The 144179-nt window shown below is 49.7% G+C and overlaps 1 protein-coding gene, 1 non-coding gene and 2 pseudogenes across 2 annotated transcripts; all 4 read right to left on the reverse strand.

Moving 5' to 3' along the window:
- Positions 1-4954: 4954 nt before the first annotated feature.
- Positions 4955-6570, reverse strand: LOC144271467 (zona pellucida sperm-binding protein 3-like; annotated as a pseudogene).
- A 707-nt stretch (positions 6571-7277) lies between these two features.
- LOC144271468 (zona pellucida sperm-binding protein 3-like) lies at positions 7278-13992 on the reverse strand (annotated as a pseudogene).
- Positions 13993-19280: 5288 nt separating this feature from the next.
- Positions 19281-91646, reverse strand: CD276 (CD276 molecule). The gene is made up of 6 exons (XM_077828833.1): positions 91532-91646; positions 90987-91337; positions 89210-89506; positions 78506-78646; positions 20272-20451; positions 19281-19432 (listed from the first exon to the last, which is right to left on the reverse strand). Exons 1-6 carry the CDS (start codon positions 91644-91646, stop codon positions 19281-19283), a joined length of 1236 nt encoding a protein of 411 aa, XP_077684959.1.
- Positions 91647-107504: 15858 nt separating this feature from the next.
- TRNAE-CUC (transfer RNA glutamic acid (anticodon CUC)) lies at positions 107505-107576 on the reverse strand. The gene has a single exon. It is a non-coding gene; the product is annotated as a tRNA-Glu (tRNA).
- Positions 107577-144179: the final 36603 nt, after the last annotated feature.

Here is a 144179-nt window from a genome sequence, read left to right on the forward strand (position 1 = left end):
GGCCAGGTGCTGTCAGAACAGCTTGTGAGGATGGGCACAGGGAAAAGGAGAGATCAGTTCAGAGTATAGTTGGGGAACTGACTTTATGGGAGATGGGCTAGTCTCCACCTCAGGGCCAAACCCTTATGGATAATGGAAGCCAGGTTCGATTTACCCATTTTAATCAATGCCAAAAATCAGCCTTATGTTCACACCCCATGCACTGGTCTCAGCCAATAGTACAAGGGTCCAATGACTTAGAAGCCTTTCCCCAGAAATAGTGACAGGTTTCAGAGTAACAGCCGTGTTAGTCTGTATTCGCAAAAAGAAAAGGAGTACTTGTGGCACCTTAGAGACTAACCAATTTATTTGAGCATGAGCTTTCGTGAGCTATAGCTCACTTCATCAGATGCATACTGTGGAAACTGCAGCAGACTTTATATATACACAGAGAATATGAAACAATACCTCCTCTCACCCCACTGTCCTGCTGGTAATAGCTTATCTAAAGTAATCGTCAGGTTAGGCCATTTCCAGCACAAATCCAGGTTTTCTCACCCTCCACCCCCCCACACAAATTCACTCTCCTGCTGGTGATAGCCCATCCAAAGTGACAACTCTTTACACAATGTGCATGATAATGAAGTTAGGCCATTTCCTGCACAAATCCAGGTTCTCTCACTCCCTCACCCCCCTCCAAAAACCCACCCCCATACATACACAGACTCACTCTCCTGCTGGTAATAGCTCGTCCAAACTGACCACTCTCCAAGTTTAAATCCAAGTTAAACCAGAACATCTGGGGGGGGGGGGGGTAGGAAAAAACAAGAGGAAATAGGCTACCTTGCATAATGACTTAGCCACTCCCAGTCTCTATTTAAGCCTAAATTAATAGTATCCAATTTGCAAATGAATTCCAATTGAGCAGTTTCTCGCTGGAGTCTGGATTTGAAGTTTTTTTGTTTTAAGATAGCGACCTTCATGTCTGTGATTGCGTGACCAGAGAGATTGAAGTGTTCTCCGACTGGTTTATGAATGTTATAATTCTTGACATCTGATTTGTGTCCATTTATTCTTTTACGTAGAGACTGTCCAGTTTGACCAATGTACATGGCAGAGGGGCATTGCTGGCACATGATGGCATATATCACATTGGTGGATGTGCAGGTGAACGAGCCTCTGATAGTGTGGCTGATGTTATTAGGCCCTGTGATGGTGTCCCCTGAATAGATATGTGGGCACAATTGGCAACGGGCTTTGTTGCAAGGATAAGTTCCTGGGTTAGTGGTTCTGTTGTGTGGTATGTGGTTGTTGGTGAGTATTTGCTTCAGGTTGCGGGGCTGTCTGTAGGCAAGGACTGGCCTGTCTCCCAAGATTTGTGAGAGTGTTGGGTCATCCTTTAGGATAGGTTGTAGATCCTTAATAATGCGTTGGAGGGGTTTTAGTTGGGGGCTGAAGGTGACGGCTAGTGGCGTTCTGTTATTTTCTTTGTTAGGCCTGTCCTGTAGTAGGTAACTTCTGGGAACTCTTCTGGCTCTATCAATCTGTTTCTTTACTTCCGCAGGTGGGTAGTGTAGTTGTAAGAAAGCTTGACAGAGATCTTGTAGGTGTTTGTCTCTGTCTCTCTCTGTCTGAAACACCTACAAGATCTCTGTCAAGCTTTCTTACAACTACAGTACCTGGATTTGTGCTGGAAATGGCCTAACCTGACGATTACTTTAGATAAGCTATTACCAGCAGGACAGTGGGGTGGGAGGAGGTATTGTTTCATATTCTCTGTGTATATATAAAGTCTGCTGCAGTTTCCACAGTATGCATCTGATGAAGTGAGCTATAGCTCACGAAAGCTCATGCTCAAATAAATTGGTTAGTCTCTAAGGTGCCACAAGTACTCCTTTTCTTTTTCCCCAGAAAGCCTCTTCCTCTCCCTAGAGGAGGCCAAGAAGATCTAAGGGCCAGCTGAAGGACTCCTCACAGGGGGGTGCATGGGGACATTACATGTAGTTTCCACACCTGAAAAGTGAAAAGGTCTGGGGACAGACTAGGCATCATTAGTCACACCCCAAAAAAGTCACTTAATTAGATCACAGCTAGAACCAGTTGCAGCAGCCCTTAAAATTGCCTCAGCCCTGTCTGCTATCTTCCATCAAGCACTGTCCAAGTTCCTATTGGTGACATCTCAGCCAATCAACCAAGGTCTGACCCCAATCATAAAATCCAAAGCCTGCTGGAGACATTCCATGTTCAGGGTGAGCATAGTCTCATTTAGTGGAGAGGGCCAGAGGGTGTTGCTGTGCCCAGAAGATGTGTCGTTATATGAACTGGACCTAGCATGCACTGCTAACCCAGCAATTTCTACCCTGCACTCCCCACAGGGAAAGAATCAGCAGAATCATGACTGGAAGTGCCACCTAGTGCAGCATCCAGGTGGTATGGGAGAGCCCATGGATTTCTGCAGCCCCCTTGTCTGACCAAAAATATTCAGTCTTGATTTTCCACTGGCCCAGCACTACAGATGGCTGGTGGTATGAACCGTATAAGTACGTGTGGCTTTTCTTCCCTGAGCAGGTTACAGTTGACACCATGAAGTGTCCTGTGTGATGTTAACTGTCTTAAATAGACAGCCTGCACCCTACCTGTGAAACTGCTATGCTATCACCCAAGAGCACCAGCATCTCTTCACACCTCATGGGGACTAGGACTCTAGGTCAATAAACAACTGAGATTGAGATGGTATCACTGCCTGGAGCCAGATCAGATATTAGCCATAGTAGGGAACAATAGTTGCAAACCGATGCAGCAGTTCATTAGCAGCATCCACGCTTCAGTTGTTTGCTTTCATTTGTAAGTACAAGTCATCCCCTCATTAGAATCAACTTTAAAGGAAGGCTTCCATATTTAGGAAGGCTTGCATCAGAGAGTGTTGAACCTGGCTGCCTGCAACACACACCTGCAGCCACGTGAACAACTGGGTGAAGAGGTTCTTGAGGCAAGGCTGCTAATGGTGAGGAGAGCAGAGGCAGGGGCAGGCGACTCTACCAATTTTGCCACCCCAAGCAGTCGCTGCCAAATTGCTGCCACCCCAACAGCAGCGGAGCTACCGCCAAAAGCCGCCGTGGTGGGAAGAGGGGCAGAGCTGTCGCTAAATTGCCGCCGCGGGACACGGACGGCCGCCCCATTCTGAATGCCGCCCCAAGCAGCTGCTTGGAAAGCTGGTGCCTGGAGCCGGCCCTGAGCAGTGGGAGCCCACATTGGGTCTTGAGGGCTGCTTTTGCTAGAGCAGAGCACAGCGCTGTTTCAGAAGCAGATATGAGAGCAGGTAGCTTTTATGGGGGAACAGCCGGTGGCAGCAGGACTGCAAGCCTGAGTGCTCCAACAGGGCTGCCTAAGGGGCCCCAGTCAGTGAGTGCTATTCCAGCTTCAGGTCACTGACCACAAGGTCCCATTGCCCTGCCCATAGCTGTCTGGCAGGCATTGGTTTAGAAGGGGGTGGGCAAACCTTTTGGCCCGAGGGCCACATCTGGATATGGAAATTGTATGGCGGGCCATGAACGCTCATGAAATTGGGGTTGTGGGTGAAAGGGGGGCTCTGGCTTGGGGTGCAGGCTCTGGGATGGGGCCAGAAATGAGGAGTTTCAGGGTGAAGAAGGGGGCTCTGGGCTGGGGCAGGGGGTTGGGAGGGGATGAGGGTTCTGGCTGGGGGTGCAGGGAGGTTGGGATAGTTGGGTTTGGAGGGCAGGAGGGGGATCAGGGCTGGGGCAGTGGGTTGGGGCCCAGGAGGGAGTCGGGGGGAAGTCTCCAGGTGGCGCTTACCTGGGGGAGGGATAGCTCAGTGGTTTGAGCATTGGCCTGCTAAACCCAGGGTTGTGAGTTCAATCCCTGAGGGGGCCATTTAGGGATCTGGGGCAAAAATTGGGGATTGGTCCTGCTTTGAGCAGGGGGTTGGACTAGATGACCTCCTGAGGTCCCTTCCAACCCTGTGATTCTATGATTCTATGAAGCAGCTTCCAGAAGCAGCGCCATGTTCCCACTCCAGCTCCCATGCGGAAGCTCAGCCAGGTGACTCTACATGCTGCCCCATCTGCAAGTGCCTCCCCAGCAGCTCCCCAGTGGCCGCAGTTCCCAGCCAACGGGAGCTGCTTGTGGTGGGGGCAGTGTGTGGAGGCCCCTGGCTGCCCCTACACATAGGAGCAATAGAGGGAACATGCCGCTGCTTCCGGGAGCTGTGCAGAGCGCCCCCCCCACCCCACTCCCCGACTGGAGCGCAGGAGTGGGGCAAGCCCCAGATCCCTCTCCCCAGCGGGAGCTCGAGGGCCAGATAAAATCAGTTAGCAGGCCGGATGTGGCCCACGAACCATAGTTTGCCCACCCCTGGTTTAGAATGAGGAGTTAGATAAGGTGGGTCAGTACACAGCACCCACCACAAAACAACTCAGAAGGAGTGCTCGGAGGGACAGAAGGGCTGCACGACAATAGCACCTGTCCCCAAGCAGAGCTAGTTCTGTCAAGAGGGGAATTAAGAGGGACCCAACCATGTCTTTTAGAAGTTACTGTAGACATTTAGTTGTCAGCTGGACATCCCAGAGAGATAGAAAGGACTAGTGTATTCACATGTGTCCTGGTGCAAAGCCAGAATCCTTCAGCCTTCAATCCCAGCAGCAGTTGTTTGCCTTGTTGCCAAGTTGCATCCACCAGTTCTGTCCCTCCCTGACCCAGTGTCTGCAGTAAGGAGAGACACGTTAGCCAGACTACAGTTGAGTTCTCTTTATTGCAGAGCTGCTGTTACAGGACAGCTCAGGAATTAGGACGGCTGCATTTTTTGTACACAAGACAGAATCCCAGGGCAACTAAGGCCACAGCCAAGGCTGCTGCCACCACTGCTAGCCCACCATCAAGCTGGGCCCCTCTGCTGCATCTGTAGAGAAAAGAAGTTAGTTTAGAGCATGAGCAAGGAGCTTTCTACCCACTTCTCCCATCAGTTAATGGCCTCCATACCCTGCAATGACATCTTCAGTGCTGCCACTTGGCCTTCTGAGGGACCCCACAAGCCTTGAGCTGGGTCAAGGATGAACAGTGGTCCGACTGCAACATCAGCCTCAGATCCTGATACTGAAGACCCATCTGGATAGAGATGAGATGTGAATGAAGATTAGTAAAACGCCCAGGTCTGAGTGGAATGACTTTATGGTGCTCATTTTCTTTAGGCCACTAGTCCTCAGCTCCTGGGAGAGCAGGGTTAATAAGAGTTTCTTTTATAGATGGAGGGGAAGGAGGTATAGAGACCGCATGACTCACCCAGGGTCAGATGGGGGCCTGATCCTGACTCCTAGCTTCTCCCCAAGTCCCAGTCCAGTCCTTCCTCTCAACCCTGGATTTGGGATAACTGCCGTTGACAGTCTAAATGATACCATCTCAACTGGAAGACATGGCCACCCCATTCAGTAAACACAGTGCATTAGACAGCTCACGATTCCCAGAAGGCATCTCTCTCTGGAAGCGCCTTCCCAGCCAGCTGTCCAGAGTGTTCACTCTCCTGGACTGTCCAAGTTGTCCACAGTTCCCAGTCTCATAGCAGCTGCAGATGTTTCTGGCGCCTTCCACTGGAGACCAGCTGGAACAGAGCATGAGCTAGAGTGAGAATTGTTCTCTGGGTCCATTTCCCCCTTCTTTATGTTTTACTCCAGCTACTCACAAATTGCCGGCTTTGTAGAAGGAACAAGCCTTGTTCAAGGGATCTGGAGCTTGGTCAGCTGAGGTGACCTTCAAATGTCAGGTGATGTAGATCTGAAGAGAGAGTGAAAGCATGGGGATCATCCCAGAGGTTAGATACAATAAATTTGTTTAGCCAGCATTACAGCTGTGCTAGTTGGTTTGGCCAGTGAACCAAAAAACTAAGTTAAAAAAATTTTGGATTGGGTCAAACAAAGCATTTCACTTGATCCAAAGTGAGTTGTTTCATTTGAAGTTTTTACTTTATAAAAACACTAAGATTTAAACAAAGTTGTTTTGAATAAAAGTTATTTTGAAAGTGTCAGAACCAAATGTTTTTATTTTATAGTTTTTGTTCACTGAATTATTTGTTAGCCCAAGTTCACATTTTCAGCAAAGAAGTCTTGGCTGAAAAAAAGTTTTGCCTTGCTCTGATCAGATTAGCAGACTCAGGAGAGGGATAAAGGCATCTCACCAAATTGCTGGTGTCTCCTGCAAACCTGAACGCATCCACCATGAATTTCAGCATGTCCTGCCTGGGCCTGGGGGATACGAAGGCTGAGATGGGAAATCATCTGATTTCCCATCCAACAGGCAGCTAGACACAAGAGTCATGGTCAATGAGGTGCTAACCAAGCATAGTTCCTTACCAGCTACATCAGTAAATATCCCCTAGAAGGGACGCCCCAGCTCTTACCCATTAAAGTCAATGACAGCATAGCTGGGAGAGGAGTCCCTGTCTGGGCTCAGGGTGGCCACACAGCTGTCCACAAAGAGCCTCAAAGCCACATGGTTCCCAGTGCTGACATCAGCTTGGATATGCATGACCTCCCCAAGCTGGAATCCATTGGAGGGTCTCTCAGTGCTCCAGGCATCTGCAAGGCAAGTTCACCATGAAGAATTTCAAAGGTGCTGGGTGCTTTATGAGGCCCTGACTGTCCAAGGGACAGTATAAATCAGCTAGGGAAGGGCCTAGACACTAGTACAGGGATCTCAAACTCAAATGACCACGAGGGCCATATGAGGACGAGTACATTGGCCTGAGGGCCGCACCACTGACCACCACCCCCCGCTGCCCTGGCCCCTCCCCCACTCCACCCCTTCTGTGAGGCCCTGCCCCTGCCCCGCCTACTCCCACCCCTTCCCTGCCCCCATTCCAACCCCTTCCCTGAAATTCTGTTGCGTTCTGTTGCGTTGCGTTCTGTACGGTTGAAGTTATGGGGCAAGTGATGCTGTTTGTTCACAATTTCAGTCTGTGCACGTCTGTGGAAGCACTCTATGTAGAAGTCCAGTCTGTCATTTCGACCATCAGGAGGAGTCCACGCAGAATTCTTCTTCTTGTAGTGTTGATAGGAGGGTTCCTGTGGGTCAGTGCACTGTTCAGTGGTGTGTTGAAAATATTCCTTAAGTCGGAGACGATGAAAGCTTCCAGATCACTGCAGAACTGTAGGATGTTTGTGGGGTGGTGGGGCAGAAAGAGAGTCCCCGAAATAGGACAGACTCTTCCACCGGGCTAAGTGTGGGGTTGGATAGATTAAAAATATTGTTAGGTGAGTTGAGGGTACCACTGTTGTAGCCCCCGATACTTGTCACCTGGGATAGTGACACTCAATAGGGATCACAGCTGGACTCGTTCTCAGGATTGTTGGGTTGCTGGCAGGGGTGGAGCTGTAGGGCAGGCATTCTTAGAAGCAACATTCTTCCCCCTGCACCCACCCTCCCCATGGGCAGCACAGAAGACAGCCAAAGCTTGGCTCCATCACTGATTATTAGACTATAGAGCTTGGTAGTGGCCCTTCCCCTGTCAGCAGCACCAAAGCTCAGAAGAAAGCTCTGTACTACTGGGACAGGACAACTGCATTCTGGTCCACAAGAGAGGCCCCAGGAGCAGCCTCTTCTCAACAGTGCAGCCAAGCCCACCCCTTGGCCAAAGGTTACTAGCTCCCAGCAGTGTGCAGTTTGGGCATTGTAGAGCATGGGTTTCTCTCAGGGTGGCTTCACCCTAAGAGAGATTTTTTGTTAAATCTGTTCAGCCAAATATGCCTTTGGCTAACTGTAGTGACCTTTAATAAGATCAAGGCCCATCAAATTAAATATGGTTTACAAGCTGTCGCCAACCCCCTAGAGCTGGCAGCAGGGTCTAGTCTTTTATCTGTCACAAGGCAGAGCACCTAGGCCCCAAAGGTACAGGAGGTACAGTCAGAATGGTTCCTCCAATTCCTGAAACCTAAAGCCCTACACCGTGCCTCACAGGGCTACAGGCACCAGACAGCAGCTGTGCTCTTAGCTCTGGAAGGACATTGGGCACCCTAGCCATAATGGGAGACAAGCTCTGGGTGCCACAGCTTCCCTACCATTTCTTGGAGTTACTTGACTAGCATTTGCGAGTGACAGCTGTGAGACAGGCAATTCAGTTGACTAAGGGGCCCTATTGGCCTCTCAGTGAGGTTTCGCAAAAAGAAAAGGAGTACTTGTGGCACCTTAGAGATTAACCAATTTATTTGAGTATAAGCTTTCGTGAGCTACAGCTCACTTCATCGGATGCATACTGTGGAAAGTACAGAAGATCTTTTTATACACACAAGCCATGAAAAAATGGGTGTTTACCACTACAAAAGGTTTTCTCTCCCCCCATCCCACTCTCCTGCTGGTAATAGCTTATCTAAAGTGATCACTCTCCTTACAATGTGTATGATAATCAAGGTGGGCCATTTCCAGCACAAATCCAGGGTTTAACAAGAACTTTAGCTGTGCAGAACACAATGCCATCCACAGCCTCAAGAAACAACTCTGACATCATAATCAAAAATGCTGACAAAGGAAGTGCTGTTGTCATCATGAATAGGTCGAAATATGAACAAGAGGCTGCTCGGCAGCTCTCCAACACCACTTTCTACAAGCCATTACCCTCTGATCCCACTGAGAGTTACCAAAAGAAACTACAGCATTTGCTCAAGAAACTCCCTGAAAAAGAACAAGATCAAATCCGCACAGACATACCCCTGGAACTCCGACCTGGGATATTCTATCTACTAGCCAAGATCCATAAACCTGGAAATCCTGGGCGCCCCATCATCTCAGGCATTGGCACCCTGACAGCAGGATTGTCTGGCTATGTAGACTCCCTCCTCAGGCCCTACACTACCAGCACTCCCAGCTATCTTTGAGACACCACTGACTTCCTGAGGAAACTACAATCCATCAGTGATCATCCTGAAAACACCATCCTGGCCACTAAGGACGTAGAAGCCCTCTACACCAACATGCCACACAAAGATGGACTACAAGCCATCAAGAACACTATCCCCGATAATGTCACGGCTAACCTGGTGGCTGAACTTTGTGACTTTGTCCTTACCCATAACTATTTTACATTTGGGGACAATGTATACCTTCAAATCAGCGGCACTGCTATGGGTACCCGCATGGCCCCACAGTATGCCAACATTTTTACGGCTAACTTAGAACAACGCTTCCTCAGCTCTCGTCCCCTAACGCCCCTACTCTACTTGCACTATATTGATGACATCTTCATCATCTGGACCCATGGAAAAGAAGCCCTTGAGGAATTCCACCATGATTTCAACAATTTCCATCCCACCATCAACCTCAGCCTGGTCCAGTCCACACAAGAGATCCACTTACTGGACACTACAGTGCTAATAAACAATGGTCACATAAACACCACCCTATACTGGAAACCTACTGACCGCTATTCCTACCTACATGCCTCCAGCTTTCACCCTGACCACACCACATGATCCATTGTCTACAGCCAAGCTCTGCGATACAACTGCATTTGCTCCAACCCCTCAGACAGAGACAAACACGTACAAGATCTCTATCAAGCATTCTTACAACTACAATACCCACCTGTGGAAGTGAAGAAACAGATTGATAGAACCAGAAGAGTTCCCAGAAGTCACCTACTACAGGACAGGCCTAACAAAGGAAATAACAGAATGCCACTAGCTGTCACCTTCAGCCCCCAACTAAAACCCCTCCAACGCATTATTAAGGATCTACAACCTATCCTGAAGGATGACCCAACACTCTCACAAATCTTGGGAGACAGGCCAGTCCTTGCCTACAGACAGCCCCCCAACCTGAAGCAAATACTCACCAGCAACCACATACCACACAACAGAACAACTAACCCAGGAACCTATCCTTGCAACAAAGCCCGTTGCCAACTGTGCCCACATATCTATTCAGGGGACACCATCACAGGGCCTAATAACATCAGCCACTCTATCAGAGGCTCGTTCACCTGCACATCCACCAATGTGATATATGCCATCATGTGCCACCAATGCCCCTCTGCCATGTACATTGGTCAAACTGGACAGTCTCTACGTAAAAGAATAAATGGACACAAATCAGATGTCAAGAATTATAACATTCATAAACCAGTCGGAGAACACTTCAATCTCTCTGGTCACGCGATTACAGACATGAAAGTTGCGATATTACAACAGAAAAACTTCAAAACCAGACTCCAGCAAGAGACTGTTGAATTGGAATTCATTTGCAAATTGGATACAATTAACTTAGGCTTGAATAGAAACTGGGAGTGGCTAAGTTATTATGCAAGGTAACCTATTTCCCCTTGTTTTTTCCTACACCCCCCCCCCAACGTTCTTGTTAAACCCTGGATTTGTGCTGGAAATGGCCCACCTTGATTATCATACACACTGTAAGGAGAGTGATCATTTTACATAAGCTGTTACCAGCAGGAGAGTGGGGTGGGGGGAGAGAAAACCTTTTGTAGTGGTAAACACCCATTTTTTCATGGTTTGTGTGTATAAAGAGATCTTCTGTACTTTCCACAGTATGCATCCGATGAAGTGAGCTGTAGCTCACAAAATCTTATGCTCAAATAAATTGGTTAGTCTCTAAGGTGCCACTAGTACTCCTTTTCTTTTTGCGAATACAGACTAACATGGCTGTTACTCTGAAACCTGTCAGTGAGGTTTAGCAATCAAGCTTGTCTACAGCTAAGGCAGGGCATGAAGCTATTTCCCTCCTGTACAGTTTGAAGAGTTACTCTACTGTAGAGAGTACAGAGATCAATACACCATCTGGCTGCTCTTGGTGTTCTTCCCCTCCCCTTTTGAACTTAACAGGATTTGAAGCCAAGGGACTATAGGTGATCCGCAGGGCCAGCTGGAGAGTAGAGGTCTTAATTTTCACAGGATGGCTGGAGATGAAGGTGTCATTTACAACCACTAATAATAGCATTCAAGGAAGCCTTGAGAGCCACATCTGCAAGAACTCAGAGCCCATCAGCCCAGTTTGACCCAGGTGATGGTACTTAAGAGCTGGCTGGAAAAAAACCTGACAGAACAGTTTTCCATCAAAACATGCAGTTTCACTGAAATCTGTTTCATGGAAACGATTTCAACAAGAAGTTAAAGTGTTTTGTTTTGATTAATATTTTAAACGCACTGGAGTCAAAGCACATTGACTCAACAGGATAGAAATGAGATATTTCATTGGTTCCAGAGAAAGACATTTTCTGGAATTCTCGTGGGAAATTTCCTTGTGTTCCAGCTTAGAATAGAGGTTGGAAGTTTCAGAGTTCCCCACGGAATGGAAGTTCCAGTTCCTGACCTCCTCTAGTGATACTTCCCAGGCACCACCCACTCTCCCATGTCCCAGGACTGTGGCAATGGGCAGATGCCATCATGACCTGTGCCTGAACACCTTGACAGAGCAGTGCAACACCATGATGCATCACTACAATGACTGCACTGGGAGTGCACTGGGACGTGTTGGGGCCCCATACTGCACGGGATGCACAGGAGTCCCTCAATAAGCTGTACTCTTCCTGGGCAGAGGGTGCTTCCCAGATGTAGCCAGACAGATGGCCCTTGGAGCCTGCTGCTCCTCCAGCAGGCAAAGGACTCTCGGCAGCAGCTCTTGCCACTCTCCACCCCCACATGTTCTCACAGGTGGCGCAGCAGCTGCCTCTGCTGAGGATCTTAGGCCAGTCTCAGACACCCAGACTTTTGAATTTTTGCACCATTGGCTAGGGACACTGGAACAATTTGTATAGTGCAGGGGAGGGGCTGAGAGCCACTGAACCAAATAAACCCCAGCACCCCTAGTTCCAGCATCTATGTCCCTGGCCACATTTGGCCAGTGACTCTAACAGAGACCAGACAAAATGGCAGCAGCTCAAAGGGACTAGCACCGCATCTACCAGCTGTTTGAGCCTCATTAAGGCCAGACTTTGTGCAGAGCTCAGCTCCTGTTCAGGTACCTAGAGGAAGGCCAGGACCCCAGGAGTACTTAGCACCCAACATGCTGCACTCATGTGCAAGGTCTGGCCCGGTTAAGGGTGTTAGGATATAGATATTCAGGCCGGTCTGTAAAGGCCTATACTCTAAGAATTTAGGTGTATTCTTATCACTTGGCTAGTTCCAGAGGTATAAAAGAAAGAATCAAAATCACTGTCTGCTGGTGTAAGGGCCTTCTCTTACTGTGACAGTCTGAGGCCCTGTTCTTAGGCTAAGGCCTTTGGCTAAGCGGCAGAGGCAGCCATAAGCTGGGAAGCAAACAGTCACATCCTCACATTCCAAACTAGTCACACTGAAATAAGGTGCTATTCGGCTGTTAGGAATACAATCCTGTCCTGATAGTTCCTATCACCTCCAGAGAAAGGGAAGTGCCTAGAAAATGTAAAAGGAAACTTACTTTGATAGCATCCTGTCTGGCAAGAACTCACTTATCAATAGCTGGGATGTGAAATCCTCACTTCTGTATTGTCTTGTCATTATAGTTCCCACTTTGCTGTTGTTTGTCTGTATAATCTCTGTCTGGTTCTGTGATTGCTCCTGTCTGCTGTATAATTAATTTTGCTGGGTGTAAACTAATTAAGGTGGTGGGATATAATTGGTTACATAATCATGTTACAATATGTTAGGATTGGTTAGTTAAATTTCAGGAAAATGATTGGTTAAGGTATAGCTAAGCAGAACTCAAGTTTTACTATATAATCTGTAGTCAATAAGGAAGTGACTGGGTGGGGGTGGGCATGGGCATGTGGGTGTGTGAGATGGGAACAGGGAATGGGGGTAAGAAAATTGGAATCATGTTTTGCTAAAGGGGGAAATGGGAATGGGAGTAAGGAAGTTGGAATCATGTTTGGCTAAGAGTAGGAATGGGAACAGGGACACAGGTGTAAGGCTCTGTGGTGTCAGAGCTGGGAAGGAGGATACTAAGGAAGGAAACTGGAATCATGCCTGCTGGAAGTTCACCCCAATAAACATCGAATTGTTTGCACCTTTGGACTTCGGGTATTGTTGCTCTCTGTTCATGTGAGAAGGACCAGGGAAGTAAGTGGGTGAAGGAATAAGCCCCCTAACAAAGGGTACTGCTGTTTCTTGGGATTCCCAGCCCTGATTAGATGTAGGTAGAGCCTAGAGAACAGGACACATTTATCCATCTCACAAGTTTGCTATTGGGGGGACAAGTCTCAGCCTGTACCTCACTTGGGAGTGGAGATAATATACATGCTTTAATACCGGAGCTGTGCCTTGGTCACTTAAGCCACATGGTATTGGGTCCAATACCCCATAGCATAATTTAATTTACATGCCGGACTTCCAGACAAGACAGGGTTGTGTCCATCACAGAATGACCGCTCAGGCTGAAGTCTGCTTTCCATGATAATTTGTATGACTAAGACTGTTTGCAGAGAGAGAATAACCAGCATTGTAAACAGTCCAAATGAAACACTACTGGGGCTAGTTAATGTACTTGCAAATAATCTCTCCATTTGACCAGCTCTAATCACAACCAAAGTTACGATGCTCCATCCCAGACGTACATCTCTGAGCTCTTGTCTGATGCTAAGAGGAGACTGGGGAGGGGAAAGAGATTCTGTACCCATTTGGGGCATCTTACTTGCAAGGTGCTGCCACATTCAAAGGTCACCATGTTTTCGGCAGCATTAAGGGATGTGTACCAGCAGGCAGCTGGGCCAAGGCTCAGGTCAGCAGCTTTGGTCAGTTGCCTCATCCCAAACAGACCCCTGTGCACAGTGATCACCCTTTGAGCTTCCTCACACTGCACCATTACAGGCTTCAGAGGGGACACAGCCCTGAGCTGGGAAGCATTTGCCCAAGACCAAAGGTAGGGCTGGGCAAGAGAGGGCACATGGGCTTGTCTGAGAGGGGGCTCAGCCCTGGGGGTGGGTCTCCAGATGGCTGAGTCACTCCTAGAAAAATCCCAGGAATTGTAACAGGCCACCCTACTGACTGCCCAGCATAGGAGAGCAAAGCAGAGGTTGTGCCCCATCCTGCCTGCCTGCAGCAAACGCAGCCTGGAGGGAAACTGCTGCTCTGGGGCCCTTTATCCCCGGACCTAAAGCCAGCTCCCAGCTGCCCCAGGTAATTAACACCCTCCACTAGACTGCAGGCAGCCGGGGCCCAATCACAGCCACTGCCCTGCCCCTGGGGCAGGGAAATAATGAATGGGGATTCGTGCCTCCTGGCAGTCAGTACCCTCCAGCCTTTGGGAAGTTCCTGCTGCGGTTCAGAAAACTGATCATAGAATCATAGAATAACAGAGTTGGAAGGGACCTCTGAAAGCCATCTAGTTCAACCCCCTGCCCAGAGCAGGACCAATCCCAACTAAATCATCCCAGCCAGGGCTTTGTCAAGCCTGACCTTAAAAACTTCTAAGGAAGGGGATTCCACCACCTCCCTAGGTAACGCATTACAGTGTTTCACTACCCTCCTAGTGAAAAAATTTTTCCTAATATCCAACCTAAACCTCCCCCACTGAGAATAGTCTAGATCCATCCTCTTTGGATCCACCTTTCAGGTAGTTAAAAGCAGCTATCAAATCCCCCTTATTCTTCTCTTCCATAGACTAAACAATCCCAGTTCCCTCAGCCTCTCCTCAGAAGTCATGTGTTCCAGTCCACTAATCATTTTTGTTGCCCTTCGCTGGACTCTCTCCAATTTCTCCACATCCAACTTGTAGTGTGGGGCCCAAAACTGGACACAGTACTCAAGATGAGGCCTCACCAATGTCGAATAGAGGGGAACGATCACATCCCTCGATCTGCTGGCAATGCCCCTACTTATACACTCCAAAATGCCATTGGCCTTCTTGGCAACAAGGGCACACTGTTGACTCATATCCAGCTTTTCGTCCACTGTCACCCCTAGGTCCTTCTCTGCAGAACTGCTGCCGAGCCATTCAGTCCCTAGTCTGTAGCGGTGCATTGGATTCTTCCGTCCTAAGTGCAGGACTCTGCACTTGTCCTTGTTGAACCTCATCAGATTTCTTTTGGCCCAATCCTCCAATTTGTCTAGGTCCCTCTGTATCCTATTCCCTACCCTCCAGCGTATCTACCACTCTTCCCAGTTTAGTGTCATCCGCAAACTTGCTGAGGGTGCAATCCACACCATCCTCCAGATCATTAATGAAGATATTGAACAAAACCGGCCCCAGGACCAACCCTTGGGGCACTCCACTAGATACTGGCTGCCAACTAGACATGGAGCCATTGATCACTACCCGTTGAGCCCGACAATCTAGCTAACTTTCTACCCACCTTGTAGTGCATCCATCAAGCCCATACTTCTTTAACTTGCTGACAAGAATACTGTGGGAGACCGTGTCAAAAGCTTTGCTAAAGTCGAGGAATAACACGTCCACTGCTTTCCCTTCATCCACAGAACCAGTTATCTCATCATAGAAGGCAATTAGATTAGTCAGGCATGACCTTCCCTTGGTGAATCCATGCTGACTGTTCCTGATCACTTTCCTCTCATCTAAGTGCTTCAGAATTGATTCCTTGAGGACATGCTCCATAATTTTTCCAGGGACTGAGGTCAGGCTGACCGGCCTGTAGTTCCCAGGATCATCCTTCTTCCCTTTTTTAAACATGGGCACTACATTAGCCTTTTTCCAATCTTCCGGGACTTCCCCCAATCGCCATGAGTTTTCAAAGATAATGGCCAATGGCTCTGCAATCACATCCGCCAATTCCTTTAGCACTCTCGGCTGCAACGCATCTGGCCCCATGGACTTGTGCACGTCCAGTTTTTCTAAATAGTCTTGAACCACTTCTTCCTTCACAGAGGGCTGGCCACCTCCTCCCCATGCTGTGCTGCCCAGTTCAGTAGTCTGGGAACTGACCTTGTTCGTGAAGACAGAGGCAAAAAAAGCATTGAGTACGTTATCTTTTTCCACATCCTCTGTCACTAGGTTGCCTCTCTCATTTAGTAAGGGGCCCACACTTTCCTTGGCTTTCTTCTTATTGCCAACATACCTGAAGAAACCCTTCTTGTTACTCTTAACATCCCTTGCTAGCTGCAACTCCAGGTGTGATTTAGCCTTCCTGATTCCATTCCTACATGCCCGAGCAATATTTATATACTCATCCCTGGTCATTTGTCCAATCTTCCACTTCTTGTAAGAGACTTTGATGGTTCAAAGTCTCTAATTTACGCTGTTGGGGCAGAGACCATATTTCTGTTCTGAGTCTGTCTTTACAGTGCCTCACACAATGGGTGCCCAGTGCTCCCAGATGCTAATAAATAATCATTGGATGACACGTCTCAGTTGAGGTTAATTCATACAGCTGCTGAATCCCACAGGGGCAAGGCATATTACATAGTGGCACATCCATTGCTTGGCTAACAACTGTACCTTTGATGGGTAACGTGATTAAGGTATCGTCATAATCAGAGTTTCATTGGACTCATTTTACTCCTGTGCCTTTTCTGGGAGCTCACAAATTGAAAGATGGTTGTAATAATTATACTCAGCACTTTTCATCAGTAGATCTCAAAGCACTTTACAAGGGAGGGCAGTATCATTGTCCCCATTTTATAGGTGGGGAAACTGAGGCACAGGACTTTCCCAAGGTGGACCAGCAAAGCAGCAGTAGAGCCCTGGCTCTACTTGAACCCAGGTCTCCTGAGGCCCCATCCACTATGCTCTCTACTACCCTGCCTCTCCACTGCGCATACACCCAACAGGCTAGACTAGCCGGGGGCTACAGGCCAAGATTGAGGTGCATGGGCTGAGCTGTGTGTGGGAGTCCAGAAATGGACTAGCAGGGAATGCTGTGGGTCACTAGTGAAGGGCATTGCAGAACAATCAGGGAGACAGATCTAGAAGAGCTGCAGGTCTCCCCTCCCCCATATTTCCATGCTGGTGTTGGTAAATTGTATAGTTAATTGCTGGACCACTCTTCAGCTGATTATGAAATATACTCAAGAGACCAAATAACCAATGTCAATCAGGTTTAGTGCTAAAAGTCAACACTAGTATAGTACACGAAAAAAGGTTTCGTACAATACTCAGGTCTGGGGTGCCATTTCATGCAGCATTGGTGAATTTGAGTTACAAAGAAGGCTTGCTTCCAAAGCCACACCCCTAAAGCTCTCCTTTCTGTACCCAGCATGCTTATCAATAACAAGGCAACAGCTGAGCTAGAGGTAACCAATCATCTTTCTGCCTTGTTTTTCCAGTACCATGGTGTACCCTTATCTCTCTGTTCTGAACACATCCATTCCAGGTACCGAAGGCACTGCCTAGCCTTGTACCAGGGGAGAACACTCATATAGCTTGTCCTTTTCTTTGGGATAGTCCAGTCCTGATTCTGATGGAGTCCAAAAGCTTACTTTGGCGAATGCAAGGTGTTATAGGAAGCTTAAGCATCAATGAACAGGATCATAGAAAGACATAGGCCAATTCAGGCCATGTAATGCTAGAAATATATATACACTATAATGTTATATTGATATTGTGTGCTGAATGAATATATGTGGTGTGAATAATACATATTGATAATGTGCGATAGATAAGATAGATAGAGGAGGTGTATGGGGATAGAGAGATTAGATGATTAGATATTAGCCCATCATGTATTGATCAGCACTGGAAATTACAGTACCATGTAGGCTAGAACTCCAGTTTATTCTCAGTCTCTCCCCACAGTGGGTGCGTTCTACATGCCCAGCCATCTGATTTGCACTATGTAGGGTCCTTAGTTGCAGATGTCCCTGCCACACATCTTTAAGCAATCCGGTGTGTACCCAGGTGGGTCAGCCTCGATGCCTATACTTCTCTCGTTGCACCCTGTGGCCAAAGAAGTCCTTGGCATGGTTTCAGGGTTGAGGAGGCCTTCTGCTCACCTTGGCCCAATAATTTTGAGGGGACATGTTTGATCCCTTTGAATCTGGGGGGGTGTTTGGGGCTGGAGCCATCCTCCTCACCAGCTTCCAGTGGAGTATTATCACAGTTGATTATCTGGATTGCCTGGACCAGCGCCTAGGTTCACAGGTGCACCTTGGTGTTGCAATGCCTAACTCCCTGGCACATAACCACCCCAGGGAATTCACAGCCCGAGTTAGGCACCTAAGGAAGGAAGCCTCAGCAGCCAGCAAGCTGAGTGGGGGAGCCACCCAGGCCAGCCAGGAGTGAAATGCAGATGGGCTCTGGGCCCCGATCTACCAGGTATTTAGGCACCTCTCTCCCACTGATCTAGGCCATAGGCACCTGAGTGACAGGCCCGAGGGAGGAACCCGTCTCTGCTCAGGATTCTCAGCCAGGAGCCCTCTCCTGGAGTTAGATGCCCAACCAAGGTCAACCCCTTCTCATAGAAAGCCAGAGGAAGGAACCTCACCCATCATAGCCAACAGCACAGTAGTTAGGGCAGGCACTGCCCTGGGCTATGGAGCCCCTGCTCAAATCCCTGCACTTCCAGAGCTGGAGCAGGGACTAGAACTCCCACTTGCCAGGTGGGCACGCTGACCACCAGCCTATTCTGGGGGTCTCCCCATGCTCTCCTGCTAAAGCTGTTCCACTTTGTATTAAATAATCCTTAAATGGACCAGCAAAAGAGAGCAATTGTCCCTGAAGCCCAGTGATCACCTGGGCTCACCAGCAACTGGAAAAACCAAGTCCCTGATCTAAGTCTGGCAGAGTCTCCCACCTCCTGGGTGAGTGCGCTGCCCACTGGGTATTCCAGGGTGCACACAGCCCTGACGGCTTCCCACCCTGCTCACCCCAGCAGTTCTGTTGCAGGCAAGGACACTCAATGCACACAGCTGGCAAACTGGGGGCACCTCATATGAGAATCCCACTGGGACTTTTGCTTGAACAAAGGCTCCAGGCAGCTCAAGACTTGGGCAGCTCTGCCAGGGCCCCCCGGGGGATTGAGACTTCAGCTGCTGAAAGGTTTTGAGAATGTCCGTGGCCCCTGAAGGTTGGAATCAGGCACCTAAGGGCAGCTGGGCTCCTAATCTGGCCTAGGACCCCAATGAGCAGTTCTGTGCAGAGAGATTCTGGCCTGAGGCACTTCCTCCAGCTCTCTCCTCCCAAAGGCCTCTTCCTCTCCTGTCACTCTGCATGGCAACTGGGGGGTTGCTGGTGGGCAAGAGGAAGGGAAAGAGGAGCTGGAAGCTCCTTGTAACCTTGATGGTGATAAATGCCTAAAAACCATTGCAGGAGCTCCTTGTATGGGGTGGGAGTGTCTCCAGCCACCAAGCCAGCAATAAAACGGCATCTGGCTAGTGCTCTGAGGTCATGGTGAGCCACCCCATGGCGGGCGACCTGCACCCTCAGTCTAGCAAGCTGGGGAACATTGCACGATAGGCAGGCTGGCGGAAAAAATGGCATTTGACTAGCAGCATAATAAACCATCCTGGTAGCCTCCGCTCCACCTGCTCGTTGAGCACGGACGTACAGGGAAAGGAGGTGTGGCTGGCGCAGGCTGGCAGGAGGACAACAGGCACAGTTGGGCCTGTCTGTCAGGGGCACATGTGAGGTAAGGAATGGGGGCTGTAGAGAGCGCATACATGGAAGCAGAGTGCTTGTGCATTGCCAGAAGCGTCGTGAGCGCCAATTCCAGGGCAAAAGGTGGGCTGAGCTCCCTGGTGAGTAGCACTCATCTGACATGTGGCCTCAGTGCCCACGGGGGCTGCAGTAAGTGTAAACATGGGGCTAGAGATGGGGCAGCAGATCCTTCTGGCTCTGTCTGCTGCCTGGGGTAGGCAGAGGCTGGGGCGGGGTGTAGACAGAGCATTCCAGTTCGAACCCAGGGGGCAGGAGGGAGAGCCTTACACTGCTGCAGTGCTTCCATCTACAGCAAGGCATTGAAGTGTGACTCATCCGGAAAGGGGTTGGGCATGTGTAGGGCAAAGAAGGGCAGGGCTAGTGGGGCTGGGAGTCAGGGCATGGCAGTTCTATGCCCAGCTCTGCTACTGAGCTGTTGCAATTGTGGACAAGCCCCTCATTGTGCCTCAATGTCCCCATCTGGGGAAAATTACACTGACCTGCCTTTATAAAGTGCTTTGGAACAGATGGACAGCAGCTAAGTGTTGTCCATAGGAAGGGGCTGTGTGAAACATGGCAGAGGCCTCACAAATGGAGTGAGAGAGGAACAAGAACAGGAGAAACAAGAAGCCCCCAAATACCCAGTTCTGCCATGGCATGCAAACCCTGCCCGACAGCATCCCTGCAGTTCCACTCCCCAGGCACCAATGTCCCTCAGTGCCAGTTGCCAGCACTCGCATACCTAGACCTGCTCTCCCAGGACACCTCACAACTCACCTGAGGTGCAACCTCCATGGGAACATTCCTCCATCAGACTGCGGCTCATGAGAAACTGACTCTGAAAGGAGAACTGCCAGCCACCAGCGGACTTTGTGCCAGGCCTGAAGAGGCCATGCTCTTCCACCATCCACACAGTGTGGTCCATGGCTCCCTCCATCCCTGCCCATGCCTGAGTTCCTGTCAGCCCAGAAAAAGACAGATCACAGCCGGGAAGGACAAGGGAGCTGCCCCTCAGCTCCCATTCATCCCCAGAGGAGATACATAATGAGAGCACTTCACAAACAGAAAGAGCTGGTCCTCCATTGCTATTAAACACCAGCAATTATAGTGATGAATCCTGCATTAGCAGCAATGAGAGAGCTGGGAAATGGTGAGTGGGGTTTGCTGCTTATTGACCACAAGCTGCTAATGCACCAGTGTGGGATTTAACACTCCCCCACTCAAGCCCCAAACGAGCAGCATTTAGAGCCTAGCACCACCCATTATCCTTCCCTCCCAGGGGGTGAAATTCCCTCCTGAGCAGACACACATGACCTGGTTTAGCACTAACCTCCACATTTTCAAATCCATTTAGGGCCAGATTTTCAAAAGGGCTCAGCCTGTTAGGGGATGAAGTTCAGATATTGCCAGGTATTCAGGTGCCTAACTCCTACTGGAATCAATGGGAGTTAGGGATCTAAATACCATGGAGAATCTGGGCCTGAGCTCTTTTGAAAGTCCACCCACAAGTGGTTCAATGGGAGCCTGGTGCAACTCTGACCCTTATTTCAGCACCTCCATGGCTGCTGACCTCTTTGGAACATCTGGCCCCGAAGATGGGTGCTGAGTCCTCAGAATTCCAGCTCCGTGTCATCCGTGGGTTGTAAGTCAGGTCTTGGGCTGGCTCCCTGCACATGGGCAGATTTCACAGAACAGAGCTGTTGTCAGAGGAGCCTCCTCAGGCCAGGAGACGCTTTCAGTGTTTGAAACAGGTACCTGATTACAGAAGCCATAGATTGATTCAGTCAGCACAGTGAGGGAGCACAGGCGTTATTAGAGGTGCCCAAAGACCAGTGCCACTGAGTATCATCAGCATCAATTTATAAGGTGGCCGATTTAAAGGGGATGATCTCACATGTCCTATCCTCATATCTGCTTGAAACTATCCTCCAGATTCTAAGGGGTCTCAAAGCTGCCTAAGGGATTTGGACACTGCTGAATTAATGGTCTCAATGGCTAAGCAGAGTTAGTACGTGAATGGGATTCCAACTACAGTAGGGGATACATTTGGATACAAGTGGTATAGATGAGTCAGCAGGAGGTACCTGTCACTTACTCAGTGCTGAAACACGCCCCTGCCTGGTGCTAGAGGTGCCAGGCTGCTTGCATCCCTGATCTTGCAACTAGCTCTGAGTGGGTGGATCCTAGGTGGGCACAGGGGTTTATCTGAATGGAGTTTGCTGCAGGATTGGGTCCAGGTCTGGTCACCAATAGAACATTCCAGTGACTATTAAGCAAGACCAATTAACCATGGGAAGAGAGTGCACAATTTCCCTTCACCTGGAGTCTTTACATTGGGACTGGATGTCTGTCTAAATGATAGGCTGCAATTCAGCCACAAGTTATTGGATATGATGCAAATCACTGAGTGAAATTTCATAAGCAGGAAGCCGGACTAGACAGAAGATCATCAAAGAGTTATTTAAGTGGAATGATGATCCAGTGGTTAAAAAGATAGTCTGAAACTTGGCTGACCTAGGTTCAATTCCTAGCTCTGCCGCAGACTCCCTGCATAACATTTGCCAAGTCATTCATCGTCCCTGTGCCTCAGTTTCCCCATCTGTACAATGGGGATGATAGCACTGCCAGGCCTCACAGGGGTATAGTGAGCATCTTTCTTGCCTTCATCATGTCCCGCCAATCGGGGTCAGCAGCTCTTGTTCTTCGTCTCCAAGAGTTCTTGTCAAGAGCGTCTTCCCAACTGACACCAACCTTCTTCATGTCCTCCTACAGAGTCTTGACCCACCTTCCTCATGGGCTTTGTGCCATGACTACCCGCATTTATACTGTGAAGCAAGGAGATTCTTTTCCCCAAGGACTAGGCAGCACAGACAAAACTGAAGAGGTTTATTCATGGCACCGGGAAGACTGATAAACAGCTTTAAAAGTGTGATGTTACAGTGACCAGTTATATACATTTTTTTATTAATTTATTTTCATTTATTTTGTACTTACAGAGACAAACATTGTTTCAGAGAGAGAATGAGAGAGAGAGAACACTTAACATGATAATGACAGGAACAAAACATATGCATAGAAATCATCCTGATTACATTAATTATTTATGACTACCCTTAAGGTGAAGGGGTGGGGTTGGGGGTAGGGGTGAGTGTTCACAGATATCCAGAGAGCTGTGGAGGGTTTGTACTATTCTTTCATACTGAGAGGCCGAGTTAGGAGGCAGACATCTGACCATTTAAGTTCTTAAGTGTTTACAGCTGCCATTGTCCTTGGGCCTTTGGTATGCCTGCTTGTTAGTTATGTGGGTTTCTGCCTCAGCTGCTAACTGAATTTTTAACTCTTGCCTAACAATACTCTCTGGGCAGCATAGCCCCCATCTCAGCATCTCACATGACACAGCCAACTCAGGTGATACTCCCTCAGCCTTTCTGTGATGGAGGCTACTCTCATCTTACCCAGCATCCACCTGGGCATTCTCATTTCAGCAGCGTACAGCAGGGCGCTGGGACATTTTGTATAGTGTGGGTGCGGAAAGCTATTGAACCAAACTGTGAACCCTGAAACCACTTCAAGCCAGGGGGTGCAGGAGCACCCCTAGTTCCAGCACCCGGGTGTGCAGTGGTTGTTCTTTGCTCTCCCTCATTGCCCAGCATTCCGACCAGTATGGCAAGGCTGGTCTAGTCATGATTTAGAAACTTTGCCCTTTAGCTTACTTGGCATATTCTTATCACAGAGAATTCCCATCAACTCCCCTCCATGTACACCAAGAGCTCCTCATGCAACACTAAACATTTACGTCCACATTTCCACCATGACTCAGGTTGAAAGGATAAATACACTGAAGATTGTGAGGTGCTCAGATCCTATAGTAATAGGGGCTGTATAAGTACCTAGGATGGTACAATATTCCTTCTGGCCATCAATTCTATGAGCACTTATGCACCTGCTTATCATCAGTGATGATATTTTTAAGGCCAACACAAAAGCAATGTAGCATGCTCTCAGGCTTCTTTTCCTGGCTAGCTTCCAGCCACAGTTAGGTTACAAACGCTGGTCCCATTCCTGCACCCAGTGCTCCCACTGCATCCAGGAAGACAGAACTTGGCCCATTATTCCATGAGCTGTAGCAACCGGGATGGTGGCAAACAAAGACATGAACAACAGGGGAGATCAGTGAGTGCTGGAGCCATGAGAAAGGCAGGAGGGGAAATGTCAGCAGGTCTGAGGGTATGTCTCCACTGCAATTAAACACCTGTGGCTGGCACATGCCAGCTAACTCAGGCTTGCAGGGCTCAGGATAACGACCTGTTTAATTGTGGTGTAGACATTCAAGCCCAAGATCTAGGACCCTGTGAGGTGGGAGAGTCCCAGAGCTCGGCCTGCAGCCCAAGCCCAAACATCTACACTGCAATTAAACAACCCCTTGGCCCAGACTGCGCAAGCCTGAGTCAGCTGGCACACGCTAACTGCAGGTGTCTAACTGCAGTGTAGACACACCGAGAGTCACCACTGATGGTGCAGGCAAAAAAAGCCTTATTACACCTCCCTTTCCCAGTGAAGGCCCCTAAGGCCTGAGGGCAGGATGGTTTTGAACCTCCCTTAGAATCCCTGCCAGCTAGAGGAGTAGCAGTACTTTAGAGCTGGGGAACCAGGGGAGACAGCTGAGGGGATGTGCCTCATGAATACATTTCCCCATTGGCCTTGGCTCTGTCCCTTTCCCATGCTGTGCCAGCTGCTTTGAGAAGCTCCCTAGTGGTCTTTCTGCCTTGGGTGCCTCTTTGATCCAGCAGAGATTGGTGTAAATCCAGGCCAAATCCACCCCAGAGGAACGTGGCAGGATCTGTATGGAGACTTAAGTGCCATTTTCTAGCATGACACAAGGCACTGCAGTCCAGCATGCCCAACCTTTAACTGCGCAATCCATTTGGCTCCACACACTGGTAATCTGTCTGCATTAGATTTCATGGGTATCAGCTCCGGGTAATTGTATATTGGTAATGAAGGCATCATGACTTAGTTATTTGCATAGCAAGCAGAGGTACAAAAGCTGATCTTAACATAATAGCTTCAGATAAGTGAATGGCAGGCATAATCAAGAGATTAATTGGCCTTTGTGTGTTAATTATGTTAATTGGTACAACTGTTTTTATGTACAGTACAAAGAAAAATGACTCTCTGGCACCGGGCTGTAGAAAAAGGTTGTGGTCATGAGCAAATATTTGCTGAAGTGACACACGCTGTACTCGTAATGTCACACTGTCATGTTTCCCTGTGCACAAAGAGTAAACTGGTGCTTTCCATGGCCATTATAATAGATAACCCCCGCTCTACACACACAGTTGGTACAGGTAGGGGTGTGATTTGTTACTGGTATAGTTAGACCAGTACAACACCTAGTGTGGCTGCAGTTACACTGGTATAAAGCAGGCTTATACTGGGTAGCTGTGACATTATTGACATGAACTATGACCGTATAGATCATTGTTGCAAGCATAGTCCTATAGTGGCATCAAATCTTGTACAAAGGAGGTCATGTAAGGTGTCCATCAAAAGGTTATAATTTGGTAGTTATAATTATGCTGTCTGTATGTGTGTATCATTTTTGTATTTGAAGTTATGAATATTGGCTATGTACTTATATCTCAATGTATTTGATTCTAAATAGCATCAGTGAAGCATTTAGTCAGCTTCTTGAGAAAGGACTATTCTGACTAAGCGCCCCATCAAGAAACACTTAACTGATAATGGACCTTGGGAGACTCCAATTCACATCTGAGGAGTCTTCCTGGGACCTTCAAGGTAGCATGTGAGCAATGGCTGCCGCCTGCAAACTGAGTCATGCATGGACATGTGACTTGCCCATGTGACTCCAAACTCCATCTTGCTGCTGTGATTTTCCACAGTAAGAGCAAAGGGATTTACTTCTGCATGACAGAGGATATAAAAGGCCCTAGAAACCCCTCCATTTTGTCTTCAATCCTGCTTCTTACGTCTGGAGGAACTTTGCTACAAACTGAAGCTCTGAACAAAGGACTGAATGACCCATCCCAGCTGTGGATGTACTCCAGAGACTTGATTTGAAACTGCAGTTTATTCCATCACTGCTACAAGCCTGAATCAAGAACTTTGCCATTATTGTATGTAATTCATTCCATTTAACCAATTTTAGCTCTCATCTATATTTCTCTTTTTATGAATAAACCTTTAGATTTTAGATTCTAAAGGATTGGCAACAGTGTGATTTGTGGGTAAGATCTGACCTGGGTCTGGGGCTTGGTCCTTTGGGATCGGAGGAACCTCTTTTTCTTTTACTGGGGTATTGGTTTTCATAACCATTCATCCCCATAAGGAGCGGTGCTGGTGGTGATACTCGGAAACCGGAGTGTCTAAGGCAATTGCTTGTATGACTTCTGGTTAGACAGTGGGGTAAAACCGAAGTCCTCTCTGGCTGGTTTGGTATGCCTTAGTAATAAAGGACACCCAGCTTTGGGCTGTGACTTCCCTATTTTAAGCAATTTGTCCTGAATTTATACTCTCAGTAGTGTCCCCCAAGAGCACACTTGGTTACGTAGCTCATTCCCCTTCCCAGACGGGAATAAGCTAGACTGATATAAGCATTTTTCTACCACTAGGGGAGGCTGTACAGCTTTAGAGTTAATTCAGTACAACTTGTGTGTGTACACAAAGCCTGAGAACCCAGCAAACCAAGGAAGAGAGCCCAGAGTGTGTGTAACTTGGGCCCTGGTGTTCTACCATGAACTGACCACAAAATGGCTGCCTGGCACTGCAGACCACAGACTCCTTAGAGATTGGACACATGGGTATAACAGGTATGTACTAGGCTAAAATAAAAGGCTCAATATACCACAGTTATTGTCATTACTGGCTGGAAGTGTGCATGTGACAAGGAAACTTGAAAACACAGAGACTCCAAATAACAATCTTCAAGGCAATGGGAATTAACTAGAGCCAGGTCTCAACGGTTCCAAAGAGTAAAAACATTGAGAAGGTCCATATCCTCTAGATAGTTGGGTGCCTACCTGATTTCAATAGGAGTTAAATGCCTAAATACCTCTGATGATCTGGGCCAAGTAAATAACCCATACAGGGTGGGATATTTCACTGGCAAATGGGAGATGTGGTTGAAGCCTTCACTGCTTTGGTGCCCAATACTTCCAGGGGCTGACTTCCTGCTGTGAAGTGCTGAGTGTCCTTAATTCCTATGAACTTCAGAGGGAGTCAAGGCTGCTCAGCCCCTGAAAGGATTGGGCCCTTAGCTAGGAAAGAAGCTGGCAAATGCTCATCAATGAGCAAGTCCTCTTCTGATGGAGGAAACCAACTACTTGTGAGTTAGGAATTCTGTGTTTTGCTACAACTATCATGGCTGGCTACAAAGAGAGACAGTACAGTGTCAGGCAATAGTGTAGAAACAAGTAAGTTGCCAATAAACTTCCTGCACCGTTGCAAGTTCTTCCAGGTCTCATGCTTTTGTGTTCAAATGCATGGTAAATACTGATACTGTGCCCATATGATGTGCTTTCTTACAGGGGACTTTGCCACCCTGTGTTTGAGCTGTGTTCAGGACATCCAGCTGGCTGATATTGCAATAATTTTTCTGTCTGCTAGCAGGATGTCCTGGATTCAATTCAAACCATAGGGCTTCACAGCCACATGTAAGAAGATGCACCCAGCCCTTTTTCTTGGCCAAGTTGCTGGTGTCACCAATCCAGGAAGTCACCCCTAGGTTTGTTGAATTAGTTGAATCCATGTGGGAAGCAACTGAAAATCCACCCCATCCTGTTTAGAATGAAATGAGTTGGTAGGTCTCAGTCCAGTTCCCATGTCCAGATCCTCAGCTGGGGTACAGCAATACAACTCCACTGAGGTCAATGCAGCCATGCTGATTTACCCCAGCTGAGGATCTGGACTAGAAGGGCCTGGAGACTGAGCTAACCTAGCACTTCTGGAAGAGTTCCTTCGAGGTCAGAGTTGATGCTCTATGAACCAGGAACAATGGGCTAGGTGGAAGGGAGGAGGAATGCAATGCTACTACTTGACTGCACCTGATCAATGAAAACATAAAGGATGTCAGTCTCCAGGGCTGTGAGACCCCGCTCCTTTCATTATTGATTTTACACTGGCACCCACATTGTACTAGGTGATGGCCAAACACAGGGCTGTCCCTAGCTAGTCTGGTGCCCTACACAGCCCACCCATGGGAGTGGGGGGGAGGCCTCTGTGGGGCGGAGCAGGGGGGCTGGCCCCAGGCCTCCATGGGAGGAGCGGGGGGGCAGGCCTGGCTTGGGGAGCAGGGGGGAACCACCCCCCAGCACTCACCGGTGGCGCGGAGCAGGCTGGGGCTGGATCGCTGCACTTCCTGCCTCCGGTGAGTGCAGCCCTGGCCCTGCCGCAGAGCTATGGGGAGTGGGGGCAGGGCTGGGGCGGAGCAGGGGCAGGAAGAGGTGGGACTGGGGTGGGGAAGAGGCAGAGCAGGGCAGAGTGGGGGTGGGGGCCATGGGGAAGAGCCGGAGCAGGGGCTGGAGCAGCACACAGCTGCGCAGGGCACCATTTCCTGGTGCCCTACGGAGATGCGTACTTTGCATATGGGTAAGGATGGCCCTGGCCAAACACTCTTTTTTGTTGGAGCACATGACTTATGAGGAGAGGCTGAGGGAACGGGGATTATTTAGTCTGCAGAAGAGAAGAGTGAGGGGGGATTTGATAGCTGCTTTCAATTACCTGAAAGGGTGTTCCAAGGAGGATGGATCTAGACTGTTCTCAGTGGTAGCTGATGACAGAACAAGGAGTAATGGTCTCAAGTTGCAGTGCGGGAGGTTTAGGCTGGATATTAGGAAAAACTTTTTCACTAGGGAGGTGGTGAAGCACTGGAATGCGTTACCTAGGGAGGTGGTGGAATCTCCTTCCTTAGAGGTTTTTAAGGTCAGGCTTGACAAAGCCCTGGCTTGGAAGATTTAGTTGGGGCTTGGTCCTGCTTTGAGCAGGGGGTTGGATTAGATGACCTCATGAGGTCCCTTCCAACCCTGATATTCTATGATTCTGTGAGAGAGAGTCCCTGCCCCCAAATGCTTGCAGTTTAGTGAGATGCGGATGTAACTTTCCCAAGGTCACCCAGCGGGTCAGTAGCACTCAGGCACAGAACCCAGGGTTCTTAAGCCCCCAGTAGCACTGTACAGCAGCCAGTATTTCTGTTTGGCAGGAAATTCCCCTCTTTTGACCTTTGTAGTCATGCCAAATTTGAACGAAAACAAAGATTGTCAAAATGTACTGCAAAACAAAACATAAAAAAGAGTCGTGGGTCAAGCCAAATGTTTTGTTTTGATGAAACTGAATCGGTTCGTTTCAATTTTGACTTCTTAAATTGTATATTATAATTTGAAATAAAATAAGTTACAAATTGTAGTAATTTCACAATGAAAAATCAAAATGTTCCATTCTGATTGGGCGAAAACAACCTTATCAAAATGCTTCATTTGTTTTTTTTTGTTTTCCCAAAACAGAATTTTGTTGAAATTGTCACATTTCCACACTGGTTTGATTTTGATGAATCAGCGTTTTCGGACGGGAAAATGTTCCGTTGGGAAATTTTCAACCAGCGCTAGCCCCATTCTGGTTCCAGATCCTCTCAGCCATCCTGCCTCTCTAGGTAGCCCTGCTCACCAGTACTCATCTAAAACTGACTTCATATCAATGGCTCAACTAATCTAAGCAGGAAACATGCCCATTGCAGCAGAAAGCCCCTTTCTTTGGGAGGAAAATCTGTCACATAAAATCACATCATGGAGATTCTTTTTGCTCCCCTCATTTCTGTCTCAGAGCAGGGCACATCTCCAGAGCTCTCTGGGCCCTTCATGTATAATAAATATACAGTACGGGAACTTCTCTTAAGTGCTTATCAGTCCCCTGCTTCCATACCACACTGTAGCCTCAGCTACAGTGTGCAGTGTAAGCTCATGTTGGACAAATGAGGGCCACATCAAGGCAGCGTTAACAGAGAGGAAAAACAGGGTGCAAAGTTTGCTCGCAGGGTTTTCCGAGTGCATGATAACACAACAAGTGGCATGTATCCCCAGCCAAGAAAGGCAACAGTGACTGTGTTTGCAATCCCTAGAGACACCACTGCCCCATGCCTTATCCTTTCTCTATGGTCTCTTTGTGCCGAGAAAGCCATCAGTAAAACATGAACAACTCCCCACACAGACTGTCTTGCTCCGAGTAGATCTACATGTCCTGGAGTTGCTCCATGACATTTTTAGTAACGATGAATAAGTTATGCCACAAGAAAAACCTTTTTGGTGGTGCGGCTGCTCTTTATTAATTCAGGGAGGGATATAGACAATCTAGGCACCCCAGCACATTGTGCACCTCAGCCTGCCTGGGGTATCTGTGCCGGGTTACCCAGCTAAGACCTATGCTGAGTGAAAGATCTCGATGCATCTCATTCAGTTGTGCTGCTCAAACTCACAACAGAGTTAGATTGCAAAACTGGACACATTAGAGTCAAGCAGGCTCTCTTGTGCACCAGACTGCATGCAGCTGAGTGCAAGGAGAGACGTGGTGGTGCACTAGAGCCTAGCACAGAACTTCATCATTAAAACAAGGAGGGTGAACTCAGAGTACTGGTCATCAAGACCTGAAGTACCATTGTTGATACATATACTGGTGGTTGGGAACCACCAGGTTAGAGTGTGTAGAAGAATATGTACTAGGAGGACAAACCTCATCACTGCTGTTTATATTTCTATATACTTCATAATGCTTATTAGTGAGCAACCTCATACCTCAGTGCTAGAATGTAGGCAAGCATCTTTTCAGTCATTTTGCAAACAAGTTAACTGGGAGGCAGCAAACACCAATTTCTGGCACTGCTGGGACTAGACCCCTGCTTTTTAATAGGGCCATTAAGTCTCACCCACTTTGTCACATTTGGTACATTCATTCTGAAAAGCAATCTATGTACTTGACTCTCCAGCCTGTAACCACTGCTCTAAGCAATAGACCACCCATTGACAGGAATAGAATCAGGATTCTTTAGTTCCTAACTTTTTTATAGCTGCCTCACAAATGGTTGTATAACTCACTGGCAAAGTCTATGCCAAGTCCCCCTCTAGTGGCTGCTCCACATGAAAGAAAAAGGTTATGCAATTAGGAGGCAGAGATCTGCACTGGGGATCCGAAAAGCTAGTGTGGAAACCCTGCTGATATCTCACGTGACGAGTCCTTAGGGTTGTTTTTCCACTTTCTTCTTAAAAGCCTAGTGTATTGAATTGGTACAGTGAGAAGAGAACCTTAACAAATGGTTTTATAGTTAAACGTTACAAACTGTCAATTATGACACAACTCATAGCAAATTCCAGGTGCTCTCTATGACCATGCACTGTCAAACACACATTTCTCTTGCTCCTAATACGCACTGGCCGGGTTGAAGCTTGAGAAGCATGATGGATATATTTATCAACATTAAGTTATGGGAGAGAAAGTTCCTGGGTGTAAGTGCTGCTGGTTCTTGACAGAGTTGAAGAGGATAAATTTTGGGGGGAGGGGAGTGTTAAATCCTACACTGGTACATTAGCAGCTTGTGATCAATAAGCAGCAAACCCCACTCACCATTTCCCAGCTCTCTCATTGCTGCTAATGCAGGATTCATCACTGTAATTGCTGGTGTTTAATAGCAATGGAGGACCAGCTCTTTCTGTTTGTGAAGTGCTCTCATTATGTATCTACTCTGGGGATGAATGGGAGCTGAGGGGCAGCTCCCTTGTCCTTCCCGGCTGTGATCTGTCTTTTTCTGGGCTGACAGGAACTCAGGAATGGGCTGCATATGTGCTGGCGTCCCCAGCTGCCATCCACCAGGTCGCTCTGCAGGGCAGGGATGGAGGGAGCCATGGACCACACTGTGTGGATGGTGGAAGAGCACAGCCTCTTCAGGCCGGGCACAAAGTCCGCTGGTGGCTGGCAGTTCTCCCGTCAGAGCCAGTTTCTCATGAGCCGCAGTCTGATGGGGGAATGGTCCCATGCATGACTCCAGGTGAGTGATGGAGCACAGTGGGCAGGATGAGATGTGTTCCAACAATCCGTGCCTTTATTCTACACTTTACCAAACGATGTGCTCTGTCTCACTGGGGGCTTCACCAAAGGATATTGCAAAGGGGAAGGTCCCATCCAATGCTGAGTTTCAGCTAGTGCTATCATTCAGTGCTCAGGAGAGTTCTTGCACTTGACACGCAGTGGGGCTGCAGGTCATGACAGGGGTGCACTGTACTGGCAATATGGTGTGAGGTCTAGGACTGGAGTAGAAGGTGCTGCAGAGTTGGGAGGCAACAATTTTTCCTATTTCTTCTCTGGCATCTTTGCCTGGTCTTTTCATCTGGCCTGAACATCCGCTAGGGTCTGCTTCCTGCTGCACTCTGCTGACATGTTCCCTGCATTGATGTCATAGCCCTCTCACCTGCATATGACAGGGACATACACTGAGATCTCTAAAGAGACTCCCTGTTCCCTCTCGGCAGCAGATCCACAGTTCCACTGCTCCTACCACTCAGCCAGAAAATTCTCAGTGAGCATGGCCCAAGACAGTGTATCTCTGCTCATCACACAGTCCTTAAAGGCCCTGTTATAAGGGCATGCTCACCACCAGAGCCACCCCCGGGGCCACGATGTTGCACTGCAGAGGTTCTCCCACTCTAGCACCCTTTGTTGTCGGCCAGTTTGGTTCTCCAGCAGGCTGTATCTGTCATGGCCCAATCCTCCAGCCAACTCAGCTTTCCAATTCAGTTCTCTTCTGGGAAAGCCAAAAACCATCCAAACAAAACAGTTCTTCTGCCCCTCTTAGGCTACATGGACATTCTCGGACTTATACCCCCACTCTTGGGCTCTGCAGAGGCTAAGCATGGCCTCCCAGGGCTTTCCAATGGAGGCTCTTTTCCTCCTAGTTGCTTCCCACTGCCTCCCCTTGCCAGGAACTCTGGCAGCTTCTTCTAGGGACCTTCCTCCTTCCTACAGAGCCTATCTCAGGACCCCCGCAATTGCCCACCTGCTGCCCGGGCTTCCCTTTCCCTGCAGGAGTGTCCCCCTCTCTGCAGCCCCTGCCATGACTTTCTCCTCCCAGCTCTGTTCTCTCAAGCCTTTTTCTGAGCGCTGGGTGCTCCCCATACTGAGCCCAGAAGTCCCACCTCCTCAGGCTAGAAAGAAGCTAATTGTGGCACAGATGGGGCTAATTGATCAGGGCTGGCTGGCCCAAGGCCCCTTGGCCATAAAGGGACAAGCTTCCCTGTTCCACATGCCCTTCCTACCCAGGACACCTGGAACCAACTGATACAGCTGCAGGTTTGGAAGTACCTCCTGGCCTGGGTCAGCAGTTCCTCAGCATGAACTGAGGGTTCATTACCATGCTGTTATGGTCAGATTCCTCCTCTTCCCCATTATCCCTGCTATTGCAGGCACCCAGGCCCTTTGTGAGCAAGGTGGGGCCAAACTCACGCCGGAACAAGCCACTGGCCCCTCTGTTGATTCCACGATGAAAGTGACATCTGCTTGGGCGGAGGGAGGGGAAAAACACTTTCTGGAAACGGGAGGAACTACCGAGACTCAGCAGAGCGAGTGGAGCTGGGTCCAAGCCAGGAAGGATGGGGGTGGGGTGATTCACACTCATAGGCTTGCTGTGTGAAAAGGGTTGCCAGTAAAAAAGTTTGAGACCCCCTGCTCGAGAAGCTCTGAGGATTCCCCGTGGCCAGAGGGTGGGGTGGGGACCAGGAGGGGGAGTTACAGGAGTAATCCCGGATTGTCATTCAGCCCTAGCAATTGAAGGCCTCCCCAGAACAAAGAGGGTGAGGCACTTAGGCCCAGATCCTCAAAGGTACTTTGGCTCCTAATTTACATTGATTTCAATGGGTGTCAGGAGCCTAACTACATAGAATCAGAGAATATTAGGGTTGGAAGAGACCTCAGGAGGTCATCTAGTCCAATCTCCTGCTCAAAGCAGGACCAACACCAACTAAATCATCCCAGTCAGGGCTTTGTCAAGCCAGGCCTTAAAAACCTCTAAGGATGGAGATTCCACCACCTCCTGAGGTAACCCATTCCAGTGCTTCACCACCCTCCCAGTGAAATAGTGTTTCCTAATATCCAACCTAGACCTCCCACACTGCAACTTGAGACCATTGCTTCTTCTTCTATCATCTGCCACCACTGAGAACAGCCTAGCTCCATTCTCTTTGGAATCCCCCTTCAGGTAGTTGAAGGCTGCTATTAAATCCCCCCTCACTCTTCTTTTCTGCAGATTAAATAATCCCCTTTCCCTCAGCCTCTCCTCGTAAATCATGTGCCCCAGCCCCCTAACCATTTTCATTGCCCTCCACTAGACTCTCTCCAATTTGTCCACATCCCTTCTGTAGTGGGGGGACCAAAACTGGATGCAATACTCCAAGTGTGACCTCACCAGTGCCGAATAGAGGGGAATAATCACTTCCCTCGATCTGCTGGCAGTGCTCCTACTAATACAGCCTAATATGCCGTTGGCCTTCTTGGTTAACGAGGGCACACTGCTGACTCATATCCAGCTTCTCATCCACTGTAATCCCCAGGTCCTTTTCTGCAGAACTGCTGCTTAGCCAGTCAGTCTCTAGCCTGTAGCGGTGCATGGGATTCTTCCTTCCTAAGTGTAGGACTCTGCACTTGTCCTTGTTGAACTTCATCAGATTTCTTTTGGCCTGAGCCTCCAATTTGTCTAGGTCACTCTGGACCCTATCCCTGCCCTCCAGCATATCTACCACTCTCCCCCAGTTTAGTGTCATCTGTGAACTTGCTGAAGATGCAATTAATCCCATCATCCAGATCATTAATAAATATCTTGAACAAAACCGGCCCCAGGACCAACTCTTGGGGCACTCCGCTTGATACTGGCTGCCAACTAGACATGGAGCCATTGATCACAATCCATTGAGCCCAATAATCTAGCCAGCTTTCTATCCACTTTATAGTCCATTCATCCAATCCATACTTTTTTAACTTGCTGGCAAGAAATACTGTGGGAGACCCTTCTTGTTACCCTTCACATCTGAGCACCTGGACTTTAAAAAGGAAAGACAAGGTTTGCCCTGACACCTATAGGGTTAATCGCCCATCCCACACCCAGTTCTCCATCTCAAGCAGCTGCTCACATGGAGCCCGCAACCTTCAGTGTCTCTCCTGATTTTTAGACCCAATTTGTTCAAATCTGCCCCTGGTGCTAGTTCTCCAGCAGGGTTACACACAGGAGCAGTGGGAACTCATACAATAGGGTTTCATGCTCCTCTCCCATACATTGGCTTTACACTAGGGTTATTCCCTTGCCTTCAGTAGCATTACTCCAGATTTATGCCAGGGTGAGAGGAGGATCAGGTTCCAATTTGTTTCTTAGCTCTGCCTTCCCAAAGGAAGTATGAGGTGCTACATTTTCAGGGGACTTGAACTCAGTCAATTTGCTTTTCAGATAGTTCTACTGTGGGCTGAAAGACGCATAACCATTTCCAGGCCAGAAGTAACTGGGTATTTGTTTTGGGGGGGGTGGGGGGTGAAAAAAAAGGTAGGGTCTGATCCTGCTCCCATTGAACTCCACAGCAGATCTCCCAGTGGGAGCAGGCCATTACAGAAAAGAAAACAAAAAAAGAACTTATATTGGAAGCCTGCTTGCAACTATGAGATCGCAACTGTAGCTTCATAATTCCAGGGACTTTATTTCTAAATTCTGCAGCAACTATTGTTGGATCAACCCCTGAGGGCGAGAGCCCCCACTGCTCCCATAGCCTGCAGGAGGCCTTCTGGGTGCTCAGCAACTCTGAATTTGGCCTGGCTACACCAAGTGTGAGGGCTCTGACATGCAGTTCTGTAGCCACGGTCCTATGGTAGGTCATGTCTGTCCGTGAAGCCGGGCCAGTGCATTTGGACTCTGCCTCTTTACCTTGCTTTCCCAGGAGTTCTCAATGATAGGCAGTAAGTACTTGAACTCCTTTAAGGATGTGTCTAATCTAGGGATTTTCAATGGGCCAATAGCAATGGTATCCATAGAACAAAGACCGGCCCATCTGAGCCTCTCACTACACCCTACAACAGGTCACAGCTTGGTGGCCCGTGCAACAGTCTGCCAAGTTCCCCAATTCCTGGTGGGTCAGAGACCCTGTTTTGTGGATATCCGGCTTGCAGTGGCAGCAGGGAGTGCACCAGTGCTGCCTGTTCAGCCTGCCTCAGTCAGTCACGCGTTAATTCGGAAATAGAGTCAGTGAACCTTGTGAATGTCTGAGTCGCTCCTCATTACAGTAGCAGCTTGGCAGCCAGCCTCTAAAAAAAGACCTGTCAGCTGAGGAGAGTGTGCCAGGCTGCATTAATGGGGAGAGTGCCCTGCTTCAGCACTGAGCAGAGATGTGCCTCTTGTGGTTTCTAATGGGCCTGGCCGAAAGATCAGCAAAGACCCAATGAGTGAACCCACCTCACGTGAAGGTAGTTTTAATTCCCAAGGTCACTAGGAGGCTCCTAAATCCTAAGACCTCGGTAGGTCTTTTCCTTATATGAAGAGCAAACCACATGCTTTGAGTCTGACGGGCTGTTATTTTGGATGAAGGAAAACAACAACTTCAAGAAAGAACAAAAGCAAAGCCTCCATGAGAGAGCACAGCATGTGTGCTCCTCTATAGCAGGCTGTAGCAAGCATGACAGCTAAATGGCAGCTGTCTGTGGAGAAAGGCAGAGTTTGTAGAAATATTTAAAGGTGCAGTACAAAGAACATTAGAACGGCCATACTGGGATTAGAGCAATGATCCATTTAGCCCAGTATCGTGTCTCCATCAGTGGCCGTACCAAAGCTTCAGGGGGAGTGTATCAAACAGAGCAATTTTGGGGAGATCCACCCCGGTCTTCCCCTCCTGGCTTCTGGCCGTCAGAGGTTTAGGGTCACTCTGAGTATGGGTTTACATCCCTGACCATCTTGTCTGATAGTCATTGACCATATCTAGTTCTTTTTTGAACCCAGTTATACTTTTGGCCATCACAACATCCCATGGCATCTGATTCCACAGGTTAATTGTGCGTTGTGTGAAAAGGTACTTCCTCTTGTTTGTATTAAACCTACTGACTATTCATTTCATTGGGTGACCTCTGGTTTTTGTGTTGTGGGAAAGGGTAAATAACACTTCTCTATTCACTTCTCCATAGCATTCATGATTTTATAACCTCTATTGTATCACCCCTCCTTAATAGTTTCTTTGCTAAGCTGAACAGCCCTAATCTTTTTAGTCTCTCCTCATATGGTGTCGTATGTTCCACACCATGATTATCTTTGTTGCCCTTCTCTGAACCTTTTCCAGTTCCGCTGTATCCTTTCTGAGATGGGCCAACCAGAATACAGGGTGACCAGATGTCCCGATTTTATAGGGAGAGTCCTGATTTTGGGGTCTTTTTCTTATATAAGCTCCCATTACTCCCCACCCCCATCCCAATTTTTCACATTTGCTGTCTAGTCACCCTACCAGAATAGGACACAGAATTCAAGGTGTGGGTGTACCATGAATTTATATAGTGGCATTATTAAATGTTGGGTCTTATTTTCTAACCCTTTCCCAATGGGTCCTAACATTCTGTTAGCCTTTTTTGACCATTTGTCAAGGTTCCGTCCCCACTCTGAACTCTAGGGTACAGATGTGAGGACCCTCATGAAAGACCCCCTAAGCTTATTTCTACCAGCTTAGGTTAAAAACTTCCCCAAGGCACAAATCCTTCCTTGTCCTTGGATGGGTACTGCTTCCACCACCAAGTGAGTTAGACAAAGATTCAGGAAAAGGACCACTTGGAGTTCCTGTTCCCTAAAATATCCCTCCAAGCCCCTTCACCCCCTTTCCTGGGGAGGCTTGAGAACAATATGCCAAGCAAATAGGTAAACCAGATTCTTAAAAAACAGAACTTTATTATAAAGAAAAAAAAGTAAAAAAAGCATCTCTGTAAAATCAGGATGAAAGGTAACTTTACAGGGTAATCAGATTCAAAACACAGAGGATTCCCCTCTAGGCAACACTTTACAAAAAACTGGGATAAACCTCCCTCTAAGCATAGGGAATATTCACAAGCTAAAAACAAAAGATAATCTAACACGCCTTGCCTTATTTACTTACTCTTTTTGCAATATTGAGACTCATTTTAAGATGATTTTAGGAGAAGGAGTTTTCTGACCTGATGCTTCTCCAATTCCCCAGAGAACATACAACACAGAGCACAAACAAAGCCTTCCCCTCCCCGTGATTTGAAAGTATCTTCTTTCCCCATTGGTCCTTTTGGTCAGGTGCCAACCAAATTATTTGAGCTTGTTAACCCCTTACAGGTAAGGAGGAATCCTAGGCTACCCTTTTCTTTTTGCGAATACAGACTAACACGGCTGTTACTCTGAAAAGGGTTATGTAGTCTAACCCCTGCCAAGATGCAGGATTTGTTGTGTCCAAACCTTCCAGGACAGATGTCAACCCAGCCTCCTTTTGAAAACCTCCAGTGAAGGAGCTTCTGTGACCTCTCTAGGCATCTGTTCCATTGTCCTACTGTGCTTACAGCTATGAAGTTTTTCTTGAGATTTAATTTAAATCTGCTGTGCTGTTCTTTGACCCCATTGCCTCTTGTCCTGCCCTCTGTGGCACAAGAGAACAACTTTTCTTCATCTTTCAGCATTTTGGGGATAATTTTTCACCATTATTTCTTTCTGGTGAACATCTGCCCTTCCTGGGCCCACCCTGGCCTGGGAGAGTCAGAAAGCTGCTCTCCTGAGATTCCTGCCCAGGTTTGCACATTCAGGGAATTCAGAGGCAGATTCCTCTCTGCTCACAGTATTGCTTTTCACAAGGAAGGAGGGGGTGCAGGCTTGGAGGTGGATGGTGCAGGGGCAATAACAGATCCAAAGGGACCCATGCTGCTATGGAGAGGAGCCCAGAAACCTGGGCAGAGGGAATGGCCTTCTGCAGGGAAAGATCAGGGTCCATGCAGTTCTCCATTGGCTCCCTGTCTGATTCAGGGGCTCCATTGCATGCCCAGCTGATCTGACCCGAACCCGGAGGAGTTGGGGGAAGAGAGGTGTGGCATTAGCTCAGAGAGTCTGGAGCACCCATTTCCCTCTATCTACTGATGGGAAAAGGAACATGCGACCCGCTAGACCCAAATGTAACACCCCCACTAGTGCAATTCCCTAACTACCACTGGCAGTGTGCACCTGTAATAACAGGTACCACACATGCTTGTGCCATGGGTGCGGCATTTGGCTACAGTGTGTGTCTCTCTGGGCGGGATGATACAGGAGGAAAGAGTGGGTGGGCTGTCAAGGAAGAGAAGACCCTGCTATTTATTAGGTAGTCATCAGCATGTGCCAGAGCTGGTGCAGGGACACTCACAGCAGCTGCTCAGCTCAGCTCTTGCATTCAGTGCCACCCCCTTTAGCAGGAGAGTCCAGTACAGGTTCCCATGGCTGCTATGGAGATAGCAGTGGAGAGGCTAATGCTCTTCACGTGCACGGAGTGAGGGATAAGCCTGCAGGAATCTTGGCTGCAGTTCAGCTGGTAGAGTTCACTTGTGTGTGTTCTTCACTTTCTGATGCAGCCTCTGGAGGAGCAGGTGAGGCTGAGAGTTGATCCAAACAGCCTCATTTCTTCAAAACGAACATCTCATTTGCTGGGTTAGTTCCGAAAGCACCAGGGCTACACTCCCCTGGCTCTGATCAATGGAGGCTTGACTCCCTCCATCAATAAGAAATAAAGGTTGCCCGATTCTTCTATTGACCTAATTACAGAGGGGAAGAAAGTAAAGACACTGCTCATATTTAACTTCATGCCCTCCCTTCCCACTCTCCTCCACCCATCTTGCAGCCTGGAAACCAGCGGGTTTAATTTGGATTAATGTAATGGTGCTAGTCTGATCTCTTATTGCTAGCTAGGTATGAGGAACAGGTGGTGAATCCCGGGGGTGATGTGGTGAGGGAGGAGATTCCAGTGGAGATCAGAGAGCACTTTATATGCTTTTACTAAATCGAGCTTCCACACACTTTCTAATCCACACCCCCCAGAGCCTTTTGAAAAAAGGCATGCTGAACTCAGACTGTGGTGGTAACCTTGCTTCTGTGTTTGTATGGTTGCTGCTGAGCTTATCCCATTGGCTGGTGAACAGTAGTTCACAGCGTTCCACCCATGCCCTTTATGAGATCAGGTCAGCCCCAAGAGCTCCACTCACCAACCATCTGCTGCACTAGCATATGGGCTCAGCTAGGGGTGCAATCCCAGCTCTGACTAGCACTGATCTGCTATCCGTGCTTTGCATCTGCCAGGGGGCCAGAGGAGATGGTGCCATTGGACACCACCTATGCTGCAGCATTGAGATGTAATACACATGATTCTATAATTCTATGATTCTATAATACACACACCGGTGAGTGCAGCCATCTTGGTTCACACCCTGGGGATTGTACTGGGGCCCTCCAGAGCTAAAAGCATGAATGAAAGTGTCAAGGCGGGGCTCTAACAGACTTGTGCCCTGTATGCTGTGGGCACAGAGGGGGCCTGTACACACTGTGCAGTGGATTCCAGAGACACACAGGCATAAGTTTGGGCTGGTTTGTTTCTCCTGGGGTGTACCACAACCCCTATGGCACTGTGTGATGGTGTGAACCCCGGCCAGGGCTAAGGGAGCCTTGACTGCCCCTGAGGATGAAGAGGGTGTGGCCAGATGAAGGTGTTGCCGGCACCCAGTGCCAAGAGGCTAAACAACAGCTGAAGTTGGTTCGTTACCCGGTGTGCTACACCCAATAATCATAACGGGGTGGAGAAGCAGAAAAGTTTATTTGAAGCTTCAAAAAGGTACAGGGAGATTTGAATCTCAAATCCTGTACACAGAGCAGGAAGTTACACAGGCTTTTATACATCCTTTTTCCCAGCATACTTATCCAATAGCAAGCTGCCCCAAGTATCCATATAGCTAGCCAATCCAGTTCCCAGCTAGTTCCCTGGTTCTCTGTATCATTTGTTAAACTATACATAAAGCTGCTTTATTCAGCATTGTTCTTCCATATCTCCCCTGTTTGGCCTTGCTTAGTTTCAGGCAGTCTGACTCTGCAACATATTGTTGCAGATTCTCAGCATAACTGCTGTGTGTGCCTCCAGGCGGGGGGGCCAAGGACACTTGGGCCTATGTAGCCAGACAGCCAGCCCCCCCCCCCCTCAGACCAGCATTGCTGGAAACACAGGAGGAAGCCGGAACAGGGCACTTAACATATATTCCAGCACAGCCTTTGAAGCTGTGAAAGCACAGGTGTGCTGCTACAGTGTGCCTCTGGGAGCAGATACAACGATTAAGCTCACAGCAGGCAGAGGCCCTGTGACAGACATGGCTTTTAGCCCCTACTAACTAGCGTGATGCACACACACCAACATCCTAGTTGGGAAAATATTTACCCTGATAAAAGAAATGTCCAGTAGTCGACACTTATTGTTTCTCTCCCTTGCAAGTGTAAACTACTCTTGCGAAAGCTGGCGTCACCCAGACAGACCAGCCTCAATTTGGCATAAGAAAGGAGAAAGAGAATAAAGGAGTACAGAGGTATAAGTAGGGGACCTACAGCACCATGATTTTTGAGTGCTTTTCACTATCTATCTGCTGGTCAGATAAGTGACAGCCTCCCAAGGCTTCTGCAGCTAAGAGGGTCCCTACGCCTTGTCCCTTATTCGTCTTTCCGCGGAATTGAGTGACCGATCCTGGCTTGGCACCGCTGGAATCGAGAGATGCAAGGAGGGTAAGAAGCACCCACACCTGATCTCCTATCTTTAGTGTACACATATTTTGAAATAGAGCTCTATACTTTGTTTTCTTTCTTTGGGATTGTGGCTTCAGTTTTGTAACTTGTTTGTGTGTGTAACATCTCTACATTTAAATAAGTAGGCACTAGCAATTTTGTAACCACATGATTAGAATCTAGCTTAATAAATTTTGGTAACCATTTATGCATAAGCCTGACTTGTTTTCTCTGGTTTACTGTAAAGCAGCCAACACAATTAAAGAACCTCAGCCGTTTTGGCTCTAAAGCCTGGCCATTAGGTGAGAGTACTAAGAGCCTAGCGTTGAGTTGTGCCGCCTCCACGGGGCAAACTCTTGGGGCACCTGTCAGTCAATCCTGGCTGCCCGCTGCGAAGGAGCTCTGAGCTCTAGCAGTTAAAGTCACGGGTGTGGAGAGGCTCTTAGTGCTGCCATTGGGGCACCTGTCAGTCAGTATTGACTGCCCGCTGCGAAGGAGCTCTGAGCTCTAGCAGTTAAAGTCACGGGTGGTTAGGACCTTGGGGCATCCGTCAGCCTAGCCCGGGCTGCCCGCCGCAAAGGGACAGTGCGTCCTAGCGGTTAAAGTCACGGATGGTATAAACGGGCATAGCTGGCACCTCACCAAACATCCTTGGCCGTCGGCTAACAGCCTAGTACGCAGAGCTGCTGCGAGTGCCTCCAGGCGGGAGGGGGGGCCAAGGACACCTGGGCCTAGTGCGAGGGGACTTCATCGACACTCATGTGTCCCCAACAAAGGGGTAGAAGTGAAAGAGGACCAAGATCAGCATCAGCTGGAGAGGATGTTGTGAGTGTTCTGAGGCTGGGAAGGGGCCTGAGAGAAGACTAGGAAGGAGCAGAAAATCTTTGCTAGGCCTGAGCTGAAGCCTGACTGGAGACAGGGTCCTGAGGAGCTGTAGTCTGAGCTAGAGCCGCTGAGTGAGGGGGGAAGTGTGCCAGCCCCTGGGCCATGAGGCTGCGCAAGACACAGGAGCCTGTGGTTAGGCAGGAGGGCAGCCTGGAGCAGCAGAGGCATGCCTGTGACAAGGTGCTGGCCAGCTGAGCAAGGAGAAGGTTTGGATGTTTATCTGTTTCTCTTGGACTTTGGTAAAGAACTCCATGACCCTGGAAGGAGCTAGATTCTGTCAGGTTGTCTGGCTGGAGGGCCAAGTCACTCCTATGGCCAGAGTAGGAGAAAGGACAGTGGGAAAACTGAGCAGACTTGCTGCATCACTATGTCCAGACACAAGGGATGTGCTGGAGTGGCAACTTTGCTACACACTCCCACCTGTGTTGTCTAGACTTTAACACCCCTAGTGTCTTCATCATGGCATCCCAATTCACAGCTGCCTTCCTCTCACCCAACGAGGAGTGGCTGTGGCTTTCCTACGGAGTGCAAAGCCTTTCCTTAACTTGCTGATGTGAGCTAAAAGGTGTCAGTCATCCTGCTGCTTTCTTGGCTGTGTCTTACCACAGTTAATCCAGAGGGAGGCACAGTATGGTTTGGTGAATGGGACTGAGGACGCCTCCAGCACACATGTGGAAATCAGGGTCTGCATGAGTGAGGTTTGAGTACTAGGTAAACTGACAATGTCCAGCTATTCACAGCCTTAGGTGAACAGGCCACATCCTAGACTTCATTTGAGAGTGGGGGGGAAATAACCTTCCCAGTGACATACAGCATGGCCTTCAGCTGCTCACAGGCTGTTGGTGGAGGTCAAATCAAGTTTGTTCGTGCATTCAAAATCCCCAGATGCTGTAATGGCCTGGCTGCATCCACTCTAGAGTGCTGAATGGGACTTCACGGTGACCAAAGAGGCTGCCATCCTGGGCTTTCTTACACTGGCCCTATGAATACATGTTTGGAGCGAACTTTGGGATTTAGTCAGAGCTGCATGAAAGCTCACACAGCGCTGACAGGCTCAATAATGCTAATTGCTTACCTACCTCATTCTCAAGGCAGTGATGTAAGCAACTTTGAAATGCTAACTCCTTTGTCTCACAAAACTGGGTGATTGGGCAACAAAATGGCAGATGAAATACAATATTGTTAAATGCAAAGTAATGCACATTGGAAAAAATAATCCCAACTACACATATATGATGCTGGGGTCTAAATTAGCTGTTACCACCCAGGAAAGAGACCTTAAAGCCATTATGAATACTTCAGCTCAATGCTCAGCAATGGTGTCATAAACATACAGCTAAGGTTTCAGAGTAACAGCCGTGTTAGTCTGTATTCGCAAAAAGAAAAGGAGTCCTTGTGGCACCTTAGAGACTAACCAATTTATTTGAGCATGAGCTTTCGTGAGCTACAGCTCACTTCATCAGATGCATACCGTGGAAACTGCAGCAGACTTTCTATATACACAGAGAATATGAAACAATACCTCCTCCCACCCCACTGTCCTGCTGGTAATAGCTTTTCTTTTTACATAACCCTTGCGGTCCCTTCTAGCCCTTCTAACAGTTTGTGTTTCTGCAAATGGGCATTTTTCAATGAAAAAATGTTTTGTCTAAAAATTCGCAACCAACTCCTCTTATTTTTTCTGCACCTGCTATTAATGGCTGAAAGAAAGAACAAACAGCATTGTATATTTATATATCACCTTTCCAACCCACATTATGTCACAGACACAGCGTTACGTCACCTGCCAGTGACAGGCAGCCACCTCTGGGGTGGGAGAAGGCAGCAGATGTTTAGCAGTGTGCAATAATGTTAAACAAAAGACTGTCCAATCAAAACTGCAGGGGAACGTCAGGGAGACTGTATGATGTTACCCGATGTTGACTTTACTGTGACAGTGGGCCTAACGCCTGTAGCTTTGGTGGAAACTGTGAGGGGATCTTTAATGATGAATTCCCAAGACTGTATCTCAGCCGGTAGTCAGGGGATCAGAGTCACACCAGCATTAATCCACAACAACTAAGAGCATGATGTGCATAAACCCAACCCTGCCCTACACAGAACTGGGGTATCACCCTGAGAGGCTGAGAAAAGAGCGCCCCCCGCTGAACCACTTCCTACATCCCGCTGGGTTTTCTTCACTGGGCTCCCATCATGGTATTGGCCAGGCCCGGACCCTGCTTGCTTAACTCATGAGATCTGGTGGGATCACTGGCTGGCTGTACGGAAGGCGCCGGTGATACCCAGATCAGAGTGGCCTGCATTTGCTGGGGGTGTCACACAATCCCTGACCTCTGGAGACACCTGGGAGCGTGTCTGTTTTCTTGCCTTGACTGGAAGAGTTAGCGTCCCTTCATGGCTTATTTCCCAGCAGAGCCCCTGCCTGCAGCCGTGCCGTTGAGAGCAACGAAATCGGCTGCAGCTGGGCAAAGAGTTCTGGGGGGCACAGGGGAGGGAATGCCCTTAAAGGACAGTGTAGGATGAGGTTCCTGGTGCCCACAGCCGGGAAGTGGGGATAGGGCTCAGTGAGTTGGGGTGAAGCTGGGGGTCCATGGCTACCATTCACTTCTCTCAAAAGGGGTGTTGGGAAATGGCTCTACTGCCACTCCCTGTCCTGAGGCTGAGGGTTCCTTCCCACCCCATACCCCCTGCAGCTCTCCCCAGCCTGGTTCTACTGGAGTTTTTACTTTTCTGTCACTCAGGCGGTACTGGAGGCAGGACTGTGCCCATAGGAATGGGCATCTCTCTGGGAAAAGGAGAGCTGTCCCAGCAGCTGTGGTCTCTCTCTGTCCCCAGCCCAATCTACTCACTAGTTTGAATCCAGGCCCTTATTCCGGAGGCCAATCAGCAGCCAGACTGATTGTCAACCTCTCCTGGCTGTGATGGCAGCACACACCTGGCTAGCGGGCGCTAGGCCACGCCTCACTCCATCCCAGAGCTGGGGCCAGCCTGAACTGGTGCAATTAGGCCAAGATCTCCCTATCCCCAGGGACTGACGGCCTGACGCGGGAAAGAGAAGGGAACTGATCTAGGCTCATTACCCTACATCTCCTGCCTTGACCAGGCCTTTAAAAGAGGGAATGCTGTGGAACCCCCAGGGAAAGGTGTCCTGTTGGAGGCGAGCGCAAGCAGCATGGGTGCCAGCAAACCTCACTTTTCCCACCTCTCTGAGCCTGACAATTCGTGCTAATTGGTGGCTCTGGGCTGTGGATGCCTGACTTGGTAACCAATAAAGTCATACCAAGGAAGTCTGTTCAAACTCGCTGCTTGGAACTGGACTAACCCCACCTCCTCCCACCACATCCGGACTACTAAACAGCTATCAGATACTAATAACTTTGGATTGCTACCAGCCAGCATGGACTTAAACCAGTGACCTACATGTACCAAGATCCATTATGCCCTTGGAGGCCTCCTTTATTCCATTCCCCAATTTTCTGAGTCACCCCCATTCTCCCTTTACCCCAGCCCCTCATCCATTGTGATCCCCTGGCTGCACCGCACCACTAGAATTATTCACAGAGCAACAGGAAGCAGAGCAGACAATCGCAGCCCCACCCAGAAGCTGCCCACCTGTCTGCCTCACCCCCAGAGCCAAGGTGGGGGAACAGCAGTGGGGGTGTTCTGCTGGCATGATTCCCTCGCCTGTGGCATTGCGCCTGGGTGGTAAATTATATTAATGGCACTTCAGGGCCCTCTTTAAAAATTGCATCACAGCTTGAGTCAGACCATATATACAAGGGGAGTTTGCCTCATGCCCTGACGCTGGACGAATAATTTTTGCTCACAAGGATTTTTCAGCTCACAGGCAGTTCCAATAGATTAAAAAAAATGGGTCAGTTCAAACCGAATTTGGAATTTTTGGTGAATTGAAAGAAGGCCATTTCTGGGTCTGCTCCAGAACAGGGATTTGAACCAGTGTCGTTTCTGCCTCCAAGCTAAGTGCCCTAACAACTCAGCTAAAGGCTATTTTGGGGGGAGAATGTTGGGGGCAGCAGTGGCAGCAGCTGCATCTCCTCCTCCGGCTGTTTCATGAATGGACAAAATTATTCATGTAAAATTCACCCATAGCTCCAATGGAAACTGCTTTTGTTGTTGTTGTTGAATAAACTATTTGTCCACAAAATTTCCCCCAGCTCTGCTCATCACACGTTAGATGTTTCAACTAGTAGGTGATTTTCTTTTCACTGCTGTACAGTGCTGTTCTGGTTCTTTCGCACTCCACTATTTGCGATATCTACAGCAAATAAGCTATTTTTCCCTTGGGGGATGGTCATGGATTGAGAAATGCTGCATTCATTAGGACTCACATGTTCAACAGAGCTGTCTAAACAGCAAACCTGTGCCAGGCTCTGACTCAAATCGAGAAACTATCCAACAGCACCAGTGTATCAGCTGCACAAATCTCCACCAATTGGTAATGTGCAAGGACTTTGTTCCCCGCCCCACAAATTCTGCCCTCTGGATGGCCATGAATTCCGTGAACTGGAATTCCATGATAGCACAATGGAGAAGTCTTTGTCAATCAAACACTGGCAAAGCCACAATATCCCCTTGCATTGGCTCTCCACAGTGAGGTGCTAGCGAGCCTAGTGGCTAGAGCTTGAGACGGGGACTCAGGAGACCTGAATTCTACTCCCAGCTCTGCCACTGACCTGCTGTGTGACCTGGGCCAGGTCACGCCACCAAAGCAGAGAATCCCATTAAGTCACGTGACGAGTTTCCTCCAGTCTCAGAAAGGGGATGAAAGCCTAGCAGTGGGAGCAACCTCTCTTGCAATCAGCACTTAGCATAGCTGAGAGAGACTTTGGTTCCCAGGGAGAGGGCAGATCCTCATTGACTTGAAGAGAGGTCCTAGCTAAAACAGAAACAGAAGGAGGAGGTAATAAGATTCTCCTAGAGCGCAGTGAGTGGGAGAGAGGCCGGGTGTGATTGGAAGAGAGATAGAGCCCGGCTTGAGCTTAGACATGAAAATACAACCTCCCTTTGGGAATTGGGTCTAGATGCTGCTGTTCTAGTTATTAAAATAAAGAGATGTTACCAGGCAGGGATCTTGCTCCTGCCTCGGCCAGAGGGATTTTCTCTCCATACCTGCCGCTGGCTGATGGATGAGCCTGTCAAGGTATCAGGTGTAGCAGCACTGGCAAGGCGAGCGAGATGCTTATCTGGAAGGTGGGTTGAGGATGATCCTCCTCACATGCAGCCGGTCCTTATCTGCAGACTCATAGCTTGTGCTAAGGAGCATGGTGCTGGAGCTACAGGATGTGTGTGCTGAACCTGAAATGCTCCCTAGACTCAGCTCAGGTTCCGCTGCCCTTAGGAAGCTGGGGCACATGAGCGCTCAAGTCTTCCTGCAGAATCAATACACACATTTTCCTCTCCTCTCATGCACGAATCCATACCTCCCCATTCACACCCAGAACCGGGCACTAACTGCTTGCCAGTGTTGGCCTTGCCATGGGCTGGAGCTGAGCAAACTTCCAACCCAGAACTCAGCCATTGCACCTTGATACTGAACTGCAGCACGCCCTGCTGGTCCAGACCTGACCAATGACAAAACTTGGTCAAAGCATCTTAGATCTGACCCACGGAGTCTGCGATTCTAGTCTACAATCCCCACCGGGGGCCTGCAGTGCCATCTTGTCATCCAGCACTGACCTTCCCCCTCCCCTATCTAGATCTGCAGCCCTGCTGTTCTTCTGGCCCTGGGCCCTGCACAGCTCTCTGAATGCCCCTCAATCCAGATCTGCAGCCCCCTCCCTCACCCCATTCCCTGCTATTCTTGTCCTGAGCCCCTATCCAGCTCTGTCAATACCTCTTGCATTGCTCCTGCTGGTCTAATCCTGGAGCCACCTGAGCAATGCTTGCCAGTGCCCCTGTTCATAAAGTGCTGTATGCTGGCATCACTCGACAGATAATTTTCATTATTAGTAGCTAACATAAAATTAATAAGAATTCATCCTGGTGGCAGTTTGGGGATAGGGACAAATATCCATAGGATGAGACTGACCAAAGTCACTGCATTGGTGGCCAAACTTTCCTATTTTAAGTCAGCTCCCAAAAGTGCAGTAAGTCACTGTGACACACTGGACCTCAAAGTAGCACCCTGTAACCCCCATATTTATTATTTGTATGTGGTTGTGATATTTCATACAAAAGCATGCCTTGTAAGGTACCACATGAAAGGCCACGGTCTGCTGAAATTCATTGTTCTGTCAAAATATGTATATTGTTAGTGTGGATGAAGTTATGAGATGTGCTGTATGGCTGTTATTGAAATATGCTGTGAGTTTGGGAGACGCCCACAACTAGCTCTCTAGTGACTAAAAGAGAGGTGACCCAGATAGGTGTTAAATGATCATTAATAAGCAGGGGAATTGTAAAAAAGGGATTTACAATTTTGTAAGAGACAGTTGCACAAGCACCACACAATGGGAATTGCTCAACTCTGACTCAGCAAGCCCCACCAGAACATGCCTGGGTCAGTATCTTCCCTGGGACATGGATTGAGAATATAAAATAAAGGACAGTGGCATCATGAAACCACCTCTCCCCTCCCCCACATACACTGAAGACAACAAGAACGCTGGAAAGACAAAGACTTTGAACTGGGAAGATTGTTCCCAGGTTAAGAAGGAAATTCAGCCTGTGTATTAAGAATTATAACCTATCTGTAACATCCAGTGGGGTGAGAAAAGCTGTTTGATTCCAATCTTGCTTAGTCTGATAAAGTTCAGAATTTAGACTGCGATTTTACTTTTATTTCTTTTGTAACTATCTTTGTCCTGTATGTCCACCACTTACAATCACTTCAGATCTGTCTTTCTGTGGTTAATCAATTTATGTTAATGGTGTATCTTAACCAAGTCAGTTTGTCTAAAGTTCTTGATTACAAAGGCTAGTGCAGGTCCATTATCCTTTGATGAAGTGGAGAACTAATTAATGAACTTGCATTGTTCAAGAGGAGGTCTTGAGCCGTGTAAGACGGTACAGGTATAGGGTGCAAGGTTGGGGGCTCAGGTAGATTTGCTGGTGTTTCCCATTTCCTGTTCACAAGTGTCTTGGAGAGCATTTGTTCAATATAGCTGGGTGTCTCTCTCCATACTGGTGGCTGAGTGGTGATAGCTCCCGGAGGGGGTTGCTGCTTGTCACTAGCAAATCATCATGAGAGACAACCCAGGCTGGAGAACTAGGGGGGCACAGCCATCCCCCAGTTCCAGGTTGTACCCCAGGATCTCATCACAGTCACAGCCCTCCAATCCCCTGCACCATGGCCCAGAGACTCCTGTGTTAGAACACATTCACATAGCACTTACTGAGAAGTGGCCTAGCAATGATACAACCTGCCCCACAAACTCACATCTGATTCCTTTGGGTAGATAAATTATGGTCTAATATAAATACCCTTTCCTACTAATGATATTTGGGACCTCCTCCCACCCTGAGGCCAGATTAATGGAGTGCTATACTTAACGCCTTTGATAAAGGCTCCAATGCCCTTCGATATATGGACACATCAATAGAACGCATATAGGCATTTGGAGAGGGTGAGGTTTCTATTTCATTCTGCCCCATCCACCACAGTTAGACGCTGTCTCATGAACTCAGAAGTTCCCAGGGGCTATCTAGGAGAACCTTAGAAAGAACCTCATTTATTGGAAGACCCCAAATATATGTTGGGCTACACACACACTCACCTGCCATTGTCCGGCTGCTTATTACTATGATGCATGGTGCAAATACTGAGCCAGAATGTAACAGGGATTAGAAGACACTTGATACATGATACAAAATATGACTCTCAGTTTATTCCCAGCAACCATTCCGTCCTCCTCCTCCCTCCACTATTCCTTGTCCTTCAGGAGCAATCTGTGTCACATATTTTAAAAGGCGGTAACTCCCATCTTTGGTAACCTCTGGATACAGGGAGCAGAGCTGGTTGGGGAAAAATGGGTTTTGTTTCCATGACAAATTTTGACAAAACTGAAAAATGTTTTCACTTTTTTCTTCAAAGTTTTCAGAACCTCCAAAATTTTAGTCCAAACCAACATTTTCAATTTTCAGCAGAATTCTTTCAGTTTTCAGCCAACATTTTTCAGCTTTTGATTGCCAACATGTGAAAAATTTTTTTCCAGTTTTTTGATCAAACCCCCAAATTATTATCAAAAATGGATATTGTCATTTTGACAAAAAAGCCATTCCTACTGAAAAAATGTTTTGAATGAATTATCTGAGCCAGCTCTCTTAAGGAGAGATGCTTACACCCATCATGCCAAATTCTGATCTCACTTACACTGCTGTTAATCTGGTGTAACCCTATTGATTTCAGTGGCATCTCGCTACAGTGGTGTAGATCTGGAGCAACCCCATTGACTTAACTAGTGGGTGAACCTTGTAAACTCCAGAACTGGGGAAGCAGTGGAGATGGACTTTCTGAATGGATCCATACCCCAGTGCTTTTAGCAAGTGCCCCAAGGCTCCCAGGCTGCTTCATGGCCATTGCATGTCAGATATCCTTAAACCATACACTCTCCACCTGCCCCCCATGACCTCAACACTTGAAAAGTTGGCTTCATGGCCAGAGTACAAACCCTTCAGTGACACAGCATGAATCCCAGCACCTTCCCAGGGGCAAGACATCACCACAGGAAAACCTAAGATAGCTTTTGCAGGCTGGGTGCACAGGGCCTGGTTAGCACTTGTGTGTGCTGCCCCTGAGTACCTCTTGTATGCTGGGACAATGACTGGGGAGAATGGCTTGAGGTTGAACGCAGGATGGAAACAACCCCACATGGCTCCAGCCTTGACTACTGACAGAACTGTGCAATGTAGTAACACCTAAGACCCCTCTTTACACCCAGCTCCAGAAAGCGGGAAGTTCTTCTGTGACCTGGCTCTCTCGTTTGCAGGAGCCCGTGCCTCTAATATGGGAACCCCTCACAGCAGGTTTGAATGGAAGGAGTTTTAGCCTCTCCAATACCCACTGGAGCTGGAGAGCTGGAGTGTCCCCAACAGCTGGGATGGGGCAGCTGAGGATCCCTGACAGTGGATGTGGGTGGAGGCTGCCTCTAAAGGGCTACATCTGCACGCCGTTCACATCTGGCAATGAGTCCTACCATGGGATGAGGACATCAGGGACTCCTCTTGGTTTAGCCAGAGATCTAGACCCGCACCCCTCTCCCTAACATAGGGCTGACAGAGGAGTCCCAGGTTCTCCAGGGTGGGGAAGTCCACAGGTTCTGGCAGGGCCCTAGCAGGCAGCTGGGTTCTCCTAGAACCCCCAGTAGATCATAGGAAAATACATCTCCCCCAGCTACTGAGTTACAACTCAGGTCTTTCTACGGCTGATGTTCTCTCCTCATGCCAACGAGGACTGCTGGGCCTGCACACCAAACCATACTACAAACCACACCAGACCCCAGGAACTTTGTCAAAAAGAACCAAGCATTTATTCCCCCCAAAATGTGTCAAGGCACAAAATACTCCAGCTTCCAGAATTTAAGTAATTAAAAAAAATACCAAATCAGACCTTGATTCTAGCACAATGGTATCTCCCTGCCTGAGTGGGGCCAGAGACGAGTGCTGAGGATGTCTGAATGCAACACGGTTGGGCCTGAGTGTGAGAAGCAGGGATGGAGGGTGAAGAAGGCAGCCAGGGATCAGAAAATGTGCATAAGGTAGGCTGGCTGGACAATGCTGGCATCTCCCTGACTTTGGTCTGTCCCTTTATGTTTCCGTTGGTGCTGTGAGCACAGCTTAAATGGCTCTGCTCCTTTTATGGGCCAGAACATTCCGTCTTAGGCCCCTTAACTCAAACATTCCGTGGCCTGCACAGGTCTTTGTTATGCACAAAAGCTACATTAAAAGGAAGCTATTTAGATTGCAAAGTCAAGCCATCAAAAGTTAGGAAATGTCAGAATTAACGCCACCGTGGCCACCTAAATTCGGTCCCTGGTGCGTACGCTTTATGACACAGTCTTTAATTACACAATCTCATACTGTTTTTTCCATCATGATGCACGGTGGACTCTGTTCCCTTAACGGGCAGTTAGTCAATATTTTGTTTTCGCCTCATTGTTCCATGTGAGGCCCCTACGCCCCATCTACTGCCCACTATTCAAACCCTGCTCTGAGACAGAATTATTCATTTCCTCATGGGCTTTTCTCCCGCACTCATCATTAGAGTAGCGAAGTGCTTCACCAAAATTAACGAATCCCCCGTCCCCAGTATCTTGGAGAGATGAGAGATATTACCCACATTTTACAGGTGGACAGCTGAGGCACAAAGAGATTAAGGTCAAAAGTATCTACTAATTTTGGTGCCCAATACGAGGCACCTAGGGCCTGACAAGCATTATATAGCACTTTCTATATTCAATCACAGTTCTCACTGACCGGCTGCAGCAGGGCGTGCTCAACACTTCCACGCAGGGTCTCCAGTCAGGCACCCCCAAAATGAGGAACACAGTCAGTGGTCCCCTGTTAAGAACTGGTTGGACTTGCCCAGCATCACACAGGGACTCAGCCTCAGGAACAGGAATAGAATCCACTTGTCCAGGGCAGCATTCAACTGCCTTTCCCATGAGACCCATGCCTTTCTCTTCTTGAAGCTCCGTTCCTCAGCAACAAACGAGACAGGGTCCTGCAGACTCCATTCATTTAGTTTGCAGAAGAGAAGAATGAGGGGGGGGATTTGATAGCTGCTTTCAACTACCTGAAGGGGGGTCCAGAGAGGATGGATCTAGACTGTTCTCAGTGGTAGCTGATGACAGAACAAGGAGTAATGGTCTCAAGTTGCAGTGGGGGAGGTTTAGGTTGAATATTAGGAAAAACTTTTTCACAAGGAGGGTGGTGAAGCACTGGACTGGTTACCTAGGGAGGTAGTGGAACCTCCTTCCTTAGAGGTTTTTTGAGTCAGGCTTGACAAAGCCCTGGCTGAGATGATTTAATTGGGGATTGGTCCTGCTTTGAGCAGGGGGTTGCACTAGATGACCTCCTGAGATCCCTTCCAACTCTGATATTCTATGATTCTATAATTCCTAGAGTAGGTCTAGCCAGTGCACTGAAACAGGAAGGGATCCTGTGGAAACAACAGTATGTGACCATGTCATTAAACACTGTACCATAATACACATGCACAAGGGGGTCACATATTTTCCAAAGTTTTAAAAAAATAAACTGAAAGATCAGGAATTCCTTTGTGTGGCATATTGACACCTATATGCATCAGCAGCAGGGCTGGAACTGTTAGATTCACCCCAGACCTCTGCCACTGGAGCTCATGGAGTAACTGGTAACAGTAGTGGGTTGTCATCCTCTATGTGGCTCAGAGGGGGATGAGATCCACACTTTGCCAGATGCTTGCTGACGGCAGAGGAATGAGCCTCAGTTGGGTTCCAATCCAGCTCTGGAGGGCATGGGCTCTAGTGGCACAGACTCTTCCCATCATTGCTCCCAAGCTTGATCCCTTCTCCCCAACAACCTATTCCTGTCTCTGTCCCAGCCCTGGTTCCTTGTTCCAGTCCCATTCTCCTGGCCTACCCTGTCGCCTTTACTGCTCAGGCTTCTCATCCCAGCCCATCTCCTTGTCCAGCCTGCATTAGTCTCCCTCTCCCCCACTCCACCCCCCCACTTGCTCTCCAAATACCAAACTCTCTCCCAAATCTCACTCACACCCCGTCACAATTCTCCCCATTTTGCCCCAACTTCTCTCCCAGCCAGTTCCCTCTCCCAGTTCCACATCTGAGATCCCTCTTCTTCCCACCCCCACAGGCTCCCACTCCTAATCTCCCTCCCTGGGCTGCTCATTTAAATTCAGTCTCCCCTTCCCACCCTCCTTGCCCTGTCTCTTTGCCTAAGCAGTCCCAATTCTCCTCCCACATCCCAACTCCTTCTCAGTTGTCCTCCTCCTTTGCCCCCCACCACTGGTCCCTAATCCCAATCTCACTGTCCAGCCAGTGTCAGTCCCCCACCCGCCCCAGCCAACTGGCTCCCAGTCCTGTCCCATTTCTCTCCCTGGTTCCCAGTCCCTCCCCCAGTTGCCAGTCCCAGCCTCCTTATCCCGCTTGTCCCAGCATCCCTCCCCCCTGCAACCCCAGGCTCACTAGATTCACCAATTTACTCCTTCCCTTGTCCTGATCCACCTTTTGTCCCCTCTGCACTCACATCAGACAGCTTTCTCCCCCAGAGTGCCTGGATCCCAGCAAGGCAAGGGGGCCCTGAGAGCACAGGAGAGACAGCCGCTCTGCTCTCAGCTCTAGTGCCTAGCCACACCTGGCCTAGAACAGCAATCACAGGGCAAGCCCAGCTTTATCCCAGCAGCCCTAGTCTAGCAGCAGCATGCACAGCTGCTCTTTGGGGATGGCACATGCTGAGTCTGGTCAGCGCTAAGAGCTGAGAGAGCCTTGAGCATGCTCAGTGAGGATGGAATCATCAGAGATTTTTGCTGGTAAAACTGAAGTCTCTGGGCACATGCAAACTGCAATTTTAAAAAGAAATTTGAGCAAATGTGGGCAGATTTTCACCAGGGTGGCAACAGGCACATCAGATACAGAGGCCATGCCCCCACCAAATTTCAAGTGTCACTCCAAAGCACAGGGTGCTAAAGCTGCTCAAAGAAAAGGGTGCCCAAATTGTTTTTAATGTGGACTAAACAATGTCCTTTCCCTTAGCCTCCTTCTCAGAAATGGCCAAGCCATTCTGGCTGAAATTTGCCAAATGCATTCAGCCTGAGGCAGACCTCTGGCATGGAAAATCTCTGCCCAAACAGCTAAAGCTTGGCAAAGCTATAAAACAAATGAAAGCAGGGTCTTATATAGGGAGGTGTCAGCAATCTTAATGATAGGAGGTGCTCCCCACCACCCCCTATAATAGCCCCTCAGCTGGGATACGAGTGCATCCCCAGTGAAGTTAATCGCACCACCCCCCATCGACAGAGCTGGGAAGCCCATAGTGATTTTAGTGCTGGTGAGAGGGCCAATGGTAGCCTCAGAAACCAGAGCCTTTAGTCCATCAGATAGGCCCTGGCACCCATCCCCTGCTTTGCTCCACCATGGGGCCTCCCTCTGGATTCAGATGAACCATGTGTGGAGCTGAGAAGGCAGGCGGGCCTCCATGGCCCATTGGATTCTCTCAGCCTAGCTTCCTCTTGCTTCTCGCTTTCTGATAGGAAAAGCTTAGGGTCACAGCCAGGTACCATGCTGCTCAGTCAGGTATTTTCCATTCACCTCAGGATTGCTGGCTCCAAACACATACTTTAGAGGCATCAGCTCATGGGAAACCTTGGCTTCAAAATGGCTACCAGATGCCCAGGAACACACTGGCCAGTGTGTTAGAGCTACAGCCATGGGGGAACTCCCATTTAACTTCACTGAGGTGCCTGACCCAGCGCTCCTCACAGGGAGCTGAGGTGGTGCCATTGGCCTCACTGGCCCTGGAACCAGGCTGCAGGGGAGGCTTTCCTATGGACAGAGCAGGAAATGGGAATAGCTTTGTTGCAGAAAATTGTGGATCATCCCTCCCAACCAGGGATGCAAAAACCGTGGGAGAATCCATCTCTGCCTCTGCTCATGCCCGTCCCCTTCTCCAGCAGGGATGCAAGCAGCTCGGGAGATAGTAGCTGAGGGTCACATCTGACCTGCAAGTTCCCCTCCTCACCGTTGGCCCAAGCAGGCACAACATCCAATTACAGATACTTCCTGACTCTTTGTTAAAGCAAGGCCAAGGCAGGGGGGTGAGATCTATGAAGTTTCCTCTCCCTCTCCTGCCCCACAAAATCCTCTGGGCCAAACCCACCCCTGGGGTAACTCCACCAACCTCAATGGAATTAAGCCAGGGACAGATCTGGCTCCAGGGGCTTAAGGCAAAAGACACATGCTGGTGACAGTGGTACAACATTAAAGATAACAAGACGCTCTCTGGAGCTGTGCCTCTGCCATAGCCAGGACCAAGAGCATGGACCACTTCCACTCAAGTCTATGAGCTCCCTCCTCACAGAGCCTCTACAACCATACTAGGCCACTCTCCATCTCTACAGCCACCTGGACCCACTGTCCATCTCCAAGGAGCTTCAAAGCCTTTCTTGGGCCCACTGTCCACCTCCACAGGCCTGCCTCTTGGAGGTTGTTGAACCTTGTCCATGAAGGCATCTTGGGGGGAGGATGGTCCAACGATCAGCAGGCTCCCCTTGGTTGAATGGAGGAGAGCAGTTGTGGTTGGGCATCAGGCACCAGGTGCAGGACAGGAAAGACAGACAGGAGGGCACAAGGATGCTCAGAGCCTGTCTTTAGGATCTTCTGAAAGACATGGACACCTGGTCCCATCCCCTCCCCCCTGTCCGCCTGCTTTAGAAGCTGAATTTGAGGTGTGGGAATAAGTGGAGCCTGCTTTGTGGTGAGAGCAGGGAAAGGATGGCTGGAAGTGGGGAGTGGGGAGGAGGGACATCCATGGAGCCATAGAGCTGGCTCTCACGTTAGTCACATGCTACAAGGGCCAAGACACCAAGAGCTGGTGCTGTAATGGGGCACTGATAACCAAATATCCCCTTAACCATCGATATTGCCCACCCTACCACCCACCCCACCTGCCCACACACACGTTTGACACAGGACAAGAGTCCCCACTGCATCCCTACTGGCTGCTCAGATTCTGCTGGCTGCACCTCCTGTGCAGGGAGGGTTCAATCTCACAAGGGGCCAGAGCCCTCCAACCCATCCAGCAGAGCACTTAAGCGCCTGCTTGACTTTAAAAGCAGCAATAATCCCACTGATCTCTAAGTTAATCACCTACAGGAAAGGGCCCTTCATATCCTGGGCCCAACTCTCCACTGCCCTGCATCTTGTGCAGTCATTTCCACCAGGGCAGCGTGAGTGCAAATGCTCACCATTGGGAGCACTATGCACCCACTTTGCACTGGTAGAAGTGAGCACCCAAGGTGCAGGACAATGGAGAATCAGGCCCCTTTGGGCTGCTTGGGCCAGGAAGACAATAACTCCTGGGAATAAAGTGTATCCAGCCCCGTGAGGAAGCAAGCCCTACATAGCGACACTGTCGCGTCTACCCTGTGTGTGTGTGTTGGTGGGGGAGATGGTTATGGTGAAGCAAACAGAGAAAACAGGCTGAAGCTGCTGTCCTTCATGGCCAGGGTATGTAGCAATGGTGGCACAGGCGATGGGATGTTCAGTGTCTCCTATAGGACATCCCCCAGGAGGCTACAATGGTCCGAGAGGACAGGCTGCTAGTCTGTGGCATGGGGCATCGTTTCTGTGTCTCCTCCATTTCCTGTCAGTCAATTTCTTGTTCGTTGCCTGAAAGTGAAAGAAAAGTGAATAATCAATCCACTGACCTTATGTGGGGGGAGGGGACAAGGTGAGAGAAACAGAGAATACAGAGAAACCGAGAATGGCTCCCAGGCAGGTCAAAGGGCACAATCCATACAAGGGGCCAGTTTTCACAAGGTTCAGCCTACTGGGTGAATGTTAGGTGATTAATAGGACTGGTGGGAAATTTTATGTTGAAACTTTTTTGATGCAGAATTGGGATTTCGACGTAGTGAAAGTTTTCACAAAGTGTCTATTTTCCATAGAAAAATTCAAATTTTCATTTAAAAAAAATGAACGCCAGAAAGCCAAAATATTTTAATTGTGAAATGCCATCATACTGCTTCATGGGAATGGTAGTTTGGATGCTTGTATTCCCATTCTCTTCTATGGGTGGACTTCATTTCCCATGATGCCCTGCGGCTACACCACTGCCATGATGGATCACCTTCCCTCCCCTCATCAGGTAGTTCAACCAGGGATTCCAACCTATAGAGGAGAATGGGGACATGAAGTACCTGAACTACAATTCCCATGCGCCACTAGGTCGGCATTTCAGAATCACAGTATTTCAGCTTTTTGACAAAATACTTCAGATATTGATTTTTTCCACCAAAAACTCAAAAAACCCCAGTCCTGTGCGCCAGCCACTAGCTCACACTCCTGCCCTCATCCCAGTTAACAAAAATTGTCAGGAAAACCTCGACCAGCCCAATACAGCAAAATGGCTGATATTTAAAGTAAAAAAAAAGAAAGATAAATCCATCAAATCACCCATTTCAATAAATGACCATTCAAAGTTACAGCAGCTCAACCGGTGCCCTGGGATTCATGCTTATATCACTCATGCTCTGCTAAGGTTGGCACCGGATGAATGATTTATGGAGAAAATGCTTTACGAGTCTCCATGAGGATACAGACAACTCACTTAGCATTCCATGCGGGCACAGGAAGGGACTGAGGTAGGTTTTAGTTACTGTAAGATGCACGCATTGAAGGGCATGGAACTGTTGCATTGAGCATGATACAGGGAATGAAGTGGGATCTAATGCAGTGGTATGTGTTCTATCCCATCCATGGTCCCTCTTCCTTAGCAGGAGCCCCTTAGGAGCTCCCTCCCATCCCTATGGGACTCTCTTTCATTGAGCAATCTGGGAAGGATTGGGTAGCTTGCTGCGTTGTGATCCCCAGTGAGAGAATATCCCAGAGTCTAGTGGATAGAGCAGGGGACTCACAAGAGAAATTCCAGGCTCCTTCACTGCTGTGTTGGAAGACCCTGTAACTTCACCCATCTGAAAAATGGGGATATTCACACTTTCCTTCCACGAGTGTAAGGAGACTTCCTCCATTCCCCTTTCCAACGCTCTCCGGAGAGCCTCAGGAGAGAAGAGTTTAGGGAGCGGAGAGTATTGCTATCATACCATGGCACACTGTGGATCCAGAGCTCATGCTGCAGGGCCATAAAGCTTTTCCTCCAGCACTCTCATCAAGGCAGGTGATGTGCCACAGGGCTTGTCTGACCAGCACGGTGCTTTTACTGCATCAAAATCCACACTTCTCCTACCACACAGGGACTGCCAGGAGGCCAGCACAGAGAGCACGGTTGTGCACCTCCTGCAAAATGCCACGCATTTCCAAGTGCTTTACGGAGCATTAGACGCTGGCACTGCAGTGACTGCACTGGCAAAGGCAGCAGCTATTTTGTGGCCAGTCCACCGTGAGGGCTGTTTACACTGCAGGCATGGATGGTACTCCTGAATGTGAACAACCCCACCTGGGAGCAAGTGCCTCATGCCTAGGAGATACAGCCTTTAGTAATGAGGCTGTGGGTTCAAACCCCATGTGGGCTGGAGTGCCCACAAGCTGTTCTCCTGTGGCAGCTTTGCAGCGGCCTGCATGGAATGCATTGGTGTCTCAGGACAGTTCTCAGTAACCTGGTTCCCACACCACAACTGGTCCCAGTGATTCCCCACTGCCAGCCTGGGCTGGGGGCATCATGGAGGCCAAGTTCCTCTCTTCAACCTAAAGGTGAACCTGCCCAGGCAGGTAAGCATGGAGAAGCCTGCACCACTGCTGTCCAGCCTGGGCCTGCTTCCGACTCCAGGCCTGATCTCCCTCCTCACCACTGGATTCACTTACAAAGCGAAAATTCGTAATCTCAGAGTGGTCGCGAGCCTGCTCCTGGGAGATGCTCAGCTCCTGGCACGCCCCTCGATGTCAATGTGGGTTCCAGATGCTCAGCACCTCTCCGGATCAGGCTCCACAGGCCTGAAATTGGATAATCTGGAGGCTGTTGCGCAGAGCTTCAGTTTTACATGGTCATTTAAATGCCCTCCATCCTATGACCCCAGACCAGTATGCCCAGGCTAGAACGGGGTGGGTCTTTGTCCCTCTCTAGTGGCTCCTCCCCACACACAGGCCGAAGAGCCTTTTACTGCGGGCCCTGGCAGCTTTGCTTCTTTCGTTCCAGCCGTAGCAGCACATGCTCTTTCAATCCAGCTGCCCAGAGTCTGATCCCTGTAGACAGCCCCAGCAGGGGGGTGTTACACTATGCGACTCTACATGCTGCGGTCCCTGCCCACAACCTTCCCCTCCATACACTGGGATCTCATGCTTGACACAAAACCAGGAAGAAATGAAATGATGGCCCAGTTCTGCTCACGCTGGTGAATGAACTGAAGTCACTGGAGCTGCACTGGAGTAAGTGAGAGCAGAATCAGATCCACTATTTACAAACCTCTGATGAAGTTTGGGGTTTCTTAATACTGGACAGAGCCCCACTCTGGAAGTGGACACATTGACATCCATGGGATTAACAGTGTGGGGACCTTTCTGGCGTGACCATAACACCCAAGGTCATCTCTGCTCTGCAGGGGCTTGCAGAAGCCCAGGATGATCTTCCCCTCGGTCTCTGGCCAGCCCCCAAGTTTCAGGGTTTGAATGGGATGCAGGGCTCCCAGGCAGGCCCTTGCTTTGCCTGAGCTGATGAGGGGCAGTTGGCATGTATCAGCTGATTTCCCATGAGCTGGAGAGCAACCCCCATCACTGCTTCCAGCTAGCAGAAATGCTGCCCAACCATGACGTTAATCTGCATCCGAGCAAAGCACCTTGCTCCTCCCCCAGAATCTGCTTTGTGTTGCTTTAATGGTTGGCTGTTTGTTTGAATGATTTACAACCGGCAGTAGCTTAAAAATATGGCTTTGGCACAAGGTGGCTTGTACCCAGTGTCCTGGGTAAGCAGCTTTCTGGCCGAGCTCAGCCAGCAGGCTGGCAAGGGCAGGCTGCCAGCTTTGACAGCAGCCCTGCAGCACGCAGACACTGCTCGGTAGGTAGGACAGACCCTTCTCTTCTTGTCGTGGCTGTTAGTGGGTTTGCCACTGGGTTTGTTGGGGGATTTTCATCCCTTGTGCTCATGCTGGAATCCCCTAGTTAGCTGCCTCTGTATGGTGAGCAAGCACAGTCCCTAAACAAGCACAGACACATGTCCATGGACTCACTGCTGTGCCCAACTAACAAAGGCTGGACTACTAAGAACTGTGCATGGCACGTGCTCGCAGGCCCACCAGGTCTGAGGATAGGAAGGTTGGTCACCAGCTCCCATGCCTTCTCTGTTAGAGCTGGTTTTCTGGACTACAACAATATTACATTCTCCCATTGCTGCTGCAGGCCATGGAACTTAAAGGGGTTTATAAACCTAGATGAATATAGCCCCACAGGAGGTGCTATTACTGTCTAATTACATATGGTGAAACCAAGGCACAAAGCCAGTAAAAGACTTGTCCTCGTTCACACAGTGATCGAGGCTGAAATAGACCCCAGGAGCTCAGATCCGTGGTGTGGGCCATAAGCACCTGGCCATCCTTCCTCCTCCCACACAACACTGGAACAACTCCAATACGTTTACAACAAAATGACATCTTTAATTTGGAGTGCAGTGCCACAGTTGGAACACACCCCCTGTGATGACTGACTCAAGATGCAAGGAACCCAAGAGTGCACCCGGGACGTAGGGAAAATGAGAACACAGGTAGGAATAGAGCTCCAGGCAGCTGTGCAGAGGACCCCACGCCTCCTGCAAGCTTCACACAGGCCTAATCCTTATGATGCACCCAGTGCTGGAGAGCACCAATCTCTATGCTTGTTGGAGACCTCAGCTTCCCTTAAAGTCATATACACCTAAAGGGAATAATAATAACAATACAAAGTGATCTATTTATGGTGCATTGAGCCAGCACTACCTTTCACTTTAACCAACATTCTGCTATCAAGTGTCTGCAGGCTGTGTTGATGGGTTTCCCTAAGCATTGATTTGTCCGGCAATGTAATGGTTAAACAGCCAGTCTCACTCAGCCATATTCCACAGGAACTTCTCCTTACACTAAGGCATAGAGACAGGGAAGCAGGAGTGGTCAGATCATCAGGGTGGGGTGGTTTGTCAGACAAAGCCAATGTTGCAAAAGGTCTGGGCTGCCAAAGTGCAGAGAGTAAAGGCTGAGAGATTTCCCCCCTCAGTCCCAGAGGCTGAGCCTGCCTACACAGCAAGGCCTGTGTGCATGTTGAGAGAGAGTGTGTTTTCAAAGCTCATTGTACAGCACTGAAAAACCCTCATCAGCTGGAGAATCCTGGGAGATGCCATTATTCATACTACATTTCTGCTAAAAAAAAAAAAAAGCAGCAAGAAAGGATGCAAAGGGACTCCTCAAAGCTGTGGGGTTAAGCAAACAATCTGGCTTGGAGATGAAAAGTGAGGAGGCAATGACAACAAGCACAGACTGTTTAGGCTTGCAGGGGAAAGATAAGGGCAGCAAGGGGAGGAAGAGAAAGCAGATTGAGATAATGCTCTAGCTAACGGAGTGAAGAGGAGTAAGAAAAGGTTTTTATAAATCCAGAAGGAAAAAACGCAGCACTAGAGAGAAAGCAGGGCCATTAATAATGGAGGAGAGGGGTGAAATTAACCATGACTTAACAATAGCTGAGACCCCAAGCTGCTTTAGGAAAATCTGCCTTTAACACCAAAAGAAATAAATTTTGATGACTGAGAAGGAAATCTGCATGCGCAACCCAAGGTAGTTGGACCCTAGGATATTAAAGCAACCAGCTAATTAATCAGGGGAAGAAGGGAGGAGAAATTTCAAAGGCATAAATGGGAGTTAGGTGCCCAACTCCCATAGATTTTCACTGAGTTGGGCATCTGGTTGCCTTTTGGCCATTTCCTCCGCAGTGCACCTGGGAAATGATTGCCTGTATCGCAGAGAACTTGGGAAGCCAGGATGTTCTCAGCAAAAAGGAATGAATGAATCATTCTGGCAATTACTGTCTCATTAGCCCAGCTTCTAGCACTAGTGAAATGATGGAAATTAAAAGAAAAAGTCAATAAATAGCTAGAGCATAATGGATGCATGAGCAATAAACTGCGCTGGATGTTGGGAAAGAATAAATCTTGGCAAACTTGATTGCTCTTTTTGGGAGAATTACAAAATCAATGGACGAGGGGAATGCAGTAGATATCAATAAAATACACTTGGATTTTATTAATGCGGTTAATATTGTATCTAGCAAAAACCTGATTGGCTTGGGATAAAATCATTGATGTGAACTGAAAAGTGGCCAAGAAACCACAAACAAAGGGTAGAATTAAACAGCAAGGGATCTGTTGGGGGGGGGGTTATGGCCTCCGAATCCAATCTGGTCTAATTAACACCTTCACTGCCAACTTGGCAGTGAGAGCCAACAGGGTGCTAATGAAATACACAGCTGACACCAAACTGGGAGAAGTTGCAAACACCATGGAGATGAGCAAATCTAGAAATCAGAAGAGTGGGCAGAAAACAATCATCTAAATCCCAGATACACAAAGCATCCAGCAGATGGTTGGGGTTCTGCATTAGGCTTTGGGTTGCTGTTTTTAGATAACCAACAGCTCAGATCTCCAACTGTCCCTGCTGAGCTAAACAGCCAGTTGGCTGTAATAGCAGTTAGGTTTCAGAGGTTTAAGGGTACAGAAGCCAGTGGGTCTGCCAGCCAGTGTAGTTGTTGCAAGAGACCCTGTATGCGAGTGCAAAAGAAGAGAAGAAATGCCCTTTACCTTCTTTGTTCTCTGGGGTCTTCAGAGGCTGCAAAGCTGTTGTTGAGAAGAGAGAATTCTGTCAAACTCAGGCCTGGGACCACAGCATGCAGCAAACAGAGCATTAGAGCAGCAGAGCATTCAACCACACTGGGCCCAGATCCACCAACTTGTCAGGGCATCCTGGACATGGTCTTCCTCCCAGCTCTCCTCCACCCCAAATGGATCCTTTTCTTCCTCCCCAGTGATGTAGTCCTGCCCAGCCGGTTCTGCACTGGCCCTGGCTGCCCTGCCCGGGACTCACTGCCGCATCTGAGCTGCCTCTGATCAAGGAGCCATACAACCCGATTTAATTGTTTTGCAAACTCTGTCTTTGCCTGCTCCCCCTGTTTGTGATCCCGCCTGTTTGAATCCCAGGTCAGTGGGCAGAGCCCATGAGAACAACAAAAGCCTGCCCCCTCACATGAGAGAGAGGCAACAGAGCCCAGACCCGCAACTGAGTACAGGTCAGACAATCAAAACAGGGGACCCAGAGGAGGACACTGAGCAGAGCCCCTGGCCTGACTGCCCTAGAGATCACATTCTCTACATACCCAAAGCTGTCCCTCTTTTATGAGCCAGAGTCCAATTCTGGAGACACCACCCCTAGGCATGAGTGGAGAGTTTGAAATCCATTGTCTGCTCAGTCCTTGGCTTCTCTAATTTAGTCTGCTATCAGTGTCAATTATTAGTAGTGGGATTGTGATGGGGATGCCTACTGATTAGGAAATGGACAGAGACCCAGCCGTATCTTTGAATGACAGTAAATTCCAAGATCTCCCTTCCCCTCCACTCAACCCCTGTAATTTGTAACGAAAGCAACATCTTCTGAGTGCGGTTTCAGGAATGCTCTAGTAACTAGCCCATTAATAGATATGGCACTCAAGATACAGAGCTGATTTTGCTAAACACTGGTGGTGACTGTAGCCTGCACATGGCTTTCTCTGGGTAGCTCTTGGCATCAGCGCTTAACAAAAGTGAATTTCCTGATCAGGCAGGGACAGGGTGCTTCGTTCTGACTATGATCTCCCCACACACAAACCCCCCCTATAGAAACTACTGCCACAATATGAAAAGAAAAAAAAGAGGACAAATACCAGGCTATGTTACCATATCCTTCAGCTTCCAAATTCTGGCACTGAGGCTCTGGAAATTAATTGCTGAAATTTATAGTAGAGATCTGAAATCAGTCTCCTGTTGGTTTGGGGAGTCAGGAGAAAGGACTAGGCTAGAGGAGGGGAGGCTGTATGGTTTATCTCCCACCACTAATGAAGGTAGGGGGAAAAAATCCATTTAACAGTTCATAGCATTTATCAGCCTTCCACAGTAATTACACTCGCCAACTTCCACCACCAATCAAAGCCCCAGCCCTTAAATCTCACAGGCAGCTACAAACATCAAGAAGTCTGCGTTGGGAGTGCGCTCTCTCCCAAGGAGAGATTAGGCGCAAGCCAATCTGTATACAACAAAGCTATTGTTGTGCTCAGAGCAGATAAAGGGAATCACCAGGCATATAATTAACTCATTTGAGTAAAGCAGAGCGCCACTATCACTTTTTATTAAAAGATAACACAGCTTATCTCGGCCCTGCGAAACTGCCAGTCTGCTCACAGCTTGGAGGGGTTCACTGACAGCCAGCTGGCCTGCCTCAAAGAGTCGTGCGAGAGGGCACAGGCGCCAACGTGAGACTGGCTGTGTTGGCATGTGTGTGATCATGCACACGACAGTGCACTTCTGTGTGAGACTATGCGCATGTTTATGTATCAATGTGTGTGTTTGCAACAGTCCATGTGTACATCATTGTCAAGGTTCCTCCCCCATTCTGAACTCTAGGGTACAGATGTGGGGACCTGCATGAAAAACCTCCTAAGCTTATCTTTACCAGCTTAGGTCAAAACTTCCCCAAGGTACAAAATATTCCACCCTTTGTCCTTGGATTGGCCGCTACCACCACCAAACAAATACTGGTTACTGGGGAAGAGCTGTTTGGAAATGTCTTTCCCCCCAAAATACTTCCCAAAACCTTGCACCCCACTTCCTGGACAAGGTTTGGTAAAAAGCCTCACTAATTTGCCTAGGTGACTACAGACCCAGACCCTTGGATCTTAAGAACAATGAACAATCCTCCCAACACTTGCAACTCCCCTTTCCTGGGAAATGTTGGATAAAAAGCCCCACCAATTTGCATAGGTGACCACAGACCCAAACCCTTGGATCTGAGAACAATGAAAAAAACATTCAGTTTTCTTACAAGAAGACTTTTAATAGAAATAGAAGTAAACAGAAGTAAAGAAATCACCTCTGTAAAATCAGGATAGTAGATACCTTACAGGGTAATTAGATTCAAAACATAGAAAACCCTTCTAGGAAAAACCTTAAGTTACAAAAAAGATACACAGACAGAAATAGTTATTCTATTCAGCACAATTCTTTTCTCAGCCATTTAAAGAAATCATAATCTAACACGTACCTAGCTAGATTACTTACTAAAAGTTCTAAGATTCCATTCCTGGTCTATCCCCGGCAAAGACAGCATAAAGACAGACACACAGACCCTTTGTTTCTCTCCCTCCTCCCAGCTTTTGAAAGTATCTTGTCTCCTCGTTGGTCATTTTGGTCAGGTGCCAGCGAGGTTACCTTTAGCTTCTTAACCCTTTACAGGTGAGAGGAGTTTTCCCCTGGCCAGGAGGGATTTCAAAGGGGTTTACCCTTCCCTTTATATTTATGACAAACATGCACAACTGTATGCACATACTTGGCAATGTGTTTGCATATGCAAGTGTATCTGTTTGCATGTATGCAATATACATGGACAACTATGTGCACATGCTCATGCCTTAGTATGTACATGTGTGAGCTTGTGCTCTTAACTGGATGCACAACTGGGTGCTTATGCTTGTGCATCCATACGTGCACATGGAAGAGTGTGCGACACTATGCATTAGCATGTGTATGTGTGCGTATGCCTTTATATTCATGCACGACTGTGTGCGCATGCTCATGCATCAGTGTGTGCACATGCAAGTGTGCACCACTGTGTATGCACATGCTTGTGCATCAATGAGTTCACATGCCACAGCGTGCATCGTTCAACGCATACATGACTGTTTGCTTACGCAACATGTATGAATATACCAGTATATGCAAGCAGAACTGTGCATATGTGACATGTGTGTTTCAGTATGTGTTCATGATATGTTGTGTGCACACCCAGGCTGTGGCACATCGGCTCCATCTTCCGGGTCAGACATATTCTCTGACTCAGGGCTGGGCTCCTTTTTTCCTTAATACTCTTGTGAGTTTCATGCAAGAACATACCCTGTCTCATCTGCACTAGGGAAACTACTTCCTGCTGACCACAAGGTCAGCATTGGGTGTAGCTGACCCAGCAAGGGTCACTGTTTAAGAGCAAGAACTGTGTGTGGCCCAGTCACAGTGCTAACCAGAGCCACCAGGGTCCATTTTCAACTGTGTGTTCTGGTTGAAAACCAGATGCCCGGCAACCCTAGCTAAGAATGAGCAGGTGACAGTAAGAAACAAGCCAGGCAGCACAGAAACCAGTGGGAAGGTGCAGGGAGGAATTAGACCCACCCACCCATTCCAGCCCCCTCCACAGGGTGCCCCCTGGAACTCATGCAGGAGGCTGGGGTGGGAACACAAGGACCCACCTTCCCAGCATGCACGTTGGTTTCTCCTTTAGCAATCCCAGCCCCAACATGAAATTCAGTGCCCCAGCCTCCACCCTGGTCATCTACACAGAATGTGGGCTTTGAGATCTCACCAACCTGTTTTGGGTTCTCCATCATCCTCAATCTGCTCCTCCATCCCTGAAAAACAAAAGCCATGTGTGCATGAAGCCTCCGGAGGTGCGCAGAGAAATCACTGAGAAAATGGGGATGGGTAGGTAGAGGAGGCTCTCAGACCCAGCTCTACGGATGGTCCCCATCCCATCCCACAGCCCTCTGGCTATTCCAGCCCTGCCAATGCCCCTAGGTCTGAATCTGCAGCCCTATTATCCCAGCCCTGCCCTGCCCCCACAGCTTTGCTGATGCTCCTCAATCCTGGCCCACAGCCCCTCTTGCTATCCCAGCCCTGGAACCCCATTGATTATCTGAAGCAGGGAGGACTGAGCAGAGGAGAGAGCCCGATTCCAGCTCTCAGGAGCCCATGCACCTGCAGTGGGAACAGGGGAGGGAAGCATTTATATGCAACAGTGATGGGCATGCATACTCTGATACAGATGAAACAGGCAGGAACTTGCTCGGGGATAATGGCTCATCCGCAGCTAACAGGAAAGGGGGGAGGCTGTTTGCAGGTTGAGTCTGTCTGACGGGGCTGTGTGTACAGCTGTGTGTACAGGACTCTCCTTGAGCAGGGGCCTGCAGAGAAGGCAATTTTAGCCTCTGGTAGCTGGTCAGGCAGCCCCAGGCTGCAGACTCTGTGATCCCAGACACAGAGCCTTGTCCTGTCCTAACTGTGATGCTTTGGTGCTATGCTTTGGTGCTATGGCGGTTCCTCTCCCCATCCCAGTGCAGAGCTAGGCCCTTGGCTGAAGCAGCGATTGATAAGCGTGATCCCCTCTCCTCAGAGTGTAGAGGACACCCACCAATCAGTATGACGTGACACAGATGCCTGGCTGCCAAACAAAGGCTCTCCCGCCGCCAGCTCCCCTATTTATAGCAAAGCTGCCATCTGGAGCAGTGCTCTCTGAGTGACTTAACAAGGCTCAGCATCCCCAAGCAGACACCTGGAGAGGACAGGTCTGGAGAGCTCCAAAGGGGCCAAGACCCAGGGGAGTTCCGATCGCTGGCATCTGCTTTCCAAGGTATGCTCCTTCTGCTTCCATGCACGCACCACATCGTGAGCACATACTGGAACACACGTCACATATGCACATTTCTGCCTGCAGATACTGGTACATGAACACATGCTGTATAAGCGAACAGTCATGTATGCACTGAATGATGCATGCTGTGGCATGTGAACCCACTAATGCTAAAGGCCAGCATGACTGCACTTCACGCCACCTTCATCCTCCTCACTCCAAGCCCACCGCAGAGGGACACGCCAGTCACACTAGGCTGTGCAGTCTCCAGCCCTTTGTATTTGTCCTGTGGAGCACCATAAGGGCAGGACTGCATCATGCCATTGTAACGTGCACAGCCTGCTGTGACACTGCCTCCGTGCAGGGTGACAGGCCACTGCTACTGACAGGCTGTAACGACTGTCTCCTAGCTGACTCACCCAAGGCCACAGAAGAGTCCTTATCAGAGACTGCTTTGAGCAGGGGGTTGGACTAGATGACCTCCTGAGGTCCCTTCCAACCCTGATATTCTATGATTCTAAGACACTGAGCTAGAACCCAGGAGCTCCTGGCTCCCCAACCTTGTGCTGAAGCTGCTAAGCCACAACCAAGCTGTAACATCACCCTGCTTTGGTTCTGCCTGGCAGGGCCCTGCAAATTCTACACTCAAGACTGACCCACCACTTGTGACACCCTCCAAGTGTCTATGGGATTGCACCTGCCCTCAACAGAACAGACCCTGGACGTGCACCTCGGCTGCTCTGCAGGAATCCATCCTGACAAATCCTAGAGAGCATCCTCCGCATTCCTTCCCTCCCCTGGGTCCTTCGCAGGGCAAGTCGCTCTCCCCACCCCACCCCACCCCAGCAGCCAGACAGCTGAAATGGCACCAGGCGTGCCGAGATGGCAACGTCACCAGGGTCCCACATCAGCCCTGGAAGGTTCATGTAGCAAGCAAACAGGCCAGAAGGCTCCACGTCTATTCCATAACACTAATGCACTGTTAAAGGGGCACTACCGAAGTTAATAGGCCCCCAAGGGCAACCTGCACTTAGGAGCATTGGGATTGCCAGACTGGATCAGAACAGAGGTCCAGTGTCCTGTCTGCAACAGTGGCCAGCTGCTCCGCAGGAAGGGGTAAGACCCCACACAACAGCTGTGGAATAATCTGCCCCCTCGTTACAATTTATACTGATCTCTACCAGACAGAAACTGGCTGAAGTACCAGGCATATTATCCCTTCCAAAATTTGTTAGCATTAACTAAGATAACTTTGCATATTTTTGTTATCCATCTAGACGTAACAGTCTCTTAGAAACGAGCTAAGATCTTGGCCTCAACAATTTCATGTGGCAGAGAGTTCCACAATCAAATGATACAGTCAAATTTTTGTGGAAAAAAGTATTTCATTTTATCAGTTATAAATTTGCCCTTTTAATTTGGTGGAGCAATGGAACATTTTTTGTTGTGTACGCTAGTGGCGGCAGGTTCAAATCCCACCTAATCTGCCACAGAAGCAAAGAAAATGGCTGGCCCTGTTGTGTAGGGTTATGGTCTTGCTTTATATTGCCAAAGATCCTGGATTTAAATCCTGGGGCAGCAGAAATGAAAAATAACTATGACCCGTGTTACACAGATGATTTGACTAGATGATCTTAATGATCCCTTCTGACCTAGGAATCTATTAATGTGACATTATTGACATGAACTGTGACCGCATAGATCATTGTTGCAACCAAGGTCCTATAATTGCACCAAATCTTGTACAAAGGAGGTCAAGTAAGGTGTCTATGAAAATGTTGTAATTTGTTGGTTAGGATTATGCTGTCTGTATGTGTGTATCATTTTTGTATTTGAAGTTATGAATATTAGCTATGTACTTGTATCTCAATGTGTTTGATTCTAAGTAGCATCAGTGAAGCATTTGGTCAGCTTCTTGAGAAAGGACTATTCTGAGTAAGTGCCCAATCAAGAAACACTTAACTGACAATGGACCTTGGGAGACTCTGATCCACATCTAAGGAGCCTTCCTAGGAACGTTCAAGGTAGCATGTGAGCAATGGCTGCCACCAGCAAACTGAGGCATGCATGGACTTACCCATGGGACTCCAAACTCCAGCTTGCTGCTGTGACTTTCCACAGTAAGAACAAAGAGGTCCCTCCACATGGCAGAGGATATAAAAGGCCCTGGAAACCCCTCCATTTTGTCTTCAATCCTGCTTCTAACTGCTGGAGGAACTGTGCTTGAAACTGGAGCTCTGAACAAAGAGCTGAACGACCCATCCAAACTGGGATGTTTGTACTCCAGAGACTTGATTGGTTTAAATCAGCAGTAATCCCAACAAGCCTGAACTAAAAACTTTAACATTGTTGTATGTATTTAATTCCATTTAACCAATTTTAACTCTCATCTATATTTCTTTCTTTTTATGAATAAACCTTTAGATTTTAGATTCTAAAAGATTGGCAACAGCGTGATTTATGGGTAAGATCTGACTTGTATATTGACCTGGATCTGGTACTTGGTCCTTTGGGATCGGGAGAACCTTTTTTCTTTTACTGGGGTATTGGTTTTCATGACCATTCATCCCCATAAGGAGTGGTGCTGGTGGTGATACTGGGAAACTGGAGTGTCTGAGGGAATTGCTTCTGGTTAGCCAGTGTGGTAAAAAACAAAGTCCTCTCTGTTTGGCTGGTTTGGTGTGCCTTAGTAGTGAAGGACCCCCAGTCTTGCTGTGACAGCCCTGCTCTAAGCAATTTGTCCTAAATTGATACTCTCAGTAGTGTCCCGCCAAAGGCCGCTTTGTTACACCTGTTGCATAGGGTTATGGTCTTGCTTTATAATGCCAAAGGTCCCGGGTTTAAATCCTGGGGCAGCAGAAATGAAAAGTAACTATGACCCATGTAACAGAGAAAATTTGCCTAGATGATCTTAAAGATCCCTTCTGACCTAGGAATCTATTTATGGTTTCACTGATTGTCCCTTTGTTCTTGTGTTAGGAGACTCTCCCTGTCTACCTTCTCTTGACCATTCATCATGATTTGCTTACTTCACTGACAAAAATCACTCTCATCAGTCATGTAGAAGCAGCCCACCTACCAGGAGAGCCAGCCGAATTCTATTCTGCTTGTGCAACAACAGACTCATGAAGCGAGTTCCATCTGTAGAATCTTCTTCATCTCTGGCTCCGAGGCTGAAGGAGGAGGAAAGAACCCAGCCAAACTTCCCACACCTGGGTGGAGTTTGAGTGGTGGCAGCTAGAAAAACCCACCTTTTTTTGCTTTCGCAAATTGAGCCCATTGGTTCCGGAACCAGTGGGAGACAATAAGTATGGAATGCCAACAAAGCTGGTTTTACAGCCACTCCGAATGTGCAACTGCACTTAAAGGAACAAAGATCCCCTTTTCATACAAATACCTTTCAGAAATAAAGAGCAGGGAAAAGACAAGGATGCAGAAAATAGAGAGCGAGGGGGAGAACAGTTTTTCAAACAGGGGCTTTCAAAGTGCTTCCAGCGAGACATTGGCAGGGCTTTAATTAATTCTTTCAAAGCTGAACACACATGGGCAGGGATAAAGAAACAAGAGAGGCAGAGCACAGAGCATCTGTGTCTCATGCTATTTCCTTGACATTTCCATGGTGGCAAACGCTAGTGATATCTTCTCAGATGAGAAGATGGGTACAGAAAGGAAAGGAGCTATCCCGAGTGCATACTACCCTTTGTGTGTTTGCACTTGGCCAACTGTCACTTTGCACGTCACATCTCCTCTGTCGGGGGTGGGGTGAGGAGTCGCGAGGGAAGGGAAATGTCAGAGAAGATTGAGAGGCAGGTTCTGAGCATCTGCCTCTTGGCTGGCACCACCTCGCTGCTTCCAAAATGTCAGCTGCAAACCTCAACAACAAAGATCCCACCCCCCCCCAGGCAGATCATCTCTGTTTGCTCCCCAGGGAGATGATGCATAATGTTTGCAACAGGCGCATCCATCCCAAGGTATCCCAGGGGATAGACTGCTGCTGCTAACTTGGGTCCTTGCCCCACAGCTGTGGTTAGGCAGACACGTGTGGACAACACAGGACACCCTCCTTGGCATAGGGTGCATCCAAACTCTGGGAATGCACATGGCTGCGGAGAGGAGAGATACCTGGTGCATCTATTACGACCCCAGAGAGTAGGAACCCAGCTTGGGCTAACTGGGGCATCGCACTAAAAGGGATTAAATCCTGTGGTCCAATTTCTTTGGTCCCACTTTGTAGTAGCAGCATTGCAAGCTTTCACCCAGCCGCCCCCACAAAAATACTACCACTAAATGTGACTTGACTGAAAAACCAGCCATGTAACCCAGAAACCTGCCTCTCAGTCATTTTGATTCAGCCTTCTGGTAGAGGTGGAACACTAGTTTGCCCCTTTTCCAGCATCTTTCATCTAGGGATTTCAAAACCCTGGAATGAGTTATGCCTCCCAACCCTTCTGGGAGGTGGGGACATTTCACAGCTGGAAACACTTTCTACATGTAACACTTTACAAAGGAGTATCATTATCTCCATTTTACAGATGGAGAAACTGAGGCCCGGGGAAGTGAAGTGACTGGCCCAAGATCACCCAACTAACCAGTAGCAGAGGTACAAACAGAACACAGGTCTTCTCAGTCCTGTGCTCCATCCCTAAGGCTCACCTCAAGTCAGGGCAGAGCCCAGCACCCAAGAGCCTGAACTCCCAGTCTAAAGAACCCAGTGTGTCATTTACAGAACCCATCACTGCTGGGTGATTTTCCCTGGTCCATTTAGAGCAGGGAATCGGTGCTGGAGCATAGGAAATACACACCTTGCTTCCACTCTCTGTGCCTTTATTCAGTTCTCTGCTGAGTTCACGGCAGAGGATTAAGGAGGCGGTAGAAGAATTCTTAGATTATTTTGCCAGTTTTTACGGACATTTAAACATTTTCACAGATTTTATTGATGGGCAATTCCTCCCCTCCCATCCCTGGTTTCTTTTTCCCCCCCCCTCTCTCCTTTTTGCGACAGGCTGTGAATTTATCCACAACCCAGATGGCACTGGGACTAGAAGTTAGCATCATTTGTAATATTAAACCAGTTCCTCCATTCCACTTCCCTCCCACAGTAGTACCCCTTTGCCAAACACAAACCTGCACTCTCCCCACATCTGTTCCATTCAATGTAGCAGGTGCCTGGGTGCAGCAGCCAGCATGGGTTGTAGGTAAACCTGCTACTGAAAGTGCTAGTTAGTGTATGTGTATTTACCATGGCCTTCTAGTGGCTGGAGGCCTAAAGAAGATAAAAGCCCTACTGCTCGTGCCAGCAGCTGTTTTCACTCCAGTGTGCTGGGTTCTGTCTGCAATGCTGCATGCATGTGGCTGCGCAGACAGCTCAGGGGTCTGTAGGGATGCAGCTACTCAAACATGGCAGCCCTCCAGCACTGCTACTTTCCAGGGAAATTCTGGCTGTGTTAACTTCCGAGGCATGATGCCATTTTTGGAAGCCAGAGAGCCATACAGAAGGGCTCACCCTGAGACTTCTCCGTACCTTGGCAACATTCCATTGCTATTGATTGAAAGGGCCATTCATCAGTGCCAGGAGCCTTGATATTCAAATTGCCTTGTGTCTGGGCCACATGGAAGGCAGCAAGCCTGAGGCCCTCTCACAATGCACTCCCTGACTGTGAGAAGACAGGGGTCTGCGCCAGGTAAGCATCCTGCTCTCCTGGTACCCTGGAGGATTCTCGGGTGTTTCAGTCCCCTGCTGTGCTGCAGTCCCCAGCACTCCCTTCTGCAAACCACAGGATCCTGTCTGGGTCCAGCAGCCTGAATTCAATAGCAGTACAAATGAGCCCCCTTTCTTCTCTCTCACATGGGGGCACTGCACCTGGCCATTCAATGGGCATGTCTAGACAGCAATCAAGATGTGTGATTGCAACATGTGTAGACAGACCCAAGCTGGCTTTGATCCAGCAGTAAAGCTATGGCAGCTGGACTTAGCCCTGCCCCTGCAGGACCCTGAGCTTTGATCAAGCTAGCCTGGGTATCCCTACACATGCTGCAGACACATGTCCGGAGAGCAGCAGAGACACACAAGGCGCAGAGAGTGTTGTGGGCAGGCCCATTCCTGTAGTATGGGCCTCCCTCCCGTGGTACTGCAATATCAGCACAGGCAACACATTGGCTAGGGCTACCAGACAAACCCCTGAGACTTTGCAACACAAACCCAGCAGCCACAACCATCCCTATGTACACATGGGCTCCTTGATCTTCTGTCACCTCCCGCTGATAGATGGCACAGGGTTCTTGGACTGGCCTGCCTCGTTCTCACCCCTTGCCCCCAGGTGTGCAGCCCAACAGAGGGTTGATCCGGCAGAATGCAGCTCATCTGCAAGTGTTTCCTTCCCCCACCGTGAGATGATGGTGATTGCGAAAGCAATCAGTGCCAGGTGGGGGAAGAAAGACACTTCAAAAGCAAGCGGGACTGGAGTTGGGAGGCTGCACCCCTCTGGCACAGCTGGGTCCCCCAGAGGGGGGCACTAGCCCCTCCCGTGGGGGGTAAGGAAAGCAGAGCACATGCCATAGGCTATTTCAAATGAGTTAGGGGGTGCTGGAGGCACACAGGAGCTCAATAGGCCATTAGCTCTCCATGGAGTCAGGTACAAGGCAGGCCGGCACTATGGCAACCTTCCCATACCCAGCTCCGCCAGGCGCTCAAACCTCCAGCCGCAGCTCAGCTGGCTGGCACAGTAGAGGGACCAGTGCTGCGATGCGCTGGCACCAGGACTGGAACAGCAGGGTGTGTGCAGACTAGGGCAGAGAGGGTGGGGTTCCAGGGCACAGGCAGGAGGTACAGTGTGCGAGTTTGAGCAGCACCGGCCTGAACAGACCCCATATTGCTCACATTTAAGTTCACTAAATTCACTCTAACCCAGGCTCCTGCCGGAAGCTGCCTGCAAACCTCCTGCCCGCCCAGAGGGCGGTGAGAGCCCTTGGGGTACGTTCCTGGACAGAGCCTTGCTGAAATCAGGCAGCAGTGAAACACACATGGACATGTAGCTATTGGTACCTCCCCATTGGCCATGTCACAGGTCTGGGGATAGTGGAGCTGGCGGCTTACGACCATCCATCAAGCAGAGTGGGAGAATTTCACACCCAACACCCTACTGCCTCTCACTTAGCAAAACCCTCACAGCTCTGCTCCAAGCTGGGCTGCCACATAAACACCCCTCTATCGTCTCCAGCATACAGGGCTTCTCACCATTGGCAGAGCCTTTCACCCTACACTGACACAATTAGAGGCCTTTGAGTGGTAAAGTTTCCCCCAGGCACTGTGTGCATACTGCATTCTCCACCGCCCACAGCTGCCTGCAGCAGGGCGAATTCCCTGGAGCTGGGCTCATCCTTAGAGGTGTAGGTAGTGGTGGTCATCCATAGTTCAGGAGGTTTTCTCCACCCACTCAGTAACATTTGGAATAACCAGCTCCTCCCAGGCCAGCAACATCAAAACTGCCCTCAGCAGGGAAGTCACAGCCAGGGAGATGGGCATCAGATCTGCCAGAAGCCCAGCATCTTCCTCCCCAAAGTGCTTCAAGCACGCCAGGACAAAGGGAGTGGAAACTGCCTACATCTCCCAAGCAGCAGAATCGCTGAGCCCATTGAATTCAGAGGGACTCAAGCCCGTGCATAAGTGCTATCCTGAATTGGGCCCTGTCATAAATATAAAGGGAAGGGTAAACACCTTTAAAATCCCTCCTGGCCAGAGGAAAAACCCTTTCACCTGTAAAGGGTTAAGAAGCTAGGATAACCTCGCTGGCACCTGACCAAAATGACCAATGAGGAGACAAGATACTTTCAAAGCTGGAGGGGGGGGAAACAAAGGTTCTCTCTGTCTGTGTGAGGCTTTTGCCGGGAACAGAAAGGAATGGAGTCTTAGAACTTAGTAAGTAATCTAGCTAGATATGCCTTAGATTCTGGTTTGTTTAAATGGCTGATAAAATAAGCTGTGCATATACATAGATAAAATGTATATTCCTTTTTTTGTGTCTTTTTGTAACTTAAGGTTTTGCCTAGAGGGACTCTCAACATTTTGAATCTGATTACTCTGAAAGGTATTTATCATCCTGATTTTACAGAGGTGATTCTTTTACTTTTTCTTCAATTAAAATTCTTCTAAGAACCTGATTGCTTTTTCATTGTTCTTAAGATCCAAAGGTTTGGGTCTGTGTTCACCTATGCAAATTGGTGAGGATTTTTATCAAGCCTTCCCCAGGAAAGGGGGTGTAGGGTTTGGGAGGATTCTGGGGGGAAAGACATTTCCAAGTGGGCTCTTTCCCTGTTATATATTTGTTAGACGCTTGGTGGTGGCAGCAATAAAGTCCAAGGGCAAAAGGTAAAATAGTTTGTACCTTGGAGAAGTTTTAATCTAAGCTGGTAAAAATAAGCTTGGGGGTTTTCATGCAGGTCCCCACATCTGTACCCTAGAGTTCAGAGTTGGGAAGGAACCTTGACATGGTGGAAGCAGTGGGATTAACTTAAAATCATTTTGAGATCAATTTGAGATTTTTTGAACAAGAAGCACAGATTTTAAAAAGGGATTTTTTTTCCCCTTTGGGCCGCTGGAAAGCAGGTTTTCAGCTGAAAGCAGTTAAATTTTTTTTTTTTGTCTCTGCTTGGGGTCCAGAGCAGAGACAAAAGGGAATTGTCTTTTGTGAGCTGGAGTTTTCTCTACCAAAAGGCAGGGTAGTTAACCTCCTGCAGGGAAAGTCACAAGTCTTCACAGACCTGAAGAAGATTTTTTTTACCTAAGAGCAACTAGAGGAGTTTTCTGTCTATTTGCCTGGAGACAAAGGTGTTAGGGGTTTTTTTAAGGATTTTTCTGTAGGCTGACAATCACTGTCAGAGAACATAGGTATCTGGTTACAGCACAGCAAAATTTTACAAGCCAAGTTTTTTGTTTGTTTTATTTCTAACTCTCGGGTGTAAAGTTAGTTAAAAATAGAGAGGCAAACATGACAGAGCCCAAAACAGAAACAGCCAAAGAGGCTGCCCACAGGAGAGCTATGGAGGCAAAGGAAAAAGAAATGGAGGAAAAGGAAAAAGAGAGGAAGCATCCCTGGAGATAGAGAAGGCAAAGGCTCAGCAGAATAGCAATCCTTCTCCAGGTACCATTTCACATCCCAGGAAGTTCCCCACCTACAAGGCAGGCGATGATACCGAGGCCTTCTTAGAAAACTTCAAAAGGGCCTGCCTTGGGTATAGCATCTCTACAGACCAATACATGGTAGAGCTGAGGCTGCAGCTCAGTGGACCCTTAGCTGAGGTGGCGGCTGAAATGCCTAAGGAACACATGAACAAGTATGAACTGTTTAAAACCAAGGCGAGAGTCAGAATGGGGCTAACACCCGAGGATTCCCGTCGGCGGATCAGAGCCCTAAGATGGAAACCAGACGTGTCATTTACCCGACATGCCTACCACATTAACCAAGGGGTACTGGCAGGTACCGCTAGATGAATCCGCCAAGGAAAAGTCAGCCTTCACCACACAGGTCGGGCTGTATGAATTTAATGTATTCCCTCTCGGGCTGCGGAATGCACCCGCCACCTTCCAAAGACTTGTAGATGGTCTCCTAGTGGGATTAGGAGAATATGCAGTCGCCTACCTTGACGATGTGGCCATATTTTCAGATTCCTGGGCAGAACACCTGAACATCTACAAAAAGTCTTCCAGGGGGGAGGGATAGCTCAGGGGTTTGAGCATTAGCCTGCTTAAACCAGGGTTGAGAGTTCAATCCTTGAGGGGGCCATTTAGGGATCTGGGACAAAAATTGGGGATTGGCCCTGCTTTGAGCAGGGGGTTGGACTAGATGACCTCCTGTGGTCCCTTCCAACCCTGATATTCTATAAGAGAGGCAGGACTAACTGTTAAGGCTGAGAACCTTGACAGGCCCTCTGGGCTCGGAGCAGACAGGACTCTGAGAATTCACACCCTCGCCATACACACACACACACACACACACGAGAGAGACAGAGAGAGAGAGAGAGCATGCTCCAGGCTCTGGGCTCCTTACCGGCATTCTCTTCCTCTTCCTTGCAGCTCTGGCGAATTTTCTTCCGGCACACGTAAGCCAGGGCGCCCAGTAGCCCCAAGATGCAGATAGCGAGTCCCACGGTCACCCAGAGAGCCACGGCAGGGAAGGTGAGGTGCTGGCCTTCAGAGAGAAAAACAGAAATGCCACCATGGTCAGTGCTGCTGCTACAGAGAGAGAGGGAGCACATCCCAGAGGAATGCCAAAAGCTATGCCCTGGCTCCTTGCTCCCCTCCTATGGGAAGGGCGTTTGGTGGGACAGAGACACTGAGGGGCTCTTTGTCCTGTGCCTCCCCCATTAGCAAGGTACTAGAGCACACACCGAACTGCAAGCTGGGGAGCACTGCCACTGCCTTCAATGGGACAACTCACGTGCTTGGAGTTAGGCATGTACTGAGTCAATGCCTGAGTGCATCAAGGGAGATGATCCCAGGCCAGAGCCCGGGGGGATCTCAGTGGCCCCCAGAGCTCAGGAGCTATCGCAGTCCCCCTTGCTGCGGCGATGGGCAGTCCGCAAAAAGGTGGAGGTGGCTCAGTGGGGATGACACAGCCCTAAGTCAGGGTTCATCTCCGAGTCTCGGAGTGTGCAGAGCAGAGTGGGAAATCTGACCAGAACAGGCGGCCTTCCAGCACCTCCTGCTTCTGGGAAGCCAGCCCAGCTACGGACACCTCAGAAATAGAGTGATGGGGGCTTTGGGGTAAATATGGGGGAGTCTGATTTTATCACCCATTCCTACCCTGCTCTGCCACGAGGGGGCGAGGCCAGCTGATGCCCAGAGTACTAAGGAAAAAGGCAGTCAGTTCAGAGGGTCTCCTCTCCCCACGGCAGAGCGTGTTTTAGGTGGGTTAGGCTGACTTCCTCCGCCAGTTACTTGCATTTCAGACTACCTCAGTCAAACACAATGACTGGTGCAAAAACACTCCCACCATGGGGTCATGGGTGCACACATTACACAGAATGTGGATGGCCGCCAGGCCTGCAGCTGACTCATTCAGCTGAGAGATCTTGAACCAAGCCAAAAGGAGAGAACGAGTCACTCCCAAAAATATGTAGCAATAAAAAAAAAAAAAAAAAAAGTGTGTGAGAACTGCGGTTCTCAAAAAGCCATTCAAAACCACCTGGTTTCTAAGTTCTCTCAGTCACTGCTTTGTGCAGCCTCGGTGTAATGTTTTATGCGAAATAGCCTAATTTGCATAATCACAAATAATTTGCTTATAACCATAAACTTCAGCACAAAAGGAAAATCTGCATGGGTTTAATAATGTTGAAAAGCGTTGGCTCAGCAGCCCTGGTGAATGAAGCGCCCCGCCAGCTAGTTGCAGGGAAAATGGGTTCTCGATGTGAGAGCTAGGATGGCCCAGTGGTTAGGGAGATCTGGAGATCTGGGTTCAAGTTGCTGCTCTCCCATCATCATCCTGTGTGACCGTGAGCAAGTCACTCTCTCTCTGTGCCTCGGTTTCCCCATCTGTACAATGAGAACAGCCCTGCCTCCCAGGGATGCTAAAGTTTATGAGGTGTTCCAATGACATGGTAATGGGGGACAGCCAAGTACCAAAGACCCCATCCTGCCAGCTTAGCTAAACGCCATTTGCCTGAGCAGTGGGTGTAGCCTGAACTAATACTGAAAATGGCTTAATTGCAAAAGTACCGTAAAGACGAAAGCGTGTACAATTGAGATCAAAGCCAGGCCCAGCTGTTGGTGCTGACCGGGGGTTAGTCCTGCCTATGGTTGCAGCTAAAAACTCTTCAGAGCAGGATTGGTCCAAACTGCTAACAACAAGAAGGGGGAGTCGCTCCTGGTACAGCCAAGACCTAAACTATCCTAAGAGTGAGTGAAGATGAGAAGGCAGAGGCGGATGTGTGTCTGTATAAATTAGATAGAGGAAAGCTGTTTGCTGTGACAGTACTTTAACCACAGTTCATGCTACTGGGTTAATATGTTTAACTTTCTCTCTTCGGGGTTCATTAAATAGTATTTAGAAGAACACACTCTAGCTCTCAGCATAGCAGAGGAAGAGAGACTGCAGTGCATCCTACGGGATATGCTGCATGTTCTGGTGAAGTTTGCTGGGGAAGATAGTGTGAGGATTGGTCCCATCATTTAGAATATGCTACAAGTGCCTCACCATCAGCAATCATCTGCAAAGATGCTTCTCAGAACTGCTAATTTCCTCATTCCATCCCATATGGCTGAAGTGGGCTTTAAGTGAGGCAGCATGGCCTAGTGGATAGAGTATCAACTAGCACTCAGGAGAGTTGGGTTCTAGTCCCAGCTCTGCCACTGGCCTGCTGCCTGGACTTAGGCTTCACCGCCCTGTACCTCAGTTTCCCCATCTATAAAATGGAGCCAAGTCTCACCTCCCTCAAGATCTACAGGGGAAAAGGGCTTTGTGAGAGCTAGGTATTATTACAGGGTGCCTTGGCCTTGTGCCCATGGTGATGGGGCTTTAGAGTTAGATTAGCTAGTGGTAGATCAGGTGACTGCTTGTCAAACTAGGCCAGCTGCAGCCTCTCAGCCATCTCAACAGCACCTGTAGAACCGTGTGGTGCTCTCAGGCCATTTGGATCTTTGGATGTTCTAACTGCCACCTTCCACCATGGTTCTGGATGCAGCAGGCAACGCAGAAAAGCAGCTGGTTGAGTCACTCCATAAAACACTTCATCAACCTTTAAATAATTATACTAATACATTCAGATCAAATGCTGATCTGTCTCATGTTAGGAGTCTGGAGAGGAGACTCAGGTGCTGCTTCATCCTTCCCCTGCAATCTAACTCCAGCAGTGAGTGATAGGAGCAGGCACGGCACGTTCCCACCACAGGTTCAGAGGTATTCACGCACGTCCTGGCATGCACCTCAGTGGGTCACCCATGCCACCCATGGGCTGGGGGTGGTATCTGGCCACGGAAACTAAGCTGGGGCATATACAAAAGCAGCGGACGTGTTGTTCCTTGACTTTAGCAAAGCTTTTGACACAGTCTCCCACAGGATTCTTGCCAGCAAGTTAAAGAAGTATGGGCTGGACGAATGGATTATAAGGTGGATAGAAAGTTGGCTAGATTGTCAGGCTCAACGGGTAGTGATCAATGGCTCCATGTCTAGTTGGCAGCCGGTATCAAATGGAGTGACCCAAGAGTCGGTCCTAGGGCCGGTTTTGTTCAATATCTTTGTTAATGATCTGGAGGATGGTGTGGATTGCACCCTCAGCAAGTTTGCAGATGACACTCAACTGGGAAGAGGGTACACTGGAGGGTAGGGATAGGATACAGAGGGCCCTAGACAAATTAGAGGATTGGGCCAAAAGAAATCTGATGAGGTTCAACAAGGACAAGTGTAGAGTCCTGCACTTAGGACTGAAGAATCCCATGCACCGCTACAGACTAGGGACTGAATGGCTAGGCAGCAGTTCTGCAGAAAAGGACCTAGGGGTTACAGTGGACGAGAAGCTGGATATGAGTCAACAGTGTGCCCTTGTTGCCAAGAAGGCCAATGGCATTTTGGGATGTATAAGTAGGGGAACTGCCAGCAGATCGAGGGACGTGATCATTCCCCTCTATTCGACATTGGTGAGGCCTCATCTGGAGTACTATGTCCAGTTTTGGGCCCCACACTACAAGAAGGATATGGAAAAACTGGAAAGCGTCCAGCAGAGGGCAACAAAAATGATTAGGGGACTGGAACACATGAGTTATGAGGAGAGGCTGAGGGAACTGGGATTGTTTACTCTGCGGAAGAGAAGAATGAGGGGGGATTGGATAGCTGCTTTCAACTACCTGAAAGGGAGTTCTGAAGAGGATGGCTCTAGACTGTTCTCAGTGGAAGCAGATGACAGAACAAGGAGTGTGGTCTCAAGTTGCAGTGGGGGAGGTTTAGGTTGGATATTAGGAAAAACTTTTTCACTAGGAGGGTGGTGAAACACTGGAATGTGTTACCTAGGGAGGTGGTGGAATCTCCTTCCTTTGAAGTTTTTAAGGTCAGGCTTGACAAAGCCCTGGCTGGGATGATTTAGTTGGGGCTTGGTCCTGCTTTGAGCAGGGGATTGGACTAGATGACCTCCTGAGGTCCCTTCCAACCCTGATATTCTATAATTCTATGATCTACGGGGGGAAGGGAGGAATTGAGCTAGAGCTGCTATTATGGTACAGCATTGGCCCAAATACTGTAGCAACTCTACAGCCTGTGTAATATGTTGGCTAAGCGGACTGCTCCCTCTAGCAGCTGGTCCAAACAGAAGATAAAAAGCTGCCTACTAGTGCAGTTTTTCTTTTAGCTCAGGTAGCAGAGGCCTGTGCTTATAGTGCCAAAGGTCCCAAGTTCAAAGCCTGCTGACAACCCATGATATGGGGATGTTACACAAAGTGGAAGTGTTTGGGCTACTCCTGAATAATAAACAGCTCACTGGGTTTGTTTTAAATAAAGGAAGATGCAGACCTGGGCACCAGTCCTTCAGAGGCAGCCAAGTAGTAAATAAATAGGCAGATTCTTTTTTTCATCCATTTTGTCTTCAAATTCCTTGATCATCAGGAGTAGCTTTGGTCATAAGAGATCTGGATTTTGTTTGAGGAATGAGAATACAGGAGTACCTCTGGTTACACGAGCTGGGATTAAAAACAAAAAGGCCCCTCAATCCTCAGGCTTCAGGGAAACAGCCAATCGCCCTTAGGGATCAGGAAGGGATTTCTTCCCATGGCTCTGCAGGGTATCGCACAAGCAGGTCAATTACAGTGGCTTGCACGTATCTGGCACTGGCTGCTGCTGAAGAAAGGAGAGTGGAGTATATAGGACACAGGTACGTATGGTCCCGCCACAGGAAAGCCTGCTACCTCTGCAGCCGCCACAAAGGACCTGAAGCAAACCCAACACCGGTCTCCCCTACACACACACACACCCCTCTTGCCCAGGAAACAAAACTGGAGCAAATGAGTTTACATTTACATGCTAATTTGCCCAGCAATTAGTTCTGTGGTGCAAGGTTGCTCTGCTGGGAGGGAGGAGAAAAAAAAGCTGGGTACAATGCCAGAGCAGCACGACAGGACACACATCAAATGCATGAGACACAGAGCAAGGGCTGCCAGCCAGCTACAGAAAACGCTGGGCAGTTCTGATTCTCAGAGTCCTGCCCCGGAGCCTGCTGGAGGAGAAGAGAATCCTGGACTTGAGCATTGGATGTGGGGGAGTAAATGCCATATCATTATTTTGCCCATTGGACAAACACATGGAGGTGGCAACTCCATTAGGAAAGTACCACGACTCCCAAGGGAAACCTCAAGTGGGCTGCACATGATGAATGGCAATGGATTCAACAGTGAGTCTGTTACACAACCGACTGTTGTGTGCTCTACTGAGAACATACCAACCAAGCTTTCTCTCCAGACATAGAATTCTGTTGTCCAGAGTCTGCAGAGAGAGAATCCAGGGTACAGGCTGAGCAATCTGAGGGTGGAACTCTAGTGGCAGGCAGACCGGATAGCAGCGTCAAGGGGATGTGTCTGCATAGTGCAGATAACTTCATGAGCCCAGAGATTTGCCATGGCCTGTCTTATTGCAGGAGAACTTTCATCTGGGAAGTTCTGTTCAAAGGAGACAAGCCTTGGGACTCCGTCTAGCTCTGCAATAGGTTGGCCAACAAGCTGCACACTTGCTTTAGTAGGTTGGCCTTGCTCAAGAGAAATGAGTTTGCGAATCTTACTGGGGATGGGGAGAGGATTAAAGAGCGATAAACAGCGGTGTTCAAACCCATCTAGAAAATTGCATGTCTGGGGCAGTTATAGCCCTATCCACTCACATTCCTTTAGTGCTCTAAGAGGAAGTGCTGAAAGTCTGGGAAGATACATGTTCTTCACAACCAGTGGTGCCCTTTATTCTTATAAATATTCCATTCTGAGCCTAGAATTGCCCTCAACTGAGTGGTAGACAGCAGGAGTCCAGGATCTTGCAGATCAGCTTCTCAGTAGAAGAGAAATCAGTTATGTGAAATCCGGGTAAATTCTAAGTGTAATTTTTTTATTTACCTGTACATCAGCCCCTCAGAATCTCAGCTCAGCACCAATGTTTGGTTCCCAGAGGGCCATGCTGCCTCAGGAATTAACTCTCAGAGATCAAGGCACACAGAAATCTCTCCTAACGCTCACAGCTCCCTCTTCACAAGACACTGACTCTACCCAGAATCTCACCTCACCAAAATCTAGCAACAACACAGCATATCTTCCCAAGGCATGTTCCAAGACTTTTTCTCACAAGAAAAAGACTTGGATAACTATAACAGCACCACCTGGTCCTCCCTGAAATAAGCTTATCCACTTCAGCCAGCCTATACAGCAGGCCCCTCGGGAGGACAAGTAGTCTGTATCCTCCCTCTTTCTCTTCACAGGTCAGGATTCTGGGACCTTTACCCGGCAGGCTCTGCCACCCAAGCCAAGAAGCAGCAGGCTGGAGCTATTGGAATGATATGTGACCACCCACACTCAGGTACCAGACTGAAGCCAGACACCACAGACGTATGTTTGGCGCTGAGAGGAGGCAACAGCACTCCAGCTTGAGACTTATCGACTCAGTAAGCAGAACGACCATCTCACTGAGTGCTCTTCAGTACACGTCCACCCTTCTCCGGCAGAGGACATATGCTGGATCTTAGTCAGCACGGCATCACTCCCATGCTCAACCCATGTAACTACACTGAAATCACAGCTTACCACAGCTGGACAAGATTCCATTAGTGCTCTGCAAGGAGTGTTGTCTAGCGCTCACCCATCACTGCCCTCCCCACGCGTTCCCCTGGGACATTCAGCAGAGGTCTGGGACCCGGGGAATGCAGTTCCCTGGTGCCACCTGAGCCCACCACCTCTATTCCTCTAGTGGTGGTGCCTAGCACTAGCTGTGTCTGTACGGAAGAAATCCTGGTCCTCCATCCTCCGCCCAGCATCTGCACAGCAGTGCTTAGCTTGCTGGAAGGAGCGCCATGAATCTAGCCAAAAGCTTTATGCTCCACCGGGGACCCTCCTTCACATCCCAGCAAGTGGTGTACAAAGGATAATTAAGCACTAAATTAATGTTACCGGTAAGTGTGCAAGGTTATAAAGATCTCCAAGGCAGCTATAAAAGCAGAGCTAGCAAGGACAATTGGAAGCCCTTTATAACCCAGCTGCGAGCTAGTCACCTGCGCAACTGAGATAGGCCCATAAAGTATTTTACTGAGAAGTCGAACTTCTCCTGCCAGCTCAGCTTCCACGAAAAGGAGCCTGGGACCCACCTGGGTCCCGTTGCATACAATGGGAGCGGCTCTGCCCGGGGCCAGAACTGGGCAGAGATTTCAAGCACCCCCTTTACCAATGGAGTAGCTGGGGTAGTTCAATCATGCAGCAGGAACACAAAGGGCAGAAAATGACCCAGGACGAGTAGCCAACCCACGACGCCTGGCTACTTCCAGACCAAATTCACTCCGTTCTCCTTGCTTTCCTCTTTAAAATGGAGCATGAACATCCCCAATCCCCCCAGAGTCTGGACTATCTAGGCACTAATGAGAGGGGGAGGGGAGCTGACCACAGAGCAGGGGAACACGACAGGTGTCCAGGAGAAGGGGAGCAAGATTCCTCCAAGAAAACAGGAGGAGGGTGGAAGAGCAAAGCCACATGAACGTTCCCCTCTGCCCTCCCAGAGCTGGGGTTGAGCCCTGCTCCCTCTTCAGGGATGGCAGGGGACAGTGGGGCAGCCAGCACCGTCTGCACCCCAGAGCAGCCTGACCCATCGCTCTAGGTGAAGCACACCACACAAATTGCACCCCTACACCCGTTTCCTCAGGAGTCATGTCCCCCAGCAGCAGCAGCTGGATGGGTGGTTGTGTGTTTTGGAGAGGAAATGGGACCGGAAGGGGTGCCAAGCAGGACTGTAGGGCTGGGTGAATTTCATCGAGGGGGCTGAGGGGCACCGATTATGTCTCAGGGCGGTAAAGGGCTGAGCCACAGCACAACCCGTGGCTGGACAAGAGACCCAGGTGGAACAGAGGGTCTGGCTGGACTGTTGCCTATCTCCCCTTCAGATGGGGTCCCTAGTCCCTGGGGAAGGTTAGTGCTGCCCCGTGGTCTGAGGTCTGGGGGAAGGTGTGGCTGTTACAGCTCTGCCGACCAAGGAACTCTGCGTGCCCCAGATGGCTCTAACCCTCCCAGCACTGCTGCTCTCCTTTGCCAGTCCTCCTTCGGCTAAGGGCTGCGGACTGTGGCCACTCTCCTTAGGTCCCTCCGGCTCACAATACCACAGTCATGATCCGTGCTTCATGTGTCCTGGGCCTGGCTCGTGCCCATTACGCTGCAGTAAGAAGAGCTGCTCTGCCATGGGCTGTCTTGCAGCCAGTCAGTCTCACCCAGCTGGGTGGAGGGGGTGGCACATGTGTAACCTGCTCACCCACTCAGCGTGGCACTCTTATCCCCTCTAGCCGGGGCTGGGCCCATACACAGGTTAAGCCTGCTGCAGCCTAGGCTGACAGCTCGGATTTGGCTCAAGTAGTAGAAGGTCACGCTTTAAGATCCAGCATCCACACCCCAGGTGTAAGCCCCACTGCAGACAACCTGCGCAGGGCACAGGCACTGCAAGTGATGGCCTGTATGGGGAACTAGTCTGCAACCTTGGTATTATCAGTTGCCAGTCTCCTTGAGCAAGCCCTGACTGTGCTCCCTTGGCAGCCCCAGCTGTGACAATTCTTTATTTATCGAGCCAGCAGAGCAAGACACTTTCAGAGGGAAGTGGCTAAGTTGAACAATGCTCTTACGGCGCAGAACCTCCTGTACGATAAACAGTGTTTAATAAACTGGGCCTGTTTATATTATAATCGGTTTTCTCAACTCCCTCCTCCTCCTCGCTCAGTCATCAAGTGGAGGGAACAGCACTGAACAATCAGCCATCAACAATCCAGTGGTGCCACTGACAGCCTGTGGGAATCAAACTGCCACCATATTAGCTGAACGGAACTACCCAGGAACTTCACCAGGACATGAAAAAAGAAAAGGAGTACTTGTGGCACCTTAGAGACTAACCAATTTATTTGAGCATGAGTTTTCGTGAGCTACAGCTCATTTCATCGGATGCATACCGTAGAAACTGCAGAAGACATTATATACACACAGAGACCATGAAACAATACCTCCTCCCACCCCACTGTCCTGCTGGTAATAGATGGACAGTGGGGTGGGAGGAGGTATTGTTTCATGGTCTCTGTGTGTATATAATGTCTTCTGCAGTTTCCACGGTATGCATCCAATGAAGTGAGCTGTAGCTCACGAAAGCTTATGCTCAAATAAATTGGTTAGTCTCTAAGGTGCCACAAGTACTCCTTTTCTTTTTGCAAATACAGACTAACACGGCTGTTACTCTGAAACCAGGACATGAGTTACACTGGAAAACGGTAGGCTCCTGGTTGGAAGGGTTACTGTAATTATAGGTATATTTGTAGCCCAGGAATAGCAGGGATTTGCTCAGGGAAGTTACTTATTAGGATGGTTAGTGGAACTTAACAGTAATCTTACAGCCCCAAGGCTCCCAGTGTGCTCTGTGGTGAACACATAGGGATCACTGCAGCTACCTCTAGGGTGGAACACACCAACTCTTTAACAGCTCACAGCTGCACAACAGTGTAAGAAAAAGAGTGAAAAACACCTTACCCTATTGAAACATACTGAGGTGATTTAGGTTGGTGGAATGTAACTGCCTGAGTTGAGATCTATGCAGAATGCTGGGGCTTTACTAATAGGATCTTTAATGATCTCAAGCAGTCAGGATCTCTATTTCCATTTCAGCTGGGACTGCATCTCTGGCAGCATACACCCCCTGGTGCCATGCTGGGCACTAGCTCCATGCTGACTCAGAGAGAAGAGCACCACCTACCAAACCATGCACATCACATCCCCTCGCTCCCAGGCATCCCCTGGAGGTCTGTCATACAAGCAGCTGGCAGGACTGCAGACAGAGTAGAGATGCACATGGAGGCGAGGAGCCAGATTCTCAAGCAGCATATAGGGGCAAGGGAGAACTCCCAGCATAAGCAGCCCCACACTACCACACTCCTCAGGCCCCAGTGTTGGTGGCATGCCAGGAGTAGGAGAGAACGCAGGGATTTGGGGCTGCTGAGCAGTGCAGGGGAGGCTGCCATAAGACCAACCCTCTGGGCTACTCCAAGTTACGGTGAAGGTTGCTTCCGTCCCTGCAGCAGCCCAGAGTGCAGGCGATGTGAAGCCACCTTTGCCCCCCTGCTCCTCCCAGGCTGCACCTTCCAAGTGGGGTGTCTTCCACAGGCCAGCATCTGCCCCTCTATGGACGCAGGTGTCCAGCTGGTGGAATGATTTGTCATGCACTCCCCTTGACTCAGCCCAAGATCCCCCTGAAGCGTGGCACATCAGAGAGACTCAGATCAGCCAGTGAGGGCCAGATTCCTGCAGCATGGCGTGGAGGCCAGGAAGAGGCCAAGAAGCCAAAGGAAAGACAGGAAGACGGCTGCCTAGGCAAGCTCTGGGCCCCTTGACAGGCTGGGCTGGCGTCTAGGGGGAAGATTTGGCTCAGACCTCATTTTCCAGGACCACCTTCACCCTTCTCTAGGTTTTATCTGGGAGGCCAAAGCTCCAGCCTGAGGATCTGAGTTCTGGATGCCCAGGGCTGTTGGGCAGTAGGCCCATCCCCGCCATAACACCCTGCCCGGCTCACCAGTGATGGTAACAGAGGCGTGGGTCTCCTGCTGCAGCACGGGGTTCTGCACCAGGCAGGAGTAGGTGCTGTTGGGCTCCAGCACCACCTGGAGGACACTCTGCACGTCAAAGAGCCCTTCCTCATTGGCCACCTGGGAGGTGGTGACATTCTCTGTGATGTTGTTGCCCTGGCCATCCTGCCAGAGTACCGTGGCCGCAGGGTAGCCGCGGAAGGCGTGGCAGGTCACTGTCACTAGGTCCCCTGGCTTCAGGTTCTTGCTGGGCTCCAGGTTCAAGTTGGGCTTGGAATACAAAGCTGAAAAGGAGAGGAGAGCCGGTATGATGCAATGGAAGTTAGCCAGCTGGCCAGAGGTGGGCACTGATGAATAATGCAAGGTCATTTCCCCTTCCTCCCCCATGGCCTTCTCACCCCATAGTTATCACACCACTGGGACCTAGGGCACCATTCCCACCCCACCCCTTCCCTGCGCCTCAGAAATACAGCAAAGGGCATGCTAGGATAACTTTCCCACAATGCTCTCGGCTGGGAGGCCATGGAGAAGCTGATCCACGGAGCTGGAGATGGGGGAGGGAGCTGCAGATGCCCCAGATAGCTTAACAGCCTGCCAGGCAAAACGCTGAGCTGTGCAGAAATACCCCACAAAGTGCAACCCCTCTGTGCCCTCTTGCTGGGCATTGGTTTGGCTCATGGCGTCTAACCCCCAACCCAATATACATGACACCTATTCACTCTAATGGGACCTGGGGGCTGAGAACGTACGCCCTCTCCCCTCCCCATAGCGTGTTTCTGTGGACAGCAAACAGCATCTAGCACATCAGAGGCTAGGGTGAGCCAAGGGGGACTGGCAGGCTGGGGCATCCCTTCACATGCTCCAGGCTGGGCGGCATCAACGACCCAGCTGCTGTGACTGCATCCCCATGAGGGCTAACTGCACTGGGCCGGCTACAGGATTTTGGTGCAGTGGGGAGGTCTAGGTTGGATATTGGGAAACACTATTTTACTAGGAGGGTGGTGAAGCACTGGAATGGGTTACCTAGGGAGGTGGTGGAATCTCCATCCTTAGAGGTTTTTAAGGCCTGGCTTGACAAAGCCTTGGCTGGGATGATTTAGTTGGTGTTGGTCCTGCTTTGAGCAGGGGGTTGGACTAGATGACCTCCTGAGGTCTCTTCCAACCCTAATATTCTATGATTCTGTGGTGCAGTTGTTTAGCCGAGCTCCACAATGGATTCCTGGGGCTAGCAGCTTTCCCCAGGGGAGGGAGGTCAGGCAGGCTATCCAGATCATTTAAATTGTCCCCATCCCCACAGCATCTGAGAGGGGCTCTCCAGGGCAGGGGAGTACAGCGGGACGGGGTAGAGATGGGCCCAAATTGCCAAAGTAGGGGAGCCCCATGTCTAACCCTTCCCAGACCTGGGGAGGTTGGATTTCGGGTTCAAGCTCAGCCCTTATTGAAAGAGAGAATCACAAAACTCAGCTCAGGACCCTGAACCCTCCTAGCCCCCACCCACCCATGGTTGGGCTCTGGGTCAGGCAAGAGGGGAAAGAGACAGGAACCGTGTAGGAAAACAGGGGAAGGGATGGAGCGGGAGAGGGGGGGACTATGGAGAGCAGGACAGCAGGTGCTGTGGGAGGGCAGTGGGTGAGGGGATGAGACACTAGATTGCAGGGCGAACCTGGGGTAAGCCCCAGGTGAGCATGGCTCTGCCAGGGGGACATGAGGGGCTGGGCCTGCCCAGGTGTCTCTCCACAGCCAGCACCTCCTCCCGTCTCTCACCGGCCACCTGTAGCGTCACCGCCGCGCTGCTGTAGCTATGGACCCGGACAAAGCAGGTGAAGCTGCCCTCATCGGAGATCTGCACCCGCCGCAGCAGCAGCGAGACATTGCCCCGGGGCAGCTCCTCGTAGAAGAGGGCCGTGCGGTTGACATAGCCGCTGCCCTGGTCAGCCAGCTGGTCCCGCCCACTGGCAAAGCTGTGCACCAACCGCTTGGTGTCCGTCAGCTGCCAGATGAGGCTGAGCTCAGCCAGGCTGAAGCTGGTGTCAGGCAAGAAAGAGCAGTGGAGGACGGTGTCCCGACCAAAGAGGGCGATCACAGGGTCATCGGGTACCCGGATATCCACTGAGCCTGGGGGCAGAGGAGAAAAAGGCAAACAGCAGTGAGACACCGCTAAAAACACCGCCATGGCACAGCCCCTCCCAGCTCACGGCACCATGCAAACCAGGGCTAGAAGCAGAAGGCCCCTGGACAAGGGGGTAACCTCAGCCTAGCTTTCCCTTCCCCTAGACTGGGAGGGGGCCTCTGGGGAGGTCGGGCTTTACCCCCCAGGACCAAAGTGCTGAGGTGCCTTTCCATTTCCTTCTCTGCACTGGAGTCAACAGGCGCTACCCACACCTGGGTTTTGCAGGATAGTGCTGCATATACAGCCACAACCATTATGGCCACCTCTGGGGAGGAACATGGCAGCTGCCTGGCAACAGAACATAGCAGTTTAGGGCAGGAAGCAAAGGAGCACTCTGAACCCAGCTGGCACTGCTGGAGGGATTTGAGGAAGGCAAACTACAGTTAGAATTTGGCCAGGACACTACAGGTTAACAATCCTGCCTCTTCTGATCCTTAATGATCACAGTGGTCAGGATGTGAGCTCTCACCCAACAGCACAGCATCCCCTGCTGCTGGCCAGAGCTGGCTGTCAGGGAACAGTGCCCCCTATTGATTCACCGGCACTCTGTCCTGCAGCGCTCTGTTTTACTTGCAGGTCTCCCATCCCAGCAATGACCCAGCCAACCCTGCTTAGCTTGTGGGAGCTCTCAGGAATACAGCTCACACTGGTGTGATTGCAGAGAAAGCACCATTAAATCACAGCATCCATACCAAGTCCCTTTGGGTTAGGGCATGCCAGAGCTGAGCCAACACAGCCTGCTGCAGCAAGAGCCAGTCTCAGCAGGCATCACAGAATAGGCACCCACATCTGCACCACTGCTGCCCTCAGCTGGCCACCACCACTAACTGAACCCTCTTCCAATGGCAGAGACCCATGGATGGCGCTGCCCGAGGGGAATCGTAGGGTACGGATCAGCTACCCAAGCCTAGAGGGGACTTTCTGCTCTGCTCAGCTCAGCATTGGTGCAGGGTATTCATGGCTGTAACTTCTGCCTGGGCAATGTAAGTCAACCCACACCTTCCTGCCAGCTCTGCGATATTGTTAGCAGCATGCCCTACAGCAAACAAACATCTTCTGCTGAAATCCTCTTCCATTTAGGTCTCTCATCGCCACAGGGTGCAGCCACCCTGAAAGAGTAACTCAGCATTACTAACGAGGGCAGCGGTCTCCTTTTATACCCAGGGCTCCTGCCTTGGCTGTAACAGGAAGGTGCTAGCAGGAAAAAAGAGTCTCCACATATTTTACCCTTGGCTGTGTCTCTGCTGTCAGAGGAATCTGGAGACCAAGCTGACGTTAGCATGCTGTACCGGATGTTATACCGACAAAGATTCAACCCAATTGCTAAAGTGACAATAGAGGTATCGGTCCCAAAACATTATTATTGATATTCCACCAGTGCCCAGTGGCTCTAGCTGAGATCAGGACCCCATTGTGCTAGGTGCTGTACAATCACATAGTGAGACAGTCCCTGCCCCAAAGGGCTTACAAGCTAAAGAAACAAGAGACAAAGGGTAGGAGAGGAAACTGAGGCAAAGAGCAGGGATATGACTTGTCCATGGTCACCTAGCAGGTCAATGGCAGAGCTGAGAGGAGAGCCCATATCTCCCAAGTGCCAGGACAGTCCTTAGGCACCAGCTATCTTTGGGCATTTAGGGGAACATTCTCAATGACCCATGTTCTCTCAGTGAAGGGTGCATGAATGTGCATGTGTACACATATACGCACGCACGCTCTATGCTTTGCTCTAAAGAAGCAACTTGATTCTGGAGGAACACACTCTGTTCTTTTCAACTCTATTGCCACCATTCCAGAACTAACATGACATTTCCCGTCTGTTCTCTGTGGATCTCTTTCCCCTCCCACAATCTCATTCAAACAACAGACAGCGACACAGCCCTGTGCATGTATCCCCACAGGAAGGAGTCGTTCTGAATCTGGCTTTAATGGCCCTGACCGTACTGCCTCAGGATGAATGTAATTTTGTACATTTCATCACTCTGCCAGTTTCCCGTCTTGTGGGGTCTGAGTTAGATGCCCATCTACTTCAACCAGCTTCACAGGTGCAACCATTCCCTGCCTCTGCAATTCTCCCAGCTGCCTTTCTCTGGCCTCCTGCCCAGCTCAGGGGCAGGGCGAGCCTGCACAAATGGCACTTGCCCACCGCATGCAGCTCTGCCAGCACAGCTTTTACCAACATTCCCGTTTCAAATATGGATTGACAGAAAACAGAGAGATGGGGAGAAAGAGGGATTTAGAAAATATCCGGATATGAACGAGGCCTGATCTATACTCCAGAGTTAGGTCGACATAAGACAGCTTACATAGACCTAACTCTGGAAGCGTCTACTCTACAATGTCGCTCCCGCCGATGTAACTCACCTGCTACGCCAACTTAATAACTCCACCTCTACGAGAGGAATAGCGTTTAGGTCGACATAGTTAGATCGATGCAGCATCAGCGTAGACACTGCATTACTTATGTCAATTTTAGTGGCCTCCAACAGGTGTCCCGCAATACCCCACACTGCCAGTCTGGTCACCGTTTCGAACTCTGCTGCCCAGCTGCCCTTTTAAAGCCCCATACATTTTTGAAATTCCATTTCCTGTTTGGTCGTCATGGATAGTTCACATAGCAACTGCCCAGTTGACCCTGCTGGCTCCATACAGCAAACATGTTCCTGCCTGGGCTACACAGGAGGAGGGGGATCTCCTAGGTCTGTGGGGAAAAGAGGCTGTTCTGGCATGGCTCTAATCCAGCAGTAGAAACAGCGACATATAATGAGCAGATCGCCCCAGGGAAAAGGACTACAACAGGGACCCACAGCAGTGCTGTGTGAAAGTCAAGGAGCTGTGGCAGGCATACCAGAAGGCAAGGGAGGCAGTCACTCTGGTGCAGAGCTGCAGACATGCCGCTTCTATAAGGAGCTGCGTGCCATCCTTGGCAGCGACCCCAAGTTCCCCATGGATACTTTGGGGGAGCTGGAGACACAGGCCCCTGCAATGCACAGTGGGCAGGAGATGTTGGGTGAGGAAGAGGAGGAGGAGAAGTATGGGGGACAGGCAACCAGGGAATCCAGTGGGGTGGCCAGCCAGGACTTCTTTCTGATGCCACAACAGTCGAGCCAGTCCCTACCATCCAGCACCAGCAAGCCAGATGCAGGGGAAGGAACCTCTGGTAAGTATGCAGTTTGCTTTGATATCGCAGGGACACATCTGTTCATTTACTATTTTTTGATCAGGCAACAAGAGGTAGTGAAATAAACAGTGGAGGTAGAGTTACTGTCTGCTTCTCATTCCCCTGTACAGTTAGGCAAAGGGGGCCCTGTGAAATAGTTTGTTTATGCGCACTGGGATGTCCCATGAATCCTCCACAGAGATCTCCAGGAAACTTTGTTGGAGGTGGTTTGCAATCCTCTGCCGAAGGTGTATGGGAGGGTGCTGTCTTGTTTCTTCCACTGCAGTAGGACACTTTCCCGCACCACTCAGCAATTACTTCAGCAGGCACCATTGCAGCACACAGGCTAGCAGCACACAGACCCAGCCTGCAGCTGGACGTGTGCAGGACCTGTTCCCTTTCAGCCTCTGTTACCCTCAGGAGTGAGCTATCAGCTAAAATCACCACCGCCTGTGGAAAACGGTGCCAGTATTCGGTTCAGTTGCTGTATCTGCAACCACTGATCCCTATGTGCTCCCCGACCCTTACTGTCCCAAATTAACCGCTCCACCAGGCAGTACTCACCATGGCTGGGACTACTGCCATGCTCTATGAATCCCAAAGGGAAGTGAGAATGTAGTGCTTGTAACGTGTGTGAATCAAGGGGAGTGAATACACTCACAATAGTACCTCCGTGCATTATGTCTTTTGCAGATGGAAATGTGGCCTTGAGATCCCTCCATCCACATCAGCAGAGCGGCTCAGCAAGATAAAGAGCAGAAGAAAGAGGACACAGGACAACATGTTCCAAGAGATCCTGCAAGCTCTGATGCTGCAGATACCAAGCAGAGGGCTTGGAGGAGCTGCCTTGCAAACAGAATGGAAAGGGAGAGTGTGGAGAGCAGAAACACATATCAAAAGGACAGAGACTCAGCAGGACATGATAGCACTTTTCAATGACATGTTGGAGACTCTTACAGACCTTCAGGTGGAAAGTCTGGTTGAGTTTAGAAAGGGGTTCGAGCAGATTACGGAGCAAAGACATGAGGTATCTGAAGGGAAAAGCTCAGACTTGCAGATGGAAGCAGGACTGAGGAATTCTGAGGGGAGACTGGGTGAGGAAAGTGGTCAGTGGAAGCATGTGACTAAAAGAACCAGGCAGAGAAAAAGAAGGGCGAGTGAACGAGAAATAGAGCTCAAGAACCGGTTTGCAGAGTTGGAAAATGACGAAGGGGCTCAGCAGGTAGTCATTGAAGGTGGAAGGGCAAGGAAGAAGAGAAGAACGGCTAGTCCTATAGGAAAAGGGGAAGAGTCAATGGAGACCACACCAAATATGAGCCCCAGGAGGATACAGGATGGGTTGAAGAGGATTACAAGGGAGAATAGGAATGTAAAGAACTTGCAGCCAGAGGGAACAGGGGATAGACTGGAGAATAGCACCGCCACCAGGAAAAGGCAGGTCTATGTGATCGGGGACTCTTTGCTGAGAAGAATAGACAGGCCTGTAATCAGAGCTGATCCAGAGAATAGAAGGGTGTGCTGTCTTCCAGGTGCTAAGATAGGGGATGTAGACCTGAGGTGGAAAAGGATCCTAAAGGGAGCAGGAAAGAATCTCCTAATTATCCTTCATGTGGGAACAAATGATATGGCTAGATTCTCGCTGGAAAGTATTAAGGGACACTGTGCTAGGCTGGGGAAGACGCTTAAGGAAATCGAGGCTCAAGTGATCTTTAGTAGGATTCTGCTTGTTTCTAGAGAAGGGCAACAAAGGTGTGACAAGATTATGACCATCAACAGATGGCTTAGGCAGTGGTGCTATAAGGAGGGCTTTGGGATGTATGGCCACTGGGAGGCATTCATGGACAGAGGACAGTTCTCTCGGAATGGACTTCATCTGAGTAGGGAAGGAAATAGACTTCTAGGATGGAGGCTGGCACAACTGATTAAGAGAGCTTTAAACTAGGAATTTGGAGGAGATGGCTGGGAGATGTCCAGGTAATCTCCACGCCGGATTTTAGCATTGAGAGGGAAGAAAACAAAGTAAGAAAGGATACAGCCGTGGGTAGGAGAATGTGCAGATAAGGAGGAAGGGTAGCGTGGATACCAGTCTAGTAGGTTATACTGGCTGTAGAATGACCATGCCTAATAGGGTACAGAATGTGAGCGAGGCCAAACAGCAAAAATTAAGATGTTGGTATACCAATACGAGGAGCCTACGTAACAAAATGGAGGAACTAGAGCTACTGGTGCAGGAAGTGAAACCAGATATTATAGGGATAGCAGAAACATGGTGGAATAGTAGTTATTACTGGAGTACAGGTATTGAAGGGTCGTCGTGCTGTTTAGGAAAGACAGAAATAAAGGTAAAGGTGGTGGAGTAGCATCGTATATCAATGATGAGGTAGAATGTAAAGAAATAAGAAGCGATGGAATGGATAAGACAGAGTCTGTCTGGGCAAAAATTACATTGGGGAAGAAAACTACGAGAGCCTCCCCTGGGATAGTGCTTGGGGTGTGCTATAGACTGCCGGGACCTAATCTGGATATGGATAGAGCCCTCTTTAATGTTTTTAATGAAGTAAATACTAATGGAAACTGCGTTATCATGGGAGACTTTAACTTCCCAGATATAGACTGAAGGATGAATGCTAGTAATAATAATAGGGCTCAGATTTTCCTAGATGTGATAACTGATGGATTCCTCCATCAAGTAGTTGCTGAACCGACTAGAGGGGATGCCATTTTAGATTTGGTTTTGGTGAGTAGTGAGGACCTCATAGAAGAAATGGTTGTAGGGGACAATCTTGGTTCAAGTGATCATGAGCTAATTCAGTTCAAACTGAATGGAAGGATTAACAAAAATAAATCTGTAACTAGGGTTTTTTATTTCAAAAGTGCTGACTTTCAAAAATTAAGGAAATTAGTTAGGGAAGTGGATTGGATTGAAGAACTTATGGATCTAAGGGCAGATGAGGCCTGGGATTACTTTAAATCAAAGCTGCAGAAGCTATCGGAAGCCTGCATCCCAAGAAAGGGGAAAAAAATCATAGGCAGGAGTTGTAGACCAAGCTGGATGAGCAAGCATCTCAGAGAGGTGATTAGGAAAAAGCAGAAAGCATACAGGGAGTGGAAGATGGGAAGGATCAACAAGGAAAGCTACCTTATTGAGGTCAGAACATGTAGGGATAAAGTGAGAGAGGCTAAAAGTCAAGTAGAGTTGGACCTTGCAAAGGGAATTAAAACCAATAGTAAAAGGTTCTATAGCCATATAAATAAGAAGAAAACAAAGAAAGAAGAAGTGGGACACTGAGGATGGAGTGGAGGTCAAGGATAATCTAGGCATGGCCCAATATCTAAACAAATACTTTACCTCAGTCTTTAATAAGGCTAAAGAGGATCTTAGGGATAATGGTAGCATGACAAATGGGAATGAAGATATGGAAGTAGATATTACCACATCTCAGGTAGAAGCGAAACTCGGACAGCTTAATGGGACTAAATCGGGGGTCCCAGATAATCTTCATCCAAGAATATTAAAGGAATTGGCACATGGAATTGCAAGCCCATTAGCAAGAATTTTTAATGAATCTGTAAACTCAGGGGTTGTACCGTATGATTGGAGAATTGCTAACATAGTTCCTATTTTTAAGAAAGGGAAAAAAAGTGATCCGGGTAACTACAGGCCTGTTAGTTTGACATCTGTAGTATGCAAGGTCTTGGAAAAAATTTTGAAGGAGAAAGGAGTTAAGGACATTGAGGTCAATGGTAAATGGGACAAAATACAACATGGTTTTACAAAAGGTAGATCGTGCCAAACCAACCTGATCTCCTTCTTTGAGAAAGTAACAGATTTTTTAGACAAAGGAAATGCAGTGGATCTAATTTACCTAGATTTCAGTTAGGCGTTTGATATGGTGCCACATGGGGAATTACTAGTTAAATTGGAAAAGATGGGGATCAATATGAAAATTGAAAGGTGGATAACCAATTGGTTAACAGGGAGACTACAGAGGGTCCTACTGAAAGGTGAACTGTCAGGCTGGAGGGAGGTTACCAGTGGAGTTCCTCAGGGATCGGTTTTGGGACCAATCTTATTTAATCTTTTTATTACTGACCTCGGCACAAAAATTGGGAGTGTGCTAATAAAGTTTGCGGATGATACAAAGCTGGGAGGTATTGCCAATTTAGAGAAGGACCGGGATATCATACAGGAAGATTTGGATGACCTTGTAAACTGGAGTAATAGTAATAGGATGAAATTTAATAGTGAGAAGTGTAAGGTTACGCATTTAGGGATTAATAACAAGAATTTTAGTTATAAGCTGGGGACGCATCAATTAGAAGTAACGGAGGAGGAGAAGGACCTCGGAGCATTGGATGACCACAGGATGACTATGAGCCGCCAATGTGATATGGCCGTGAAAAAAGCTAATGCGGTCTTGGGATGCATCAGGCGAGGTATTTCCAGTAGAGATAAAGAGGTTTTAGTACCGTTATACAAGGCACTGGTGAGACCTCACCTGGAATACTGTGTGCAGTTCTGGTCTCCCATGTTTAAGAAGGATGAATTCAAACTGGAACAGGTACAGAGAAGGGCTACTAGGATGATCTGAGGAATGGAAAACCTGTCTTATGAAAGGAGACTCAAGGAGCTTGGCTTGTTTAGCCTAATTAAAAGAAGGTGGAGGGGAGATATGATCGCTCTCTATAAGTAGATCAGAGGGATAACTACCGGAGAGGGAGAGGAATTATTTAAGCTCAGTACCAATGTGGACACAAGAACAAATGGATATAAACTGGTCATTGGGAAGTTTAGACTTGAAATTAGACAAAGGTTTCAAACCATCAGAGGAGTGAACTTTTAGAATAGCCTTCCAAGGGAAGCAGTGGGGGCAAAAGACCTATCTGGCTTTAAGATTAAACTTGATAAGTTTATGGAGGAGATGGTATGATGGGATAACATGATTTTGGTAATTAATTAATCTTTAAATATTCATGGTAAATAGGCCTAATGACCTGTGATGGGATGTTAGATGGGGTGGGATCTGAGTTACTACAGAAAATTCTTTCCTGGGTATCTGGCTGGTGAATCTTGCCCATATGCTCAGGGTTTAGCTGATCGCCATATTTGGGGTCGGGAAGGAATTTTCCTCCAAGGCAGATTGGAAGAGGCCCTGGAGGTTTTTTGCCTTCCTCTGCAGCGTGGGGCACGGGTCACTTGCTGGAGGATTCTCTGCTCCTTGAAGTCTTTAAACCACGATTTGAGGACTTCAATAGCTCAGACATAGGTGAGAGGTTTTTTGCAGGAGTGGGTGGGTGAGATTCTGTGGCCTGCGTTGTGCAGGAGGTCGGACTAGATGATCATAATGGTCCCTTCTGACCTTAGTATCTATGAATCTAAGCCATCCGTGCTTACCTCCCACTGCAGTCTATCGATAACTGCATTCCAGAACCTCCCTACATGCCCCACCCCCCATCACATTCCACATATTTTCCAGGGCTGCTGCACTACCCCTACCAAATCAGCAGCCAGCTATTCCACCTCCGCACTCCACCCTGGCGGAACTTTTCTCCCCTTTGCTTCACAGATATTATGAAGTGCACAGCAGGCAGCTATAACCAATCCATGAGTAGAGAGCACCAGCAGCCTTTCAAATGGCCAAAGACACATTCAACAGTTATGCTGCCCCTGCTGAGCCTGTAGTTGAAGCTTTTCTTGCTGCTGTCAAGGTGACCGGTGTACAGCTTCATGAGCCATCGGAGCAAGGGACAGACTGTGTTGCCCAGGATCACGACTGGCATTTCCACATCCCCAGTGGTAATCCACCAGTCTGGAAAGAAAATCCCTGCTTGCATCTTCCTGAATAGGCTTGTGTTTTTAAAGATGATGCTATGCACCTTCCCTGACCAGCCCGCACTGATGTCGGTAAAACATCCAGTGATCCACCAGCACTTGCAATACCGTAGACAAGTAGCTCCTTCTGTTGACGTACTCCATGGCAAGATGGTCTGGTGCCAAGATAGTGACATGCATGACATCTATTGCCCCACCACATTTCGGGAACCCCACTGATGCAAAACCATCCACTATGTTTTGCACATTGCCCAGAGTCACTGTCCTTTGTATCAGGACATAATTAATTGCCCTGGACAGTTGCTTCACAGCAACCCCCACAGTGGATTTTCGAATTCCAAACTGATTCTCAACTGATCAGTGGCAATCTGGTGTTGCAAGCTTCCACACGGCAATTGCCACTGACTTATCCACCATCAGTGGAGCTCTAATTTTGGTGTTGCTGCGCTGAAGGGCTGGTTCCGCAAGCTGATCCAGAAATGTGGCTTTGAGCATCCGAAAGCTCTGCAGTCACTGCTTGTCATCCCATACCTACATAACGATGTGATCCCACCACTCAGTGCTTGTTTCCTGGGCCCAGAACCGGCACTCCACCACGTGCAGCTGCTCAGTGAATGCCAACAGCAATCTTGAATTGTTTCTTTCAGTATCAGGTCAGCAAGGCATCCTGCAAGGCACTGTCAGATCCTTCGCAGCTCCTCCAGCAGCTCTGGAAATACTGAAGTACCAGGCACATTATTTCGGTGTCGGTCAGCACAATACTGAAAAGCTGTGCAGGATCCATGCTTCTCACAAAGACGGCAGATGCACAGGTTTGTGGGGATTTTGAAAAGAGGCATGAAACATTATAGGATGCAGATAATATTATGGGATGGAGAAAACTGCATCATGGGACATTGACCCCATGTTCCCAGTCACCCCTGCATGACTCATTGCCCCCATAAGGCTTTGCAAACCCTTCTCAAAACACTTTGCACCAGATGGTAGTGAGTTGCACAGTGGGATAGCCATGGGCAGCGGATATCATAGGCTGCGGGAGGCTGTGCCTACCCAAACAGCCAGGCGTGGCCCCACCCACACTCCGTCTCCAGGCTCCCTCCTGCTTAGCACTCTGGTGCTCCAGGGCTGGGCCTGCGCCATCCACCCTTCCGGTGTTCTCAGGGTTGGGGGCACAAGCCTGGGGCAGGGGCTGGAGGCCATGGTGGGGGGCCTCTGGGCTTGGGGCAGAAGGGGCGGGGCTGGTATTAGCCTACCCCAGCCAGCAGGTCACACGCCGCCTATAAGGATAGCTACCCATGTTGCACTGCTATCCACATTGATGCAAGCATAGCTAATGAGGATGCACACCACCGAAACAAGAAATGTGGTGTGGACAGGCAAAAGCAATTGAACTACTGTATATCGATGTAACTTAGGTAGACTTAAATTATTAGTGTGAACATGCCCTGAGAAAGAGATTTTTTTAGAGGAAAAAAGAGAGGGAGTGAAATATTTTAAAAGGAGGAAAAATAATGGACTAACTCATACAAGGGAACACAGGCAAAGGAAGAGAGTGAGGAAAGACATCACGGCCTAGGGAAAAGTGGAGACTAGAGAAAAAGGAAAGAAGGAATCGGCTCGGGAAAGGCAGTACGCCACGGATTTTATGCTGTAGGAAGTTCGCTTTAGATCCGGCACTTCTCACACTAGGCGCTCAGTGTGGCTTAGATGTTTCAAGAAAAAACAAAAGGAGTACTTGTGGCACCTTAGAGACTAACCAATTTATTTGAGCATGAGCTTTCGTGAGCTACAGCTCACTTCATCGGAAAAACAAAATCTCACTTAAAAGAAAAAACAAAATCTGAAAATTATCCCAGCTCTGGAAGCGGGGGTGGTGACACCACTCTGGACTCCTACCATCCTACAGCTGCCACAGGTGTTAGGCAATTAACAGGTACTGCGCAGCAGCCACATCAGTCCTTGCAAGCTGGAATAAAGCCCAGTGGAAGATGTGTGTGACTCCTTCTCAGACACTAGATGGAGCCAGAGGTTTGACTTTATCAAACCTCCAGCCAAGTCAGGGAGTGACCCTACCTCACCTGCCTGTCTCTCCCTCTCTGGGAGCTATCTGTGCTGGCCTTTAAACCAAGTTTGTGAAAACGAGACCTGCTAGATCAGGGGTGGGCAAACTTTTTGGCCTGAGGGCCACATCTGGGTGGGAAAATTGTATGCAGGGCCATGAATGTAGGGCTGGGGTAGGCGGTTGAGGTACAGGAGGGAGTGCGGCGTGTGGGAGTGGGTCCGGTGTGCAGGAAGGGGCTCAGGGCAAGGAGTTGGGGTGCAGGAGGGAGTGCGGAGTGTGGGAGGGGGCTCAGGACAGGGGGTTGGGGTGAGGGCTCTGGCCCAGCACCGCATACCTCGAGCTGCTCCGGGATGGCAGCAGTGTGCAGCAGGGCTAAGGCAGGCTCCCTGCCTATCCTGGCCCTGCGCCGCTCCCAGAAGTGGCCAGCATATCCAGCAGTGGCTCCTGGGGGTGGGGCAGGCAGCTGGGCGCACCCTTCCCTTGCTTGTGGGTCCCACCCCCAAAGCTCCCATTGGCCACAGTTCCCTGTTCTCAGGAATGGGAGATGCGGGGGGGCAGTGCCTGCAGGCGAGGGCAGCGCACGGAGCCCTCTGCCCCCCTCCTCCGGCCCCAGGGACATGGTGCCGGATGCTTCCGGGAGTGGCATGGGGCCAGGACAGGCAGGGAGCCTGCCTTAACCCGTGCTGCACCACGGGGCTGGCAATCCCAAGGGCAGGATTGAAAGTCCTAACAGGCCGGATCTGGCCCGCGGACTGTAGTTTGTCCTCCCTTTGCTAGATGGTTCAGTACTGTCCAGTGCCCCCTGCTGTTCTGGTCCTCCCCTCCTCCCCCTCCCTCTGATCTGCCATTGCAACCTGTTCCCAGCCCAGCCGTTACCCCTGCTCCCCCACCTTTCCATTTGCACTATCTGACCAGGGCTGCAACTTCCCACACTCAGCCCTGCCCTGCCAAGCCTACTGGGGATACCCATTGCAGAGGCACAAACCAGCCTGGCTCCAAGCCCCTGAGCTGGACAAGAGTCACACCGCTGGAGCCTCTTCCTCCAGCCCCACACTTCCATGGCGCATCGCCAATTAAACAGCTCCTCCAGGACTTGGAGGTGGGACAAACAAAGACATCTGAATTCAGCTGGTCTCCCTGCCACACAAGATCCGTCTTTCAATCCTCTATGGCATTGGCAGCAAGCAGGACTACATGATCTAATGGGGCTGCTCCACCTCTGGATTTGATAGGGCTGCCCCAGTGTGGGGGCACAGCTGGAGAATTCGCCTTTGCCAATGTTGCTCCAGAGGAGCCAGCCATGAGATGGCTGCAGAAGCTCCTGTGAACACAAGCACAGAGGCCACTAGTGCTACCAGCAATACTGGGCCATGGCTCTGGTCCCGCCCTGCCAGTCTCCCCTTGCAGTGGGTGCGGGGGGAAACCAAGCGACCTCTCTCCCAACAGTGTAGCAAGGGCTGCTGGTGAGCATGTTTCTCCCACCGGCACCATGCCTGCCTCTGCCTTTGCTGCCAGAACATCTCCCACCCACCATCATGCCCCTCCCAAGAACCACAGCCAGGTGCTGTGACTCTAGGGAAGTCAAAACCTATCTAAGTTTACACCCGAAGTGGGAAACAAACACTATGTCTGTGTTGAGGTTTCAGTCAGGAGTGGGAGCAACTGAAATGCAGCCAGACAGACCATTCTCCTGACAGCCCAGCTGAAACCTCCAGATCTGAGACGTGTCATGAGAACATCTGTTCCCAGAGACTCCCATGGGATCAATTGCAGGGCCAAAGACTCTATTGTGGTTCATCAGTCCATCTACTGATGGCCTGCTCCCCTGCCCACACCCAGCACATAGGTGACAGGTACTGTATTGCGGGAGATGATCTGGCCCCTTCTGCTGGAGTTTTCGCCCCACATCTGTCCGTCCCCTGCCCAACAATTAATCCTATCCCCACCATCCATTCTGCCCCCTCCAGCCTCACCTCTGCTCCTCCTGGGGTCTCCATCCCTCTCCCAGCCCTGGGAGGGCTGCAGAATGGTCCTCTCTCCCCCTTCCAGGCTGGGGAGGAGCGGGGAAGCTCCAGAGGTTCTTCATCTTCCCTCTGCTCCTTCCCAGACTGGGTGCTGGAGGGAAGGAGCAGGGCCGGGGGGGGGAGAAGAACCTTTCTGCCCTGGTGCTCACAGGAGAGGAGGGAGCAAAGCCGCACCGAGCTGCTGGGCTCTTTGCTCCTTCTTCCCGCCCTGCAAGGGCTGAGGAGCAGAGGGGAGAGACAGCCGGGCGAGAGGATCTCACGTCATCGCCAGATGAGCTCCAGCCCCCTCTGAAATCCTGACGCTCACACCACACATCCCAGGAGTCGGCGCCATGGAGAAAGGTCCCGATCCTGTTCCTCCCCAAGTCACAGCCCCCACTGACCCCAATGGGAATGGGACCTGGGCCTACGGCAGCCTGTGGGGATTGTAACTCAGGCCAAAGGTCTCACTCGGGGCATTGCACCATCCTAGTGCCCCACCTCCCATCCTGAAGTGCCCCACACCACCCAGCCCCACTCACCTGCTGGAGCGAGCACCAGCAGGACCAGGATGAGCAATGGGCAGGGCATCTGTGATGCAGGGCGAGATCCCAGAGCGTCAGTGGGGGGTAGTGGGGAGGGGAGAGCAAGGCTCTGTGTGTCCTTGGAAAAGGGAATCTTCCCTCTCGGCAGGAGCTGCCCTGAGCTGAAAAGAAAGAGACACAACAATCAGCATGAATTGCCGTGGACAGCAGGGGCTCCGGGCTGGGCCCACCAGGAACAGAGCTGAAGGCACGGCTGAGCTCAGCCCCACCAGCACAGAAGAGTCAGCACATCGGCTCAGCCAGGGACCCACCTCGGTCTGTGTCCTGCCGCTACCTATCTCCCTGAGGGCTTTACACTGCTGCCCATCACCATGGCATCTGAGCACCTTCCATGTACAACAGCAATAGCAAGGTCCCTGGTGCACATCATGGATTTTCTGGCACTCTTCTTTCTTGGAAGGGTCAAACTCGGCTTGCCTCTTGCATTGGCTCAGACAGGCCATCGGCCCATACAGCCCAGTTGCCCACTGTCTGGCCATTGGTTCTCCTAATTCGGTATTTCCCCCCGCGGCTGCACCAGCTCAGAGTGCGGGTGCATCCAGCTCAGGATCCCACCTCCTGCCATGCTCAGTCCAACCACCTGAGATGGCTGAGTGGGTCAGGCACTGGCCTGGGATTCCAGAGAGCTGCATTCTACTCCCTGCTGCCACCAACTCCCGGCACAACCCTGGGAGGGTCAGTTGGTCTCTGTGCCTTGGGAATAAACAGCCCTTGTCTTATCTGGGGCAGGGGCAATCTCTCCTGAGGAGGCCCCAATCTCAACAGGGCCGCTACACACTACCAGGATGCAAATAATCCTGCCCCAAGCAACAGCCACTGTTACCAGCCTCTCTCACCCACATGCTTCAAAGAGGTCAGGCTTGTCCAGCTTTGTTCCCATTGGAATACGTGCAACAGGACAGACTCCAACCAGCTTCGGAGCAGCCCAAGGGCCAGAAGAGTCACAAGACCTCGGCTGGCACACAGGGACCCTCCATATGCGTTATACGCAGCGTGGGGATTTTATCATTACGTATTGCTCTCCTCCCCACATTCCTTCTCCTCTTTTTCAGTCTCTGGGCGCCACTTTTCACAGCCTACCACTACAGAGCCAAGACCCACAGGTGGAGTCAGAGGTCTCTCCTCCAGGAGGCAAGGCAGCCAAGTCTCATGAGCCTCATGCTGTTGGTGGCTAGCCTCATCTCCTGGAGTCAAATGAATACAGCAAAATCTCAGCTTTCCTTTAAAAAAAAAAAAAAGTCCATTTCTGGCAGAGACAAGCCGGAAAGCGAGACCCCCCCCGAAGGCTCAGGGAGCCAGAAATAGGCTGTTCTTGGTCAAAATTAGGATTTTTAAGCCACTCCCATTATTTTTAGGGGACCCAACTCAAGATTTGTGAATACATGGGGCTGGCAAGGCTGAGAAGGGCTAAGCAAACTCAGAGCAAGGCCTGGCAGCCCTGCTCGGCTCTAGGGTGCAGGGGCTGAGATAGCATAGGGATGGGAGGCAGAACAGCGGGGGCAGGGGGGGAGCGATAGAGGTGGGGAGAGACCAGGAGGGGAGCAAAAAGGATCGTTGCCCTTTAAAGGCTTTGGTAGACCCACAACGCTTTCCCCTTCTCTTTGGGCCAGACCCTGGGGAGTGCTGAAGCCAAGGGCAGGGGAGGAAGCTCAGCCTCCCTCTCCCCGCCACAGGACCCAGCCCTTTAAGTGCTGCCAGGGGAGCCCACAAAGTCACTGGCAGAGTTTGCATTAAAAGGCAGGATTTCCCCCCACCCCCATGCCAACCCCCTACCTGGGCATACCCAGTTCTCCAGCACTCTTCTGCAGTGGTCATGCAGGACGGGCAGCAGAGCACGAACCAGTAGGGAGGGCCTGAAGGGCAGAAGAAGAGACCAAATAGCCCTGAAATGAGTGTGGGGACCCCCAGACCTCCCTTTGTCCCACTGACATTGCTGGCAACTCTGGACTCTACAGCTGAAAGCGAACATGGCAAGCCCCAGATCGCACACAGCCCTGCAGCCAGTGGGGCCCAGCAGTCCCCAGCCCTGAAATTGAATAGCCCATGGAAATAACGTACACTGTGATAGCATCCTAGAGCTAGGGATCAAGGTCTCACAGCACTAGGTGCTGTACAGCACACATAAACTGGCTGGTGGCTACCATGACTGGCTTACACTCCAAGATGGCAAAGGGTACAGGCTGCAGCAGAGCTGCCAGGATCCACTTCTCCTGCAGAGGGCACTGGTTGCCACCCAGAGCCTCCCACACACCCTCAGTTCATAGAATCATAGAATATCAGGGTTGGAAGGGACCTCAGGAGATCATCTAGTCCAACCCCCCGCTCAAAGCAGGACCAATCCAAAATTTTTGCCCCAGATCCCTAAATGGCCCCCTCAAGGATTGAACTCACAACCCTGGGGTTAGCAGGCCAATGCTCAAACCACTGAGCTATCCCTCCCCCCAGAATATTGGTCCCTGACCGGGAATCGAACCTGGGCCATGGCGGTGAGAGCGCCAAATCCTAACCACTAGATCACCAGGGAAGAGCTAAATGATCCTGGGATGGTTTGACAGGCCAGCCCAAAAATAATCATGTCACTAGCCCTCCCAAAAATCCTTCATCCCGCCTGACTTGAGCCCTAAACTCACTCAGCCCAGGAAGACCTGAACCCTTCATTTCCCCACCACCCTGCACCTCTGGCCCTCATTTCCTGGGTTAGACAATGCCCCCACACTTTTAGCAAAACAAGCAGCCCCATTGCCTAAGCCCGACGGTCTCTCCTCCAGTCATCCTTCACTGCCTCCCTGCTGGATGCCTTGGTTTGCTTTAATTAGATCAACAGGGATTTTAGTGCCAGGTGGGGGCCAAGGGGAATAAATTACATGTAACATAAATCAAAGTATGCTGGGTAATTTGGGGAAATTAAAGTAGAATAGTGGTCTCCAAACTTTTTTGGTCGCATCTCCCCTTACCTGGTCTTGCCCACCCAGGAGCCTAGGTCTGGAGCTGGGACCAGGGCCAGGGCCAGGAGCCGCAAGCCAGGACTGGGGCCAAACCTGGAGCTGGCACCATGGCTGAGAGTGGGGCCAGAAGCCAGGGGCCAAAGCCAGGGCCAGAGTTGTCGCTGTGACTGGGCCAGAGCAGAGATGGGGACAGAGCGGGGCTGAGAGGCACTCCTCCCTGGCCCCCATGGGGGCTAGCCCAGGCCCCATTGTGCCCTACCGTCACAAATGTTCCTCTGCACCCCCGGAGGGGAGCACACCTCACAGTCTGGGGATCATAGCAGTTGAACCTCAGAGTTACAAACACCAGAGTTACAAACTCACTCGTCAGCCACACCCCTCATTTGGAACCAGAAGTGGGGCCCTGCGGCTGGGCTCTGGGGGGGGAAGGGGGTTTGGGTGTATTGGCTGGGGGGCACGATGGCTGGGCTGGGCAGGGGATGTGAAGGGGGCAGAGAAACAGGAACTGGGTAGTAATAGGGGTTTCTTTAATTCCCTACTCCTGGAATTTGTGTGTGCATCTGTATAGTTACAGACATAGTTGCTGACAAGTATTTGGAAATAAATTACCAAAATAATTGAAACTGGAGTGATTATGTAGTGTTATTTTGACAAATAAAATTTGCAGAATTTTGCAAAATTTTAAAATATCGTGCACAGAATTTTTATTTTTTGGCACAGAATGCCCCCAGGAGTAAACACTATATTAAGTCAATGTTCTGTTGTAAACAGTTGAAAGAACCATAACCTTTTGTTCAGAGTTAGGAACATTTCAGAGCTACAACCAACCTCCATTCCCGAGCTGTTCGTAACTCTAAGGTTCTACTGTATTGTCCTTGCTGAGACCTCAGCTCTCCTCCTGGGAAGTCGGCAATGCCCATGGGAAGGGGAGAACCTCTCTGGGAGGCATGAGGTGCTCAGAAGACCCCCACTTTCCAGGGGCTTTGCAGTTTGTTTTGGTTGGTTTTAGTCTTGCTGTGGAAGCGTGGGATGGAGGAGATAGGCTGAAGATCCAGAGGCAAAGGCAGAGCATGTGCCAGTGCACTCTGCTCCCCAACAGCCCTGCTATTGTAGTCCAGAAACACCCCCCACACACACACTCCCCACAAACACATCCCCTCACTCTGTCAATGCACAGACCTGCAGCACCCCATTACTTCAGTCCTGGACCCCCACAAAGCCATGTCAGTGCACCCCCCCCTTGAACCCCTGCCGTGGGAGCGCTTCAGGGGAGGCTGGGAGCACACTGCTCTGCAGCTGCTCTGGGCTGTGCTGGGGGCAATCGTTGACAGATAGAGCTTGCTTTGGAGGTGCTGCCGTTTACATCGGGGAGAGGGATGAGGACGGCTCCCAGCCACTTTAAGCATCCAGGGCGCCATAAAAAGGTGCCCTGTAGCTACCCGTTCCCTGTGCACTCCCTTTTGCCTCCAAGGTGCAGCCAACCACATTCTTTTACAAGAAACCTCCTTTTAAGGGCCCAATTCTGCTCCCACCAAACCCAATAGCTAAACTACCACTGACTCCAATGGAGCAGGATCGGGCCCTGCATATGCATTTCAGCTTAGTTTGATTTCCCATGGAATCAGAGCCAGTACAGGCTGGGAGACAACAAACGGACAGAAAAGAGCACCCACTTGGTTCCTGTCAAAAGCAGCTATTCACCTTTCATACCAGCACCTCCCCAGCCACATCAACAGCCTCTTTATTCAGCAAGGCCCAGGCATTTCCATGGGTTGGCTGCGATGGCATAAAGCCAGCAGCACCCAACAGAGCTTCCAGGCAGCGGAAATGAAATGAACAGCAAGCACAGGCAAGGACTAACACAGGGTTTAGAATCATAGAATATCAGGGTTGGAAGGGACCTCAGGAGGTCATCTAAGTCCAACCCCCCAAAGCAAGACGAGTCCCCAGTTTTTGCCCCAGATCCCTAAATGGCCCCCTCAAGGATTGAACTCACAACCCTGGGTTTAGCAGGCCAGTGCTCAAACCACTGAGTTATCCCTCCCCCAGTTTCCTCCAGCCTCTCCCAGGAGAGGCCTGGTTACACCCAGACAATGGGAACCCCGTTAGTGTTATCTGTATTACACTAGAACCTAGCAGCCCCGACAAGCCTCTAGCAGGGATCGTGGCCCTACTGGACAGGGCATTGTACAGAGAAAGAGACAGGCTTTGCCCTGGAGAGCTTACACTCTAAATAGACACAACAAACGGCAGTAGACAAGCCTGTTACAAGCAACCACTGTCAAGTATTCTCAAGAGCCTACAGCACAATCTAGTTCAGTGGTTCTCAATCCGCAGCCCGCTTGCGGCCCCATCAGAACACAGCTGCAGCCCATGTGATGTATTGTGTGGCTGTGGCCCACATAGAGAGCTGCATATGCAGTCCACAATGACAAACAGGTTGAGAACTAAGTTCCCTGTAAGCTGCGTGGCCGCCCAGCAGCCATCTTAGCGCCATGCAGGCACTCAGGGAACCCACCTGGGGACCTGCCACAGCCGAGGGAGGGGTTCCCCTCCCCCAGCCCCACCTAGCCCAACCCCCGAGGCGGGGGGGAATCCTCTGTCCCCGCTGTAGCCCCGGAGCATCCTCCTGCACCCCAAAACCCTCACCCCCGGCCCCACCCCAGAGCCCGCATCCCCAGTCGGAGCCCTCACACCCCAACCCTCTGCCCCACTTTCAACCCCTTGGCCCCACCCCCACCACATGAATTTTTTTATGTGCACCGATATGAAGGTAATGCGTCACACATCACCTCCATATTGGTGCACATAACAAAATTCATTCCGCACATGGGTGGGAAAAATTAGAGGGAACACTGGTTGAAAAACCACTGATCCAGTTCAACACGGTGTTAATAACCATCTACCAGGGCACTGATTCCTGCCAATCCTTTGTGAGGCTGTCGCTAAGTCTCTCTGGTGCTTAAAAAGTACAGCAATCAGTAGGCACCCATTAGAGAGCTAGCAATCGCCAGACCAGTATCCCGTCTCTGAAGTACCTGGTGCCGGTAAGGGCAGTGGCTTCAGCAAATGTTACTGAGCATGCTCAGTTTGTGTGAGTAGCAAATTAAGTAAGACAGCAGTTTTTCACATTACAGACTTCGGAGGTGTCAAGGTTCCTTCCCCACTCTGAACTCTAGGGTACAGATGTGGGGACCTGCATGAAAACCCCCTAAGCTTATTTTTACCAGCTTAGGTTAAAACTTCCCCAAGGTACAAACTATTTTATCTTTTGCCCTTGGACTTTATTGCTGCCACCACCAAGCGTCTAACAAATATATATCAGGGAAAGAGCATGCTTGGAAAAGTCTTTCCTCCCAAAACGCTCCCAAACCCTACACCCCCTTTCCTGGGGAAGGCTTGATAAAAATCCTCACCAATTTGCATAGGTGAACACAGACCCAAACCCTTGGATCTTAAGAACAATGAAAAAGCAATCAGGTTCTTAAAAGAAGAATTTTAATTGAAGAAAAAATAAAAGAACCACCTCTGTAAAATCAGGATGATAAATTCATTACAGGGTAATCACATTCAAAAGATAGAGAATCCCTCTAGGCAAAACCTTAAGTTACAAAAAGACACAAAAACAGGAATATATATTCCATTCAGCACAGCTTATTTTATCAGCCATTTAAACAAAACAGAATCTAACACATATCTAACTAGATTGCTTATTAGCCCTTTACAGGAGTTCTGACCTGCATTCCTGCTCTGGTCCCAGCAAAGGCAACACACAGACCGAGAGAACCCTTTGTTCCCCCCGCTCCAGCTTTGAAAGTATCTTGTCTCCTCATTGGTCATTTTGGTCAGGTGCCAGCGAGGTTATCTTTAGCTTCTTAACCCTTTACAGGTGAAAGGGTTTTTTCCTCTGGCCAGGAGGGATTTAAAGGTGGTTAGCCTTCCCTTTATTTTTATGACAGGAGGAAAGGGAACCAACCCCAGAGAAGATAGTTATGGGATAACTTGCCCCTAGAAGAACATTCTTCTTATCCCGTGGCTGTTAGAGGTTGCCTTACGCCGTGAACCATGAGAGTTTAGATTCCCTCCATCCAACGTAACTGCACATGTTTCTTACACACTGGCCCAGAGATAGAGTGGGGGCCAGCTTAAGCCTCCTCTCTTCTGGGTTGCACAGGCCAGCATGCCCCAGGCACAGGCTAAGTGAGCCCTCAGGGTTGCTCTAAGTTGTACCTTTGCTTCATAAACCCATTGGAGCATGCTGGGGTGGACAATCCCTAGGAGACAGGTCTGCCCTGGCCAGACCCCTACAATCCCAACATACCCCTCCCTTCCTGGCCCGCCCCCACCCAGAATGCCCTGTGGATCAGGGCTGCTGAGGAGGCTTCGCTCTTTGTTTCCGAGCTGCTATGGTGGAGGTGTGGGTGCCCCAGACTTTGTGGCCTGGTACCTGCTCCGTAGGTTTGGACAGTTCCTTCCTCCCTCGAGTGAGGTGGTTTGAGCCTAGTTTCACACAGAGCTCAGCTGCTGTCATGATGTGGGTGTGCATGCTTTTTATTTCATTCTCCTCTGAGTCCCAGTGTCCAGACCACGCCCGTCAGCACCGGGCATGCTGAGAGGCTGTGGTGGGAAAGCAACTGGAACAGAATATTCAGTAAGCAGCAAGACATGAATTATTACTAGAGATGGGACCAAACCTGAACTCCAACTTCAAAAGCTCCCAGACTTTAGATTTGCATTTGAGTGTGAATTTGCTGGCTTTGGGGTGGTTCTGATACTAATTTAGCTATCACCGACATCCACTATTCTATAGACAGTTCAACTTTTGAGGAGGAAATCTACCAGGACAATGAGTCAGCACACAAGAGAAATACCAAAGCGAGAAGTATTTAGGCCCAGGTTTCTAAAAGGTATTTAAGCACCTCTCACTGAAATCAACCTCACCTCGGATCAGCCCAGGAGGCCAGCTTCCACTGCCCACTGGTGAAGTTTTCAAACAAACACCTTCCTGCTTTCTGCCACCCTGCCCCATACACTTGTGAGTTGCTCCCAGTAAACATCTGCAAAGCTACCTCATTATCTGTCAAAGACCCTCCTCAGCCCTGTGGCCTACAAAACAGCTCAGCAAAAGGTAGGCTGTCAGTGTGCAGAGACCACCCACCATGCTGACCAATACTAGCTCCTTGTTTTCATCTACTCCCCTGTGTCTATACCCAGCTGTTGTCTCTAACCATGGGGGCAGGGAGGGACAGTCATTTGTTCTGTTTGTGCAGCACCTTGCACAATGGGTCCTAGTTCATGTCAAGGGCTCCCAGGCACTTCAGTAATAAAAATAACCAATAATAACAATAAACACTGTTAATAATCTGACCCTTAGACTCCAGCCTGCAAAGAGACCTATAAATATGGATTCTTACTCCTACAGGGTTCATAGCTGTAGGTCCCTTTGCAGGATCACAGCTTTGGAGATCAAAAGAATGGGCATCTTATAAATACCATACACAGCCAAATGCAGGGAGAGACAGACAGAGCAACAAGATCTTACTCTAGGTGGTCAAGCCACCCTTAGTTTCACATAACTGGGGCCACACCAGGATTGTTACAAGGCAGGAGAATATTCACTATGTCCAAGATCACCACTATCCTAGAGAGAGGCCCAGTCTAGGCTGGAGCCAGGAACTCCTGAATTCTTCTGTCTCCGACACTGTGCCCCTATGTCTGAGGCCTTGGGCAGCTCCCTTAGTGTCTCTGCCCAAATCACTATCAGTAAAGCAGGGATGGTAAGACTGCATTCACCCACGTCCCAGGAGTGGGGACTGTAACATGCTTTGCAGACAGAGAGCATCAAGCAAGGCATGTAACACCATGTGCTGTGCAAGGACACCCTCTTGCTCCCAGCTCCTCACTGTCCAGTTATGGCTCCATACCTTCAGCCCTATTTTTGGCAGTCCTGGGATTTGGCTGTTTAGAAATCTATGTATTTATATTTTTAATTCCATGGCAGTTTCTCTCTCTTAGTCTTTTCCCATCTCTCCTTCCTCCTTGCCCCAAAAGCTTTTTTCTTTCCCCTACCAACCGTCAGTTTAATCACTTGGTTTTATGCACACAACTAGCCTGCACACGTTCCCTCAGCCCCACTTGTACCCTTGGCTGCCTGGCCTTTACACAAGGGAATCTGCCACTTACGGCAGCCAGGCACCCAGAGGGCAGGCATGCAGCCCTCTGCAAACAAAGCCAGGTATGCACAGCCTGCAGCCACAGAGAAAGTCAGACAGGCTGGGCTGCAGCAGCCCATTAGTCATCACAGCACCTGGAGCTGGCAGCTGATGACACCCTGCATGCCAGCTCCATCTAGAGCGTCCACCTTTAACCCAGAGAATGGCAGAGAATCCACCCTGAAAGACAAACACACAGCTGTTGCTCACCCAAGCAGGGGGTCCAAACTTTGTCCAAACTCTGCCCAACCAGAGACCTCTCTGGCCTCAGATCAAGAGGACTATTAATGCTGCAGTCCCTTAACCCAAATGGTGAGCCAATACTGGGGCCTTCCTCAGTTCTTTCCATCAGAAGGAGAACATGAGGATGGACTCAGGTATTTCTGTAGTGAAATCCTGCTTAATTTACACAGAATGTGCACAAAGTCCTGTTTCCCTGAACACAGTAGGATCAAACTGAAGGCAGTTTCTTTGCTCACAATTTTCAAGCCAGTCCTGTACCCCACGGGGCTCTGCCTCTGTCCCTCTCAGGGTCACACTCATGACAGCTGCCCTCAGTCTGCTGGCTTTTCTCTGTGCTGTCCAGTTGCTTTTCTCAGGCTCTCTCTCTCTCACACACACACACCCTGCAACCAATGCCCCAGCATCTGTGTTAGTAATTAGAGAATAAACCCCTCATTCTCCCTGAGTTAGTCCTTGCTAAGGCCGAGTGCCTCGGTGGTGGCCGTGACACACTGAATTTCCTGCAGTATCCTGAATGAACTTTACTGAATTAAGTTAAACCTGAGTGAATTAGATATAATACCTTGGGATCCATTATATTAAAAATGCAGTTGTGCATGTATGCAACTTCTCTAGGAGAGGGACTCAGGGCTTGTCTTCACGTACAGCATGGCAGCTGCACCGCTGTAACGCTTTAGTGACAACGCTAATAAGTCAATGGGAGAGCTTCTCCTGTCAGTGTAGTTACTCCACCTCCCCGAGAGATGGTAGCTATGTAGATGGGAGCAGCTCTCCTGTCGAAACAGCGCTGTCCACACCGGGGGTTAGGTCAGTATAACTATGTCACTTGGGGAGACATACCGACACAGGTCAGTAGTGCAGACCTGGCCTAATGCAACCTCCAGAAGATATTAGGAACTTCCTGATACGTGTGAAGTGGATTTCCTAGGAAGTACCTGGGAATAAGGGGAATTCAAATGATCCACTTGGAATCAACCCTTTTGGAAGCTATGCCCTGGGGACCAAATGCCATGATCTAATATTTAACTGCTCCTGGAAACTCAAGAGCAGAGACTCCTGAACTGTATAAAGGTGGACTATTTCTGAACAGAGGCTGTTATGAACTTGTCGCCATAGAAGAGAACCCCCTTGTGGGGCGCTGAAGGACTGCTCTTGCCAGAGCCCATGTTGGAGTTGGGGTGATCTCCAGTATTAGCATGTGTGCAGGTTATTTCATTGGTTTTAATGTTTTCTCCATAGTGTCTTTACCAAGACAATAAAACAGGCTTGCATAAAAAAAGAGCTGGGTGGTATCTATAACCAGGGGCAGTCACACTGTTAACCATCTCTGAATAGAAGCAGCCAGATGTCCTTGGGCAGCCTGTCTGTGCTAGGAACAACACAGTGAAGGCAGGGAATTGCGCAGCCTGGAAATACCCTGCTTAGAATGGATTGAGACGTGGGTCTCCACCCAAGAAAAGCAACATCTGGGGAGCTGGGAGTGGTGCCCATGCTGGGCCACTAAGGGAAGATATCAGTGCAGCTGCCCTGACCTGGGACAGTGGCTCCCAATTATTTCTAGAAATCTCACTCCATAAAGGAGTTATTCACTCTTTCCATTTAGCTGGAATAAATGGTGGCTACATGCCCATCAGCTTTAAACTGTCTCTGTGACTGATCCATAGAGCAAAGACACACTCAATGGCGGCCACTGACATCTTCTAGTATAGTAGCACCTAGAGGCCCCCCCCATCCAAGATGAGGGTCCCATTGTGCTAGGTGCTGTACATGCAACGGCAACCACCTTGGCCAACACACTGAGAGCTAAAACACCCAAATCCCCATTCGCAAGGTGCGGATGCTTAACACTCACTGATCAGTAGGTTACAGCCACACACAGCGAGAAACAGTCGCTGCCCCAAAGAGCTTACAGTCTAAACAGACAAGACAAAAAGGCTAGGAGAGAAAACCAAGGCACAGACGGGGGAAAGGACTCGCCGCTTTACAAACGCAATTCCCCAGCAATGGCCTCAAAACATGACAAGCTCACCACAGTGCCACAGCAGGACTCTTCCCTGGAGACCACAGCACCGAAGGGTTGCACAGAAGAGATTTCAAACCTTTTTCTGTTGGAACTTCAGCTCCTGCCCACCACTCTTCAAAGACCCCTCACAGCAACGCCTCAGGATCAGCCCCAAGCAGTGCAGGTACCCTCAATCCGTCACTGTCATTCTGGGGACCAGACTGCAGACCACCACATTTTTTATTTTTTTAAATCTCACATGGGCTTGCAGAAACAGAAAAGAAAAGCCATACTGCTATGTAGCAACCCACTAACGTTTCACTCATAGGTCTCAAAGCACATTAGGAGGTGCCATTATCCCCATTTTACCAGTGGGGAAACCAAGGCACAGAAAAATGGAAGTTCTTGTCCACCCATTGCCAGATCTAGAAACAGAACCAGTCTCTCCTGACTCCCTGACCACATTTCCTCCCAAGCAATAGCTGTCCAGGCCTCTGTCCATCACCTGTTACTCTTACATAGCAATTTTGGTTGTTGGGAAAAGAACAGAGATGAAACAAACCCACTTCTCCTTCCCAGGCTCCTCTATTCTCTTTGAATCACATGGTTTCTGTCCTGGAAATAAATGGTTGGGCTGGGCTGGTTTTAACCACTGACCTCTCTCTTGATGAGCACAGCCTTTTCTAAATCTGGAGAGAAAGAAGCCAACCTCCCTTTCCCCACCCCACCCCACCCCACCTCCAAAACCCCAGGGAGGCAGGAAGCGAGTGAATCATGGTGGGAGGGAGCAGCGGGGCACAGACACATCACACTCTGCTGTTCAACTGACCACGGCTCTCCTTCAGCTAGAGTGAGTCATGACTGGGGAGTTTTATATTCCAAATCATTTCTTTTAACAGAGGATTTTCACCAGCAGAGATAAGGGCTATGTGTGTGGAAAGTGGGGTAAGCCTGCAAGTCTAGCTAGCAGGATTCCCAAATATGCTAGTGGCTAGAGCACTGGATTAGGACTGGAAGACCAGAGTTCTAGTCCACTGAGTGGCCTTGGGCAAGTCACTTCCATGCTCTGTGCCTCAGTTTCCCCATCTCTTTGGGGCAGAGCAGAATAAGGGATCTGGGGAACCAGCCACTCCATAGAGCATACCTCCCATCAGGGCAGTTAACAGGGAGTTAATGCTGAAGTAGCTTTAGATCCCACTGGGCCCATCTGAATCTCCTAGTACCCCAGGGGGGACATGCTCAGTGCAATGCAGCTCCTCTCTGCTGCCAGGAGAGGCAGAGCAGCCATCCATGTGGATTGAGCCTCCATCCTTTGAACTGAGGTTTCCTCCTGGCAGACCTCCAAGAAAAAACGGATACCTATCTTTCGTAACTGTTGTTCTTTAGATGTGTTGCTCAAGTCCATTCCATTCTACATGTGTGTGCAGCCGAAGATTTTTGCCTTAGCAGTAACAGTAGGGCTGGCTGTGGCCCTCCCACGTGCTACACTCACACTGCAGTATATCACATGCCGCTGGCCCACGCCCTCTCAGTTCCTTCTTGCCAACAACTCCGACAGAGGGACAGGAGGGCGGGTAATGGAATAGACATGAGCAACGCATCTCGAAGTACAACAGTTTTTCTTCTTTGAGTGCTTGCTCATGTTGATTCCATTTCAGGTGGCTTGCAAGCAGTAACAATGGAGGTGGGCTCGGAGTTCACCGTTGCGCAGCTTGTAGCACAGCTCTGCCAAAACCAGCATCGTCTCGTGCCTGCTGGGTCAGTTCCAGGTAGGTAAGCGGCTACCAGTGGATGGCGTTCTGCACACAAAGGTTCCAGAGGCTGAGCACCTCTTGACAGGGCCGAGGACCTCGAGCTGTCCTGGCTGTTGATGCCATGCACAGCACAGCCATGTTGTCCATGAGGACCTGCTCCACCTTGCCTTTCAGGTGAGACAAAAATGACTGACGGTCAAGGCACACCACCTTGAGCCCCCTGACTTTGATATGAAGAGCTAAGTTGTGCTGCACCCAGTGACCTTGGGTGCTGAGCTTGTCCAGGTGGGCTCCCCAGCCCAGAACTGACACGTCCGAGACCAGGGTGAGCGACAGTGATGAGGACGCGTAGGGAACTCCTGCAGCACTGACTTAGGGTCTAGCCACCAGTTCAAGGATGAGAGGATACAGTCCGGCACTGTGACCGCTCGGTCCAGGGGGTGCCTGCTGGGAACATAAACCATTACCAGACACATTTTCAGGGGTCACAGATGAAGCCGGGAGTGCCTGACCATGTACATGCACACCGCCATGTGGCCCATCAGCTGCAAGCAAATGTGTCATGGTGATCAGATGTCTCTTTATGTGGGCAATGAAATCCACCATGATCTGAAAGCGTACTTCCAGAAGGAAGGCCCTGGCATGCATGGAATCAAGAACCACTCCAATTAATGCTGATCCAGTGCATAGAGTTTAAGTGCACTTTTCTGTGTTTATTACCAGGCACAGATCATTGCAGGTGGAGCGCACCAGATCGAGGCTTCTCTGCACCTGTCCTGGAGACCTGCCCCTGATGAGCCAGTCGTCGAGGTACAGAAAGTTCTGGACTCCCCTGATATCTGAGGTAAGCCGCGCCACGCATTTCGTGAACAACCTGGGGGCCGAGGACAGGCCAAAGGGTAGCGTCATGAACTGGAAGTGGCGTCCTGCCACTATGAAGCGTAGGAAACATCTGTGTCCTGGGAATATGGAGACATGGAAGTAAGTGTCCTTTAAGTCAAGAGTGGCGTACCAGTCCCCCAGATCCAGGGAGGAGATAATGGAGGCCAGGGAGACCATGCAGAACTTCAACTTCTTGAGAGACTTGTTGAGGCCATGCAGGTCCAGGATAGGTCTGGGGCCCCCCTTGGCCTTTGGGATTAGGAATTATCGGGAGTAGAATCTCTGCCTTCCGTCTCCACAGCCCCCAACTGCAGGAGTTTGTCGACCTCCTGGACCAAGAGGCGCTCATGAGAGGGGTCCCTGAAAAGGGATGGGGAAGCAGGGGGGTGGGAAGGAGGGGTATCCACAAACTGCAGGGTGTAGCCCCAAGCTACTGTGTTCAGGACCCAGCAGTCCAAGGTAACCCACGACCAGGCCAAGTGGTAGGGAGAAAGGCGGTTGAGGAAAGGATGGGCCGGGTCTGACCAGATGACTGGGGCGTCGCTCTCGAGCGCACCCTCAAAACGATCGCTTTTGGCCCCCGGGTGCTTAGTAGGTCCAGGCTAGGCTGGCGAGCGAGAGGAGGAAGGGCGACGATGGCTAAACCCAGCGTCCCTTCTTCTTGTAGATCCCTGCCAGGCTTGGCAAGGCATCGACAGCGGTGGAGGCCGGAATGGCTTTCTGGCAGACTGCGGGGTATGCATGCCCAATGAGCGAAGGGTAGCCTTAGTATTCTTCTACCCGTGTAGCCTAGCATCTGTCTGATCGAAGAAGAGCCCAGCTCTGTCAAAGGGGACGTCCTGAATCGAGGCCTACGTCTCCTGGGAGGGGCCCACTGTCTGGAGCCAGGAGCTGGGTCGCATAACCACCACCACTGATGTGACCACCCTCGCTGCTGAGTCCGCTGCATCCCATGCCATTTGCAGGGAGCATCTGGCTGCCACAGTCCCTTCCTCTACCAGCGTATCAAACTCCTGAGCCTGACCCTGAGGAAGGGAGTCCTGGAACTTCTGGAGGCTGTCCCAAAGCTTAAAATTATATTGGCCCAGCAGGGCCTGATGGTTCACCACCAGGAATTGTAAGCTGGCTGTTGAATATTTTTTTCTGCCAAATAAATCCAGTTTTTTGGCTTTTTTGTTCTTGGAGGTAGAGGCGGCGGGGACCTCCTTGTCCTTTTTGCTGGCTGCCGACACCACCAGCAAGCCGGGGGAGGGAGGGTATACAGGTACTCGAAACCTTTAGCTGGCACAAAGTACTTTTTCTCGGCCTAATTCGAGGTGGGCAGGATGGAGGATGGGGTCTGCCACAGAGCTTTAGCAATCTTGAGGACCCCCCAAAGGGTGTCCTCCTGCTCCGCCATCTCCTGTACTTCCAGCCCCAAGTTCTCAGCCACCTGCCTGAGAAGGGCTTGATGTTCCTTAAAGTCATCCGGGGGACTGGCCCTGGAAGAATCATAGAATATCAGGGTTGGAAGCAACCTCAGGAGGTCATCTACTCCAACCCCCTGCTCAAAGCAGGACCAAGCCCCAACTAAATCATCCCAGTCAGGGCTTTGTCAAGCCTGATCTTGAAAACCTCTAAGGAAGGAGGTTCCACCACCTCCATGGGTAACCCATTCCAGTGCTTCACCACCCTCCTAGTGAAAAAGTTTTTCCAAACATCCAACCTAAACCTCCCCCACTGCAACTTGAGACCCTTACTCCTTGTTCTGTCATCTGCTACCACTGAGAACAGTCTAGAGCCATCCTCTTGGAAACCCCCTTTCAGGTAGCTGAAAGCAGCTATCAAATCCCCGCCGCATAATTCTCTTCTGCAGACGAAACAATCCCAGTTCCCTCAGCCTCTCCTCAGAAGTCATGTGCTCCAACCCCCTAATCATTTTTGTTGCCCTCCGCTGGATGCTTTCCAATTTTTCCACATCCTTCTTGTAGTGTGGGGCCCAAAACTGGACACAGTACTCCAGATGAGGCCTCACCAATGTCGAATAGAGGGGAATGATCACATCCCTCGATCTGCTGGCAATGCCCCATGTATACAGCCCAAAATGCCATTGGCCTTCTTGGCAACAGGGGCACACTGTTGACTCATATCCAGCTTCTCGTCCTCTGTAACTCCTAGGTCCTTTTCTGCAGAACTGCTGCCTAGCCATTCGGTCCCTAGTTTGTAGTGGTGCATGGGATTCTTCCGTCCTAAGTGCAGGACTCTGCACTTGTCCTTGTTGAACCTCATCAGATTTCCTTTGGCCCAATCCTCTACTTTGTTTAGGTCCCTCTGTATCCTATCCCTACCCTCTAGCGTATCTACCTCTCCTCCCAGTTTAGTGTCATCTGCAAACTTGCTGAGGGTGCAGTCCACACCATCCTTCAGATCATTAACGAAGATACTGAACAAAACCGGCCGCAGGACCAACCCTTGGGGCACTCCACTTGATACCAGCTGCCAACTAGACATGGAGCCTTTGATCACTACCCGTTGGAAGGTCCTGTGACCACCTCATCGGGGAAGAGGAGGACGCTCTGGCCACCGGGTGGAGGCACTGAGGGCTCGGCAGCCGCTGGAGAGGGAGGTTTGGGGGTGGGTACCAGATCCTCCATCCCGACCTCGGAGCTAGCTTCCAGTACCAGGCCCGGTGCCAGTGGGGCCGTCAACCTCTGCTCCGATGCGGCTACTGAAACACACTGAGACGGGGGCATCGTCATCACTGGAACGCCCCAAGCTCCCCAATACAGCCACTGTGTTGGCCACTGGCCCTGCTGCCACTGCAGTGCCAGCAGTCACCAGTGCCCAATCCTGTCGCAGATGGGTGATGGGCTGAACGGGGTCTTCATGCCAGAGGAACCGCTCTCTTTGACCAGAGAGGAGCCGTCAACACCTGGGTCCACTTGCTGGTCATGGCTAACGGTGAGCACTGACCAGGTATAAGCGACCGGTGGCTATACCGGGGAGAACGGTCCTGGTGCCCGGAAGATTGGCTTCAGGGGCAATGGTGCTGCAGAGACCAGTAACACAAGGGGGAGCAGTCCCATGGTGCCGACAACCAAGACCAATGTCTAGACGCGGATTGGTGAGAGAGCAAACGGCGTCGGTCATAATATGGGTAGCGTTGACCCCGCACTAGGGAATAACATCTTGGCGGCCAGGGGGAGAGTTTGGGCGACCGACAACGCAGTTGCAACCTGCCACGGGATTGTTTGTTCTGCGACCGACGGCATTCCCCCACTCCCTGGAAGGGTCTTAACGGCTGGCTTGCCCTCTCAGGGAGCCTTACCCAGAACTGTGGCACCAGAGACATCATAGGAGCAGGTGGAGACCTGTGTTCTCTCTGCACTTGGGCTTGGAACGAGGACGGTGCAGGCAGGATGGTGGGTCCCATACCTCTCACCAGAGTCAGCGATGGACCTTTAAGAGGGTTAAGAGCCCCAGCTGTGGAGGCATACTCACACTGCTCTGGAGAAGGCTGGCAGGCAGGCCTGGGTTCTTTACCAGATGACCCCTGGGCCTTCTTGCTTGGCATCGGTGAGCACTTCTTTGACTTCTTTTTCAGCACCGGCAACAGTGAATGGTGCTGAGAGCAGCCGGGCACTAGCGGCACACTGCGCACAGAGGCCAAAGTACTTGGTGCAGCCTGTGTAGAAGGCTCGGAATCTGGGCGCAGGGCAAACTCCATCAGGAGGGCACTGAGGCGAATGTCCCTCTCCTTCTGGGTGCGAGGCCGAAACTTCTTACAGATCCAGCAACTCTCCTTGATATCTGATTCCCGCAAGCGCAATGCTATCTGTACACAGGTGAATCCCAGCTCTAAGACTTATTGTCACACACCCCCAGATGGTGCAGTACATTTGCTTTCCCTGTGTCCAGCTGACAGCAAACTGGTTGAGACACCCCCAGCGAGGTGGAGGTGATGCTGGCTGATTTGTGGAAGCACATGGGAGAAGTGCAGGGATGGTGCTTGCTCCCTTGACTGAAGGAGTACCAGAAGTCCTTCTAGACCCCCAGTTTCTCCCAGAGTCCCAGATGGTGCCAGTAGCCAGCAGTAACTCCCCCCAGCCCATCTGGTTTTGGAGTGACAGTTCTCTGGTATGTCAGGCTCAGCAGAGGGATCCAGACTGCTGGGGGACCTCCAAGTTGGGCTAGATAGGTTTCTCCCAGTAACCACTCTATTCCAGTATCACACTTTCTCAGCTGCGATAGCCGCAGAGAAAAAAATGTTATTAAAGTTTATGTTTAAAATCAAATGTACACAAGTTAAGAAGGAAGGTACTGTACATCTGGGGTCAGGCTTAAATTATGAAAGGTTACAAGTGTCGGTTACAAGGTTCACAAGATATATACATAGTACATAACCAGCATAACCCCAGATTGGGGAGCAGAAGTTTTTTAAAAAGTCAGTGGATAAGTGATCTCGGGTACATTGGTATTAACATCAGCCTTGGCTTCTGAATGCCATTCATGGTCTTGACGCATTGACTTCTTGATCTTAGGCAATAACACAGCGACAGTCACGATGGTATCTAGGCTCCAAGTGACCTGTAAAGCCCGCCTTGATTTGGGTCAAAGCTACCCACGTAAGTGCCTCTTCCCTTATGCACCACTGCAATTAGCTCTTGCACTCATCGTCCCTAGATCTGAACAGCTGAGGCAGGACATTCTCACTGACGGGCTACCACCTCTGGATTTTGCTCTTCTCATTTGTCCAGCAGCCCAGACACATTGGCCTTTATGGCACTACATAAAGCTTTCGCTCAAGGTGGCAATGGTGGAGCCTCTCTGCTTACAGTGGTTGCTAATGGCGAGTCTCTTTAGATTTAATTTGATGTTGGTGAGCTAATTTAGTGGGGCTTAGCAATCTATGTGTACATGTCCAGAAGCAAAAAAACAAACAAACATGCAACTAACCAGTCCTTAATTTCATACCCATCCAGCACACTGACACTTACAATGCAGTCCTAAGGATCTAGGGGTCTACCTTTTTGCACAATCCCCATGAAAGGAAGGGACCTTTTTTCTTTCATAGATAGCAAAGGGAGAGGAAGCATGGGAGGCACTGTGTTTAGTGGTTAGATGGAGACCAGGACTCCTGGGGTCTGTTCCCAGCTTGGGGAGGGAGCTTGATCTGCACAGGGGACTAGAAGTCAGGATTTCTGGGTTTCAAATGTCCTTCTGCCACTTGCTGTGTGATTTCAGGCAAGTCACTTCACCTCTGTGTCTCAGGGTCCCATCTGTAAGAGACAGATAATGCCCACTGCACATAGGGAATGTCAGGCTTCAATAATTAACATCTAAGTCACATTGACCCAGTCTGATGATATGGCAGTGGTTCCCAACCAGGTGTCTGGGGCCCCCAAGGGGGCCATGAGCAGGTTTCAGGGGGTCCACCAAGCATGGCTGGCATTAGACTCATTAGGGCCCAGGGCAGAAAGCCGAAGCCCAGCCATGCAGGTCTGCAGACCGGGCTCTGAGTTCCACCACCCAGGCTGAAGCCACAGCCTGAGCAACTTAGCTTTATGGTGTTATGGGGCCACCCATACCCCCTGTGGTATGGGGCCCTGAGCAATTGCCCTGCTTGCCACACCTAACACTGACCCTGGCTTGTATACGCAGAAAAGAGTTGTTGTTGCACAGGTGGGCCGTGGAGCTTTTATAGCGTGTTGAGGGGCCTCAGAAAGAAAAAGGTTGAGAACCCCTGCTCTAGGGGAACACACAGGTTTAAGTTCTAACCCTCCAGACACTGAAGGCCAAACACTGTTCACTCTGCATGAGAAATGAAGGTCGTGTGTGTGTGTAAATCAGTGCTCCGGGATATAATCTCCAGTTTACATATCCTGGACATGCAAGTGTTTCCAGTCCGCAGTTTAGGAAAATACATGATTTATACAGCAGTATAAATCACAGCCAGCACAGCCATATAAATTAGTGCCACGCTCCCATAAACAGTTACAGTCACATTCTACACTTAATTAGCACTGGATCTCACAGCCCATGATATTTCCGGAGAGCCTTTTCAAGGAGGGCATCGCTGATGCCAGAACCAGGCCACACCTTGGTCCCACAAAGCCCAGGGCTGCAGTCCTGCGAGGCATACTGCAGTCCAGTGATCTTAAACCGGTATTGGGTTGCCTGGAGGAAGATTTTGTTATTTGTTTCACAGAGTGGCTGACTCAGGGACTTTGTCCTGTTTGACTGTATTTTTAAGAATTCCTATAGCCTGCAGGAGGCTCCAGGGAATCTCAGGGTGAGGGGGCCACCTTTGTTGGATGGAAAATTAAAGGAAAACCACATTAAAAAAAAGGGGGAGGAGAATCCTTCATTTTAAAGGGACATTTTAGAGACACACAATTCTCTTAGCATATGTATTTTTTCTCTCAAGTGTACATGTCTACTGCTCCCAAGTATACAATGCAATTATCATAAGCTTCAATTTATTGTTTGAAATGTAATGTACCAGAACTGAAATATACCATGGGAACACATCTTAAAATAAGGGCTGGGTGGTCACCCTGTCTCAGGGACAGATTCTGGCATACCTACACTGAGTCCCATTGAAGCGAATGGACCTTATTTGTGCCGTAAAGATATTACTTTGGTAGGGTTGCCAACTTTCTAATCACACAAAACGGAACACACCTGCCCCGCCCCTTCTCTAAGGCCCCGCCCATGCCCTGGCCCTTCTCCAAGGTCCTGCCCCCGCTCACTCCATCCCCCCTCTCTCTGTCACTTTCACCAGGCTGGGGCAGGGGGTTGGGGTGTAGGAGGGGGTATGGGCTCTAGGCTGAGGATGCAGGCTCTGGAGCGGGCTGGGGTTGAGAGGTTTGGGGTGCAGGAGGGTGCTCTGGGCTGGGGCAGAGGGTTGGGATGCGGGGGGGTGAGGGCTCTGGCTGGGAGTCTGGGCTCTGGGGTGAGGCCAGGGATGAGGGGTTTGGGATACAGGACAGGGCTCCGGGCTGGGGCCGAGGGGTTCGGAATGCGGGTAGGGGTGTGGGCTCTGGAATGGGGCCAGGGATGAGGGGTTTGGGGTGCAGGATGGGGTGCAGGGTCCTGGCAGCACTTACCAGGACTCCGAGGAAGCAGCCACCAGATCTCTGCAGCCTCTAGGCGCATGGGCAGCCAGAAGGCTCTGCATGGTGCGCGCTGCCTTTGCGCATGCAGACACTGCCCCCCACAGCTCCCATTGGTCGCGGTTCCCTGCCATTTCTGCAGCTCCCATTGGCTCTCGGGGCGGGGGCAGCGCACGAAGCCTCCCAATCCTTGGCTGCCCCAGCACCTAGGGGCTACAGGGACCTGGTGACCAATTCCGGGAACCGCACAGAGCAAGGGCAGGCAGGGAGCGTGCCTTAGCCCCAGGCCCCCACTGCGCAGCTGACCAGACTTTTAATGGTCAGGTCCAGAGCAGCCTGGATCCCCTTTCGACCGGGCATTCCAGTCGAAAACCAGATACCTGGCAACCCTATATCAGAATCTGGCCCTGAACAAGTATATAAACAGATGAAGTCACTTCACCAAACATGTAAACAATTTAAAATCTTGGTTAACACACTTTCACAGAGCGTGTGCTGTTTAGTAAACTAAATACAAACCACACAGAGCATAAATCACTAGCTACCATGCACTATTTACTAGTGAACTCCATTTTTAGAGAGATACAGAATTTCTACCTCCATTTCAGAAGAGTACTTTACTCCCTAGAAAGCATCATGTGATATGAAAAGAACCTATCCCCTTTGCATAGATCCTCTAAGCACCCAAAGGAATCAAACCTAACACCTTCTGCACAAGAACCACTTGAGCGAAAAGAATAACCATGAACCACACTTAAGTAGCAGGGCATTATAGTTGCTACTAGAGAGAGTTATGCTCACACATGCTAAGCCAGTGCACAGCACACCTGTTAGACAAGCTTGCCCCAAGTGTATGAGATCTGCAGATGCAGATATCCACGATTGTAAAGCAGATAGCCACAGATTTGCAGAGCTCCAGTTACATGCTCTTGCTCCCTCAACCTGCTCTTGCTACGGAAGTGTGGCTTGTCCAACTGATGCTCCTACCAGCACAGGAAAAGCAAATTAATAATGGTTTCTTTTACTGATTTGTATTGTACATGGTTAGAGTGCTGGAGCAAAGGAATCCGTGTGGCACCTCGACACTGAAGTCCTCCAGTTAGCTTCAGAGCAGAGCAAGGTTCTCCCAGCACAAACATGAAGAGACCAAAGCTAGGCTGAAAGGGGAATTCGGCCTCTCCACTGAGATCATGAACATGGGGGGGACTTAGTGTCAGCTGCGGTGGTTTGTGAAGAGGACACTTGCTCATTAGGAAATGCACTGAAGTTACCAGCTCAGGCATAATCCACTTTTTAGCTCAGGTTCGGGTATTAAAACCCATCATTTGCACAGGACAACTCCAAATGTTCAAAAATCATGAATCAGGGCCCCAACAATCCTAAGACTGGTTTAAAAATCAGGGGATTAAAAAAACTGGAGTTCTTTGCCCTCTGGATTTTGACCTTTAAGATGCACTCGCGTCACATTTTCAAGCTTCTCTGCAACAATGAGGGCTAGAAACTCTCATTTAAAAATAGGAAGATGGGATTCCCTCATAATCCCTGTCTCCAGAAGCTGGAGCTGTAAGTAAAACTTGCAATATTGGATGGACTGGCAACACTGCATTTGTATCCTGCATATTGAACTGAAAGTTCTGCCCTGGCCAACTCCTAAGTGGAAATGATCCAACAAGAAAACAACCTAGCCAATCTGCCCTTATCCATGTGTTTAAAATTATGCACCAAGGTTTCAAAAATGTCTGAAGGAAGATTTTCCTTCTGCCTTCACCCGATCTCCTTTAAACTATTTCTCTCAGAGGAGAGGTGAGGATTTGTGCTAGCCCCAATAGTTTCTCTCTGGCAATCCAAAACCCCCTACACTGGGACAGATTCTTTCATCCATTCCTGGTTCCAACCCTTACCCTCCCCCAGCACCAAGAGAAAAACCAGCAAGGAATAGTCTGTTTCCAAACTGCAATAGGCCAGGCTGGCCTTTTAAGGGATCAGTCTCTGCCTGATTTTAGCCTAGAATGGGGCCAGCACAGCAGGGAATGCTGGGAGAGGTGGGGCTATAGAAGGGGTGTCAAACTTGTTCTTTGGGGAGGGAGGCAAATTATCCTTTCACCAGAGTCTAGGGGCCAGGAATAAAATTCACTAGCAATAGGCTACTTGTCCCAGTACAGAATGTGCCTCTTGAAATGCAGTATTTATTTAGCTAAAGGCAGACATTTTATAAGAGAAACACATTTATGAAGCCACCCCTCTTCTGCCCATTAACTCCCCACCGTGCATCCCTGGGGACCCCTACACTGCTTTGGGAATTGTCCTTTCCCAACACTTTGGAAATCTCGCCATCTAAGGTACGTAAACAGCTCCATGACCACAGGATCCGAGTGCCTAATGCGCATAACCTTACAACATTCCCTGAGGTAGGGCAGTGCTTTTGTCCCCATTGTACAGACAGGGATCGGAGAGACTAAGTGACTAGCCCAGGGTCACACAGGATGTCTGTGGTAGAGCAGGGAGTTAGATTCAAGTCTCCCAAGCTCAGATACTCACAGCTCAGCAGGAGGGGACGAGGGGCAGGGGTCTGGCTCCTGAGCCCAGCCAGGCTCCTCATCCCCTCCCACTCCAGCTCTGGCCCTTCTTCTCTCTAGCTGGGTCTCTGAAGCTGGGCTGAAGGTAATACCCTGATCGACGCCCATGATCTCGGAGCCCAGGGACAAGGCAAGGCCTGGTATGGGTTTCCTCACCAAAGGAACACCAGAAGGAGCAGCAGCAGTAATGACGTGCTCTCAAGTGCCCTGGGCCTGGCTGAACCAGGGGCAGTTCCCTGTGGAGAGGGAGCCCAGGACGGAGGGGAGGGGAGGGGCTCAGAGGAGGATTGGTGGAGAATCCCAGACACTGGTTGTGTAGGATGGTGCCCTGGGAAGCATGATCTCGAACGCCGCGCATAAAGAGACTTTCAGCTGCACATGACATGGACAGAGGCACTGGGGAAAGGGCTGCATGCACATGCACACACAGAGTGAGTACCAAAGTGTGTACACTCTTAAGAACATAAGAATGGCCCTACTGGGTCAGACCAAAGGTCCATCTAGCCCAGTAACCTGTCTTCCGACAGTGGCCAGTGCCAGGTGTCCCAGAGGGAATGAACAGAACAGGTAATCATCAAGTGATCCATCCCCTGTCACTCATTCCCAGCTTCTGGCAAACAGAGGCTAGGGACACCATTCCTACCCATCCTGGCTAATAGCCATTGATGGACCTAAATAAGGGGAGAGAGACCACTTTTTGACCTGTGTTAATAAATGTGATGGGGCGCCTGCCCCACACTGGGCTCTCAGGGGTTAATAGTGCCCTAGGGAGGATGCATAGGAGGCAGCCAATCACAGAAAGGCTTATAGGAGCAGCCGGTCAGGGCCGGACAGGCCCATATAAGAAGAGCTGCAGTACAGTGCAATTTCAGTCACCCCCTGGAGCTTGAGGAGGGAGGTGAACTGGCTACCTTGCAGGCGGAGGGCAGAATGCACCCTGGACATAGCAGTGCTGCAGGCAGAGACCCAAGGAACTAAAGGCAGCTCCTGGCAGGGTGCAGGGATCTCTCAGGCTGAGGCAAGGGCAAAGAGGGTGCTAGGGCTGCGGGAAATTGGCCCAGGGAGATCTACAGAGGAGTCAGCAAGGACACAGAAAGTGGCGGCCATCTACAGGGCCCCTGGCCCATGACCTGGAGTAGTGGGTGGGCCTGCGTCCCACACACCACTGGGGAAGTGGCTAGACTGTGATACTGTCCTCAGGAAGGGGGGAACAAGGAGTGTGGTACAGCTGAAGGGCTGTGTCACAAGCAGGGTGCTGTGGTTCTGGGAGCGATGTGGGTCCCTGGAGCAGAAGTGACAGTGGGAAGATGCCACCAGAGGGGGACGCACTAGCATATATAACTAATCCCCAGGACAGCCATCAGGAGGCGCTGCAGTGGTGAGTCAACCCTGTTACAAGTGTTGGAGAACATGGGTATTTGGTCACCCCTGAGGGAAGGGGACTCAGTGAGGGACTCAGAGACTGTTTGACTGCTGCCCCTGATACAAGGGGAATTGGAAAGACTATTTGAGAGACAGTAAGTGTGGAGAGACACTGGAGCCACAATATGGAGAAGCATGTTTTGCTGAGGGCTTATATACCCTACCAGACTGGACAACTGAGTCAGTGCCGCTATGAAAAGGGGCTGACAAGCAGCCAGGGCAACTTCAGGCCCTGCTGCAGGTACTCAAGACCCAACAGAGACAGTGGAAGGTACAGGAGTACTTGCAGCTCTGTGTGGCTCAGCTAGCTGAGCAGCAACTCTATATACTTAAGATGCTGTGACGGGGGTCCATAGCGGCCACAGGGAGCGAGAGGGGAAGCAAGGCACCAGGACCGTGAGGCTAGTGGCTGGGCCAAGTGAATATTATGCCTATGGACAACAAGGACATTGGAAGAAAGGTTAGGGGACAGAAGCCTCTCCCAGAGACTGGAAAGAAGTGAGGGCCCAAAGAGTCCCACCTGTGAGGAGAACAGGGCAGGGATAGGCATGTTGGGTCTGTGGGCAACAGGGGCACCTGAGGAGGGAGTGCCCTCTTAGTTGCAGGGCTGAAGCTAGCCCAGGGGAAAGGGCTGCGCAAGGGAAGAACAATGAGAGGAACATGGCCAAGGGAAGGCAAAGGACTTGCTTCCGGTGCCATGAAGAGGGCCATATCAAACAGCACTGCCTCCTTAGGAGAAGGTGGGATAGAAGAGGGCTGCCCAGGAATCCGGCTAGGCCAGGGACTGCCAAGAGGAATGTGGCAGTGATGACCATGGACCAGGCAGGGGGCTATCTCCCACACTCAGCAGGGGCTGGTAGGGAGATGATGGATATGATGACTGGGATGGAGAGGACCCAGAGAGACAAGAGAATCCACACTGTAGCAGGACAAGCTGTGGTAGGGGCTCAGACCCTGGGAAAAGGGATACTGGGAAAGCCTGCGGAGTAAGGGCCAGGGTTATGGGAAAAACTGAAAGCCACCATGCTGCGGGCTGCCTGGAAGAGGGTGGGAGGAGAACGGGCCACAAGGCTCACCCCACTCTCTCTGAGGACAGTAGAGAATGGCCCCTGCGCCCATGCAGCATGCCTGAAGGCACTAAGGGCCAATCTAGCCCAGCTCAGCCAGGTCGGGCAAGCAGGGCCTTGAGGTTTTATGGTCTTCCCTGAAAGTTCCCCACACAGGTGGCTCCCATTTACCTGCCTTGGAAGGCCTAAGCTGATCATGTGTGTCCAGATAGCACTAACCTATCACACGTGAGGCTCAGACCGCTACACCACTCCTGCCAGGCCCTGGACATTGTTTTTCCCGCCCCCGACCTCTGGAAGAGGCTCTTTTCTCTCTCCATTATTTCAGGTGCCACTGAGTGACTGGTGCTTAATAAGCTGATGAAGAGGCAATCATTCTACAGTGCACTCATCCCTTCTATACATCCTGGATCTGAATGAAGCATCTGTTTCAAACTCATTTTTGCGGGGGGATCAGTGTCATCTGGCTGCCTCTGGCCAAAAGCACAGGCAGGGATTGATCTCTGTGTGTCAAAACCTGGCGTGTAAATAATGCCTCCATTGATCTCGTTTGTGGAGTGTGGGAGGAGAGCGGAGGGGCCTGCCAGGCTCAGCCTACATGTGCTGAATAGACCTTGGAGTATGCTCTCTCTGGCCAATCAGCTCTGAAAACCACTTAGGCAATCAAATAAACCCAAGCACTTTGTTACTGAAGGGTCTGCACACTACAGACCTGACACCTCCCCTTAGTTAAGTGCCAGGACAATGCTGTGAGCTACCAGAACTCCCAATCATAGAATATATGGGTTGGAAGAGACGTCAGGAGATCGTCTAGTCCAATCCACTGCTCAAGGCAGGACCAACACCAACTAAATCATCCCAGCGAAGGCTTTGTCAAGCCGGGCCTTAAAAACCTCTAAGGATGGAGATTCCACCACCTCTCTAGGTAACCCATTCCAGTGCTTCACCACCCTCCTAGTGAAATGGTGTTTCCTAATATCCAACCTAGACCTCCCCCACTGCAACTTGAGACCATTGCTTCTTCTTCTGTCATCTGCCACCACTGAGAACAGCCAAGCTCCATCCTCCATCCCTTCAGGTAATTGAAAGCTGCTATCAAATCCCCCCTCACTCTTCTCTTCTGTGACTAAATAACCCCAGTTCCCTCAGCCTCTCCTCATAAGTCATATGCCCCAGCCCCCTAATCATTTTCATAGTCCTCCATTGGACTCTCTCCAATTTGTCCACATCCCTTGTGTAGTGGGGGGACAAAACTGGACACAATACTCCAGATGTGGCCTCACCAGTGCCGAACAGAGGGAAATAATCACTTCCCTTAATCTGCTGGCAATGCTCCTTCTAATACATCCCAATATGGCATTGGCCTTCTTGGCAACGAGGGCATACCGCTGACTCATATCCAGCTTCTCATCCACTGTAATCCCCAGGTCCTTTTTTACAGAACTGCTGCTTAGCCAGTCAGTCCCCAGCCTGTGCCATGCACTGCTATTCTTCCTTCTTAAGTGCAGGACTCTGCACTTGCCCTTGTTGAACCTCATCACATTTCTTTTGGCCCAATTCTCCAATTTGTCAAGGTCACTCTGGACTCTATCCCTACCCTCCATCATATCTACCTCTCTCTCCAGTTTAGTGTCATCTGCGAATTTGCTGAGGGTGCAATTCATCCCATCATCCACATCATTAATAAAGATGTTGAACAAAAACGGCACCAGGACCGACCCCTGGGGCACTCTGCTTGATACCGGCTGCCAGCTTGACATCGAGCCATTGATCACTACCCATTGAGCCCGAAAATCTAGCCAGCTTTATATCCACCTTATAGTCCATTCATCCAATCCATACTTCTTTTAACTTGCTGGCAAGAATACTGTGGGAGACCGTATCAAAAGCTTTGTTAAAGTCAAGATATATCACATCCACTGCTTTCCCCATATCCATAGAGCCAGTTATCTCATCATAGAAGGCAATCAGGTTGATCAGGCATGACTTGCCCTTGATGAATCCATGTTGACTGTTCCTGATCACCTTCCTTTCCTCCAAGTGCTTCAAAACGGATTCCTTGAGGACCTGCTCCATGATTTTACCAGAGACTGAAGTGATGCTGACTGGTCTGTAGTTCACCAGGTTCTCTTTTTTCCCTTTTTTAAATATGGGCACTATATCTGCCTTTTTCCAATTGTCCGAGACCTCCCCCGATCGCCACGAATCTTCAGAGATAATGGCCAATGGCTCTGCGATCACTTCAGCCAACTCCCTCAGCACCCTTGGATGCATTGGATCTGGACCCATGGACTTGCGCATGCCCAGCTTTTCTAAATAGTCTTTAATCTGTTCTTTCACCACTTAGGGCTGCTCACCTACTCCCCATGCTGTGCTGCCCAGTGCAGCAGTCTGGGAGCTGACCTTGTCTGTGAAGACCAAGGCAAAAAAAGCTTTGAGTACTTCAGCTTTTTCCACATCTGTCACTACTTTGCCTCCCCCATTCAGTAAGGGTCCCACACTTTCCCTGACCTTCTTCTTGTTGCTTACATACCTGTAGAAACCCCTCTTGTTACCCTTCACATCCCTTGCTAGCTGCAACTCCAACTGTGCTTTGGCCTTCCTGATTACACCCCTGCATACTCTAGCAATATTTTTATACTCTTCCCTAGTCATCTGTCCAAATTTCCACTTCTTGTAAGCTTCCTTTTTGAGTTTAAGTTCACCGAAGATTTCACTGTTAAGCCAAGCTGGTTGCTTGCCATATCTGCTATGCTTTCTGCACTTTGGGATGATTTGTTCCTGTGCCCTCAGTAAGGCTTCTTTAAAATAAAGCCAGCTCTCCTGGACTCCTGGCCCCCTCATATTAGCCTCCCAGGGGATCCTGCCCATTCTGAAGTCCAGGGTCTATATTTTGCTCCTCTTCTTTCTTCCTTTTTGTAAGCAGCAAGTCAAGAAGAGCATGGCCCTAGTCAGTTCCCCTAACACTTGTACCAGGAAGTTGTACTAATCAATGAAGCACGGTCTGCACAAGTTTCCAGACAGCCATGCTGAGCGACTGGCTTCCTCTTGCATCCATCTTTGCTTCTCCCCCTCCCAGCTGGCTTCCTACAAAGTCCAGCTTTGCTCTCTCCACCCTCAGGCCCCAACCCCAGTCTTCCTGCCATGGCACAAGAAAACAGGATGCTGAAAGACTTCCTAATTTCTTCTTCCTGGAGCAAGGACAAACAGCCAGCACCAATTCCAGACCAATGACAGATGAGCCTTGGAGGTTCAGTGCCCAAACTTTATCCTTTTTAAGGAGCCTTAGAAAACTCTTCCGGTGGGGCTAGAAATACTTTGCTGATGCCATCTCTACTTTTCCTATCACACCTCAGAACTGGGGGGCAAGGGGAGGGGGAGGTCATTTAAAGGGATACTGTCCACTTGAATCTAATTGTCAAATTATCAGAAACTGGATTTTTTTTAAAGATCCCCCTTTAAATAGTATTGACTTGAAAACATCCCTATTTCTTTAAAGCTATTAGAGGGGTTCGTGTTGTCTTGGCTCATGTTCAGAAGGGTCTTTGGGGTGGAACGGAGACCAATACCAATGAACGTGGTCAGGCCCACCCTTGCCCCTCCACTCTGCACACTCCTGCCAGCTGCCTCTTTAGTTTCTGTTTCAGCTCCATTACTGACCACCCTCTTGCAGGGCCTGGTACACAGGAAGGACTGTCCACCACTTAGGGCGCTAGCCAGAGACTCAGGAGATCTGGGTTTAATTCCCTGCTATGCTGAAGAGTTGGGGACTTGGTCAAGTGACTTAGAGACCAACAGCCAGAGAGACTATGGGAATGATGCTACTTGTGAAGACGAGTGCATTAGAGGTGGTCACATAATGTGATGATGGGAGCCATATAAGTACTTGCACATTTGCTCACCCAGAAGATAGGGTTTAATGAGCAACCACTGAGAGAAATTCTAAGATCTGTGTCATGCAGGCCACACTAGATCACAGTGATCCATCCTAGCCTTACAAATCTATTAAGATGTGAAGGGGTGAGTTTCCTGCAGACCGGGATCTGGGACAGAGCGTGTCATAAGTGAGCGCCTTGCCGAGGAGTACAGACTAGGAATGATGTTCTCACGCTAAGCCTTAAGATGAGAAGTGCATCTGATTGCAACGTAACAATGAAACTGGCAACATGGCAATTGTTGTCAAATGCACAAAATGAACTGGAAAAGAAATAGAGTTGTTTCCCCCTCTTGTCACTTTCACCAATAGGAATCCAAGTGTCATCTGTAAGTACAGCAGGTATTTTCAGAGAGAAATGTAACTTTCAAGTTGACAATGTCCCTTTTAATTGAACTTTTTTGGAACATAGTGTTCGGTTTAATTCTGGGCAAAGGTTCTCATCCAGTTATGGCTGGAACATGTCCATTTTCCCAAACGCTGGAGCCAGCTGGCATACTTATGGGCACCCATTGCCCAGTAGGAACTTCACACAGGGATTTGTTTCTGGCTAAGAACACACAGAGCTCCCTGATGGAACTAGGTCTGGGGTCAAGAGCCCACCCTGTGCCTGCAACAATGCCCCTCAATCCACGCTGTGTGCCTGCAGTTTTATAAGCACCACCTTCCCAGCCTGACACCAAAGCTCTGCAATCAGCATTTTCCAGCACTATTGCCACATGCACCATGCTACTGACACAGCTACTTCCAGGAACAATAAGAGGGTGGGGGAGAGAACATGTGCCCACAGTGGTGGATAGCATAGTATCCTAACCAGGACACAGTCTCCCAAGCAGGTCTGGTTCCTGTCTAGATGAGGATTGTGAAGCGTGGCCCTCCCTTTCCCCAGGACACCCTAGGCAGAGAATCTTATATTGGTGTCTTGGATCCCTCCCCATCCCTTCAGTCACTCAGGAAGCTCGCTCTGGCCAGCAACCCTCCTGCTCTAGGCGCGTGATAGAGAAACAGCAGCTAGCCAGCTTCTTCCCGCACTGAACGCCACAGTACTCCCTCCTGCCCCAGCGGGCCACGCCAAGCGGCCTCCAGTTCCGAAAGCCAGCGCGGGCCACGCCGGCTCTTTGCTCCCTCTTAAAATGTTCCTAATTCAGCAGGACGCTCCTAGGGATGTCTCGATCCCACAGCCAGGTAGAGCTCCTGGCGGTGCTAAGACTGAGCACACCGTGAACTTAATGAGTGATTTTTATGAGACACACACTGCAGCGTGTCTCTCGTAGATAGGCATCGATAAATATGTGGCAAGAAGGATATACACTATAAAGGGGTGCGTGGCTGTAGGGTGGGGGTAGCCAAAGCACCCAGGGGAGTTAGGCGGTGCGTACCTAACTCCCCTGGTGCTTTGGCTAACCCCACCCCGCCCGCAGGCATGGGGCAGCCCCCTCCTTGCAAACTCGCAGGGGAACTGCAAGCGACGGCGGCTGAACACCTCCACGGCCGGGCCCAGTTTCTCTCCCCCCAGCAGCTGCGGGCTGCTCCCCGCCCAGCCCCTCATTCAAACAATGGCCCCGCGAGCACTCACCCAGCCTAGGCCGGCGGCGGCAGTACGCAGCGGAACCGGCCGGTTTCTTCCCCCGCCTGCTACGGGGGGCAGCGGCCAGGGCCCCGAGCCGGCCGGACAAGGCAGGCCTTGCAGCGAACTCCACGGGAGAAGCGGGCAGAGGCGGAGGATAGCGCGGCACCAGCTGGGAGCAGTGGGGGCCGCCTGTCTGAGCCGGGAGTGATCTCATCCCGGCCCCCAGGCTGCGGGGGAGCTACCCGATTGGCTAGGCCGGCTGCCCCCGGGAGGGGCCCGGATCCGGGCAGGCCTGGGGAGCTGCCGGGCAGGGTTAGGAGCGAGAGGTGGGGCTGCGGGCGGGTCTCGGGTTCTTGGCGCGGAGAAAGTGGGGTGAGAAGCAGCCGGTGGACAGGCCAACTTAACTTACCCTATTTCGGAGAGACGGTGCCTGTGTTACAGCAAACCCTTCATCCTCCTACCCCAACCTCCCCTCCATTGCGTTCTAAGGGGCGTCAGGGGGGACACCTGTGCAAGAGGGGGAATGGTCATAGAATCATAGAATATCTGGGTTGGAAGGGACCTCAGGAGGTCATGTAGTCCAACCCCCTGCTCAAAGTAGGACCAACACCAACTAAATCATCCCGCTATTGCAGGGAACTTTCCTAGCTTATACACTACCCTGGTGAAGAGGGCTAGCGAAAGGAGCTGAGTCCTCACTCCCTTTACCCAGAGGCCTGCCTGACCTTGAGGGCTCCCTTTCCATGCTCTGGTGTGGGAGAGTCCTTGTAACCCCAACAAGGCTGGGCTCAGGACTTCTGGGGGCTTGACCCTCAACATTGTCATGATCACTTAGGGCAGGGGCTAGGGTGTCCCAATTCTGGATGCTTCCCTGACCACACTGATCATTACGAACAGTTTAAAGCAAATACAATTTATTAAACAGCAACTAATTACAAAAAATAAGTGGGGAAATGGGAAAGGTCAGAGGAAAACTCATCACCCCGCTCTGTGGGCACAGGGAACCACGAACAGCCATCGCTGACATGTCAGGGCAGTTCACAGTCTGTTCCTCATATATCCCAGGCCTCCTGCCCAGGCCCTGGCTGTGCTGCAGGGATGCCGCAGGTCGGACACTTGCTCTGGAGGTGGTAGGGCCCTTCTTTCCAGCGTCAGCCTCCCCCCCTTCTCTATCGGGGTTACATTCCCCCTCCAAGCCTGGCCTGCAAGGCATCTTTCTGCCTGGGGGTGTCTCCCTGCACTGGACCTGCTGCCCAGAGTCTCCCCTCGCTCTCCCCAGATGCTCACCGCACCCAGCTCCAGACTGCTCCAGCCCCAGCACTGCTGCTGCTCTGCCTCCAGCCCCGTGGGCTGCTTCTGTGGCTCTGGTTGCTGCAGCTCTCCTCCCAGCGCAGGTCTGCTCCCTGGGCTGCTTCTCTGGCTTTTGTTGCTGTGGCTCTGCTCCCTTTGCTGCTTCTCTGATTCTCTCTGGCTGGCAAAGTCCTGCTTCCCAGCTTAACTCAGGCCCAAGCTTCACCATCATGGCTGTCACCCCCACCATCTCCTGTAACCTTGGACCTTCATTGTCCTGATCCTGAGATATGGCCTGACCAGACTGGGTCAAGAAAGAAGGACCCAGATAACATTGGCATCTCCACTGGCTCTGGCTAAATCCCAAATACCATCTGGTACATGAGACTTTGTCCCACACACCATATGTGTTCTTTTTCTTCCGCACCTTATTTCTTCCCTCTCCCTTTCCCTCCTATCTAATAAGAGTCTTGCTCAGCTGGCCAAGACTGTGTATTTTGCAACTCTGCTGTAAGCCTGTGAGCAGAAAGAAAAGGAGTACTTGTGGCACCTTAGAGACTAACCAATTTATTTGAGCATAAGCTGTAGCTCACGAAAGCTTATGCTCAAATAAATTGGTTAGTCTCTAAGGTGCCACAAGTACTCCTTTTCTTTTTGTGAATACAGACTAACACGGCTGTTACTCTGAAACCTGTGAGCAGAAAGGCAGCTAAAAGCAGTGCCCTGAACAGCCTGACATTGGTACAAGTTTGCCAGGTCTCAGAGTGGCTGATAAGGCCATGTGCTGGGCCTCTGTTTTTCCAGCAGTGAGGGTGCAAGTGAAAGTTGACACCAGAAACAGATTCTGCATTTTCTATCTTTGCTGTTCTTTTATCTCCTCTTTTGTGTGTGTTTGTCTTGTTTTGTCATCTAGGACACAGGATCGGACTTTAACAACACTAGCAACAATGACAGCTCCAGCCCATATCTACTAACGTCTTTGTTAGGACAGTTATTACCATCTTTTATACCATCTAATTCCATCACAGGGAAGGAGTTCATTCTAAAAACTCTCCCCAGTTACAACAACGAGGAGTCATTGTGACACCTTAGAGACTAACACATTTATTTGGGCATAAGCTTTCGTGGGCTAAAACCCACTACACCAGATGCATGGAGTGAAAAATACAGTAAGTAGTATATATATTACAGCACATGAAAAGATGGGAGTTGCCTTACCAAGTGGGGGGGTCTCCATCTAAATTAGTGGGGCTTCAAAGCCACTTATATCTGGGAGGGGTACAATGTGGTGTTGGGGGGCCATTGTGGTACTGTGGCTAAATCACAGGACTGGGGCTTTCGGGTCCTGAGTGCTAAACATAGGTCTGCCCGTGTTTGATTATATGGCCTTGGGCAAATTGCTTTTCCTTGAATCCTTTGTCTGTCTTGGCTAGTTAGATGGTAAACTCCTGGAGACAGTTCCTGCCCTTTACTGTGTCATTGCAACGCTTAGCACAATGGGGTCCTGATCTCAGGTCCTTTGGAGCATTTAGCAACCCCTGCAGAGCACAGTTTGAGCCTTAATCCTCCACCACCAGGAGTTTGTATTTGCCAAATGCAAACCAAAAATCCCCCTCCACCTTTGTGACCTGTCAGGCTTTATCCTCCCCCAGCCCTACTTCCCTGGGAACACACCAACTGCAGCAAATACTCAAGCACTGGATGGATCTTAGCTCAACACTGTGACGTTCCAATTTTTAAAACATTGCTGAGGCCAGTGGGATTGGCTTGTTGCGAAGATGGGGAGGATTGAGAACTACCGCCTCCCCTGCACATGCAGACAATGTGGTCCCTTTGAGCTGTGGCCAAAAACAGTCTGCCTCTGTGCATACAGCCAGGACCACAACCCTCCACTCCCAGAAATGGCTGGGGTAGATAGGAAGCATGGACATATAATAGCATGGGGCAAGGGTGGCCAACCTGAACCTGAGAAGGATCCAGAATTTACCAATGAGCCACAGTATTTCATCAGCAGCCCCACATCAGCTCTCCCCACCTGCTCCCAGCACCTCCCGCCTACCAGCAGCCCCACTGGTCAGTGCCTCCTCCTCCCTCCTGATCAGCTGTCTCGTGGAGTGCAGGAGGCTCTGGGGGGGAGGGGGAGGAGCGAGGGCATGGCAGGCTCAGGGGAGGGGCTGGGAAGGGGTGGAGTGAGGGCAGGGCCTGTGGCAGAGCTAGGGGTTGAGCAGTGAGCATTCCCCAGCACATTGGAAAGTTGGCACCTGTAGCTCCAGCCCTGGAGTCGGTGCCTATACAAGGAGCAGCATATTAACTTCTGAAGAGCCACATGTGGCTCTGGAGCCACAGGTTGGCCACCGCTGGTGTAGGGGTTGGGGACAGAGAGAGATCCAATCAAACAGGGAAGGGAAGAGGAGAGGGAAACAGGAGAAAAGACCTGTGGTAAGAGAAGAGCAAGTGGGGTTTGCTGGTGGAGTTGGGGGCATTCTGTTGGGGGGAGGGGGTAAATGACTCTGTGCATGTGATGTATTTGTGCCAGGAAGCTTTGCTCAGATGATGGCTATGTGATGTATTTTCTTAGAGGAGCTCATTTTCAGATGCATGCAAGTGTGCGTCAGATGTGTTTCCCCACAGGAAATGGCTTCTTGTTTTTAACCTGTTTTCCATCCTGGCTGACAGGCTGTATGGATGCATCAGTGTTGCCAGCTTTTGTGAACTGATCATGAGTTTCATGATGTTTTGTGTTTGTTCCTGAAGCCCCAGCTCCAGGGGTCAGGTGACTAAGTGAAAATCTTGGCTCACTGTTTTTTAAAAAAGGAAGTTTCTAGCCCTCATGATTAGGAAGAAAAGCTGAAATCAAAGAGCTCAAAAAGAATCTGACATTCTTTATTTTTATAATCTCAGGATTATCTGTTAGGGGGCTCACTCCGGATTTTTGAGTCCTTGGGCTTGACTTGCCCCAGGTTATGGCTCATATGAGTAGGGGGAAGGATAATCCTGCGAAAGTCTAGGACCGAGGCTTAGTCTGCATGGCACAGTTTTTGCCAGAATAGCTGTGTTGATGAGGAGTATGAAAAAGTCACACACATCCCAGTGGATGTAGCTATGCCATGCCAGCAATTCCCCTGCTGTAGGTGCAACTGTACTGACAGAAGAGTGCCTTTGGCAGCATAGCTAAGGTCATTCGGGAAACGGGGTAGCTAAGCTGGTGGAATTCTTTTTGTGAGTATATGTTGTGTCTCCCCTAGGAAGCTTTGCTTGCATAACTGTACTGGGAAAGGTTTCAGAGTAATAGCCGTGTTAGTCTATTCGCAAAAAGAAAAGGAGTACTTTTGGCACCTTAGAGACTAACCAATTTATTTGATGCATCCGATGAAGTGAGCTGTAGCTCACAAAAGCTTATGCTCAAATAAATTGGTTAGTCTCTAAGGTGCCACAAGTACTCCTTTTCTTTGTGTATACTGGGAAAGGCTCTGTAGTGTAGACAAGCCCTAAGTCAGGAGTTCTCTTTGATGCTGGGCAAGTCAGCAGTGCAACTGGGTTTTTTGGGGTGCTCAACTTAAGATACCTGCAGCCTGATTTTCACAGGTGCTGAATACTTGCCCCTGAGCTCAACTGGAGGGAAAAGCACTTCAGAAAAGCAGACACAAGCTGTCTCATGTTTACCACCCAATAATTGGGGCATCCAGAGTCACTTTAGGTGGTAAACTGTGCCTCAGTTTCCCCCAAGGAAAAGCCTGGTTCTGAGACAAGCAGAATACTCATAAGCCCTGTTGATTTCAGAGAGAGTTGCAAACACTCAGCACCTTACAGGATCAGATCTTTCAAGTGATTTTCAAAGTGGCAGAATTTGATTGTAATCAGTAAATGTCTGTCACTGTCAGTTTCTCCCTCAATGCAAAAAACAATTGATATCCTGAGCCATCAAAAGGCCTGGAGAGGTTAAGTTACAAGCATTATTTATATTGCAGTAGTACCTAGGAGTTGCAGTCACAGACCAGAACCCCATTGTGCTAGGTGCTATACAAACAGAACAAAAACAATCCCTATCCACAAAGGGCTTACATGCAACATAGGGCACTTGTAGGCAATTGATGCTGGTTGTTTGTTTTTGTTTTGGGGGGCGGGGGGGAGAGAGGCTGGCTGTTCATTCCTTCTGGCAATCAGATCTCTAAATATCAATATTATCAGATAGCATGGTTTTCATATAGGATTTCACTTGAGTCTGCCACAGATCCTGACAACTGCCCTCATTAGGCTCTGAGGAAGTAACAATCAGTATCTGAGCATTGTTGACGTTTTTCCCCAATCCAAACCACCATAAAACTCAAAAGAAATAATTGAAAATGAAGGCAGATTGAGGAATTGAAATTCAGTTTAAAGTTTAAATTAGACCCTCCCAAGTCTGCTTGGAATTAATAAAAGAGTTGCAGGGAAGGAATTTAAATACTGTATGTTCTTTGTCCAAATGATTATTTCTGGCTAATTTTTCCTTCTCAGAAAATGAACTATCCAAGGTATGTCCGTAAAAATGTGCTTAATAATGAAGCCATCGCCCCCTCCCCAAAAGAGGGGGGGGAGAGAAAAAAGAGCAATCTGCAATTTTAATTTTGCACTCATCTAATATTTGATCAAGGAGCCAAGTGAAAGCTGGAAGGGAAGTTTCCATTATCTTGGCAAGACCTTAGTATTCTGACAGGGCTTCAGAAGTGGCATGGAGATAGCGAGCAGAAAGTAAAGAGTAGGCTGAAGGTCAGCTTTCTGCTTCTCAGTTCTCCCAGTGTTTATCTGGGAGGTGCTAATGTTTGTTCTTTTTTTCATTCAACAGCTGGTTAGAACTATAGGCTTACCGTAGTGAGGTGAAGACTCACCAGCACAGCACCTCCTGCTGGTCATCTCAGGAATTAACTCTTCCAGCCCAGAGCACCCTCTGCAGGCCAGTGTCTCACCTGCCACTGGCCCCCAGTACCCCTTTAGCTCAGGGTTCTGCCCCAGCAGTACCCCTACACTCTGGGTCTCCCCTCCCTGGGAAGCTTCCAACCCTCTAAATCCACCTTGCCTCAGTGGCTACTTCCAGTCATCATCTAGCCCCTGCTCACTGGGGCAGACTACAATATAATGGCCACTCATCACTGGAAAAGGGTTAGGACCAACTGCCTCTGCCTATTCCCAGGCTGCCCCTCTGCAGCCCCAGTACCTTTCTGGGCCTTTACCAAGGCCTGCAGCCTGGGGGTTTACCAGGCTAGAGCTCCCCAGCTCCCTTTGCCCTTCCCCAGCACTGCTCCACTTAAGGTACCTTGTTCCCAAACAGCTAGCCCTTCCTACTCCAATGCTAGAGTGAGATTCCTCCACTTTCTGGCCCACAGCCCTCTTATAAAGGCCAGCTGTGGCCTGATTGGGGCATAGCCCCAGCTGTGGCTGTTTCCCCCAATCAGCTTAGTTGTTCCCAGCCACGGCCCTCTCCAAGGCTGCTTTTAACCCTTCAGGGCCGGAGCAGGGTAACCACCCCGCTACAGCAGCAAATCTGTGGATGTTTAGCATTTCACACTGTGGCCACTTGGGATTTCAGGGCAACAGCAGAGACAGAACCTCAGGCTCCAAAAGACACAGACATCTACCAAATAAGCTAAAGGAGAATCTCTGCTAGTTCCCATCCATATAGGGTTTACCACACATAGCTAAGTAGTTCTGATCTCATCCAATAGACGGTAGTAGTGTGGATGGACTAAATTCTAACTAAGGCAATGGCTGATTTCCATCTCCCTAAATCCCCTTATAGTTTTATCAGGAGAAATTCTTCTTCTCTCTTCCTTCAAAGGGTTGTATGTTTGCTTTTTCTGGCACACAATGGCAGCTGTGCTCCACCCAAGCAGTGACTGCATTCCATTGATGATTAAGTGATCACTGACACTCTGTAAAGAGCTTTATGATCATTTGAGATGAAAAATGATCTCTACATGGGAAGTTATAGCCCCAGATCCTCAGCTGTGGCCAAGGAGCTCACAGAAGGTAGAAGTATATGGCTCGATAGTATTCATCACTGTCATGAATAGAGGGGGAACCTTTATGTATCCTTGGCAGCTGAACTGGATTGCCTTACCTGTAAAGGGTTAAGCACTTCAAATAACCTAGTTGGAAC

Source organism: Eretmochelys imbricata, chromosome 10 (assembly GCF_965152235.1).
Source record: "Eretmochelys imbricata isolate rEreImb1 chromosome 10, rEreImb1.hap1, whole genome shotgun sequence".
Lineage (NCBI taxonomy): Eukaryota > Metazoa > Chordata > Testudines > Cheloniidae > Eretmochelys > Eretmochelys imbricata.

What these genes read in the sequence shown, in the direction of transcription:
- CD276 (XM_077828833.1), bottom strand. Translation starts at nt 91,646, where the DNA reads ATGGTTGTGGCTGTATATGCAGCACTATCCTGCAAAACCCAGGTGTGG. An exon ending in CGCCTCTGTTACCATCACTG is followed by an intron (nt 78,647 to 89,209) that starts GTGAGCCGGGCA and finishes TTCTCTCTGAAG; the next exon opens with GCCAGCACCTCACCTTCCCT. An exon ending in CCATGGAGGTTGCACCTCAG is followed by an intron (nt 19,433 to 20,271) that starts GTGAGTTGTGAG and finishes TCCTCCTGCCAG; the next exon opens with CCTGCGCCAGCCACACCTCC.